This window comes from Pseudorasbora parva, chromosome 20 (genome assembly GCF_024679245.1).
Source record: "Pseudorasbora parva isolate DD20220531a chromosome 20, ASM2467924v1, whole genome shotgun sequence".
NCBI lineage: Eukaryota > Metazoa > Chordata > Actinopteri > Cypriniformes > Gobionidae > Pseudorasbora > Pseudorasbora parva.
Window position 1 is genome coordinate 838,773 of NC_090191.1, and position 136,228 is coordinate 975,000.

General features: G+C 41.8%; 3 protein-coding genes and 1 long non-coding RNA gene across 5 annotated transcripts; 1 reads left to right on the forward strand and 3 right to left on the reverse strand.

Annotated features, from left to right (window-relative positions):
- Positions 1–8,908: 8,908 nt before the first annotated feature.
- Positions 8,909–44,355, reverse strand: LOC137049866 (neoverrucotoxin subunit beta-like). Its single transcript, XM_067428606.1, has 5 exons — positions 44,316–44,355; positions 42,373–42,472; positions 17,000–18,709; positions 10,419–10,454; positions 8,909–10,175 (listed from the first exon to the last, which is right to left on the reverse strand). Exons 2-5 carry the CDS (start codon positions 42,461–42,463, stop codon positions 9,646–9,648), a joined length of 2,367 nt encoding a protein of 788 aa, XP_067284707.1. The 5' UTR covers positions 42,464–42,472; positions 44,316–44,355; the 3' UTR covers positions 8,909–9,645.
- Positions 22,217–23,851, forward strand: LOC137049891 (uncharacterized). The gene is made up of 3 exons (XR_010899744.1): positions 22,217–23,050; positions 23,182–23,344; positions 23,454–23,851. It is a non-coding gene; the product is annotated as an uncharacterized lncRNA (long non-coding RNA).
- A 13,562-nt stretch (positions 44,356–57,917) lies between the features above and the next one.
- On the reverse strand, positions 57,918–79,072 carry LOC137049865 (NACHT, LRR and PYD domains-containing protein 12-like). 2 transcript variants are annotated; one of them, XM_067428605.1, is made up of 10 exons: positions 78,967–79,072; positions 78,642–78,712; positions 78,362–78,475; positions 72,926–74,818; positions 68,737–68,910; positions 67,704–67,877; positions 65,338–65,511; positions 60,287–60,460; positions 60,083–60,129; positions 57,918–58,570 (listed from the first exon to the last, which is right to left on the reverse strand). In XM_067428605.1, exons 2-10 carry the CDS (start codon positions 78,689–78,691, stop codon positions 58,014–58,016), a joined length of 3,357 nt encoding a protein of 1,118 aa, XP_067284706.1. In that variant the 5' UTR covers positions 78,692–78,712; positions 78,967–79,072; the 3' UTR covers positions 57,918–58,013. The 2 variants fall into 2 exon arrangements, with proteins under 2 accessions (XP_067284706.1, XP_067284705.1); XM_067428604.1 differs by having other exon boundaries at positions 78,572–78,712.
- A 16,130-nt stretch (positions 79,073–95,202) lies between these two features.
- LOC137049940 (meprin A subunit beta-like) lies at positions 95,203–121,537 on the reverse strand (the record flags this gene model as incomplete). Its single annotated transcript, XM_067428684.1, has 9 exons — positions 121,425–121,537; positions 120,771–120,949; positions 120,422–120,640; positions 108,058–108,213; positions 107,751–107,975; positions 107,241–107,681; positions 106,961–107,101; positions 100,870–100,978; positions 95,203–95,374 (listed from the first exon to the last, which is right to left on the reverse strand). Coding segments are annotated over exons 1-9 (1,755 nt in total), but the record flags the coding sequence as incomplete, so codon positions are not given.
- Positions 121,538–136,228: the final 14,691 nt, after the last annotated feature.

Here is a 136,228-nt window from a genome sequence, read left to right on the forward strand (position 1 = left end):
AAATACACATTGTGTTCAACCAAACTGTTATCCGAGTCTGTTCACTGTTGTTGTTGCATCTTTCTCAGCAGCGAATCTAGTTTTCTGAGACGCTGGTCCATAGATTGGCATAAGTCATTAGCCAGAGAGTGAGCGTTACATTTGTCTTTTGTTTAAATTTTAAATGAATTGTATAAACTGGTCATTGTTTAAGATTTGTTCTGCTTTTGTTATGTGATGTCTTCCAGGTCCTGTCAGCTCTCTGTCTGGAATGCATGTGCCCCAGGACATATTTTAATCATCAAAAGGCCCTTCTCCAGCCAACTATCTTCTGGCATTGGAGGTCTGAATAAAATGCTTTGTTGGAGAAGGCATGGCATTCTGGAAAGGCTGTTGTCTTGGGTCGTGACATGAAGGCTGATTCGCCAGGTTTGTTCATTTTGAGTGAAAAATAATAACATTCAGTTTCTTCAGGTCACTTCAACCACGGTAAAAGAATTATGAAATGTATGGAGCTAATGAAGAATTGTGTACACGCTGTAGACTCATTTGATTAAAGTGTTGCTGAATGTGAAAATCCTGCTCAATAAACCAATAACTTGTAAAACTCTGATTCCCCCTAAAGGACACTGTGCCAATTATGAGCTACACGATGATGAACCTAGACAACAGCAAGGTGGTGGACATTCAGTTAATCCAGGTAAAATTATTAACTGCCAGGATAAAAGTCTAAATGTTCAATGTTTTTTACATCTCAAAGCATTTGCCTGTTATAGAGTGCTAAATGAAGATTTGTCCTTCTCTCAGAGTAATGAAGTGGGCGGAAGTCCTCGTATGGAACGCAAAGGTTTTTTGAGAAGCCTCCAGTTCCTGGAATCAGCAGGATTAAGGATTGGTGCAATCGTCACAGATCGCCATCCTTCTGTACTGAAATACTTGAGGGAGCAATGTCCTTGTGACTCTAGAAGACTTGAGTTAAGCTTTTCTCTGAGAAAAGAACAAAGAACGGCACTGAAGTCATTCTTAAAAAGGGAAGATGTGTTCGGAGTTTAGCCGACCGGATACGGCGAGAGTTTAATCTGTCAGCTCTGCTTCACCTTCATTGCTCCGGTTGGTGTAGTGCTCTCCTATCGCGTGCAGAGGGAGTTTGAAAGACGACCGTTTATCCGCCCCTCGGATTGAGCCGTCAATGGTGAGTTTCCAGACCAAACATCTTGATCACACGAGAGTCGTGGTCAAAGCTGATTCGACAGACCAGCTCAGATCAGACATTTTGCCACTGTGTGGTAGGCTTGGCGTTTCCGCGCCTATGAACCACGTGAAATAGCTTCCAACCATGTGCCTGTATATCATTTTATTTTATTAGGTTATTATTTGTTTCTAGTTATTTTATTTTGTTAGATATTTCCACTTTGCGGGAGTCCCGCAAATAATTTTATTTTCCCGCACCCAAGATCATGCCACCCACAACCGCTTTCACCCATCAAATATTGTCCCACACCGCACTCGGTTGTGCTGGGTCCCATGGGAGTGCGGGTCTTTACGTTAATCCCATCCGCATCTTCCTGCAACAGCATGGCTCCAGCACCGACCACACTGGCATCCACCTCCAATTTAAACTCAGAAGCAAGATTAGGAGCCATCAAGACAGGAGCGCTACAAAGAAGAGTTTTGGTTGACGTAAATGCATGCTGTCAATCGAAACTGACAGAATGGACTTAGGACTGATTTTAAAGGTTCTCCAATGATAGAAAAATTACTACAAAAGCTGTGATAATTGCCAGCCGTACCCTTCTCACCAAGCAGTTGGAGCTGGAAATTCAGCTATGGCTGTCACTTTCACTTCTAATGTGCGCACTTGACTATGGCCAACTTCTTTACCAAGATAGGTAATTGTTGCTTAGGCAAACTCACACTTGACCAAATTCAAGGTCAGAGAAGGTTTAGCAAGATGCTCAAATACAGTAACAGGGATACGTGTTCTGACCAGTCAGTAGAATATCCAGCAGCCATATCACCCTATAGCCCAAGACTGGTTTCCCACTGAAGCTAAGCAGGGCTGAGCCTGGTCAGTACGTGGATGGGAGACCAACTGGGAAAACTAGGTTGCTGCTGGTAGAAGTGTTAGTGAGGCCAGCAGGGGGCGCTCACCCTGTGGTCTGTGTGGGTCCTAACGCCCCAGTATAGTGATGGTGTTAGTGAGGCCAGCAGGGGGCGCTCACCCTGTGGTCTGTGTGGGTCCTAACGTCGAAGTATAGTGATGGTGTTAGTGAGGCCAGCAGGGGGCGCTCACCCTGTGGTCTGTGTGGGTCCTAACGCCCCAGTATAGTGATGGTGTTAGTGAGGCCAGCAGGGGGTGCTCAGCCTGTGGTCTGTGTGGGTCCTAACACCCCAGTATAGTGATGGTGTTAGTGAGGCCAGCAGGGGGTGCTCACCCTGTGGTCTGTGTGGGTCCTAACACCCCAATATAGTGATGGTGTTAGTGAGGCCAGCAGGGGGTGCTCACCCTGTGGTCTGTGTGGGTCCTAACGCCCCAGTATAGTGATGGTGTTTGTGAGGCCAGCAGGGGGCGCTCACCCTGTGGTCTGTGTGGGTCCTAACGCCCCAGTATAGTGATGGTGTTAGTGAGGCCAGCAGGGGGCGCTCACCCTGTGGTCTGTGTGGGTCCTAACGCCCCAGTATAGTGATGGTGTTAGTGAGGCCAGCAGGGGGTGCTCACCCTGTGGTCTGTGTGGGTCCTAACACCCCAATATAGTGATGGTGTTAGTGAGGCCAGCAGGGGGCGCTCACCCTGTGGTCTGTGTGGGTCCTAACGCCCCAGTATAGTGATGGTGTTAGTGAGGCCAGCAGGGGGTGCTCACCCTGTGGTCTGTGTGGGTCCTAACGCCCCAGTATAGTGATGGTGTTAGTGAGGCCAGCAGGGGGCGCTCACCCTGTGGTCTGTGTGGGTCCTAACGCCCCAGTATAGTGATGGTGTTAGTGAGGCCAGCAGGGGGTGCTCACCCTGTGGTCTGTGTGGGTCCTAACACCCCAGTATAGCACCTTCAGATGAGACGTTAAACCGAGGTCCTGACTCTCAGTGGTCGTTAAAAATCTCAGTAGGTCCTTCGATAAAGAGTAGGGGTGTAACCCCGGCATCCTGGCCAAATTTGCCCACTGGCTTCTGTCCATCATAGCCTCCTAATAATCCCCCTCTCCTGATTGGCTTCATCACTCTGTCTCCTCTCCACCAATTAGCTGGTGTTGTGAGTGTTCTGGTGCAATATGGCTGCAGTCACATCACCCAAGTGGATGCTGCACATTGGTGGTGGTTGAGGAGAGACCCCCTTCTATGTATAGCGCTTTGAGTGCCTAGAAAAGCGCTATATAAATTTAATGAATTATTATTAATACACTAATAGATCGTCCAAATAAACATTACAGTTTGGCACCCTGGAAAGCACAATGTTAATGAGTCGCTGAAAAGAAGCGCATCCCGAAAGCCATACCAGAGTATTGTAAAAAATAAATTAAAAAAACTGTCAGGACTCACTTGCCAATATCCCTTTATAAGATCTAATTTACTGACATAATGAGCAGAACCAAGATTGTCCACGCAATCTTCCATGCATGGCAGAGGAAAACAGTCTGGAACGGTAACTGCATTTACCTTCTGATAGTCAGTACAAAATCATGCAGTGCTATCACTCTTCGGGAAACATGGTGAACTCCAAGGACTGCAACTAAACTTAGCAAGTCCATGCTTCAGCAAGTAGTCAACCTCATCTCCCATGACAGCTCTTTGTGACACATGCTGTTTAACGGAGTAGCATCACCCACATTAATATCATGCTGCAGAACTGTAGTGCGAGAAGGAACATCATTAAACAGAAAAGGGAATTTGTTAATGAGATGCATAATATTACCCTGTTCTCCACATAAATTATGTAAGTGAGATGGAAATTCCCTTAATACCTCAGAATTCTTGAGTCTAGCACGTTGTTGATATGTACGACGGGTCCCTATACCATCATCCTCAGCATCACGAGTAGCCGTCACTTCACCACAGGCTGTAGCTACGGGAGCTGAAAAAGGAACTGGGACATCAGCTGCAGTGGAAACTTCATTCAAGGAGATTCCCTACAATTATATGCTTTTAACATGTTCACATGGCAAACACTAGACTTTCTTTTTCTGTCTGGGGTACAATCCACATAATCGGTGTCACTCAACTTCCTAAACGCCCGATAAACGTTCAGATAAAGCAGAGCCAACCACCGGGAGTAACACCAACACCTGATCTCCTTGAAAACAGCGCAGTATAGATTTATGATCAAACCAACATTTCATATTTTCAATAAATCTCTCACCATAGAACAAGCTTTATGTAAACGCGTACGGAATTTACTGACATAATCCAATACATTAATTTTAAAACAGAGTCGAAAGTCATTTTTAAAGGACCCCAGATGGTATATTGGAACACAAACTCAGCCGGACTAAATCCAAGGCTTACTTGCACAGCCTCTCTAGCCGCAAGCAAAACCAACATTACACCCTCGTCCCAGTCTTTATGTGTATCCATGCAGTACTTTCTGAGCATCGATTTCAATGTTTGATGGAAACATTCTAAAGCACCTCTCTGAAAGGTAAGCACTCGCAATTTTGTGAGAAATATTCAGGGTGGTTAAAACTTGTGAAGAGTTTAGAGAAAAAAATAGTGCCTTAATCGGTTTGCACATTCTTCGGTAAACCAAACGTTGAAGAAAACCTCACAAGTGCTTTAGTGACTACTGGTGCTGTAATACTTGTCAGCGGAATTGCCTCAGGAAAACGTGTAGCACTACACATGATCCTTGAAATTGATTACCATTTCTAGTTATAGGTAGAGGTCCCACGCAATCAGCAATTATACGCTGAAACGGTTATCCTACTACTGGAATAGGGACAAGGGGTGCAGGAGGAATTACTTTGTTCAGTTTGCTAGTAATCTGACAAGTGTGACAGGTGATCAAAAATTTGCGATGTCAGTTTAGAGGTGAGGCCAAAAGAAATGCATCAAAATTCAATTATAGGTTTTCTTAATTCCTAAATGTCCAGATAGATCATGATCATGAGCTAAGGATAAAGTTTGCTGACGATAACACAAAGGAATGACAATTTGGTACACCCTAGGGGTGTCACAAGTACCGGTACTTCGGTACCAAGTTGGTACTGATATTTAAAAAATGTGAGGATACCAGCATTTCTTTAATACCGTAGTACCAAATCCCGAGTACATCCGGTACCCGCAGCTGTTTTCAGTCGCTTCCTTGTTTAATCCAAGCACAGGGCTCCAGACTGTAGCCAAATATATTTCCACGAGTTCACACTTACAAAGAAGTCAGATAGAATAAATGGTATGCGTATTTGGCGTGCTGTCTGAGGAGAGGGCTCTGAGCTCGGTATTTGTCCCGAACCCAGATTACTCCCGCTGTATCTCTGGTTAGGAAAGTTAACCAGGTGCGTGTGAGGTAGAAGGGGTGGTGGAGGGATGCTGCAAACTGTTGAAAAACTTTTGGTGAGTTGACTGGGTATTTATGTGATCCTCCACTTGAGCTGATTGGTAGACATGTTGATAACTGATTGTTGCCAGCTGGTTGGAATGACATCATGATTAGGTAGATAATTTGAACGTGCTTCTCTCGAACTTAGTTTTTTTAAGAAACATTGTATATTGTATATGAACATTAAACTGCAAAGTACTATTTAAAAAGTACTCCTGCATGTTTTGAGTCTGTGTGTGATGACGGGCGTCCGCCGCACGCGCATAAACCAACACGGCCGTGACACTTGCTCGCTGTCTTTGTTGTCTCTGGCAACTGATGTGGATCACTATATGAGGACACGAAGTCACGAACGTATGAACCATCACTTCATGAGAATTTGTTGTTTCATTTGAGAAAACTGTCATATTAACACAGACACTCAGAAGTTTTCACGGCAACCCGTCAAAATAAAAGTTCGGTGAAAAGTGAAGAACTTGACAGAATATATTAGCCTACTGTTGTACAGTAGATTTAGCTTCGTCTCTATGTAATAATATGCCTCTACTAATAATAATAATTATGCCAAGATGGTTGCTTATTTTTGACTTGATCCTAAAACAATGTTTTTATTTTTAAACAGCATAGGCTATCCTTTAAATATTTATGTATCATTTACTTATAATGATTATCGTCATAAATAATAAACTCATTGGGCCTCATTCATGAAACACGAGCAGAACGAATTTGTGTGTAAATGGTTCGTAAAGCCACTCTGACGTAAATTTTCGGATTCACGAAAATGTTCGTATTTTCAAAATGTTAGTTGGTACGAAATAAATTTACAACTGCTCCCTACCTGTGTAAATGGTGCGTAAAACATTTGATTGTTCTTTGTTCTCATTTAGGCAAACTGATGACATTGCATTTTGATGCACTATGTAGGGCAGGCCTACCATAATAATATTTCAAGAGTTGATTTGCCCGTCTTTTTGTTTTGTTTTGTTTGTGCTGTTTAACGTTGGGCAATAGGCAGCGCTCGTCACTGTCATTTTTTACAGGCGGTCCAATCACATTGGAGGAGGGGCAGGACAAAAACTACACTGACCAATCATCCCACTTTTACACAGACTGATCAACAATAATAAAGAATTTACTGCTTTTTACTGCATTTCTAAATTCAGTAATATTCTTCAAAATGAGAGACTAGTACCACATTACTGCCATGGATATTCTGCATCGCTACCAAAGTATCTCAGATGCTTGCCTTGCAAAGCGCTCTCAAGCGCCACCAGCTGGCCGTTTTCAGAAGAGCAGCTGGTGATTAGCTGCTAAAAAATGCTTTGGTGGACACATGATAATTTAATATTTATTGCTAGTCATAGGGCCAATTAGTCTCTTCAACATTTAACAACTCTTCAAAATCCTGGAGCCAAACCTGAAAAAAAAGTCCAGAAGAGTCCACAGCGTTCCTGGTCACGTCATTTGCAGTTGTAACTCATGGGCGGGGATTATGCTAATTATTAATGAGCGTGCACGTGCATCCAATTTACTTATGTTTGGAATTCACTAATATACACACGTTTAACTAACGAATCCGTGGTAAATGAAGCATTTGTGAATCTGGAGAAGAGTTTTCGTAAAGGTCCATTTTACGCGCAAATTACTCAGAATTTGCTCATATATTTACGAAAGTTTCATGGATGAGGCCCATTGAATTTAATACAATTTTTGAAAAATAGTTAAATTATTATTATTATTATTATTATTATTATTATTATTATTATTATTATTATTATTATTATTTTACTGTGGTACCGAAATTGGTACAGAGTACTGTCAAATTTGTATGGCATTGGTACCGACTACTGGAATTTTGGTGCCGTGACATCACTGTTACACCCCCTTCTATTCCAAAACATCCTTAACACAACTTGCACATCAATAAGCCATTTTCAATGAAATAAGCAGATTTTCTCGTTTGTGCTTCCAAGGACACAATCGCAGAGGAAAACATTTCCGCAAAGTCAAATCTATCTATCTGTGCTAAAAGAGTTTAATGCTATCTGTGCTAAAATAATTTTCTCACCTGTCACAGGCATCTTAAAACAGTGCAAACTGACAGGAGAGGACTCTTTGACAGCCTTACCTTTAAACAGCAGCAAAACGTACTGTGAATAATGCTATAATGTCTCAATGTTAGTATTAATTCTTTCAATTGTTAAACATAATGAGTTCGCATTGCATATGCTGGAGAGAGAGATATATCTTGTGAAACATCCATGAGAGAGTGAGATGATCTTTCTGCATAATAATCCACAGACTAGATCTGCTAATGAGCTGGTGTGGCTATCAATAAAACTCCCCTTTGATGAACAGCAACGAGTGTCCTGGTCTTCTATTATGCACAATGCAGAGAGAGAGAAATAGAGAAAGAGAGCGTAACAGCGGGCAGCAGAGGACCAGATACACACACTCAACATTGTCAACATCAGCAGCCTTCACAAAACCAACGCTCTTGGTCGGAGATCCGTGCTACTTTCGTGTCAGCACGGAACAATCAGCAATTAAGTGAACAGGCTGATGACAGTAAAAACATTCTCGATCTTCCTTTTTGACTTTGGAACACTTGTTTTCGGTTGTGACTGGTTAGTCAGAGGAACAAACAAGGTTTTAGCAGAAAGGATGGTGGAACATATTTATGTTCTTATGTGTGAGCGCAAATTCATCTAAAAAGACAGAAGCTTGAGATAAAGATGTCACCTTTTGCTCATTTAAACAAACAACACGTTCTGGAATACAGTTCTTAAATTCTTCTAAAAGATTAAGTTCTCGAAGCCTCTTAAACACAGTGACTTTACTCAACACGCACCACTTGTCAAATAGAACGCCTTTCTCTCTGGCGAATTCAATGACGACTGACTGAAATTCTTTTTTGTTGCCTCTAAACCGCTTCCTATAAACTCATAAGCATGCAGGATTGCAGCTTTCATCATGTTGTAATTTAATCTTCTAAAGATAGAGTTGCACACACCTCCTGAGCCTTACCAGTTCATTTGCACTGAGGAAGTAAAGACCACACTTCCCTAGCCAATGTAGTGTGGTCACAATATGCTCAAACACACCAAAATACAAATCAACTTCTGCTTCTCAAAATTGAAAAACATCAAAGGTGTTTACTGCTGACCCAGCCCCAGATGGAGTGCTAGTAGTCTGCACTGGTGGAACTACTGGGACAGGTGCATTTTTAGCTGCGTTCAACTCAAGCAATATTTAATATCACAGGGAATGTTATCCTGGATGAGCCCCCATTACATTTTATGAACTTTTAAAGGTCTAGGGTTAGAATGTAACATTTCGATATTGATATGGCTGTAATGGAGCAGGCAGCAGAAAAGGCCAGACACAAAAGAAGATAATGCCAAATGATTTATTAATACTTAAAGCCAAAGCCACTAGTCAGTATGTGTGCACTAGATTTCAATGCATTTTAAAGGAAATATAAAAAGAAAACATACAATAAACTTATTTCAGCTGTAGTATTAATGTAATGGAGATACTCTATAACATCTCACTGGCTGCATCCGAAACCTGGAAAATGCTGCCTTCGGATCACACATTTGAAGGCAGGAAGGCATCAAGCTGCGTCCAAGTCTAATGTTAGCTTCACTTCCTGCCTCCTGAGAAACCTTCATCTGATTGATTTTTGAAGGCAGCGTACGTGTCCTATGCTGCCTTCGATATCCCCCAATCCATTGCTTTCCCTTCAGTGACAGTTGAGATGGGGAAAAAAGATGGCGTCCAGAAGTTGTGTTTGCGGGTCAGTTTGTGTGTAAATGTACGTTTTTTACCAACATATAACACTTCTGATGTCATTTCTAGCGAGAAATTACTACTGTAGTAATTAAATATGTGTTTAGTTCTCACCAAAGCTCTCTCTAGTTTGCTGTAGCTCATTAAACTGTTACTGCCTTAGAAGTCTGTCCGAAATTAGTTTCATGAGGTGCCTTCATGCACAAAACGCTGCCTGTAGAGTCATTGTCTGATGAGGCAGCGAGGCAACGAGTCGGCAGCCTAGGTTTTCGGACGCAGCCATAGTCACTGATTTATCATGAGCTCAAAGCATTATGGGTAGAATCTCTCATCAGTCTATCCTGATTCATCAAAACAGTTTCACTGATGATAGATGACCAACCCTAAACCCAGGATAGAGCGGCTGAGTGAATGTGGTCTGGACTGTGTGTATGAGGCTCATTGTGTCTCCAGAGACGCTGTAGAAGGACAGAGTTCCTGCACTGGGATCCACATACACTCGTACTCTATTATCTCTACAGCCAATCCGCTTCACAGGGAGATCAGTCCATATGTCATCGTGTCTGAATAAGTAACTGAAGCGAGGGCAGAGCAAACTCCAGGACTGATCATTACATCCAAATGCACACTCATCACCCTCTCCCTTCCTGCTGATGCTCTTATATGATACTGCTATAGCCACATGTCCACTGCACTCCACCTCCCAGTAAGAGCGTCCACTCACACTCTCTTCACACAACACCTGAGCCCAACACTCAAATCTGTCTGGATGATCAGGATACGGCTGCTCTGTGTTAGTGAGAGTAATCTCTCTGTTGTCTTCAGACAGATGGAGGTGTTCATTCACAGTGTTCAGATCGAGATTGAGCCAAAGTGAATCTGATAAAGAGAGAAAACATCAGAATCAATAATTATTTATCTGATCTTTTACTGTACTATAATCTTCATATTCAATAAATCAGCAGTGTCTTAGTTCAGTTTAATCTTCATTCACATGATCAACTCTAAAACTCTTCTGTCATGTTTTCTTTCCTCATCTCCAGGAAGAACATGAACACACACATAAGTGTGAAAAACATAAGAAAAACATAAGTTTTTCTGCTTGTGTTCTCAGTGACTTACATCGGAGGAAGTCGCTCCAGGTCTCAGGATCAGGGTCTGTGGAAATCAACAGACATGAAGAGTGTGATTATCATATCAAGAGAAAATTATCCTGAAATCCATTGCTAACACATGCGTAAATCCTCCAACACAGAATATATTTAGAGATATGTTCCTGCTGACGACTTCCGGTGTGGCGATGTAGGAGAACGCAGAATGGACTGTCTCCTAATTTTGTGCCTTTCATACACACCTTTTGCAGGGAATTTCACTTTGAAATAAGTTTAAAACCTGAGCAAGCAACTAAGGAAGAGTTTACCTAATAATCGGTGCACAATGAATAATCCTAAACAGAGAAGTGCAGCATCGCAGTCAAAAAAGGCTAGTGTTGCTAGCAAACTATTGAGCATGTTAGCTGGGTCATCTCAGGATGAAAATCAAGATTCGGAGGCAAACATGGATGACTCTCTTTCCATGACACAACTTAATGCTGGACTATCTAAACAACGGGAAGTTCTCAAAGAGTACATGGCTGCCCTGACACTAAACTCTGTAAAACCACTCCAGAACTCAGTGGATGCGTTATGTGTGACTGGTAACTCCTTTCAGAGTCGACTGATATCAACAGAAACCATGCAGGTGAAAACTTTTAGCATCTTGTGGCAGCGGAATCTACAAAATCACTTCCCTTAAGGCTCAAAAAATGTTGCTACTGGAGTATCTAGGTGACCTAGAGAATAAATTGCGTCAATCTAATTTGAATAGATTACCATTTTTTGATCTAAAAAAACATTTTTTTTATATAATGGTGAGAAATAGATCCCTATCTGCCTGACTCTAAATTCAGATACCCATATCTGAGATGGAGCAGGTTCGCAATGTCTCCTGGACCTTACAAGTTGGTCCAAGATGGGCTCCTGTAGGGGACGTTACCTTTTCCCCGCAGAGCCTTCCCTTTCTTAAATCCACGTCTTTACAAGAAGAATAAAGCAAAACACACAGCTCTCCTTTTCCAATCTCTTCCATTCAGACAGCTATAACCAAAAACAATGATCAACAGATGCATATATGGGTTGTCACTTGAAATAATGCTTTATGTATGTTTCTGTTGATGGATACACATGCTGGCTTCTCAATGATACACTACAACACTGTTTCCCAAACTTTAATGGCACCCTTAAAAAGAAATTTCAAAATTTTGTGGCACCCCCTCGCATACGTTACACTAGAGGTGTAATGGTACAGATTGCTCACGGATCGGTTTGTATAACGCTTTTAGGTTCACGGTTTCAGAATGGTTCGGTATTTGCTATGTTCAGGGAATAAAGGAATAAAGGACCTTATGTGTCAGCGCGCTACCCCCGCTGATGTCATCAGGTGTTTGAACTTTTCGCGGATTGTGAGCCTTCTGTGTGAAATGAGCTATGGCCGCCGCGGATGACAGGCTGTGTTTGAATGATCGATCCTGATGTCAAGCCGGTAATATTAGCTAACAAGCTGTGTTTTTTTCTGTTTCTTTTGATGTTCTAGTTGGTCCCTGTTTTTGTTTTTTTAATAGTATTTGTGCCGGTGATCTGATTTTGATTAATTTCACGATTTGCCTAAACGGTGACACATGAGTGCAGTGGTATCATCAATAAATAGTCAAATTGCCTTTTTGTCTCGCATATACTTTTTGCTTGGCCCCTTCCCAACGAACACGTTGAAAGCGAGGTTCGTAACAGTTTTGCGTACAGTGTATTGTATTTGTAGAGTGTGTCTGTGTGTGTGTGTGGTGATGGGGGTTGTTATGGCGACGGTGTGGGGTATGTTGATTTTTAGTGAAGGCCCTGACTGAAACCCCACGGTACGCTACTGAATATATATATATATATATATATATATATATATATATATATATATATATATATATATATATATATATATACACTATTTTTTTCTCCTTTCACCTTGGTAAATAAAACCACTGGACCGTGCATTTTTGTACCCAGTCACATATTTTACACTTCTGTCTGCTGGTACATCCTAACACTTAGGAGGTATTATAATAAATGCTGGTATAAATAAGAGTACCAATTCAAATGTTTATGTGCTTTTATTTTAATTTGCTTGAGTGGTGATGAAATATATTGCTCTTGTAAATACTTGCCAGCATTTTAAAGAAATACAAGTCTAGAAATGAATCAAAATAACAGCAAAGCAATTGTATGATGCTCTGCAGTGGTCAAAAATTATTATAAACAGTGAATTTTGAAGTGATATGTTCTTGAAAACTCAGAAATGTGGATTCGGACAGCAATTACATCACCACACCACCTTGGTAAGCGGCCCTGAGACAGGCAGTCCAGGGAGAACAGGAGCTGCTCTGGGGGAGGTGATTTTCGCATCTCTCCCCCACCCCCCTGGAGGAGGACCGGGGGGCCCTGACTGCTTTAACGTCTCTGGTGCTGGCTCTCCAGAGTCCAGCGGTACCCACATTTTCAATAAAGAGTAGTTTCCTCTCTCTCTGGGCCCCAAGAGGGCCAGGTTGGAAGTGTGCGACGCCCCCGGGCCTCGCCGCTTCTTTCCTCCCCTCTCCTCACCAAGGGACAGCAGTGTGGGCACCGAGACCGCCTCCTGGCCTTCTCACCCGCACTCTGCCCCAACCTGGAATACTCAGACAACACTCTGGGCCGCCTTCGGGGCTCCCGAGGCGGGTCTGAGTGTTCCACCTCCCTGCCTCCGGGCAGTGGGCAGCAGAGTGGGCACCAAGGACGCCTCCAGGCCTTCTCACCCACACTCTGTCCACACCAGGGGTGTTCAAGCAACACTCCGGGCCGCCTTCCGGCCACCCGAGTCGGGCCAGAGCACTCCGCCTCGCTGCCCTAAACAGGTACGTCTGTGGTTCCGCTTGTTCGGTTACTGGAAGCCTGGTTACGGCCCCCAGGCCATCTTGCGGGCTCATCCGTACCATCAGACTTGGCTAAGACTCCGGGAAAATGGTGACTCCATCCCCAGGTGGTCCAGCTAATATGGGACCTGTTCAGAGCCGCACAGGTAGACCTGTTTGCCTCTCCGGACTCGACCCATTGCCAGTAGTACTATTCCCTGACTGGGGGAACACTCGGCACGGATGCACTGGTGCACAGCTGGACCTGGGACCTATGCAAATATGCGTTTCCCCCAGTGAGCCTTCTTGCACAGACCCTGTGCAAAGTCAGGGAGGACGGGGAGCAGGTCTTGTTATTTGCGCTCTACTGGCCCAAACGGAACTGGTTCTCCGAACTAACTCTCCTCGCGAAAGCCCCTCCTTGGCCTATTCCCCTGTTAGTCCGCCTATTCTTTCTCAGGGATGGGGCACTCTATGGCACCTGCATCCAAACCTCTGGAAACTCCATGTCTGGTCCTTGGACGGGACGTGGAGGTTCTAGGTGGGCTACCACAGGCAGTGGTAGACACCATCTCTTCGGCTAGAGCCCCCTCTACAAGGCTCCTCTACGCTTTGAAGTAGAACCTGTTATTTGAAAAGACCCCCGAAGGTGTTCGGTTAGTGTCGTGCTTTCTTTCCTGCAAGATGGGCTGGAGCGAAGGCTGTCTCCCTCCACCCTCAAAGTGTACGTTGCAGCAATTGCTGCGTATCATGACAGATGAAGGTAAGTCCTTAGGGAAGCACAACCTAATCGTCAGGTTCCTCAGAGGTGCGAGGAGGCTGAAATATCCTTGTCCAAACTCGGTACCCACTTGGGACTTGGCTCTAGTGCACAGAGCACTTGAGAGCCCTCCTTTTGAGCCTTTTGTATTTTATAGAGCTTCCTGTCAATGAAGACAAGCATTGGCCTCCAACAAGAGGGTAGGGGACCTGCATGCACTTTTGGTCAACAAAATCGTACCTAGAAGTTGGGCCAGCCAACTCTCATGTCATTCTGAGACCCCGGCCTGGATACATGCCCAAGGTTCCTACCACTCCCTTTCGGGACCAGGTGGTGAACCTGCAAATGCTGCCTTCAGATGAAGCAGACCCAGCCCTGGCTTTATGTCCTGTCCGCACTCTTCGAGCTTACGTAGTTTGGACTCAAAGCTTTCGGGCCTCAGAGCAACTCTTTGTCTGTTATGGAGGCAAGCAGAAGGAAAAGGATGTCTCCAAGCAGAGGTTTTCGCACTGGATAGTAGATGCTATTGTTGTGGTTTACCAGTCCCAAGACGTGCCTTGTCCGTTCGGGTTGCGATCACACTCAACAAGGAGTGTGGCCTCTTCCTGGGCACTAGCTCGAGGCGCCTCGCTAACAGATATATGTAGAGCTGCGGGCTGGGCGACACCTAACGTGTTTGCTAGATTCTATAGCCTCCGTGTAGAGCCGGTATCTTCCCGCATTCTCGCCCCTAGTGGCCAGTAGCGCCAAGTGCCCGCTCTAAGTGTTGGCTTGCAACGCCACTCCCGCCCTCTGGTCCAGATACGTGCGTCTATTGTCTCCAGTTGTGTTCCCCGGAAACGGCTAACCCTGTCGAGCTCCTCTGTCACCCTTACAGTGTCAGACGTTGCGGACCGTATGCTGTGGAATTTGTGTGTAGGCTGGGTTCCATATGTAGCAGTTCCCTCACGGCAACCCCATATGTGTATTCTTCCACGGTACCAGCTACCCTACTTGGCTAGCCCTGTGTCTTTTGCTTGACAGAGCCCACTCCGTCGTCTCTGGGCGTGTTCTTTCCCCCCTGGAACCAGGTTGGAACCACCCCAGAGACTGCCATATGTTGCACTACCCTGTTAGTCCTTATGTGTATTCCGCCACCAAACCTTCCCTGAAGGACGTGGCTCCAAAGCGTACCATCTTCCGAGACGGGCACGCTTCCCAGCATTGGGTCTTGCAGAAACAGCAGTGACTGACCTCCGTGCTTGGAGCCCTGACTTCTGTACCATACTAGACGGTACAGTGTGCTCAAGCAGGACGCTGGAAGGGCCAGCCTCCTGGCGTTTTGGTAGGGATCCCAATTCGTCTGTCATTTCCAATGTATGTCAAACATGACAGACTGAAAGGAAACGTCTTGGTTACGTATGTAATCCTTGTTCCCTGAAGGAGGGAACGGAGACATACGTCCCATCGGCCGAGTCACTAGTTGCCTCCTCAGCGTTGCCTCCTCAGCAGAAAAAAGTGCTGATCTACCATTCCACTTCCTTATTTATACCTGCGACCGTGGGGTGGAACGTGGAATGCGTGGATTGTATGCCAATCCCCATTGGCTCATTTTTAACACACTCCAAGTAGATTGGGCTCTAAAATCAGATCCCAATTCTGTGGTCAGTTCTGACGTACGTCTCCATTCCCTCTTTCAGGGAACGAGGGTTACATATGTAACTGAGACATTTTCATTCTTATGCTGACGATACTCAGCTCTGTATTTCTTCACACCCTGAGGAAACTTGCCAGTTCACAAGATTAACTGAAAGCATAGCTGATATAAAAAAATTGGATGACCAGTAATTTCCTACAACTTAATACTTAAAAGGAAAAAAAATGAATTTGATTTTTTTTTATTGGACAAAAAAAGCTCCACAAGTAGTAACCTAGAATTCTGTATAACACTTGATGGCTTCTCTGTCAAATCCTCTTCAGTGAGGATCCCGGGTGTGCTCTTTGATAACAATCTTTCATTTGAAAGCCACAATTCTAGCATCTGTAAAACTGTATTCTACAATCTTAAAAATATATCTAAATTAAGGCACATGTTTTCAATTAAAAAGGCTGAGCAGTTAGTTATGCATTCATGACCTCAAGGCTAGATTATTGTAATGCTCTACTGGGTGGTTCCCTTGCCCTGGTTTCTTCACGCTCTGACGAAACTTACCAATTTTACAAGATTAATGGAATGCATAGCTGATATAAAAAATTGGATGAATAGTAATTTCCTGCAACATATTTCAGATAAAACTGAATTTTTAATTATTGGACAGAAAAGCTCCACAAGTAGTAACCATGTTATGGCAGCAGTGCAAAGGGCGGCAGTGGCTCAGTGGTTCATGTAGGTTGTCTACAAACCAGAAGGTTGGTGGTTCAATCCCTGGTTCCACCTGACCAAGTGTCGAAGTGTCCATGAGCAAGACACCTAACCCCAGCTGCTCCCGACGAGCTGGATGGCGCCTTACATGGCTGACATCGCCGTCGGTGTATGAATGGGTGAATGTGAGGCAAAAATGTAAAGCGCTTTGGATAAAAGCGCTATATAAATGCAAAAAGAAGAAAAGAAAAGTAACCGAGAATACTGTCTAACACTTGATGACTGCTCTGTCAAGCCCTCTTCGTCAGTGAGGAACCTGGGTGTGCTCTTTGATACCAATCTCTCATTTGAAAGCCATGTTTCTAGCATCTTTAAAACCACATCACAAGAACGGTTAGCAAATATCCCAGCACCACACAGGGGGACCTAGTGAATGACCTGCAGAGAGCTGGGACTAAAGTAAAATTCTTTAAAAATCAGACAATTCTATTTTTTTATGATAAAAACTACAGGCCTCTTTCATCTTTTTATGTGGGAGAACTTGCACAATTGATGGCTGACTAAATAATTTTTTGCCACACTGTATATATTTTAAAAAGAGAAATGCAAAGACATGTGTATATGACACTCACCTGAAGACGGTATGGGGTCGATCGTGTCACTGGCTTCACTCACTCCCACTTTACCCAATATCCTGTAGTGGATCAAGTACTGCTGTCCAGACTTCAATTCAGTCAGAGTAAAGTCTTCATCAGGTGTGTCTATGACATGCCACTGTTCCTCTGTCAGCTGCCGGTACTCCACTCTGTACTGCACAGTTTCTCCAGTTGGGGACTTCTGCAGTTTCAGGGACACACTGCGCTCCAGAATATCCTTCACTTCTGGCGGGGGAGGCTTCGACACGGGCTGGAACTGAGTGTCTGTCAGCTTCCCTTTTTCATACAGATGGATGGAGGAGCCTGGACTGGATGGATCGGAGATGGCAGACATAATGAATCGGTATCTCTTTTTATCTTTATTAGCCTCTGAAAAACTTCTGAAAAGAGATAAGTTCTCTCTCATCTTTAAGACGACATCAGTATTGTTGAACCACTCTTCTGATGCTTGAAACGTGATAGACAGTGGTTTTTTTACCACATCTAGCTTTTTAAACTCTTCAGATTCCAGAAACTCCTTCAGGGTTGAAAGATACGGGTCTTCATACCTCAGTGATGTGAAGGTCAAGCACACCAAAACATCAATATTAGGATCAAGGAGAACAGAGTTTAGACAGTCTGAGTCTTCGGTTTTGATTCCCTTCAGCTCATTGGTGTGAGAACTCAAGCTATTAAGTTCAGATTTTGCACCTTTTAGCCACTGGTTAAGCCTGTCAGCATTAAAAGGGGAGCTGTAGTGGATCTTCAGGATGTTTTCCAGCAACTTCTCCTCCATCCCTCCTCCTCGTATAGCAGGCAAGACCCTGGCCACTGCTTTCATGAGCACTGTTTTGTAAATGCTAAATGAGCTCTGAAATAAGCACAGCCTCTCTTTGATATCATTGAAAACATTCACCAGTGTTTTTCTGGACAGGTCGTTGCATGTCCTCTCTACTTCTCCCAGATCTTCTATTATAGCTTCAGTTTTGGAAACCAGACGTGTGGTGATTTCTCTCGCCAACTGAGCAGCTTTTGAATCCAGTAGAAAAAGAGGATAGAGCCAGACTCTTATTGGAACTGCATTCTGTGGATTCTGCTTCAGGTGATCAGGGAGTTTCTTGTACACCTCTAAGGCCTCCATGAAAGTGGTGGGGTTCTGATCAAGATGAAAGTCACCATGAAATCTGCAAGCAATGCTCTCAGCCATTTTCTTATCATCATCTGTCATTTCTACAGCTCCTTTCCCCTCAATAGAAAATTGAGGAATCTTCTTGACCATGACGTTCAGTTCTCCCTCAATCTCCTGCTTTTCTTTCTCTTCTGAAAATGTCCGATCAAATACCATGAAGGCCTGAGCTCCATAGAGTACAGCCGTGACCACATGAGTAGCAGTTTTCTGGTCAAACACCTGAGGGTAGGTGATTTGGCCCAGATGGCTCATAGTGAGCTGATCAAATCTGGAGGTTTCTTTGTAATACATTGTTACTCTGGACTGTTGGTTTGAGGATTTGGTGTCACACAGAAACTTGCCAGATCCTCCCACCTCCACCAGCCCTCCTAAGAAGCTGGCCTTTAGGGAAGCACTTACATCCAGGAGACTGGCCTTACTAGACAGAGAGTCATAGCAACTGAATTCAAAATATGTCTTGGGCTGTAGATGGGTGTCCAAATCTTCACTCAGTGACTTTTTATCCCACAGAGTAACACCTGAAATGAGAAATGACTTTAAAGGGTCATGAAACCCCAAAACACTTTTTTTGAGATGTAAACAGATATGTATATGCTGCACATCATTGAAAACACTAAGGGTACTCATTAATGGTATTCATATGTGAAAATAGTTATTTTTGCATTTTTCAGAGCGATTTCTGTCTTCCGGTTTGAAAAGCTTAGTTGGAGCAACGTCACAAATGCTGACGTCGGTGCGGCCTTTTCAGCCCAAGTATGGGCTGCTGGGCACATGCTGACGTCGACCGCTCCGAGCGATTCTCGATATATATTCATGACATAAAGCTCATTCAGTCCAATCCCTGCGCTGTTGTATGCATACAAGATAATTCAGTTAATATGCATGAGACAGTCACTTCTCTCAGGCTCGTCTTCCATCAGTATTGTAGAGATATGTTAGGGAAGTTTTGGAAGCAGCGTGCGGAAAAGCCACGGAGGAAAGCTAGGTGTTGTGCTGATACGAAGTAACGTAAGGGCGCCGAGCGAGCTGTAACCGGCGCCGTCTGTGGAAGCCTTTGCTACAAAGGCTCGGTAAAGTAAAATTCACTTGAGCAATCGCACGCCGAACCTGCAAGCGTTGACTATCTAATTTTGGTCAGGAGTGCAAAATAACCAATCTGTAATCTGTAGGCTAATGAACAAAAGCCACATCCTCTCCGTTTTATTTGTGGTCACAGCCATGCACTAAACCACATGTGTTTGGGCTCTTAGTGAAACAGTGTGCTGCATATTTGGACAGATATAGATTTAGCTGCCGAGTGACCGCGCGGATCGTCACGGCAACCCAGCGCGCGTCGCTCTGTGCTTCAGATGCGCGGTCGAGACTAGCCTCAAACCCCTTCGCTTTTACCCCGATCTAGAATTACACATCTCTATCACATCGCATGTTGGGTGGTTCACGTTCTCTTATCACGTCGGCGCGTTGTTCATCTTGCCAAACAGCGTGCATATTTGGACAAATATAGTTTTATCACGTTTGCAAAATATTTCGTCATGCAGAATAACATTTATTTTCATTTCTCACTGAATTATGCTGGTTTGAAGAGCTGAATGATTTGCGATCTCTGCTGCACGCCACTCATAGCTCTCTCATTCGCTGTACTCATCCCTCATTTAATCTCACTGTGGTAAACAATGCCAACGGGAACCAAGAACATGTCTCAGAACCGCTGTAACTGCTGCTATTGGTAGCTAATCTTAATGCACCTACTGACACTCCCCTATTTATGCAAGCCATTCCCTCTTTCCACACAATACCATCCCACCTTTTCACAGTCGACCACTCCCCTTTTAACAAGCTTTTTCAAATCGAAGGTGTGAAAAAACACCGCTGCAGCAGGGGGGTTTCATGACCCTTTAACAGTTACTTATAAAGGACAATGTACTGTTAAAGTAAAAGTGTTTTTTTAAAAGTGCACTTTAATTGTGTAGGACAATATTATGTTGGGGGGAACCAAGCAGTACCAAAGTACGGGTTTTGTTGCACTGTGGTACCGAGGTGACTCACGCCTTCCTAGTCTCTCATACATAGATTTGGATATGAAGATAGTGGTTCGTTCTTTCACTCTCTAATTCTCTGATTGTGTTTTCCGAGATCGTATTGTGTAAAATCAATGACAAGAACTGTTTCCCCCTTATGTGTATGTGGTGTATTTGTATGTGCTAAGTTGGTTATGGAATTTTTGATATATGAAGTTTAAGGGAGTTAAAGAGCTGCATTTATAATTATGGGAAAAAGGTTTTGGTAACAATGCCGTTAACAGCTGTATAACAGATGTGTATATATCCTTTTGAATAGACTCGAAAATTATGTTGGCATTAGTGGAACTGCTTTGGCATGGTTTAAATCGTACTTATCTGACCGTTATCAGTTTGTAGCAGTAAATGAAGAGATGTCACACCGATCACAAGTTCAGTATGGGGTACCGCAAGGCTCAGTGTTAGGACCGCTGCTCTTCACCCTGTATCTGCTCCACTGGGAGATATCATTAGGAAACATGGCGTTAGTTTTCATTGTTATGCTGACGATACTCAGCTCTATATTTCCTCACGCCCTGACGAAACCTACCAATTCACAAGATTAACAGAATGCAGAGCTGATATAAAAAATTGGATGAATAGTAATTTCTTGCATTTCCGAATTTCCTGCAACTTAATTCAGATAAAACTGAATTTTTAATTATTGGACAGAAAAGCTCCACAAGTAGTAACCGAGAATACTGTCTAACACTTGATGACTGCTCTGTCAAGCCCTCGTCGTCAGTGAGGAACCTGGGTGTGCTCTTTGATACCAATCTTTCATTTGAAAGCCACGTTTCTAGCATCTGTAAAACCGCATTCTATCATCTTAAAAATATATCTAAATTACGGCACATGCTTTCAATGCAAAATGCTGAACAGTTAGTACATCACTGCATGAAAAGTGGGATTTTCGTCAGTAAGCGGCACTGTAGATTGTCGTGGAAGATCAGGTTTACGACTGTACACGGCAGTTTGCAGGCGACACGAAAACTGCCGTGAATTGTCAGAAATTGACGTGGGCCTTGCTTGGCAGTTGTCCCCCCCAAGACCCCCCTTCCCTTAACTCCAGGTGAGGCTTTAACATGTAAATGAACATGCTGTGAGCTATACAAATGCAAATCAGGGTAGCAGGAGTTTTAACCCATGTGACATTTAAAAGGTATTAACTTCCTTCTAAGAAAATCTCTTAGATAGATCAGGCTCAGTGTAGCCTAAGTATAAAATCTTAAACTTAAGCTTGAATTTATATATTTGATGAAAGTATTCTAGATTATTTATTGTGTGTCATTAGCAATCAGTCCCCGTGAATTCAGTGAGACTCGCAATTTTGACCAATCACCGCAACTTTGACCAATCATTGCGGTCTCCTGCTAATAAGCGGCGTCATACATCAGCAAACTTTATATATTATATATCATTGTCTGTCAAAATTAACGTGTTAACGCAAATTAATTTTAACAGCACTACATTTATTAACGCAGCGCACATTTTCTGTTTGACCCCTGGCATAATCACATTCTCTGCAGTCTGAGTGGAATGCACTGCAAGCTCACTCTCGCTCAGGTAAATCATTAACACCATCACCACTTACAGTAAATGCATTTTATTGAACTAAATACATTATTTATATATATATATATACAGGGGCTGACATTAACTTTTTTGCTCACCGGCCACCGTGGCTAGTGGTTTTCCAAAGTTACTAGCCACTCAGCATTTTCACTGGCCACAATTTTGCTGTTTGGAAATTACATTGTATATGTTTAAAGTTGACTTTGGCATATATAAATTACTTGATTTTGAATCATTTTACTTTATTTAGAAGATTTAAAACCCTTTCAAACTTTCAAATGTAGAATGACCCCCCAAATCTTGTATATCAGCTGGGATGTGCAGGTGGGCAAGGGGTGGGCAATATAATAGATTATAATAGAATATAATAGGCTAATATGAGAAAGGTAATATGACAGGCTATGAGTTATTGTTATATATATTGTTAGGATCTTAATTTAATCTTTGTTTTATTATTTTATTAGTTCATTAACTAATTGTTATTGCTTCACTCTGCTTCTTAGCAAGGCTTTCCTCCTCTTCAGTCACATACTCATCCTATGGAAATGTTAAGTACACATTTAAAACTCACGCAATGCCCATACTCATCACCTCAAACGGCCATACTTAGCGCATGAATATGTCCATTTCAGAGTGAAAAGACCATTCTTATTATGGCCATTTGAGTATGAAAAGACCACCATTAATATGGCCATTTAAGTATGAAAAGATTTTAAAACTGTAGTTTTATAGGCACACTGTGCTTTATTTCATAAACATGCGAGCTCTGAGTTCTTTCATCATGCCCATGACCTCACATGTGATTGGAGGAGCCCGAAGTGCCTTCTAGCCCCCGTCCAATCACGTGCGAGGGAACGGGCATGACGACTCATACAGCAGTACTTGCAAGACGAGCATAAGCAGACGTTTTCACTCCTGTACTCAAAACCTTTCCTCCATTCCCTGTGTTTTTGCTACTTTGCGGTTTTGTGATCTACAATGGCTGGACGGCGTCTCCCCTTCAACTCCTCTGCATGGACGCGGTCAACCCCTTTCAGCCAGTCCGCAGACCGGCGGGAAGAAACAGCTGAATGCTATCATTGGGCTGCCGATTTTAACGAGCAGTTCACTTAAGTAATCTCCAGGTTGCTGTCCATAGACGATAGGTTGCTTGCTTTGGAGTCAAAAAACTGTGTGGAAGATACTAACTTTAAGAAGAGAAGACGAGTGCCCAGTCCTAAGATTGCGGTAAGACTGTTATCTAATCTAAAGTAACCTAAAGCAAAGCTTTTTAAGTAGCACAAGCTGGAATTAGCCTTGTAAAAGAACAAATGTAAGTTGCTTTATAAAACTGTTTTCTTTTTCTGGTCATTTTACAGGAAGCAGTACGCCGTCTTCACAACTTCGTCATAACACTCATTTAATTGTTTTCCAGCTGCATGTAAGACAGAGACAGTACGCAGGAGGTACAAACATCCAGTTCTTGCATCGCAGGCAGAAGCTGTGAAGAGTTCAGCTCGGAGTCGATTGAGAAGAAAGAGGGTAAGATTTATTAGATTAGATCCGTTTTTGGTCAGTGTGACTATTTTTCAGGTGCATTTTATGCAGTACATCGCGCAATACTGATTGTCTTTATTGGTTGTTTTTACAGCTGCTACAAGCAAGAAAGAGTGTGTTAGCTGAGGATGAGGTGGGCCTTTGGAAGTGCGCTACCATAGACCTGATGTCTGATGAGGAAGACGGCATCGTTCGCGCGGTGTCTGGATGGACTGTTCGACCAGCCAGGAGCTCGCCGAGCTCTGTGCCACGCTGCAATCGAGATTAGAGGCGATTCCAAAGAACAGGGCAACGCACGACAGACGTCTGAAAAATGGACTTAATCAGACAGAATGGCGCTAGTTACCTACAGCTCTGAAGCGGAAAACAGAGACTTCATGGTGCTGTAGGATTTTGGGCTTCTCGTGAGCTTCCTATTGTTGTGTGGGCAGATCTCAAACGTTTTGCATTTGGTTGTGTGTTTGTGTTTGTTCTAATAAAGCTCTTTCTTTGAATAAACTGCACGTCCCTGGCATATTTTCCTTTCCTCAATAAATGAATGTCCTTGATGGTTATAATAGCGTAGTCCATAGGATAACAATGACATGAATATAAAACATAATAGCATATCACATGAATATGAATATATACAATTAAAAAATAATATGCAAATCATAATTTTACATATATATATATACAGTGTTGCCACAGTTACTTTGAAAAAGTAATCTGATTACTGATTACTCCTTTAAAAAGTAACTTAGTTACTTTACAGATTACTTGATTTTAAAAGTAACTAAGTTAGATTACAAGTTACTTTATAAGTTACATTCAGCAGTTGCCGACAACACCGCTGCCGCCTAAAAATATAAATGACAACCGTTTTTGGCAACACACTTTATTGCATTTATGCCTGAGCCTGACGGCCCCGACTTTTTTACGCCCCTTTTTTTAGGCTTCTCCTTCGTTTTATATTTATTTTAATAATTAAAATGAACAATGAGATGTGCTGGTGGAAACAACATGAGACCATGATCAGAGGTGGGTAGTAACGAATTACATTTACTTCGTTACATTTACTTGAGTACATTTTTTGGGTAACTTGTACTTTTAGAGTATATTTAAAAATGGGTACTTTTACTTTTACTCAAGTACATTTCTTGTGAAAAAACTGTACTTTTACTTCGTTACATTCGGTGGCGTTCCTCCGCTACTGTCAATGATGACAGTTAATTATATATTTTAAAATAAGTTATGAATTGTTCGCAAGTCTCGCGAAACGTTGGAGAGGCTGCTTCGCGAGAGGTGGGTACGCATCACCCGCATAAAATTAGCGCGCGTTTAGTCAGAAGATGATGGCCGAAGCAGAGGGAGATGTGTGTGAGTTACGGCAGATCAACCGTACGTGGCCTCAAGTTCAGCCTGTTTTCAGTCAAAGATGTCAAATAGAACAGTTTCATAATGTAATGCATGCTGTGTGCACCAATATGAACGGACATCTCAGCATACATTAATTCCGGCTCCAACCTGAGAAAACAGCGGTAAGTGTAACAATGATGCCTATATTTGAACACTATTAATGGTAAATTGGTAACTATGGGCACTTTTCCTTTATTGTAATACTATTTCACACACTGTCCGAGTGTTTTCCTCATATGCTCTCTTGTGCAAGCATTGACAAATCATTTGAATCCTCCGAACACACGTCCACAAACAAACGTTCACATCTGCACATTTACATATCTTTTTTTTCTCATAAAACGAGCAACCTCATTGGCAAAATGTACCTGTGACATTTTTGCAAACCACAAAATACGTACCAATACACTGCAGTTTCCAACAGAAATGAACACTATCAGAAAAACTGCATTTTTTAGTCTATGGTTTGTAAACTAAAACATTTTGAATTTTGCGTCACACCTCCATGTTCTGCTTTTCTGATTCACCAGATTTGCTCGATAGCTCAGCTGATACAGATTTGTATTTGCAATGCGAAAAGCTTGAGAGCGAACCCCGTGAAGAACGAGTCATGATAAAAGAGCTCAAAGACAAGTTCTAAACACAAGCTAAAAATACATGGACACAATTTTATTTTTGTCACATTTGCTTTTGTTACCACTTTCGGGTAGGTTTAGTGTGGGTGTACGTTAAAAACAACGTAACAAAACATGTCAGATTCACGCAAATCTGTTCTGGAAAAAAATAAGCTTTTAGCGCCACCCAGTGGACATTTCACTTTGAAACTGTCGCAATATGTACGTATTGGTACATATTTTGTGGTTTGCAAAAACGTTGCCATAGGTACTGATGAGATCAGGCTAAAAACGAAACAAATTGAAAAGCCTAATGTAACATCTTGCATTTATACACATATCCGGACAGACAACAGTCTGCAGTGTATATATACATTTAAAGGGTTACTTCAGCGATTAGCATATGGCTTTGTATCAGTAGAAACCTTGGAGTATATTCAAATTATTGTGCTTTCCCCCCTCATATCCCCCTGAGATGAGAGATTTATGCATTTTATTTCTGGAAAAATTCCTCCTATGATGCAAATTGACGATTTTTGCATCATAGGAGGAATGTTTGCCCAGAGGCTAAAGACTACAGCCAGCAGAGGGAGCCATTACCGCATGTTTTGAATCCGCGCATGGGGGATGGGAGATTACACTCAGCTTGCAGGGACAGCTCAGCTTGCAGACAGGATCATTTAAACGGAGCTATAGTGAGCAATGTAAGTCTTTTAACTTCTCAAATTAATTTCTATGAAAGTTAAGCTTGCAAAGGCATGAACTGAAACGCGCCAGACTGAACTGGCGTTGTGAATGTATGCCGCGAGTGTAGTCGTGATTACCTCAGCTCTCATCACTCGTGCAGTTAGTGCTCAGTGCTGTGAGACTCGTGCGGTGACTCACTCATTATATTGAACAGTAGTGTCTTCTCTCTTCTCTAACTCAGTCACAGTAATGACGTTGGTGGCGTTGGGAATGGCCTCACAGGGCAGCGAAGCATTCTGGGAATTGTAGTCTTTTATCCCCATGGGACAAAAATACATTTTCTGTCTTTTCTCAGTCTAGAAGACACCAAATTCAAAAATAATTTCACATTTCTACTGCATTGATGACCCAGTTTAAATACAGATTCATCTTCCCAGCGCTGAAGTACCCCTTTAAAAATGGGACTGTATTTTTAAGAATGCATATACTTATAAAAGTATAAGAGCAAAGTATGTTTTAAAAAGAGCTGTGGTTAGCCCAGCACACCATTAATTTACACTGTTTAACCATTAAACACACACACACACACACACACACACACACACACACACACACACACACACACACACACACACATATATATATATATATATATATATATATATATATATATAGCTCTCTAAGTCTGAAATTCAGGGTTTTTGGATCTTATCAATCAGATCGAAAGTAACTAGTAACTAAGTACTTGAGTAGTTTTTTCATCTAATACTTTTTTACTCTTACTCAAGTAACTATTACGATTGTTACTTTTACTTTTACTTGAGTAAATATTTCCGTAAGTACTTGTACTTTTACTTGAGTAAAGATTTTGGCTACTCTACCCACCTCTGACCATGATAGCGTGCGCCACTGTAAAGATATGGCTCGCGCAGGGTTAAAGAGTCCGTTTCTTCAGAGCAGCTGCTAGAGTTATGGCCTTTTTACTACTGGTTCCTTCATTCATTTTCTCTGACCAGGTATCTATCTGATTGCGAAATGACCAGGAGTAGGCCTAATGCCTCCCGAGAGTCTTTCCAGACGTATTTAATTCCGATCACTCAAACAAACCAATTCAGAAGGTGCATGAAAGCATTTCAAACTAAACCGGACAAATGTAAATATCTGGTTGTTTAAACCACATGTGTAAATTTTACTCCTGGCAAATAATTAAAAAATAAATGTGTGAGAGCGTGTTATGGTGTAGTCAGATAGATATGACGGTGCTACTGCAACATCGCTGCAAATGAGTAAAGCAAGCCAACGCATATGGCCGTAAATGAAACTTTAAAATAAGTCACACAAAACACAATCATCTTCAATATAAATTAATGAGACTAATGATCTTACCAGTGCTTAGGTCGCTCTCTCTCTCATATTGCGATCTTTGAATTTGAAATGAGCTGCTGAATAAAATGCTGGAATCTTTTGCTTTGATGTGAACTCCGTTAAATGAGCATATACCGCGGGAATTGAAGATCGGATTCATATTAATTTTGCTGAAGTGTAAGGTAGGCTATAAGACAACCTGCATGTACTTTCTATTTTTTTTTTTTTTTTAGATTGTGTAGCCCGTTTCGTTTTTTTGAGCGCCGTTGCGAGCAGTAGGCTAATCTATCAGCCTGCCTCAGCTCGTCAAAAATTTATTTGTGGTGGTATAATAACTAGCCTACTTTGTTTTTAATGTCAAAGTAGTTATATTTCGTTTCGTTTCTTTATTAAGGTCATTTCGAAAAATGTTTAGAGCAATTTTTTGTTTGTTAAATTAAAGTTTTAATTTTTTTATGTGACGACCCAGTGAGTTAACCGCATGTTTAATAGCCTAGTCTCTCAAACCAACTCTTGAATTGCCTTGCCTATATAAACTTTAATTTAACAAACAAAAAATTGCTCTGAACATTTTCTAAATTAGGATAATAAAGAAACGAAACGAAAAATAACTACTTTGACATTAAAAACAAAACTGAATTATGTTAATGGCTGCAACAATGTAAAAAAATAAAATAAATAAAAAACACGGGCTCCAGCCGGACTCGGGCTGAGAATTTTGATAAGCTGTCGGTTTTTACTAAGGAAAATGACTAAAATAGTTACTCACAGTGACTTGGATAAGTAACTTTAATCTGATTACTGGTTTGGAAATAGTAACGCGTTAGATTACTCGTTACTGGAAAAAAGTAGTCAGATTAGAGTAACGCGTTACTATGTAACGCGTTACTGGCATCACTGTATATATATATATATATATATATATATATATATATATATATATATATATATATATATATATATATAATGTGTGTGTAAAATTATTATCATTTGGGGGTTTAAATTTATTAATTTATTACCCAGGTTGACCAATAGTAACAGATCTGCCAACCAATCACGAGTGATATTTCTTGTTTCAATGTAGTAGTTTCAACCAATACTGAGTGAGGAAATTCAAGCCCAGAGCTGCTATTCATATGCTAATTAGAGCCATTAGCGCCGGCGCCAGCATGCCTCCGCGAGCTCCACATACGTCATGGTTCGTTTCCGTCAATATGTGGCACAGACGAACGCGATGTTCACAGGCTGTAAACTGACGTTAATTGTCAAAAATCAGGGAGATTTCCGGCCGTTTACGGGGACGAAAATCCCACTTTTCATGCAGTTCATGCTTTCATGAGCTCAAGGCTAGATTATTGTAATGCTCTACTGGGTGGTTGCCCTGCTCGCTTAATAAACAAACTCCAGCTGGTCCAAAACACAGCAGCTAGAGTTCTTACTAGAACCAGGAAGTATGATCATATTAGTCCAGTTCTGTCAACACTGCACTGGCTCCCTATTAAACATCGCATACATTTTAAAATCTTGCTTATTACTTATAAAGCACTAAATGGTTTAGCTCCCCAGTACTTAAGCGAGCTCTTAACGCATTATACTCCATCACGTCTAATGCGGTCTCTAAACTCTGGCCAGTTGATAATACCTAGAATATCTAAATCAACTGCAGGCGGTCGATCCTTTTCCTATTTAGCTCCTAAACTCTGGAATAGTCTTCCTAGCATTGTTCGGGAAGCAGACACACTCTGTCAGTTTAAATCTAGACTAAAACACATCTCTTTACTATGGCATACACATAGAACATTTTTAACTTTCATTATTCAAATTAATTGACTGATTGTTAGGCTGCATTAACTAGGTCAGCCGGAACCGGGAACACTTCCCATAACACCTGATGTACTCGTTACATCATAAAAAGAGTGGCATCTACACTAATGCTAGTCTCTCTGTTTATTCCGAGGTTTACTGCAGTCGGCCGGATCCAGGCCGTGTCCGGATTGGATGGTGGACCTGCGCCTGGACATGACCAGCTTATCCTGGAGTGTCTGCTGAGTCTGTGTCAATGGGTGTCTCCTCTGAATTTGCCTCACCGGCACGTGATCCTCAACAAACTCGTCTCAGGCGCAATAATTCCGAACTGTTAAGTATTCATACTCTTGTGTAATCGACGCGCCATCCTATATGAACCCATCACTTGCGTGATACCCTGAAATTTTAAATATTCTGATCTGATATGATTTCTGAACTGTAAGGTTGCCAGAATAATAATCCTCCACGGTGTGTTAATAGGCCAGAGGAGAACTGGCACCCCGACTGAGTCTGGTTTCTCCCAAGGTTTATTTTTCTCCATCATGCCCTGATGGAGTTTTGGTTCCTTTGGTCGCCTTTGGCTTGGCTTGCTCAGTTGGGGACACTAAAAATATGATCTAAGTTATTCAACTAATTATACAAATAAAATGTATTGATTAGGTTTTATTTAATTCTATAAAGTATAATACTGATTTGCCAACTTTGTCGCTATATGATAAATTAAAATAAGCATAACATGTCCTGTTTGACACTGTGAAGCTGCTTTGACACAATCGTGATTGTAAAAGCGCTATATAAATAAAGTTGATTGATTGATTGATTGATTGATTGATTGATTGATTGATTGATGTGTATTGTGCTGAATGAGTAAATCTATGTACTGGTGGCCTCACTTTCTGGTAATGCTTTATTTGTTTTTTTTTAGGATATCCTGAAAGGTTATAAATTAGGATAAATGTTAAGAGAATAGGGGCATGTTGTTTAAAACTTAAAGGAAAGTTATTACTAAAGTTATACAGCAGCAGTTAGGTTTCTGACCTGTGTTTAACAATGTCTTATAAGTTGAACAGTTTTCCCTACGTGTATGATTCATGTTGTGTCTCTAAAGTCATTTAAATATTCATTCACAGCCAAAGAGGGTTTATGATTTAAAGTACTAAATTAGTATTATGGTGGATTTCTGGTGTTAACAAGAAAACAAATAAATGTGTGTGTATAGTGTGACACGTGTCCCAAGCTCTGGTAACCAAGCAGTCACACCTGAATCTGCTCATCACAGGCTGAGTGGCCACACCTGCGTCATATCAGCCTTAGGCTTTAAAAACCCGGCAAACGACCGTAGAGGTTATATATTTCTCCACAAGACTTGGCTAATGATATTCGCCCACGCACACCCTATGGCAGGCCCAGAACACAATCCAGCGCCTCTGTGACCGTTTCCACTGGCCGGGCCTGGAGGCTGAAGTCAAGCGTTTCTGTCAGGCCTGCCCAACCTGCCAACAGATGTCACCACCCTTTCGTCCCCCCAGCCCACTGATTCCGCTGCCCATCTTTGAGGTGCCCTTCGAGCAGAGTGGGATGGATCTAGTAGGGCTGCTCCCGAGGTCCGCCCGGGGACACGAACACATCCTCGTTATTGTGGATTACGCCACCCGCTACCCTGATGCCCTTCCCATTCGTATTGCCACCACGAAAGCTATCACCCAGGAGCTGTTTCTGCTATGTAGCTGGGTCGCCATCCCTTCCCAGATGCTGACTGACCAGGGCACCCGTTTATGTCCCAGATGATGGCTGGCGTTTGCAAGCTCCTAAAGGTCCAACAGCTCAGCACTACAGTGTACCACCCCTAGACCGATGGGCTGGTCGAGTGGTCCAGTCAAAGCCCCAAAGAAATGTGTGGACTGGCTGCCGAGGAGCCGTGGGACCGGGTCAAAATGTTACTTTTCGATATCCGGGAGGTCCCTCAAGCGTCCATTGGCTTCACCCCATTTGAACTCCTCTTTGGCTGACAGCCCCGTGGCCTCCTTGATGTCACCAGAGACGCCTGGGAGCAACAACCGGCAGTCCAGGAGATGCGAGAGCAGATCGACCGGGTCATGCCTGTTGGGCGGGAACACCTCGCCAAGACCCAGCAGTCCCAGCAGCGGCATTACAACCGGGCAGCCCAACCACGGGAGTTCCAGCGAGAGGATCACATTATGGTCCTGGTCCCCACAGCCGCCTGCAATGTTTTTGCCATCTGGCATGGGCCATACACCATTATAGAGAAGGTTGGCCGTGTGCGGCAGCCAGGAAGAAGAAAAGAGGACCAGTTGTATCATGTAAACCTCCTGAAGCGCTGGGTCAGGATTGGGCCATAACTATCGGCCTTCGCCATTTCACCTCCCGTGGTTGTCGACATGGACCCTTAGCTCTTGGCTGCCCAAAAGTCTGAGCTGCAACACCTGGTCAGTCAGTTTTCTGTTCTTGAATATGACATCCGCACACTACCTGGAGTCGTCGTCCGGCAGCGGCCCTATCAGGTCCCGGAGGCTCGGCGACATGCCATCGAAGAAGAGGTACAGGACATGTTGACGTTAGGGGTCATCGAACCATCACACAGCCCGTGGTCCAGCCCTATTGTCATGGTTCCAAAGCCCAATGGCACCTTCCGCTTCTGTAACGACTTCCGCCTCCTAAATGAAGTCTCTGAGTTTGACGGCTACCCGATGCCACGGGTCAACAAGCTACTGGATCGCCTCGGAAGGGTCCGTTTTATCTCGACCCTCGACCACACCAAGGGCTACTGACAGGTACAAGTACCCCATGCCCACGGCTAAAAATACCACTGGATCTTTAATGTTATGGGCCTATTGTTTTGCTGGAGGTCTTGGACATCTTGTTCAGATACATGGTATCATGGATTCTAGCAAATACCAAAAGATAAAAAATCAAAACCTGATGGATTCTGCTAGAAATCTTATAATGGGCCATGGTTGGATCTCTCATCAGGACAACGATCCAAAACAAACATCAATATCAACACACAAATGTGTCACTGAGCACAAAATGAAGCTTCTGCCATGACCATCCCAGTTTCCTGACCTGAACCCTATAGAAGATGTGTGGCTGAACTGAAGAGAAGAAGCACCAGCATGGAGCTGGGAATCTGAAGGATCTGGAGAGGTTCAGAATGGAGGAAAGGTCTCTGATCTCTATTCAGGTGTTCTCCAAACTCATCAGGCATTATAGAAGAAGACTCAGAGCTGTTATCTTGGGAAAAGGAGGTTGCAAAAAGTATTTAATAAAAGGGTACCAACAATTGTGGCCAGCGTGTTTTGGAAAAAAGCATTTATTTCATAATGTGATTTACCCCTGTAGCAAAGTTCGATAGTATGAGGAAGGAAGAGGACACGGGGGTCGGCTAGACGGTTGATGCTTGTTTATTAACTCAAAACTTTCAATAACACACACTGCGGTGTGGATTCATATAAACACACGATCACTTCCGGGTCGGCACTTCCGGCTTCCGGTAACTCAGTCTCTGTGGGTGTTTGGCATCAACCGTCCGAACTCTCTCTCTCTCTGGTCTCTGGTTCCGCCGAGGTTTTATACCCTCTCCGCGCTCATTACTAGAACAAGAGACAGGTGTTATTAATCTGCGTCCAACCCACTCACTTACCGCTCGTCCCGCGGCTCTCTCTCCCGCTGCAGACCTCGCTGAACCACGCCCCCCTTGCCACATACCCCCACCGCCCGACTCAGGCCGGGGAGCCGTCCGGCCTGCAGCCCCCCCCCCATTTCTGGAGAGGAAATCGGCCACAGCCATCTGAGCACCCGGCCTGTGGACCACCTTGAACTTAAACGGCTGAAGAGCTAGATACCAACGGGTGATCCGCGCGTTGGTATCCTTCATGCGGTGGAGCCATTGGAGAGGAGCGTGGTCCGAACAGAGAGTGAACTCCCGCCCCAGGAGGTAATAGCGGAGAGTGAGAACGGCCCATCTGATGGCCAAACACTCCTTCTCTATGGTGCTGTACTTAGCTTCCCTCTTGGAGAGCTTACGGCTAATGTACAGCACCGGCCGCTCTCCCCCCTCCACCTCCTGGGCCAGGACTGCGCCCAGCCCCCTGTCCGACGCGTCAGTCTGCAACAAGAAAGGGAGAGAAAAGTCAGGGGAGTGTAAAAGCGGCCCGCCACATAGAGCAGCCTTCACTTGGGTAAAAGCCTGTTGACACAGCTCCGTCCACTGGACCGTATCTGGTAGCCCCTTTCTAGTAAGATCAGTCAAAGGGCTGGTGAGGTCCGAATAATTTGGTATAAACCGTCTATAATATCCCGCCAGCCCCAAGAACTGTCTTACCTCCTTTTTGGTCTTGGGCCTCGGACAGGTTACAATTGCGGCAGTCTTATCAATTTGGGGACGCACCTGCCCATGACCCAAGTGGAAGCCCAGATACCTTACTTCCACCCGCCCAATCGCACACTTCTTTGGATTGGCCGTGAGCCCCGCTCCCCTCAGCGACCTCAGGACCGCCCTCACATGTTGCATATGCCGCTGCCAATCGTGACTATAAATCACTATGTCATCCAGGTACGCAGCAGCATATGCAGCATGGGGACGCAAAATCCTATCCATGAGTCGCTGGAAGGTTGCGGGCGCCCCGAACAAGCCGAAAGGAAGCGTGATAAATTGGTGTAATCCAAACGGCGTGGTGAAAGCTGTTTTTTCTTTGGACAATGGAGACAAGGGGATCTGCCAATAGCCCTTTGTTAAGTCCAGTGTCGAATAAAATCGAGCCGTGCCTAACCGATCAAGCAACTCGTCAACCTGCGGCATTGGATACGCGTCGAATTTCGACACAGCGTTCACCTTGCGGTAGTCCACACAGAACCTGACCGAACCGTCTGTTTTGGGGACCAAAACTATCGGGCTCGCCCAGTCACTGTTGGACTCCTCGATTACTCCCATGTCGAGCATTGCGCCTAATCCTTCCTGAACTACTTTTTTTTTGTGTTCAGGCAAGCGATACGGCCGGCTGCGAACTACCACGCCCGGCTCGGTCTCGATATGGTGCTGAATCAAGTCGGTACGTCCCGGTAGGGGCGAGAACACGTCAGCGAACTCCGCCTGCAATTTCGATAAATCAGTGAGTTGTAACGGTGAGAGGTGATCTCCCCCAGGGGCCAGCGCGACTGATTGCGCTTTAATGCTCGCCTCTGGCCCGAGATCATCCTCTCCCCCGATCACCGTTGCCAACAACACTGATTCCACCTCATTCCATTTTTTTAGCAGGTTGAGGTGGTATATTTGACGTGCCCCGTTCCTATCGGATCGTATCACTTCATAATCGAGCTCTCCTATCTGTCGTGCGACCTCAAACGGCCCCTGCCACTTTGACATTAATTTTGAGCTCGACGTCGGGAGTAGAACGAGCACTTTCTCTCCCGGTGTGAATTTGCGTAATTTAGTAACCCTGTTATATGACCGGCTCTGGCGGTCCTGGGCTTGCAACAAATTCTCCCTAGATAGCCGCCCCAAGGTGTGGAGTTTTGTTCGCAAGTCCATGACGTACTGAATTTCGTTTTTGGCCAAAGAAGGCCCCTCCTCCCAAGTTTCTCGTAGGACGTCCAGCACCCCCCGTGGCTGCCGACCGTAGAGAAGCTCGAAGGGGGAAAACCCCGTGGAGGCTTGCGGGACCTCTCGCACAGCAAATAAGAGGGGTTCTAACCACCGATCACAATTTTTGGCGTCTTCCTGTACGAATTTACGGATCATGGATTTAAGAGTGCAATTAAATCGTTCGACCAAGCCGTCTGTTTGTGGGTGATAGACGCTGGTTCGAATGGATTTAATGCCCAATAATCCGTACAATTCGCTTAACGTGCGTGACATAAACGCCGTGCCTTGATCAGTGAGGATTTCCTTCGGAATCCCCACCCGGGAGATTAAACGAAACAGGGCGTCCGTAACACTCTTCGCCGAGATGCTGCGGAGAGCCACTGCTTCCGGATATCGTGTTGCGTAGTCCACGATAACTAGCGCAAAACGATGCCCGCGTGCGGATCGCTCTAATGGCCCGATGAGGTCCATCGCAATTCTCTCGAAGGGGACCTGCATTAATGGAAGGGGGCGCAATGGCGCTTTTGGGGTGGCCAGTGGATTCACCAACTGACATTCAGGACAAGACGCGCACCACCTGCGCACATTGTCATGAATGCCTGGCCAAAAAAATCGGGTCATTAAACGATTCAGCGTGGCCGCCTGTCCCAGGTGGCCCGCCATTGGGTTAGAATGAGCCGCCTGGAAAAGCATTTCCCGGCGGCTCTTTGGTACTAACAGCTGGGTTGTATCTACCTTTGTCTGAGTGTCTTGGGTCACTCGATACAACCGATCCTTGATTATGGCAAAATATGGATACGAGACCGGCAAGGCAGGTTGGAGAGACTGACCGTCAATCGATCGGACCTGTTGGAAGGCATTTTTGAGGGTCTCATCTTGTGACTGCTCCAGCGGAAAGTCATCGCGGTCCGAGAGAATCAGTCTCTCGATCCCGCTTGGTTCCGCTGAAGCTGTCCCCAAGGGTCCCGTCTCAGTCTCCCCAAGCTGCACTCGCGCCGCCCCCCTCCTCGCCTTCTTCTCCCAAGCGGCATCCGCGCATAACGACCCCAATAACGCCGAAAAGGCGGGCCAATTTGTCCCCAGAATTAGCGGATGCCGGAGGTGTGGACTAACCGCCACCTCTATACTATGCTTTTTCCCCCGAAACTGTATCGTGACCGGGACAACCGGATATTCCACCACATCCCCGTGCACACACCGCACCTTAACCATGCGGCTTGTATCCAATGCCCCAGGCTGCATCAGGCTTTGATGGATCGAGGTTTGGTTACATCCTGAATCCACCAAGGCCTGATATGTACCCCCCTTGATACTTACAGGAATTTGGTACTCTCCTGCTTGATCGGGGGTGGTCCGCTGGACGTCCGGGATCCGGATCATTGTCCCGATGTCCATCCTCGGACATCGGTCCACAAAATGATCCGGATCACCGCACCGCCAGCAGGCCAGCCCAGGCTTACCCGCCACCCCTGCGGCGGGGAGTGGGTTGGAGGATGAGCGCGGAAAGGGGGCGGAACCAGAGCCATTGTCACTACCAGCCCCCAGTGGCCCCGCCCCCCTGGGCGGGGCCCGCGAACTCCCAGACGGTCCAAGGCCCATCCCACCCCGGCCTCTGGGGGGGACGCGAGGAGGGCCTGGAGGGCGGGACCTGGGGAGAGGGACAGGGAGAGAGAGAGAGAGAGAGGGGGGAGAGAGAGAGAGAGAAGTTAATGGGGGTTCGCCGACCCCCGGGCACGCCACCAGGTGGTCCTCCGCCAAGTTGATGGCCGTCTCCAGCGACGTGGGCCGGTGGCACTGGACCCACTCGGCGGTCTTCCTGGGGAGCCGAGTGATAAGTTGCTCCAGCACCACCAGATCGACAACATGGTCCACGTCGTTGCCGCCGGCCAGAAGAATCTGCGGCACTCGTCCCGGAGCTGTTGGGCCAATGCGAAGGGTCGACCGGACTCACCCCACTCCAGGGAACGGAAACGCTGTCGGTGTTGTTCCGGGGTCCGGCCGACCCGCTGAAGGATGGCCCTCTTCAGGTCGTCGTAGTCCAGGAGGTTCGCGACCGGTAGTTGTTGCGCGGCCGCCTAGGCTTCTCCGGATAGTAGGGGGATGAGGTGTACCGGCCACTGTGCCCGGGGCCACCCGCAGGCCTCCGCGGCCTTCTGGAATAGATCCACGAAGGCCTCCGGGTCGTCTTCCGGCCCCATCTTCTGGAGGGGCACGTGAACCGGTGCGCTGGCCCGCCTGGCGGCCTCGGCGCGAACCTCCCGGTCCATCCTGCTCCGGAACCGCTCGCGGTCCTCTTGCTGGCCTTGGACGATCGCCTCGAAGCGGCGCTCCTGTTCGGTCCGAAGGTCCAGCAACGCCTGGTGGTGTTCTTGGTGGAGGACCGCGAGGGAGTTGATGACATCCGCAAATGGCGAGGCGGAGGGCGTTGTCATGGCGGCGGCGCTGTCCTACTTCCTTCCCGGGTTTCGGCACCAGTGTAGCAAAGTTCGATAGTATGAGGAAGGAAGAGGACACGGGGGTCGGCTAGACGGTTGATGCTTGTTTATTAACTCAAAACTTTCAATAACACACACTGCGGTGTGGATTCATATAAACACACGATCACTTCCGGGTCGGCACTTCCGGCTTCCGGTAACTCAGTCTCTGTGGGTGTTTGGCATCAACCGTCCGAACTCTCTCTCTCTCTGGTCTCTGGTTCCACCGATGTTTTATACCCTCTCCGCGCTCATTACTAGAACAAGAGACAGGTGTTATTAATCTGCGTCCAACCCACTCACTTACCGCTCGTCCCGCGGCTCTCTCTCCCGCTGCAGACCTCGCTGAACCACGCCCCCCTTGCCACAACCCCCCCCCCCCATTTTCAATTATTTTACTTTAATGAAAGGTTAGATTTTTATGAATTTGTTCAAAATCAAAAGGATAGATCAAAAGGATAAACAATGCAAATGTATTTTTTACAGCCATATTTAATCATATTTACCAGGGGGTACCAACAATTTTGACCACGACTGTGTGTGTATATATATATATATATTAATTCATTCATTACATTTATATAGCGCTTTTCTAGGCACTCAAAGCGCTTTACATAGAAGGGGGGAATCTCCTCAACCATATATATATATATATATATATATATATAGAGGGATAATCCACGGCTAGCCATGCATTAAAGGATTTTAATGCACGGCGTAGAGATGAAGAACCGCCCGACGCGATAATGTAAGTGACATGACAATGAAGACCATATGTGCCACGGATGTGCCAATACGCGCATAGTCATAGATATGTTTACGTATACATATCTGCGCAGTGACATATGTGCCATTGGCTTCTGTGTGTCACGTCATGTCTCATGTCACTTAATGTTGCCATAGATAAGCTGCCACTCTCACTGTTTGCAAGCGTAACTGTGTTACTATGGTTACCAGTGTTTATAGTGGCAGATTAATTTCGAACTGTAATCAAACTGACTGGAACTACCTGTGCATTAAACGGTTTTACTGCACACCTTCGAGCCAATCAGAATCGAGTATTAAAACAGACCATGGTATATATATATATATATATATATATATATATATACAGTTCCTGACAAAAGTCTTGTCGCTTGTGTACAAATTGACCTAAAGTGCAGCTGAAATATATTTCTAATCAAGATTTTTTTTACAAGAAATGGCTCATTTTAATCCCACCAGCTTTTGTGATACGTATTCTAATATTCATAGCTTGGGAAAGCCCATTGAGTCAATTTTTGCAAAGACATAAGTTTTGTCACCTTGTCATATGAGCTTCACCTGTGACTAATAATGGATCAATTAGGTCTCAAGTGTGTATAAAAAGAACCCCAGTACACTAGACCTTCACATCAACTGCAACTAGACCTCTGCAAACATGCCTAAGATTCACCCTGAGACTAAAGTTTTGATAATCAAGAGGCTGAAGACCAGATCCACTGCTGATGTGGCAGACACCTTCAATGTGTCTCAGCGTCAAGTACAGAGGATAAAAAAAAGATTTGAAGAGACTGGAGACGTTTTTGACAAGCTCAGTTCAGGCAGATCCCGCAAGACAGCTCGAGAGGACCGTTTGTTGGCTCGAAAATCCAAGGCCAGCCCATTTTCCACTGCAGCAGAGCTCCACGAGACCTGGTCACCTGAAGTCCCTGTGTCAACCAGAACAGTTTGTCGGATTCTGTCTCGAAATGGCCTCCATGGTCGAATCAGTGCCCAGAAGCCAGCACTAAACAAAAGACAATTGAAAAACCGTGTGGCATTTGCCAAGGCCCACAGCCTGCTAAAAGGATGGACGCTGGAAAAGTGGCAGAAGGTGGATTTTTCAGATGAATCTTCAGTTGAATTACACCACAGTCGCCGCAAATATTGCAGGAGACCTACTGGAGCCAGAATGGATCCGAGATTCACCCAGAAAACAGTGAAGTTTGGTGGCGGAAAAATCATGGTCTGGGGTTACATCCAGTATGGGGGTGTGCGAGAGATCTGCAGGGTGGAAGGCAACATCAATAGTCTAAAATACCAAGAAATCTTAGCTACCTCTTATATTCCCAACCATAAAAGAGGCCAAATTCTGCAGCAGGACGGTGCTCCATCACATACTTCCATCTCCACATCAAAGTTCCTCAAGGCGAAGAAGATCAAGATGCTCCAGGATTGGCCAGCCCAGTCACCAGACATGAACATCATTGAGCATATGTGGGGTAGGATGAAAGAGGACGCATGGAAGACGAAACCAAAGAATATTGATGAACTCTGGGAGGCATGCAGGACTGCTTTCTTAGCTATTCCTGATGACTTCATCAATAAATTGTATGAATCCTTGCCAAACCGCATGGATGCAGTCTTTCAAGCTCATGGAAGTCATACAAGATATTACATTTGGATCTCACAGCACCACAACTTAATTTGCTGACATATTTTTGTATTTGCAGTAAATTTGTTCAATTTCTGTATAGGCGACAAAACTTTTGTCTTGCCAAAATGTGACCTTTCTGTCTTGATTAAATTATAAATATTTTTTCTGTGAACATTATTTATTTCAGTGCATTAAACATCATTTGGGAGGGTTTTAGCTTTTCATATGAGCTATTTCTAACACCAATTAATTAATTAAAAGTCAGGTTAATATCAGGTATTTCTAGAAAATAGATAAGCGACAAGACTTTTGTCAGGGACTGTATATATATATATATATATATATATATATATATATATATATATATATATATATATATATATATATATATATATATATATATATATATATATACACACACACACACACACTCCCCTAAAGGATTATTAGGAGCACACACTAATACTGTGTTTGACCCTTTCTCCCTCAGAACTGCCTTAATTCTGCGTGGCATTGATCAACTGAGACTTGTTCCTTGCTGAAAGCATTCTTTAGAAATGTTGGCCCATAATGATAGGAGAGCATCTTGCAGTTGATGGAGATTTGTGGGATGCACATCCAGGGCACGAAGCTCCCGTTCCACCACATCCCAAAGATGCTCTATTGGGTTGAGATCTGGTGACTGTGGCGGCCATTTTAGTACAGTCAACCCATTGTCATGTTCAAGATTTGAGCTTTGTGACATGGTGCATTATCCTGCTGGAAGTAGCCATCAGAGGATGGGTTCATGGTGGTCATGAAAGGATGGACATGGTCAGAAACAATGCTCAGGTAGGCCGTGGCATTTAAACAATGCCCAATTGGCACTAAGGGGCCTAAAGTGTGCCAAGAAAACATCCCCCACACCATTTAGAGGTTAGATCGGGCTCAAAAAATCAAGCCCGACCCTACCCGAGCCAGTGCACGTTGTGTACGAGCCCGGCCCGGCCCGACACATTAGCTGTAATTATGAGCCCGAGCCCGATTTAAACCCGACCATTGTTCAATACGTGGGCGTTTTGACGAGAACGAGCCTGTAATGAGCAAAGCGCAGCGAAGCGGACTGGTGAGGCTCATGATCCGCTCACCGGTAAACTGATGTTTGCTCAATCCAGCTCAGACATTTATCTGTAGCTTACTTTGTTGTTGCCATTAAACAATGTGTTTTTTCCTTCATATTTATGTTTAAATATTATAATATTATTTTTACATATTTCATCTGATTACGATGAGTGAAAAGATGCGAGTGGGACAGAAATTATTTTGGTGGTTATATTTAGTTTAATATTTAGTTTTGTTTTGTAGAAAGCATTTATTTCGTTTTGTTTAAATTGTATCTTAATTTTAAAAAAGGTTTCTTAGGCCAATTGCCTGCATTTAATAAATAAAAAGCAAATAGCAGACTATAATCGCGAGGTGAAGTCGTGGGAGTGATTGCTTTCATTTCATCTCATGAACTGGAGCGCGTCTCATAAATAAACCCAAACTCAGCAGGCTATACTTGCCTCACAGACATGAGAAATATGCGTATAGAAAGCTTGAAATGACCACTTTTAAACGAAACGATTCGAAGATATTTAATTAAGCAAAGTGCAGTGTTGACGCGAGCAGCTCTTGACCCCGAGCGTTTCTGTTTATAATGCTGCGCTCCATCACTGCTCCAGCTGTGAGTTTAACACACATCTTTACACTAATCCTGACTTGTGCAACTTTGTAGCCTACACATTTGTTTCTTAGTTGTTGTATTAGTTCTTACTTTGCTAAATATATATATATATATATATAATTTCTGATTATGGCATAGCTTTCTGCCCACCCAATTAGACTAGTAAAGTAGGCTAATAATTAAAAAAAACAAACGCTTGATCACGGGCCCGGCCCTACCCGACCCGAGGATAGTGCAGGGAAATCTCAGCCCGACCCGGCCCGCGGGTCGGTTCGGGTCAGGTTCGGGCTCGGGCTCGGGCTCGGGCAGAGAATCTAAACTCTAACACCATTACACCACCACCACCAGCCTGCACAGTGGTAACAAGGCATGATGGATCCATGTTCTCATTCTGTTTACGCCAAATTCTGATTCAGATTGTCTTGACCACACCCCTAAATGCATTGAAGCAACTGCCATGTGATTGGTTGATTAGATATTTATCTTTGGGATATTATTACTGCACTTTAAAGAAAGAGTGGTGTTGATTTTTGCTAAGACATGATTATTTTGTGAATGTGAGTGTGAAAGATATTTTGGTTTCCTGAGATGGTTAAATGATGGTTACATTTTGGGGAGCTTTGCTCACAAAAAAAAATGTAAAGACACTTGGGTACCTACCTTGAGACTTTTGGAACTTTAACGATGATATATTCGATAAGCCACCCCTTCCATTTTTTTTTTTATTTCTCTTCTCCTATGGTGAATTATCTGATTTATAAAACAACTGTGTATATTGTCATTCATATTTTCAGTAATTATTTTGTCCATATTTGCTGAATGAGGTAATTCAGACAGGTATGTTGTTGGTCGACCGGAGAGCAGTGGGTACAGCCTAACTTGAATGGAAAGCTATTGAGGGAAATGGATGTTTTAGCTCTGTTCTTGTTATTTTCTGCATTAGTTAGTAGGTACAGTACAGCACCTGGAATGAAGGTGTCCTCACGGCAGTCATACAGCATACCAGGATACAGAGGTCTTCCTAGAGCGGCCACTTCAATGGTCTTTAATGCCATGGCTGCCTGCTGTAAATAACAGTGAAAAAACTTAACGAAACCTCTTTCTAGAGACCTTGGCATTGTTGTATATTATCAGTATATGATTTTCTAATTTACATTAGAGGTAATATAACTGATGCTAGTTAATAACAAATCATCTTTCGTTTATTTGTTTAATGCATAATAAGGTTCTTCACCTTAATTTCAGAGAAACAACAGTTTATCTTTCCATAAGATAACGTATCTCTTCTATAGCCACACTTAACTTACTCACATGTATTTTACGCATTTTACGCACTTTATTCCTTTATCATTCATTGTATTCATTTAGTAGTTGTGTTAATTTGTCTGTTTATCTTTTGTTAATAAAATCTATTTTATTACAATTGTGTCTTCCTTGTGCTGATAAAGCAGAAAAGGCTCTACAAGTTAGAAATCTCACCAATCTTTCAGATAAATCAGCTGACCAACTCTCCCCCCCTTTACATTCATTATAAATGACTGGGCAGCCTCCTGTGCGGAGTGTTCTCATACAGCCAAGGTAAAAGGCCTTGACTAGTGTCCCAAACTAACAGGGGGGAAGGTGGTCATCTGATGTACTCATAACCACACCTTAAGTGACGTGTGATCCAAATTCACAACGTCAGCGGTGACGTGAGTACCAATCAGTACCTTACTTAGTGTCCTTGAGTGGACAAAAGTAAAAATCACTACACTGGTAACAATCTCCACATATAAGCTGCCAAGATAAATGTCAGAGACTCTCACAACAGTCTACTAAAAATAATACAATACCCCAGACATGATGACAGAATTTACAGTTTTGGAAATTACCTTATAAATACAGTAAAGTCTTGGGTAAAACTAACATTAAATTGTGAAGCAAATTGTCACACGTTTATAGCGTGATATATGGATATGATGCTGTATTGTCAACCCCTAGTTTGCCAAAGCCTGGCATTGAGACACAACAGGGGCAATAAACCGCTCATGACGCAGCGCGTTTGCTCTGCGGCTCAAGTCGGGCTTTGGCAGGAACTGCAGCTTTGAAAAGCACATTTAAACAGCCGTGTCCTAACCTGACGTGATGTGATAAGATTATCTGTCCATAGCAGACTCAACCAGAAACGAGACTGTGTCAATCAACAAAAAAACACAGCCAATCAGAAGAGCATGTGGGCTGGCTCTCTCGGCCAGCTTGCATTTACAAGGAAATTGATAAGTATGCTATCAAATTTATAACAGCATTTTAACATGACTAAACAATACATCTGAAGACTTTAGATGCTAAAGCCATCTGATGGTTTTCTTCAAAATAAGCATTTTTGTCAGGCTCCTACGTATTGTTTTTTACCCAAGTACCGGTGCTTCTGAGGCTGGGATTTAGTGGGTTTAAAGTGAAAGAATGTGATGAACGTATATACTATATTCACTCAATATCTTTATCTCATTTTTGAACAAAGTGGCTTTTAGCGGCTTTTATATCTGAACTCTTCATATGCATTTTAGAGCTGCACAATTCTGGATTATTTTCTTGATATTTAATAGACAACCAAACAAGTTTCTATAGGTTCCGACAAATAGATAATTGCTGCAATCCATGTAAAAAAAAATATTACATTAATTTGAATTCATTATTCAAAAATAAAAACTCATAAAGACCTTTTCAGTAATGGACCAATGAGGGTTTTTATATATATATAGGCCTACACTAGATACATTTATGCTAAATATAAATAACAATAATACAAAAATAAGAACTATATGTTATATAAGGCTATAATCATATAAGGCTATAATCTCATCTAATGCAGAGATGCATACATCACAACATCATGCAGTTATTATGAGAAGGACATCATGAACTTACCAATAATGATGATGGAATTGCGGTAGTCTGGAAACGGTGTCTCTTATCTGAAGATGAAGGCAAACTTTTAGTTTCTTCTTATCTTGTGAAAACAACTTTTGGTTCATCACCGCCACCACTGGATGAGAAACGGAACTGTGAGTTAATAGAATATAAATATTGATCTGAATTAGACAATACATCTTCCCAATTCGTATTTATATTACCACTTACTTAAATTGTCTTGCTTATTTTTTGGGATACTGAATATTCCTTATTACTGGCATGTGTAGTAAATCGCTTGTTAGTTAATTTTCTAGATATAAGCACCATATTATGGTCAGGCAACCCCATTATCATATTAAATGACAATTATATCATTATATTATATCATTTATATTTAAATTAAAACCATCCGTGATTTGCTTAAGCTTCTTCCTTATAGATTTGTCTTCCCAATTTAAATAATTATCACCCATAACAATAACTTCTGTCTTAAAATCACACAGACATAATGCCTTCTTAAATTCATCATAAAAATGTATTTATAGCAGGTGGCCGATCGGCGGCAGCATAATTATTTACAGAAGAAATTCTATAATTAATTGGGAATCCAAACTTAAAACAAAATTGTATATTAGGTGGACACCTAGATATACGAAGCTTACAATCAGAAAGTGAAATGCTTATTAGATGTACATTTTCACGCTTTGAGTTTTCGAGCAGATTTAGGCCCTAGAAGAAGAAAGATATGATGAACACTTCAACATGGTTGGTGCTTGAGCCCTAAAAATGGCAAAAACAATATCTGCAATAATTCAATAAAGACATTTGAATTCATCACGGATCATGAAGACCACACATCTGGCCAGCTATTCAACTCTCCAGCCGGCTCTTCTTCTTCAGGCCAGGCAGCCCATGTCCCTGTCCAAGTCTCTGACTGGGTCCCGTCATATGACGATGTCCCCGACAATGTGTTGCACAAGGCCAGCGGCCCAGGAAGCAGGAGCTTTTAGTTATTGTAGACTAGATTCCAAAGGTTTGCTTGAACCCTTTTAGAAGCCAGTGTTCAGAAACTGCAAGAAGAATCACAGAAAAACATCCCCAAATATATATATATATATATATATATACAGAGATGTCAGAATGTGAGTTTTGTAATGTATTCAGTGACATTGATGATGATCACATGATCAATGAATGCATTACAATTGAACTAAACTCATTAGATTTGAGTCGACTAGACCTAGACTAAAACTAAAAACAATTCAGGTGACTAAAATATGAATAAAACTAAATGGCCTTTTAGTCAAAAGACAATGAACAAAACTAAATCAAAATGTGCTATCAAAATCAACACTGGTACAGTATAGATACACAATCATGAACAACATAAAAAGTATGGGAATGACAATCTCAGGTACTGATCATGTGCTTCAACACTGTAAAAAAAGGCAAATTTTGAACTTTTGCAGTACAATCGACTTGGATGTTTAAGTTATTTCAACTTAAATTATGTTAAACTGACTTTAAAAAATGAGTTACATCTTTCATAACTAATAAAAACAAGTTTAACATTGCTTAACTTATTTTAATGAGTTAAAACAATGTAAAAACATATGTTGTCATAACTTATTGAACCTATAATTTTTTACAGTGAATGTAAAAAGAATTGAATGTGTGTTTGAATATCATTTTTTGTGGCCTGTAATGAAAGCGACAATGGATAATTCATCTCAGATCTTGAAAATAAATGCAAGCCAACAACGATCAAACTGTCAACTCAAGTGGAACAATGAATTCAGTCACTTAGTGTGTATTTGAATCATGTTAAAATAGTGTAAGACTCATGAATTGAAGTATTTATTCAATGGGTTATGAGAGCAGTGCATTTGCAGAGAGAGCCTGTCCACACGCTCTTCTGAGGATCTCTGATCTTATCACATCAAGTCTGGTAAGAACATGGCGTTAAAATTTAACTCAAGCGACAGAGAGCATGTCATGAGTGCTTTATTGCCCCTGGGTTTGTTGCCCCATTGTGTCTCAATGCTATATATTCGTAAGCGCTGACCCCGACCCCGGTGACATGGTATAAACAGGACTCTTTCAGTCGCTCTCCTCTGTAACAGCATGAGAAAGGACAGCATATACTGCAAAATTAATATTACTTACCATATATTCTGTTAATAATTTACTGCAATGCACAGAGAAACTCCTGTCTTATTCCAGGTGTGTTTTCACACATCAGACATTTAAAAAACATGGCCATCAACAGCCAATGCACTTTCACCAGCTCATAATGTGTATGAATTTTCACATATTTGTGTCAAAATGAGTCTGTGAATCAAAACACAGCAAGCTCTGAAACTGATAAAAGAACACATTACACATAATCTTGATTTTTAAAGGGTTAGTTCAGCCAGAAATGAAATGTCTGTCATTAACTCCTCTCCCTAATGTCGCTCCACACCCGTAAGACCTCCGTTCATCTTCACACACAGTTTAAGATATTTTATATTTAGTCCGAGAGCGTATGCAAGTGTATGCACACTATACTGTCCATGTCCAGAAAGGGAATAAAAACATCATCACAGTAGTCCATATGAGACATCAGTGGGTTAATTAGAGTCTCTTGAAGCATCCAAAATACATTTGGGTCCAAAAATAACAAAAACTACGACTTTATTCAGCATTGGCTTCTCTTCCGCGTTTGTGTTCTTAGTAGCTTACTGCAGCCACTGGATAAATATAATGTTCACACAACGCAGCATCACTGAAATATTACATTTAAGAGTTGTTTTAACCCCTTGCCTGTCACCTCCCGATCTGCCAAATGCAGCATTTAGACATGCTCATAGTATAAAGACAGCTGCTCGTACGGTATTCTGGATATACACATAACCAATATATATTTAGAAAGCCAACACCTGAGAGTTTACAGCTGAATACTCAGAATTACTCAGACAGTTATTAATATAGAGATATATAGGCTAAAACATAGAACATATTGTTTAATTATTTTTCTTCATGTATACAAATATTATGTGAATGTAGTATAAGGACTTATAACTACAACTAGAGTGAAGGCACAAGTGTGGTCATGCTTTATTTAAAATCTGAGGCTGACCAAAACTATGAATGTTATGAAACATTTTCTAAGACCATGTCTGGATTGTTTTTCAGATGTCTTTTATCAATAAGTGTGTTGGGCAGAAGACACGTTTGCAGTCTTTTGTCTAATGTCTGGTGAGGAGAACAGCTCAATTAATGCTTCAATGTGCTCACTCGACGATCGTTTCACACTTTTGAATGTCTGAGGCGTTCTCCTCATTATTCTTTTGTTATTTAACAGCCGTTATTCACATCTATTATAACACGTATGCCTGCCTAAATGGCCCATTAACAGTGCAGTATTTCCTTTAGTACACCACATTAGCTTGTCTTTCTAAAACTAAAAACTAAACTAAAAGCACATTATGTGAATAATTGTACCATAAATAGACAACGCTCCTGGTCCAACAGGTGCATCAGAGCTTCAGTTAGCATCAAGCTACATAACACAATTTAAAACATTAAAACTACACCTTCACTCTTTATCTCACTTTAGACTACCATAGAGTGCTTTTATTAGCTTCCTGTCGCGATATAATGGGGATTTTATTCAAATTGTGACGGTAAAACATGTTATATTCATCATTTTATATGGAGCTAATCGCTACACCTGTTAGCAGTCATAATGCAAACATCCATTATTGATATTAAATAGCCAAAATCACATGAACAATCACACAAAGACCTTATTACATAGTTATCGTGTGTTTATTAGCTTCTTAGTTCACATGTAGAAATGTAAAGCAGATTCGTTGTTCCCAGAGCCAGAATGAGGAAGTGTCCACACAGGCGAAGCGCGTCGTGGGCGGTGCTGAGCAATATCATAAGACTGACAGATCAGAGAGCGAATCAACGCCTGATGACTGATATCTGATGCATATCATTAAGAAGAGACCCAGAGAGAGGTCTGCGCATGTTTGAACTCTTTTATATTGAATAATTCGGTGAGAAATGAATAGAAATGGTATTCTGTATGACGAAATATTGTGCAAACATGTGATAATATGTCCGTATTTCTCCGAATATGAGCACTTTTAAACTAAGAGCTGAACTGAAAGCTGTTCTTTGCGACAAATGAGCCAGTGCAGATGAGAGAGAATGAACGTGCGTCTGATAATCTATTCAAAATATCGTTCATAACGGATCGATTATAATGCACTCCTGACATAAATTAAGATATTAATGTCTCTGCAACCCAGTTTTATCATGAACAGTGTTCAAATATCAAAGCTAGAGTCTTTAATCTGTCTGATGATACCGAGTTTGTCCAGATAAAGTAAGCGTGTGATGAACAATAGTAATCTGAGGCCGTATACGATCTTTGAAAGGCATGGGGTTAAAGGTTTAAAGAAGGGTGTCACCAAAAAAGATTGAGAATCTCTGGGCAGTGTTTGTGCATCATACTGAAAGTGATAGTGAAGCAGCTTCTTTCGGTCAGCAGAGGCTATATAACACTGCCCGCAGTGTGTTAGAGCTCAGCTCAGACGCTCTTCAGAGATTCAGAGACAGGTCAGCAAGAACAATCGTCACCTTTATCTGATAGCATTTAAGTTCATTTCAGCTTGCTTGAAATCTTACATGTTGACATTTAGAGATGGGGAACTCACAGCCCAGTATGTGGAGTGATCTCTTCTACCCTGGAAATCCTGAAAGAAGACAGAGGCTTATCTGCAAAGGGAAAGAGCTTCTAGAACTGATGAAGAACAACTTCTGTGCTACCAACCAACTCATTGAGACTCTTAAGGAACACGTGGGTTTGTCCTTCAGTCCGATCGGCGTGAATGAGGAAGCTTCTGTAAAGGAGAACTGTGAGGTGATCATCGCACGCATACATGAGATTCAGGCTGAAGTGGAGAAGATTGACACACACCTGAAGGAGAAGCTGGAACCGGATCTGTATGAGAAACTGAAATCTGTTCATGTGCATACTCCAGTCTTATACAATGATGTGTTTTTGCCGATATTTGGTGTTGATGTGATTGCTGGGGCCATTGGAGGCAGTATTGAGCGTGATCAACTGGAGAAGGCCCTGGGAGCATATGAAAAAGCTTTGGCTGAATTCAGGCCATTGTCTGAACAATATCAGGACAGCATAACCTATGTCAGGATACGACTTGAGGTGACTGAATAAGATCAGATGAGATAACTATCTTAAACATTTACAAGGGATAGTTAGCTAAGATGTAACAATCTTGTGTTTTACAGTTGTTTTGTGTGTTAGAAATGCATTTACTTGTTAACCCTTAAAGACCGAGACAGCCGCCCGCGGCAAAAAATAACTATCGTTCTAAAATGTTTAATAACTTTTAAACCGCAAATCCAATCTGTATGCTGTAAACTGCACCGTAAAGAGGAGAATCTCCGCTTTCCATAGGTATAATATGTTTCGCGTATAATATATTTTTCATGCCCAAATTATAATATATTTCTCTGAAGAAAAATGTTTGTTTCAGTGTTGTTATTATATAACAATCTTTCTATTTACTTTATTACTTGAACTTTTTAGGACACATTATCAGTAAATAAAATACACCTGTTTTCACTCAAAAACCTAGAAACGCCTAGAATAATGTTATAATAAATGGCTATAACTTGCTGAGGGATTGTTACATGTAGACAAAATTTCATCTGGAAGTGTAAAACAACCAAGTCTAACTTTCTAAAGGGAAAAATCCAAACTTCATGAAGTTCTGTTCGAGTTCACAGTAAAACATCATATTTTTGCTGCCATTTTTCTTTAAATTATATTAATTGAATCCATTCTCAGAATAAATAAATGTAAAATTGGGACATCAAATGAGCTAGATGGAAACTTCAGGTTCTCCTGTTTAAAATGATATATAGCACTTGATGCTAACTGCTAGAATGGGGAAGAAAAACAAAGAAAAGTAGAGGCACATCAGGCGCCCCAAACATGTTCTAGGTCTTTAAGGGTTAAAGTGTGTATCTGTACCATCTGTATTTACTGGTTATACTTTCTACTCTATCACTGAAATTAAATGTTAAGCAAGATTTACCAATGATTCCAGTATTTCTATATTAAATATATATATATATATATATATATATATATATATATATATTAGAATATCAGCTTTTGGCAAGAGCTCACTTTCAGTCTGTTCTTGTTTTCTCTTCACTATTCCTCGTGGATTTCCATGAAGAAGGTCAGAGGAGTAAAGGAAACTTGATGTGTGTGTGTGTGTGTGTGTGATGAAACCAGACTCTGTGCTTTTACACCCCTGATATACATGAATCATCTATGCACGTGATGAGCTGATGAACTGTATTGAACCATTTCATATTTAAGAAACCATCTTCATCTTATGAACTTTAGGGGGCAGGAATGTGCAAAATACAGTTTAGTCCTTAAAGCCAAATCGTTTTGAGTTTCCGTTTCCTCTAAACGCAGCTTGACCTGCCAAGACTCACTGTGCTCATGGAACAGATCTGCTCTTCCTCCTCCAATCTGCATTGTATAATTAAACATAACTGAATGAGACGGCGAGCTGAAATATCAGTCACAGATGAAGCCCCAGTGTATCAGAGTCTTTCCTCAGAGCGTGAAAAGCAACACTAGTTAAGTTTCCAGCACAGATGTCTATGCACATTTTGTGATAATTTATAAACTCTGGATTGAAGCGTTCTAAATGATAAAAAAGCACCAAAAAACAAACATATGTGCTCACTTGAATCGGTTAAGTTTGTATCTGATAAGAAAACATGCGCTTAAAGGACAATAGAAACACATTCACCAGTCCTCATTGTGTTAGTGTCTTTGCGTGATGGACGGTATAACTGTGAACGCTCCAGTACTCTCTGAAAACACCATCACAGGCCCAGTGATCTTCAAATACAGGTCTCAGTATAACGGTGTCATATAACAGCTGATTAATGCTCAGTGGTTGTGAACCATATTCCTAATGAAGTGTGTTTTATGGCCTTTTCTCTTTCCTCACAGAGCCACACACACGAGACAGCAGAGAACTGTAAGGTTGCCAGAATCATAATCATACACTGTTCGTTGGCCAGAGGAGAACTGACCGACTGGTTCTGTCACCTGATGGAGTTCAGGTTTCTTGCCATCGTCACCTCTTGGCATGCTCAGTTGGGTACAAATACCCAACAAACACAGAACATTGACATAACGTACACAACCTACTAACAACGTTTTAACAACATGGCCAAAAGTTTGCTATAACTACATTGTGTGGCAAAGATTGTTACAGCATTGTCACAATGTTGACGTTGAACCACTGTCCAGGGTCATTGCCTAAGGTTGTGCCCAGGCTATCTGGACAACCACTGGACGACCTGAACTCATCATCACTGCCCTGAAGCGCGAATATCAGCCTTTAATATTTCCACTGACAGTTGAACCGTCTCATTCTTTAGCAATCAATAACTTGATACGTGGAATACATGAGGATTGCTTTTAATTTACCTCAGCTAAATAAGATACGTAAATATTCAGACAATCTACAATTTCTGTGTCTAATGTGACATTCATTTGTTCTTTCTACACACTGCAGAAATGAAAGGACAAATTAGCTGATAATTCATGGAGTTTGCGATCTTGTGTAAATTACAGTACCATAATGCTAACGTTATCTATCCTTATCTTTTTTCTTTTTTTTAAAATAAACAAACAAACAGAAAATTGAATTGGATAGTTAAGTGCTAGTCTTTATTGGTCAGATGGAGCTGATGACCCCCTATCCTTAATGTTAAGAAAAGTGTTAAACATCTTCTGGTCAGTTTAACGACAAATATGTTTACAATATTTCAAAAGTTATTTGCCATAATGGTTTTAATGACAAGTAATTGACATTTCTGCACTTCTTGAAGCACATGACATTCTCTTACACATAGAAAAGAAACAAATGTTAGTAACCTCACACATAGAAAATCCTCTTATGTGAAATATGGTCTTAATTACCCTGTTCATTAAAGGCAGGTATGTTGAAGCTGGGCCTATGTATCAGGTCACACTACACCTCGAAAAAAAAAAAACGTTTTTTGTTATGCACATTTGTTATGTATAACAACAAATTTTGTGGAAGTAACTTTATTATTTTAAAAAAAGGGATTATAATACCACTGATTTGAAGAACTCACAGTGTAGCTGTAATTCCTGATGTATGAAAAGAAGAATTAGACAGGGTAAGGGGTATGTGGACCGGAAATGTATTATTTTAATATTAGTTTTATTCATAATTGGATGTATAATGTATTTGTGAAAGTGCATGAGGAAGTTATATATATTTAGCATGAACACATGTTGGTGTCATATGGCAGACACAGGGGGAGGGATAATTTGTCCATACAGGAATGTGCTTACATGTAACACGTGGCACACAGTGGGTTATAGTTCAGTGATGTATCGTCGATTGATGGAAGTAAAAAAGAAGAGTTACAATCAGAAATGATGACAGGAGAGAGACCATTCACACCAGGGGAATGTCGAACCATTCTTGTCTCCACTGAAGAGACAAGATTCAAACACAGAGTTTTCTAGAGAAAGCTAAAATCCCAAGAGACAGATGGGAATGCTTGCCAGCGTCAATATCAACAGCCCAATGGATAGACTTCTGGGTAGATGGCCAGGGAAGACCCCTGGGTCTTTGGCAAGCCTTAGATGTGTTCCGAAAAGAAATCCAAGAGATCTTAGGCAGCGATAAAATTCCTTTCACATTAGTGACATTGATTAGAGCAAAAAGATCATGAATTTCCAGATGAATATGCCTTGTGCAAATGCAATGCTTATGAAAGACAGGCACTCTGTGCTAAAAAAGATCCAGACAGAGATGATGTACAGTTTACTGACACACTTGTGAATGGCTTTAGCACAAAATACCAACAAGCTTTTTTACTTGGAGTCAATCCAAGAGAAACATTTGACCAAATTATGCAATGGGCTGGTCGTCTAGAGATGGCTATCAGATCAAACCAGGAGGAAGGAAACGAGTCAAATCGAAGGGGAGTGGCATCAGTTTAATCTTCAAAGTTCACAGTTTGCGGCAATTGTCAAAAGCCTGAGAAAAGCCTTCAGAAGAGACTGTTGGGCTAAATGTTAAGGAGCAGAAGGGAAAGGTCTGTCATTTAGACAAGTCAGTCTGAAAAACAAGGGTGAAACCCCTCAAGGAAAGATGTGGATAGAAAGTTTGTCAGCTAATTGAAGGAATTATGCGTCCATTATGGATCCAGTTACTACGTTGATGGAAAGCGTCATACTGGTTGGGCGGTTGTTGAAGCTGATGGAACTGTTGTGTGTTGCACCTCATCAGGCCCTCAGGGAGGCCCAGTGAGGCCTACTACCTGTCATCCAGTGACTGGAGCCCAGGAACACCCCCTCAGGGGCAGCCAGATGAGGCTGTGTAGAGGCCATGAGGGGCCTACTAGTTGACTTTATAAGGTTGTTAAGAGAGACGAAAGCAAACTTTTATATGAATTTGATTGAACAAGCAAAAGGTGATACTAAAAAACTTTGGAAAGCTGTTGATAAAGTCACTGGACGAAACATTTTAAATGCCAGAAAATCTTAGAATCACTGACAAACTCCAAATGTAAAGATATTTGGGGGCTTAATAGTTCAATCTTAAAAAGACATAAAGATATTTTAATGACTCCTATTACTTATGTGACTAATAAATCATGCGAAGAAAATATGTTCCCCACTGTTTTTAAAAATGCAATTATCACGCCAGTTTTTAAAACCGGTAATAGATATGAAGTATGCAATTATAGACCTATCAGCATACTTCCTGTTGTCTCAAAGGTCATTGAAAAAGTAATTAAAGCACAGTTATTAGAACATCTAAATAAAAATAATCTTCTACATCCCATGCAATTTGGATATAGGAAAAACCACTCCACTGAAACTGCATGCTGTCATTTTATAGAAGGGGTCAAAGCTAAACTGGACAAGGGAGGGGTCGTTGGCACTGTGTTTCTAGACCTTCGCAAAGCATTTGACACGGTCAACCACTCAGTGCTGCTGAAGAAATTGAGCAACTATAAACTGTCCAACAGTGCACTGCAGTGTATAAAATCATATCTAAGTGACCGTGTACAGTGTGTAAGGGTCAATAATATGCTGTCTACTCCAAAGGCTTGTGACACAGGTGTCCCCCAGGGCTCTGTTCTTGGACCTCTGCTGTGTACACTCTATATTAATGATCTCCCTACAGTGTGTGGTGAGGTGGATGTCCAAATGTTTGCGGATGACACTATTATTTATGCGCATGGAAATGACGCCACTAGTGTCGCTAATAAATTAACTAAGGTCATGAATAACATTGACTGGCTCACCTCTGCTTCGCTTACACTTAATGTAGATAAAACGGTGACAATGTATTTCACTAAAATTAGAAAATCAACGACCTTTCCATGTGTTTTTGTAAAAGATAAGAAGATAAAAGTTGTAGATGAATTTAAATACTTAGGTGTCCTTTTGGAACCAACATTCGGATTTAAAAAGCATATCAAAAAAATGTCTAATATTTTAAAATACAACATCTCAGTTTTTAAACATATTCGAAATATGCTTACTTATGATGCCACAAAAATATATCTAGATGCAATGATTGTTTCTCGTGTTAATTATTGTATCTCGTGTTGATCTCAAACAAGTGAAACAACATTAAAACCTTTAAAATCCCTTTATAATCAGGCTGTAAAGGTATTAGATAAAAAACTGAGCCCTGGTGGAGCAGAAAACACAGAACAGAGGTCAAAATCATTCACAAATATGCTACCCAATGGCCTAAACAACCATCAGGATGGGCCAGGGGCCGCCAGAAGCTCTGTAAGTAAGTACGTAAGTAAAATTAATTTGTATAGGACTTTTCACAGATATAAATCACAAAGTGCTTCACAACAAAGTAGAAAATACACAGCATTTTTTAAAAAACATCACAGTCCTAATCAAAATAAATAACAAAACAATAAATAGAAATGAAAATAAACAGAAATACACAAAAGACCAGCCAAACCACCCTACATTCTAGATAAAAGCCTCTTTAAATAGAAGAGTTTTCAACTGTGTTTTAAAATTTCCCACTAAGTCCAAGCAGTGTAAGCAAGAAGGCAATGCATTCCACAGCCTAGGTGCCACAGCTTGAAATGAACGGTCATTTCTTGTTTTAAAGTGGGTGTGGGGGGCAACTAAAAATCTTTGACCTGTTGATCTTAGACTACGTGAAGACGTACGCAGCTGTATCAGAGATGTAACAAGGTGCCTGTCCTTATAGGGCTCTAAAAGTAAAAAACAAAATTTTAAAATGCATTCTAAATTTCACTGGTAACCAATGAAGTGAAGCTAAGATCGGTGTGATGTTTACTCTTTTACTGGTGTGGGTTAAAAGCCTGCTGGAAAGCGGGGTTTACACAAACTAGCCTGCCCGAGCACAAGCAGGGAACGCACAACCCGCCCCATGACCACTGGCTAAGTCGCTATTATTCTGCTTCACTCCAACCTGCATTACTAAAAGCCCCGAACGCAGAGAAAGGGGCAGGCCTTGGCTGGACAACTGAAACATAAGAGGACTCTGACTAGGGATTCGAAACAGCACAAACCCTGTAAAACAACAGCCTAGGCCAACAGATGCGGCACCCTGGAGAGGGCCAACCTGCACACAAGTATCCCCTGAGGCTCGAAAAGGCAAAAAAAAACCTCAGAAATACCCTGTCCGAGCCCCTCAAGGCTGGACATAGATCTGTAGTTCATGCGTTAGCCTAACTCACCCTCCCATCTATAAGCTTCATGAGGGGCAACGCTATCCGCTTTACCCTGGGGTGGCTAAGAGCGTCCCTGCACAACTAGAAGAAACACTTGCCTAATACAACGCTACATTCCCGCGGGAATGAGCGGTAGCATTAACTGCTGGCTTCTTCACACAGAGGGGAGGCAATAACTGTTTCACACAGTGGCGGCTATTCTCTACTACTAAAGCTAGCTCTAAACAGGCCACATAATGGCATCTCAGAAAATCGTTCTAGCCACCAAACAGGGGAACTACAGCGCCCTATGGTGCCACGATTCCATGATCTCCAAACCCTCAGCAGGGAGCATGAAATCTCACACAACATCAAGAATTAATGTTCTTCTCTGGTAAACTCGCGGTGCCCACGAGAGGCGATGTTGGCCCTCAGACCTGGTCTCTGACCATGACGCCTCCCGCCTGCCTGGGAACGGGATCTCAGCGCTGTGCGGTTCCTCAGACACCGCCACACGCGTTTTCGCGACACTGGCCCTCAGGCCCTGCTATCGCTGGTGTGGCGCATGTCTGCCGCAGTGCGTCAGTATTTTTTTCCTCATCCCCTTGATTGAGATCCTTCAGCAGATTCTCCTAGCTTGTAACACCGATGTGGTGTATAAAGTAACACCAGGCTGAACTGCTGCCGTGTATGCCCCTCAATCTAAAAATTGTTGAAAAAGCTCAGATGGCAGGGTTGAAGCTCTCAGTGTCCCCGCCTACCCGAATCAGAGATACTCTTTAATGACAATCCGTGGCGGGAACACATACATATATCCACCCATCCTCCAAACATCAGCATTTACCACCTGCTGATGTCCGTGAATACACTCAGTATGGGTTCTTCCATGCCCTCTTGATGTCAGTTAGGAGATCAGGAAGTATTGGAAAGCTCAACTGAGCCAATGGTTTTATGGCCGGGATAAATCGATTGTTCAGTCTAAACGAGCGATCTCTCCTCTAATGCGCCCGCATGACAGCTGCAGCCTGTATGCAGCACGTTCATACCATTCATCGGTGCAGCATACACGGTCAGGGTGGCTGAGAAACGTATTTCCCTTCTCACCAGCCATCCCTAAGAGCACTGTGATTAATCTCGTCAGTCGCTAGATCGCCGGAGGGAATAGCCCTCTCTAGGCGATCGGCGACCACATCTGAAACCCTCAGCTTCGGCGTTAGCAGGACCACATCACTAGCCTCAGATGCAAAGGTCTCTTCCCTCAAGAAGAGCGTCAGACAAGAGCAGAGCGATCTCGGATTGAAAAAACGCTCACATTGCACACAATCAAATAAATAACTCCATAAGAGCTTGATTGTGCATGCTCTTAATCCCAGGCAGACTTTTGACTTGAAGCATTCAGACAAAACAGTCCCTGAAGACGAAGCTGGTGTAATGTTTGCAATGCGCCCTCATATGTATACTTCCTGGTCGCACCTTGATGACATCATCAGCTGTCGCCGGTCGTTAGGATTGCCGTGATTCAATAGTAGTTCAGACACCTGTCACGCTGGAGGCATTCCCCGACGAGTCAGCTGATGCAGCACAAGTTCCCTTTCGAAAAGGGAACTTTCCTTAATCTCATCAGTACAAGTCTTTGGCTACTTTTTCTCTGAGTTTTCTCTGAGTTTATTCTACAGTGTTAAGTGCTTGAAAAAAAAACCTTAAATTCATAGCATTTAGTTTTTATTTGTTGAATAACACTCAATAGATCCAACATAATGCATATCATACATACACATACATTAAAAGGTGAGCCTCTTGATTATATCAAATATAACATAAAAATAAACATAATTAAAAAAATATGTGCCAGTATGATAGATCCCCTTTGGCTGTTGTCCAGTCTGCCTCTCAGTTATTGATCACGGGTTTATCAATCTGACACAGACATGCTGAGGAGTCCAAAATATCAGACAAAAACCCAAATCCAGCACAGAGAGACTCAGTGAATGCGGAGGTGAATGTGTGTATGTGTGTGAGTGTGTGTGTGTCAGAGATGCTGTAGAAGGACAGTGTGCCGGCTGACATGTCTACATACACCCCTACTCTATTACAGGAGCCTGAAGGAACATGTTTGTCAAGGATGTTATAACAACGAATAGTAAATGTGTCATCGTCGCAGACCAGACACCAGGTGTTTTCACTGTACCCAAAACTACATTCCCTCCCTCCTTTCCTGTTGATTCCTTTATATGATATTGATATAGCAACAGTTCCACTCCATTCAACCTCCCAGTAACAGCGTTCTGGCAGACTCTCTCTACAGAGAACCTGAGGATTATCTCTATATCTATCTGGGTGATCAGGATATGACTGATCCTCTCTCACATATAAAACCTTTCTGTTCATCTCGGACATAATGAGCTGAGTATGTGCTGTGTTTGGATCCAGTGTAAGATCACAGGCATCTGAATATAAGAAGAGAGAACACATTTATAACAATATCAATCACTAAATACACACATTTGTGTATAATTAAATTGGAATTTCAACTTGTTTTGGGTGTCCCTATAAATCAAATGTCTTAAAAAAAACATCCTAAACCAGGTTTTTATTTTATGTTTTTATCTTTGAGGGTTATGTTTAGTAGAGGGAAAATAACATATAATTTCGTTTGGCATAAAAAACAATATAAGCCCCGTTTCCACCAAAATTACCCGGAACAATTTGTACCAGGAACTTTTTTACAGGAACTTTTCTCCCCCCAGACCTGCAGCTGTCTGCGTTTCGACCGCGATAAAGTTCCGAGAAGATTAGGCAAATTAGTCCGGTGATGTAGGACTGCGCGCGACTGCTCCTCCAAATCAGTGAAGGACAGTCATCATTTTTAAGTGTACCGATTGAAAGATTTAGTGAACTGTTTACATGAGACGTTATCTAAACCCATCTGGTGTTTACATGTGATGACTTTCAATCGCAATCATTTTGTCACATGCAGTTTGTCTGCCGCACCAAAAATGTCAACGCTGTTTTCTCCAGCAGCTGGAGTGTGTTAACTGTAGCCATAGCAACTCTTAACGGCCACCAGGACTAATACAGTATTATTTATAGCTATTTGTTGTAAAGTGTAATAATCATCTCAGAAAAAAATATCTTCTGTCAGGCGCAGTTAAAGTAAAAACTGCCTGGGACAATATACGCTGTGTCATTACTCCAACATTATCTTCATAACTTACGAAATAAAAAGTTTACCCCTCAGAAAAATGTACTTTCCTCTCTTGTCAACATGAGCGCGGCGCGCGCCGTCACGTCATGTAAGGACACACACTTAAAAGTAATCGGTCAGGTCGTTTACATGGTGAAAAAAATTAATAACGAGTATGGAAGAGATTCAAGCTGTGCTGCTTTTGCTGGTTATGTATAAGTTTACTAAAGAGGTAATTAACAATGACAGAAAAGAGCACTAATATGCAGATTCAGCAGCATATTCAGAAAGCTTGTAAAGCTAGATTTAAAATGACAATGTATATTATTATCAGCTATTACGGACATTGAACGTGAGATGGCTGAGACGACCGCGCGCCACCAGACAGAGAGCAAGACTGATATTTACTGAACGCAGAACGAACCTCGCAAAAGACTTTTAAAAATGCCGGTTGAACTAAAATGCTGCCTGAGCTCAACCAATCAGCATGTTCAGCGCCCAAGTCCCGCCCTCGAAAGTTCCTGAACTTTGAAAAAGTACTACCTCGCGAGCAGGGCCGTTTGGAGGGGGAAATATTTACCCGGAACTTCATTTATACCCTGGTTCCTGCGGTCTAAACACACGAAGTACTACCCAAAGTTCCTAGTTCCTGGGTAAAGTTCCTGTGGTGGAAACGGGGCTATATACAAGCTTGTGTGTGTGTTTGTGTGTGTGTGTGTGTGTGTGTGTGTGTGTGTGTGTGTGTGTGTGTGTGTGTGTGTGTGTTTAGACGTACATTTGTGTAGTCCTGCTGTATTTCTGAACTCTCCACCATACTCCACTCTACAAAAGACACAGTTGACATTCTGTAAATCTGATACAACACCCACACAGACACACACACACACACACACACACACACACACACACACACACACACACAGACACACACACACACACACACACACACACACACACACACACACACAGTGTGACATACATGAGCATCTGTAGTGAGTAGTTTTGATCCTCCAGTTTTTCAGACAGCAGCTTGACTCCTGAATCTCCTGGATGATTATAGCTCAGATCCAGCTCTCTCAGGTGTGAGGGGTTTGAACTCAGAGCTGAAGACACACAACCACAGCCTTCCTCTGTCACCATACAGCCAGACAATCTACAAACACACATGACGTTATTTTGTTAATCAGTTATCACTATCACAGTCACCTGGAAACTTGTATCGCAACCCTTTTATTTTTCGCAGTTTCAGTTACAAAATAAACAAAACAAAATAAATTTCCAGCAGTAAAAATATTAATTTACTTTTCTAACTGTATTGTGAAAAGTAATTCCAGTGTAACAGATTTCCACTCTCTCAATGAACAAAGTATTTCTACATTGTCTGGACCAAATCCTGAATTGCCATTTTGTATGCCGCCCCTCGGCTGGACTTGAACCCGGGTCTCTGGTGTTATAAGTGTGGCATGTTCTACACTGAGCTAACTCCCAGATAATGTTACCCAAGAGCAGAGCAGTAACGAGCCAATTTCTCACTGTCAGTGGTGTAATGTGTGGTGGTATTATTACTTTGTTACAGTACTTGATTATTTTTTTGATATTTGAATCTGTATCTTACTTGAGTTTTTATATTTCTGTCAACTTTACTTTTATTTCACAAAATTTCTTAAATAAAATGTATACTTTTAATTAGATACATTTCCCCAAAGCATTTTGTTTCTTGCTACAAAATAAATTTGGAAGAACACAGACTGCAAGCAAGCATGTGCAAACAAGTGCTCACACAGCCATGGCTGATTTCATTTTCCGGGATGCGTCTGTTGCTGGAGCGGCTGAGAAGGGTCTGCTGTAATTAAACAGTTCGAGAACGGCCTTTAGAAGCTAATAAAAACTCTCCTCATAAATAAAAACTGATGCCTTATAGAGTTTGTTTTTACACGTGACGTGAAGCTGCAAACTGCATAGAGCGCGACATTTTAAAAAACTGATTTTAGACAGACAACAAAATGGTATGTTATAGAGTATGATATAGTACATGTTTTCAAACATCAAGCTCTGCTTTATATAGAGTTTGGAAGACATGCTGTGTGGATGTATAATATGGACTTACCGCAAAAGAAGAACGCAATGGGCTGCGGAAATAAGAATCTTTTCCCTCTTACACAAGTTATTATTGTAGCAGAGTTTGTGCTGAATACAGTGTAATCAGACTTTAACCAGGAAAATGCTACAAGTAACAGAAATAAGCACAAATGTCAGGGCATGTCAAAACACCTCTAGGGACCAGAAAACAGCTCAGAGTTAAGAGGGGTAAACATGACAATGAATTTCTTCAAGAGCTGCTGTACAGCCAAACAATCTTTGTTGCATTATTTTCCTGTTATCAATGTAAAGCTGCTTTGAAACAATCTGCATGATAAAAAGCACTATATAAATCAAGGTCTTGGTCAAGGTATAATTTATTGTCTCCCTTAGGAGAACAACACATATACAGAAGCACACAACCTGTAACCCTGTATCATAAAAAATGATACATACCGTTAAAATAATGAATTACATAAAAAAATTAAGTAAAATAAACTCTCAGCATAACCCTTAGTTACCTGTTGTACCAGTTATTGGAGTTATTTAACATCACAATGTGAGCAGGCTATGTAGGTTATACAATTGTACATAGGCCTGTCCATATTAAAATGGGTGCTGGCTACGCAAAGAGACATTATAAAACATTTCGGAAACACTATAATAATGTTCAGTTGTAAGTCATTTACAATTGACTTGTTAAAGATGAACTAATCATTTACAAAACATTGATAAATGATTATCAAGTAATATGCTAACATTTTATGTATGTTTTGTAAATTCTGTTACAAGTAATTTACAAGTGATTATTAAATGATTAACTAATCATTTAACATTTACAAACTATACTTTCATAAATGTGTAACAGAGTTTAAAAAATGTTAGTTTTATTCACTTGCTGAGCGTGTATCTGCGTCATTTTAGATATGTGCGTTATTTCCTTTCTGTATTAATGCAAAATTTGTAAAATATTTGTCACCGGAGTTTATAGTTTCTTTACATTAATGTAATGTGACGAGTATTGAGAAGAAAACAGCCTGGTCTCAATCACTGAAATGTAAGCATACCATTATCTCAATAACTCGTTAATCATGAACAAATTATGATCAAACCATTAGTAAATCATAAGTAGGCTATATCATTTATTGATGCATATCCAAATGCGTCAGATCAAGACGCATTTAATTCTTTGCATTTGTAAAAGTTAACATGATTTTATAAATATTTATAGGCTACTTTTATATTTTGGAGCAACTAACCCCACTCCTACCCTAAACCTGCCCACTTCTAAACAATATAAAACAGGTAATAGGCAAATAAAAGTACAGTCACAGGGTTTTATTGCCAAAACTGACCAAAAACAGTATAAAAGTATTAGCTCATGTTGCATTCCAAGTTTTCTGAAGTCATATGATAACTTTATGTGAAGAACAGAGTTGATCATAATGTTTTAGTCATTGAAATGATCCCTTTATGACACTTGGAACTTGGAATATTTGAACTTTTTGAATTACTTTGTTCCTGTCGTCGTATCTGCCTGTTATATTTCATCTGCCTGTTTTTTTATTTTTTTTATAATACACAAACGGGTAGGTTCAGGGAAGGGATTGGGTTACGTGACGAATAGGAGTTAAATGCTTACAGTATTTAAATGAATTACTATTTACACATTTCTATTGCAACAGGTAAGGAATAGCAAAATTGAATTTTCACATGTACATTTGTTGTAGCAATCAGGGGACACATTTGTAACGGGTGAGAAATATCTACAAATGATGTGTAAAACATTTCCAAGTAGTGTTGTCAAAAATATCGATATTTCGATATATATCGATACTGGAATATCTGAAACGATACGATTCTCAGTTTTTACAGTATCGATACCAGCTGCGCTCTCCTCTCTTACCGTCAGCGAGTTGACACACACCGGCATATTCTCACTCAGCCCGGTTAACCTCTGAGCACGGCGAAGCGGGCGAACGCGCGTTCTGCTGGACTTTTTCCTCATGACAGTGTGTTAGTATTAGTGTGTGATCGGTCTGAATTTCGCACGGGATTGCACATAAATTAATTCTACTAATCCCCGCAGATTTCGTGCTCCACATCTGAAGCGCACACACACAGCCTACCGTAATAAAGCCGCCTCTGACATGATACAAGTGCAAACATTTGCTTCCTTTTCCAGCTTATTATTGGTCAAATACACTCAAAGAATTATCAGTGCACATCTGGAAGAGTATTAACGTAAACACAGTCGCAAACAGTTCAGGAAGAACGAGTAACAGGAACAGTGTTTAGGATCCGTGCGTCTGTTAGTCTTAAAGGGACCGCAGTCATTTGTTATTCAAACTACAAAAAGACAAACGATCAACTGCTCTTGACTGATCAACTTGTGTAACTTTAATAGTTTAATCTGTACGCTATTGAATTTTTTACAAAGAACATTATTCAATGTTGTTTTAAATGTAATTACTATGCATTTTTTTTAATTCAGTTTCTTATCTGAATGTTAGACCTACCTGAAAAAATAAAGCAGTCTGTTTAATTTGTATCTTCTATTCTATTGTATTTATTTGTGCTATTGTTTGTAATCTGTTTATTTGTTCTTATTTTATTACTGTTTACTCATCTTTTTTAATTCAATTTACCATTCGAAATCAAGCTTTCTTGTGCTGTGTGTAAGCTATTGCAACACAATTACCCCGTTGTAAAAAATACATTGAGATAGCAAAAATTTGTGAAATAATTTTAATAGTAATTGATCAATTGATCAATAATTGTTCAAATCAAAACGATGCCCAACCCTAAGGAACATGCTGGCCACATGAATTTTTAGTAATAAATAACAATGAATAATAACAAGTTCTGTTGTCATATTAAGCATCTTATCTTATTTATTTATTTTTTTACTGTGGTATCGATTTAGTATCGATATATCGATATTTTAGTCTGATATCGTATCGAAGTCATAATTTTGGTATCGTGACAACACTATTTCCAAGTGATGAATAGTCTAAACTTTAGATTAGGTGACGCAAAAGACGTTGTAAATGCCTTGTATACATGTAACGTTACAGATCATTTGTAACGGGTAAGAAAGATCTACAAATTATGTCTAAGACATTAACAAGTGATGAACAGTCTACACTTTAGATTAGGGGATGTAAAAGACATTGTAAATGCCTCGTATACACGTACAGATCATTTGCAACAGATGATAAAGCTTTGTAAATTATTTATTAATGCAACAACATAATCTATAACAGGTGTTGAACACTTCGTAGTGTGTACTTTAATGTTAAAGGACAACTCCGGCAAATTTGTAGTTTATCTTGATCGTTATATCTTTGGGGGGACAGTTTATAGAAGAAGAAAAAAATGAACCGGATTGGTGCTTGCAACACGGAGTTATTACAGTTAATGCCCAGAGCCACAAAATTGTGTTTTCAAATTTATAACTCACAGCTCTTGCAGAGATGAGTTTGTGAAGCAGCATTTACTGCAAACTGGGCCACTCTTAGATTCAAGCTTCTTGCTTGTTAATGAATACAGTTCTGGTCTTTGCTCTGAAATATGCAGCTCTTTTGTTAATAACTGATAATCAAACAAAGCCTTATCACATTCCCATAACCATGCATTGTTAGAATTCATTGAAGTGTTACTGACCAACTGGCAAGTAACATAATTTCATATACTCACCATTTCTGTGTTAATTTTGCACCCCATCTGAGATTCAGCTGCTGTCGGAAGCAATCCATGCATGAAATAAATGTATTTGGAAAAAGCAGCAATTTCAGGCCATTTTGCTATTTAAGTCTTCATACAATCCACTGTTGTTTTTGTGCTTTATTCTGGCATTTCATTGAGAGCAGATACTTCATTTAGTGACAATATTTAATGGTTATTTATTGTGATAGCATTTTGTTAATTATTACATGAAGAACTATTTACCTCAGTCTCTGCAGCTGACAGTTTGGGCTCTTCAGTCCACCAGAGAGCAGCTTCACTCCAGAATCCTGCAGGTCATTGTTACTCAGGACCAGCTCTCTCAGGACAGAGTCTGATGATTGTAGAGCTGAAGACAAACTCTCACAGGAAAGAGCAGTGAGATTACAGGACGGTAGCCTGTGTGGAGAACAAAACAAACAGTGATATTAATTTGTTTATTAAATAGGGTTTATAATTTGAGCACATACAGGTGCTGGTCATATAATTAGAATATCATCAAAAAGTTGATTTATTTCACTAATTCCATTCAAAAAGTGAAACTTGTATATTATATTCATTCATTACACACAGACTGATACATTTCAAATGTTTATTTATTTTACTTTTGATGATTATAACTGATAACTAAGGAAAATCCCCAAATTATGTATGTAGAAAATTAGAATATTACTTTGGACCTCAGAAAAGTGCATATTGGTTCTTGAAGCACTTACTCCAGCTGCAGTCCACTCATTGTGAATCTCCCCCACATTTCTGAATGGATTTTGTTTCACAATCCTCTCCAGGGTGTGGTTATCCCTATTGCATGTACACTTTTTTCTACCACATATTTTCCTTCCCTTTGCCTCTCTATTAATGTGCTTGGACACAGAGCTCTGTGAACATCCAGCCACTTTTGCAATGACCTTACCCTCCTTATGCAATGGTCCGATTAGAGTGTGTTAATTAACCGATTAGTTAATTAACCGATTAGAGTGTGGCACCAGGTGTCTTCAATATTGAACCTTTTCACAATTTTCAAATTGTTTAATTTGGGGGTTTCCTTAGTTGTCAGTTATAATCATCAAAATTAAAAGAAATAAACATTTGAAATACAGTGGGTATGAAATATTCAGACCCCCTTACAATTTCCACTCTTTGTTATATTGTTGCCATTTGCAAAAATCATTTAAGATGATTTGTTCTCATTAATGTACACACAGCACCCCATATTGACAGCCAAACACAGAATTGTTGACATTTTTGCAGATTTCCTATATGATGGTCCTATATGCATAAAATAAAAGTATTTGAAAAAGCAGCAATTTTCTGATCATTTTGCAATGTAAGTCTTCATACAATCCACTGTTGGTTTTGTGTCTTGTTCTGGCATTCCATTGAAAACAGTGTTGGAGTGTTTGCACCTGTAGCTCCGTTCAGCTTTGCTTTTGAATCTCTTTTGAATAAATATAACTTAACACCATATGTTGTCTAATATTTCCTATCTCAATAAAATCTGACATTGCTAGATTTGAATCTAAATCACTATCACTCAGTTAGCCACTCAGCCCACTCAGTGACGCCATTGAGAATCCTGTTGAAAGTGCCCTAGTAATGTGATTCTATTACATAGGACATGAAAATATAGATCACAGCCACCATAGTCACATGTTTGCAGGGAGCCAGAGCACCTGATATCAAAGCAAATTTAAAAGTGCTGGTTAATGCTAATCATACATTCTCTAAGATTATTATTCATGTTGGCACAGTCATTCACGTCACAGTCATTTGACTTCGCCAGTTGGAGATCACCTGATTTAAAATTAAAGAGATGTGTGAACTCGCAAGTATGATGGCGTATCATGCCCCCCACACTCTCTCAACTAGATATTATCACAAAGAAAGTGTCTGTTCCCTGATTTAGTAAATACCAAAAATTCTTGAACCCGTTTAGAGAAAGCTCAGGTTGCTGAATATTCAATCCCTTCCCTCAAAAGCGCTTATTTATAATGATATGATTACAGGTAATAATCTAGATGTGCTGAAAACCTGACGATTACATTACTTTAAATGAGTTTACTGCTCAAGAATATTGTTATAAACACAAGCCACGTCTGAAAGGCAAAGGGGGAGGTGTTACTTTAATTTATAAAAATGTCTTCAGTATTACTTGGAAGCAAAGTTTCAAATATAATTCCTTTGAAGTCTTGGTGAGTGAGTCTGGTTTCTCCCAAGGTTTCCTTTCATCCATTCTGTCACTGATGGTGTTTTGGTTCTTTGCCGCCGTCGCCTCTGTCCCCTTTTGGCTTGCTCAGTTGGGACACTAAAAATTGAACTTTATTACTGATCCGCCCGCACTAATATTATATGATAATTTAAATTTGCTGGATAACATCACTGTTTTCTTCAGGGCGGCTTTACAGCTGAATCAAATTCTATTGCATTATTTTCCTGTTTAACATTGTGTAGCTGATTTAAAACAATCTGCATTTTAAAAAGTGCTATATAAATAAAGTTGACTTGACTTACAGATGCATCATTTAGTGACAATATTTAATGGTTATTTATTGTGATAGCACTTTGTTAATTATTACATAAAATTTATTTACCTCAGTATCTGCAGCTGACAGTTTGGGCTCTTCAGTCCATCAGAGAGCAGCTTCACTCCAGAATCCTGCAGGTCATTGTTACTCAGGTCCAGCTCTCTCAGGACAGAGTTTGAGGATTGTAGAGCTGAAGACAAACTCTCACAGGAAAGAGCAGTGAGATTACAGAAAGGTAGCCTGTGTAAAGAACAAAACAAACACGACATTAATGTGTTTATCAAGTAGGGTTTATAATCTGGAGCACATATTATAACCATCTGTTACATTTAATTTTCTTCCACACTGCTCAATGTGCTATAGTGCAGTGGTTCCCAACCATGTTCCAGGAGCTCCACCAGAAATGTTGATGGGCCTCCAGGAACGTGGTTGAGAACCACTGCTATAGTGCATACATCATAGTATAAACAGTGGTGTTGGAGAAGTTCACCAATGGAGAAGAAAGCATGATTGTTACCTATGCTATGCTCCTAAAACTCTTAATACTTGTCACAGCTCTTGCAGAGATGAGTTTGTGAACAAGCATTTACTGAAAACTGAGCGGCTATTAGATGTAAGATTGTTGCATATTAATGAACACAGTTTTGTGCTTTAATTTGAAACATGCAACTCTTTTGTTATTAACTGATAATCACAAAAAGCCATATCAAATTCCCATAACCATTCATTGTTAGAATTCATTGCAGCATTACTGACCAACTGGCAAGTAACATCAATTCATATACTCGCCCATGCTGTGTTAATTTTGGACCCTATCTGAGATGTTAAGGGTGTCCCGCACACAGCCTCTAGATGACAGGGCTGGCTCATGCAGTGCTGTCGGGAGAAATCCATAAATTAAATAAATATTTTTGACAAAGCAGCATATTTATGGTAATTTTTTTGCTATTTAAGTCTCCATACAATCCACTGTTGGTTTTGTGTCTTGTTCTGGGATTTCTTTCTTTGATCTGAGAGCAGATGCATAATTTAATTACACTATTTAATGATTATTTATTGTGGTAACACTTAGTTCATTATTGTATGAAAAACTATTTACCTCAGTATCTGCAGCTGACAGTTTGGGCTCTTCAGTCCACCAGAGAGCAGCTTCACTCCAGAATCCTGAATGTCATTGTTACTCAGGTCCAGCTCTGTCAGCACAGAGTTTGAGGATTGTAGAGCTGAAGACAAACTCTCACAAGACAGAGCAGTGAGATTACACAATGGTAGCCTGCGTAGAGAACAAAACAAGAAGCGATATTAAGTAGGGTTTATAATCTGGAGCACATATTATAATAGGTCGAAGCCTGTTATATGTAATTTTCTTCCACACCTCATGGTGTGCTATAATTTATATATCATAGTATAAATAGTGGTGTTGGAGAAGTGCAGCAATGGAGATGGAAGCATGCTTGTAAACTATGCTGAGATGCTAAACCTTTTAATACTTTTATGCTCAACTACAAGCAGGGAATTGTTTTATCTTTTTCATATTGAAGAAAATGCCCTTTTTAAAGTTTATTGTTTGAAGTTTGTTGTTTATTGTTTCTCATATTTTAAACAGGGACTTTTACATTTATTGATTGTTGTTTGTTATCTAGTGTGGGGTATGGCAAGCCATAACACTGAGACAGTGAATGTTTCTGTAACGGGGTTCGTAGATGGCAAGGAAGGAGGCGGGAACTGGCGAATGTTCAACAAAGACTTAATTCAAAATAAACAAACAAAACAAAAGTAACGCGGACAGCCCCTCACGGACGACTGCCCGCACACACATAAAAAAACATAAACAAACCAAAACATAAAATCCAAGCCTGGTCCTCTCACGTCTTCCGCTGCCTTCGCCTCTCATTTTATGCTCCCGTCACTCAGCCACGAGACGAGACCGGTGTGTCGCGCAGCTGGCACTCATTATCACTCATCACCGGCCCGCTCTCTCGGTCCCTCGCCCCGCTGCTTGCCAGTTTCTTTCTATGGTTACGATTGTATAGGATTTGTGGGCACACCAGAAACAAATTAATCAGCAAATGATTTGGGCAAACATATTTCCACACAAAAACCCAACTCAATACTCCAGACTCCAATTCAACAATCCAGTCAACATTCAGTCTGTACTAACCCCCAGCTAAGTCCTTTATGGCCTTACAAACTTGAAAGAGATTATCTTTACAAAAGGATGAGTGTTGTCAGCGTTGGCCAGTTTGCAAAAGACAGATTGGTTTGGAGAGTGCACAACTTGAACCACACTAAGATAACTTAATATTAATAGATATATTTATATTAGTAGATATTCTTATAAATAGAGTTCATGTCAAACAGCCAAATCACCCTGTAGTCCAAGACTGATTTGCCACTGAAGCTAAGCAGGGTTGAGCCTGGTCAGTACCTGGATAGGAGACCAACTGGGAAAACTAGGCTTCTGCTGGTAGAGGTGTTAATGAGGCCAGCAGGGGGTGCTCACCCTGTGGTCTGTGTGGGTCCTAACACCCCAGTATAGTGATGGTGTTAGTGAGGCCAGCAGGGGGCACTCACCCTGTGGTCTGTGTGGGTCCTAACGCCCCAGTACAGTGATGGTATTAGTGAGGCCAGCAGGGGGCGCTCACCCTGTGGTCTGTGTGGGTCCTAACGCCCAAGTACAGTGATGGTGTTAGTGAGGCCAGCAGGGGGCGCTCACCCTGTGGTCTGTGTGGGTCCTAATGCCCCAGTATAGTGATGGTGTTAGTGAGGCCAGCAGGGGGCGCTCACCCTGTGGTCTGTGTGGGTCCTAACACCCCAGTACAGTGATGGTGTTAGTGAGGCCAGCAGGGGGCGCTCACCCTGTGGTCTGTGTGTGTCCTAACGCCCCAGTATAGTGATGGTGTTAGTGAGGCCAGCAGGGGGCGCTCACCCTGTGGTCTGTGTGGGTCCTAACGCCCCAGTATAGTGATGGTGTTAGTGAGGCCAGCAGGGGGCGCTCACCCTGTGGTCTGTGTGGGTCCTAATGCCCCAGTATAGTGATGGTGTTAGTGAGGCCAGCAGGGGGCGCTCACCCTGTGGTCTGTGTGGGTCCTAACGCCCCAGTACAGTGATGGTGTTAGTGAGGCCAGCAGGGGGCGCTCACCCTTTGGTCTGTGTGGGTCCTAACGCCCCAGTATAGTGATGGTGTTAGTGAGGCCAGCAGGGGGCGCTCACCCTTTGGTCTGTGTGGGTCCTAACGCCCCAGTATAGTGATGGTGTTAGTGAGGCCAGCAGAGGGCGCTCACCCTGTGGTCTGTGTGGGTCCTAACGCCCCAGTATAGTGATGGTGTTAGTGAGGCCAGCAGGGGGCGCTCACCCTTTGGTATGTGTGGGTCCTAATGCCCCAGTATAGTGATGGTGTTAGTGAGGCCAGCAGGGGGCGCTCACCCTTTGGTCTGTGTGGGTCCTAACGCCCCAGTATAGTGATGGTGTTAGTGAGGCCAGCAGGGGGCGCTCACCCTTTGGTATGTGTGGGTCCTAACGCCCCAGTATAGTGATGGTGTTAGTGAGGCCAGCAGGGGGCGCTCACCCTTTGGTATGTGTGGGTCCTAACACCCCAGTATAGTGATTGGGACACTATACTGTAACAAGCAAGGTCCTGACTCTCTGTGATCATTAAAAATCCTAGGATGTCTTTCGATTAGGAGTAGGGTGTAACCATCCTGGTAAAATTTGCCCGTTGGCCTCTGTCCATCATGGCCTTCTAATAATCCCCATATAATGATTAGCTTCATCACTGTGTTACCTCTCCACCAATCAGCTGGTGTGTGTGAAGGGCGTTCTGGTGAATTATGGCTGCCGTTGCATCATTCTGGTGGTGCTGCACATTGGTGATGTTTAAGGAGATTCCCCCCTTCTATATGTAAAGCACTTTGAGTGCCAAGAAAAGCGCTATATAAAGGTAACAAATTGTTATTATGTTATAATTATATTATTATGTGTAAAGTGTGCTCTCTGTACTCTGCTTAGAATGGGAAGTTAAAGGGATGATGCGATATGTGCTTTAAACTGCTGATCTATGTTACCTTGCTATTAAATAGTGTTTTCACTATAGTTTTGATATTAGTTGTTGATAGTACATCAGGTGTTGTGTTCCCAGTTCTGGCTGACATAGTTAATGCAGTCTAAATAAATTATTTAACCTCTATAGGTCTGCTCAGTTTTGGGGCCCTTTAAAAGTTTTGACATGGTCTAAATCCTGAGAGACAATAGAAACCATAATGAGCCACATAATAAATGTTCATTTGAGTCAGGTATGTGACTGAGGGAGCTAAAAACAGGACAAAATAAATATATGTTGTTGTAGTTTGATTATAATACAGGATAATATATCTGGGAGAGAATGACTGGAGACTTGGGAGACACACAGAGAGACTGAGAGAAGCTCTGGGGAGTAACTGAAGTGCTGGGAGAAACTGAAGCTATTGTGAGTGCCAGTTAGCGTTATACTGTGTGGGACTAGTACAAGAGAAAATAAAGTTTACCCACGTCTCCATCAAGTCTTCTTCCTTCCTTATATATATATATTGAACCTTGTTACACTTACGTTAAGTACTTTTTTTTGTATCTTTTTTTTCTTTCGATTTCAGGAGAGTAGTTGGAGGGTGTCATTTTTGTTTATACTCTTCTTTTTCTCCTGTTTATGGGTAGACAGGAAGAAAGGGAGGTTTTATGCCATTAATATTTCGGATGATCTCTTTCTAGGTCATTTACTAAGATTTCTGGTGATTCTGTTATCATTCTTCATCTTATCAAATAAAATATTTTATTTGAATTGATTATTATGTTGATTCTGGGACAGGAGTTTGGACTATACTGGTTCTCCTTATCCAGATTTACTTTTAATAAAATTGTACACTTTTTGTGCTCATTTTTAAAATTTAAATGTCTTAAACCTTGTATGATACTATAGTAGGGCAGGACGATAAACAATAACAATAATTATCTCAATGTATTTTTTTGTTTTGAATGTCAGTGTCTAATTTGTGTTTAACTACAAAAGGTAAACATCAGATTACGAGACTACGGCTGTATTAACAAAAAATATTTATTGTTTACATCATTAATGATATATGTATCATTCAATTCCTGATTCAATGAACTTCACTAAATATTATTTGTATATTTCTGTTTATATTCCATATTAGCTTTAATGCTCATTTGAGTGTTATACATGTGTGTTATTACACTACGCTTATGTACTCCTACACTAATCTGTTTCTTCTGTAATGAAATGACTGATTACTCACAGGGCTTTTCTGCAGTTGATCACAGCTGGTATCAGTCTTCTTCTGCCCTCAGCTGATGTGTTGTATTTTTTGGTGTTCAGCTCATCCAGCGGCTCCTCTGAGATCTGAAGCATGTAGGCGATTGTTGAGCAGTGAGACGGAGAGATAAACTTCTCTGAGTGTTTGTCTGATTTCACAAAATCCTGAATCTCTCTGGACAGAGTCTGATCTTTCACTTCCAGCAGACAGAGGAACAGATTGATGGATTGATCAGCTAAGAGTTCGGGTCCATCTTTTATCTTCTGTTGAATGTACTGTGTGATTCTCCTGATGTCCTCTGAGCTGTTCTCTGTGTGTGTCAGTAGATCCTGTAAGAGTCTCTGATTGGACTCCAGAGAGACGCCCAGCAGGAACCGCAGGAACAGATCCAGATGTCCATTCTTACTACTGAGGGCTTCATATACTGCTGATTTTATTAGATTGTAGAGAGATTCTTTCTTTACTGCTGATGGTAGTAAACTGTACAAAGATTCTTTACCAAATCTGTAAAAACCGAATTCATGCAGTGGTTCCTTGTTCTCGATCAGATGAGAGTAGAACACATAGAAAGCAGCGAGAAACTCCTGGAGGCTCAGATGAATAAAGCTGTAGACTTTCCTCTGATGAATCACAGATTCCTGCTTAAAGATCTCAGTGCAGATCCCAGAATGCACTGCGGCATCAGTGACGTCTATGCCGCTCTCTCTCAGGTCCTCCTCATAGAACATCACATTGCCCTTCATCAGCTGATTGAAAGCCACTTCAGCAAGTTTCACAATCACTTCTCTGTTGGATGGCAGGAGTTTCTCTGGATCCCTCTCTTCATACTTCTGATTCCTCATGTTGATCTGAATCAGCAGGAAGTGGATGTACATTTCAGTCAGAGTTTGAGGGATTTCTGCCCTCAGATCTTCTTCCAGGAGCTTCTGAAGCACAGTGGATGAGATCCAGCAGAAGACGGGTATGTGGCACATGATGTGGAGGCTTCTTGCTCTTCTGATGTGGGAGATGATTCTGCTGGCTTGATGCTCGTCCCTGATTCTCTTCCTGAAATATTCCTCCTTCTGAGGCTCATTGAATCCCTGAATCTCTGTCAGACGGTTGATGTATTTGGAGGGGATCTGATTGGCTGCTGCTGGTCTGGAGGTGATCCAGATGAGAGCCGAGGGAAACATCGCTCCTTTTATGAGCTTTGACATCAACACATCCACTGATGAAGTCTCAGTCACATCAGAAACTTCCTGAGCGTTTGAAAACCTCAGTGTGATTCTGCTTTCATCCAGACCATCAAAGATGAACACAACTTTACACTCCTCATAAATCCTCAAGTCCAGATCGTGAAGTTCAGGATGAAAGTCCAGCAGAAGTCCGTGAAGACTGTACTGATGATCTCGGATCAAGTTCAGCTCTCGAAATGGAAGCACAAACATGAAATCTACAGCCTGATTGGCTCTTCCCTCGGCCCAGTCCAGAATGAACTTCTGCACAGAGACGGTTTTTCCGATTCCAGCGATGCCTTTAGTAAGAACAGTCTTGATCTGCTGTCTCTCCTCACGTCCTGGTTCAGCTGAGGCTGTAAAGATGTCATTGCAGTAGATTGGAGTGTCTTGTGAGTGTTGTGTTCTGTCTCTTTTCTCCATCTGCAAAACCTCATGTTCTTCATTCACTCCTCCTCTCTCTCCCTCTATGATGTAGAGCTGTGTGTAGATCCTGTTCAGGAGGGTTTCATTCTCCTGGAGGTTCATTCCCTCAAGTAATCTCTCATACTTGTTCTTCATGCTGGTTTTGTGCTGGTCTTTGACTCTCTGGAGTTCATCATTCACTGGTTTGTGAGAATCCTGCTGCAGGTCTCCAGGCTGATCATCTCTATCCACACTACAGAAACAAGAACAACAACACAAAGAATGAATATGAGTATGAATATAAGTAAGCATTCTCTAATCCAACTGAGACACAATTAAAAGCTTTGATACAAGCCCAGACTATTTTAGACAGAAACTGATCAAATCAGTTCAAGATCAGCTAGAATCAGTTTTACTTTTAAAATACTTTTTTTTATTACAAAATCATCCTCCATTGATCTCATAATTCTCATTACTTGTCAGTAAATAATAAGAATGAAACTGCATGGTTCATGAAGATAGTGTTACTGATCATACAGGTGATGACAATGATGTTTCATATTCGGGTCAGAGCTAAAGGTATGAGCTCTATTTTGAAGCACTTGAAATGCCACATGCTGGTGACATCTACTGGTCAAAATGGTGTAAGTGCAAATAACAGTCAAACCATGTACAATGACACTTTTACAAACCAACAAGACATGCAATGTTTGAGCTGAGATTTCTCCATATTGATAACAATAGTTCTGAGTCTTGAACTGTAACTCTGAAGTGTCAGCTATATAAATGCTATATAAATATGCATATAGTTCTGATTGGCGGCATGGTTTCGTTCTGGGCAAGAACTCCCTGTGCATTCATGTAGCCTAGCATGGATAAGAGCAGGAAGAGCAGCAATAACCCACCTTAGGGTAAACAGAACAGAACCAACATGATGTATTGCATTTTTCAATTCGGCGTAACGTTACTTTTCCCATGGTAAGAATTGACAGCGACACTGCCATCTGCGTGCTTGCGCAATAGTTACAAGCTCCACACGGTACGTGACAGAGGCTGCGGCTGTCTGCAAAACAATCATGGCAAGTGAGAAGCAGCCGACGCTAACTTTTGAGGGATGGAGGTATTCCCACTACTTCAAACTCGTTGAAACTAAGGGGAGGAATGTGAGTGTAAGGTGTACACTGTGTCCTGGAGAGAAACTTTTGTCCACTGCCGTTAACTCAACTGCCAACCTCACCAAGCATTTGAAAGGACAACATGCTAACATGAAGCTTGTCACTCAAGATCTCGGCGATGTCATCAGCTATATAAATATATTTCTGTCAGGTGATTGATTGACTATTAGCATGTAGTTCTGATTGTCTATATATATGTATGCTGTGATAGATGTTGTATTCCTAAAGGTAGACGTGATCACATGACAGACATTTGATGCGAGCTTGACTAACATGACCTGCCAGAACTGACCCTATATGCTTGATGTTGGTTATATGTGTCTGTTTAGAAAGTCTTATGAGCATCAACCTTTCTATTTTGGGTATGCCATTTATGCCACACTTGCCAGCATTGTTCAACACTCACTGCATGTTAAAACATCCCATTCTTACTTGATCTGGACAAACTGAGTAACGTTAGTATCATATATCCAGCTTCAATATCTGATAACTGTTGATGATAAAACTGGGTTGTAGTGATATTCATTTATTAATTTATGTCAGCAGTGCAAAGTAATCAATCTGTAGTGTTTGATATTTTGAATTATGAAACCTCTGCTGAGGTATATTTGTGTTCACATAAATGCTCTAAACAGCATCTGTTAGGACTCTCTTAGTCCAAAAGTGTGTATATTTGCAGGAATATTGATTTATTCTTACACATTTACAATATTTCATCATATAGATTACCATTTATATGAATTTCCCACTGTAGTACACAGCGCTGTCTATCTCTCCTCTTCTTGGTTTGCATCAGATATAACATGTAGAGCTGTCAATCATCTTACGTGACCATAAATTCCTGCCCTTGCATAACCACATCCTGTGTAAACTTCCTCCTTCGCAAAACAAAGCCAAAGAAACATTTCTACACATCCAAATTGAAGAGAATAAACATACAAATGCGATAGTATATGGTTTGTTTGTGATTTTAATTGCGATTTAGGGATATAGTCATATGATTAAACTATGTTTATAGGATACATGCTAAGCAGGTGTATCGCCCCCGACTTCATTGTGCTCCAAGGGCTGGCCTTCTGACTTTTTTTGGCCTTCTCCTATTTAGATTTCAGACATTAATTAATTAAAAGAAATTATAAGATGTGCTGCACTGGTGGAAACAACAAGAGACCATGATACTGCGACTGTCAAGACTGGCTCACACGCGTGACTAGTGTCCCCACCAGCAGTAGCAGCAAATGTTCCTTCAGCGCAGCTGGAAGAGTTATGGCCTTTTTACATCTGATCAATTCATTCGTTTTCCTCACACACAATTTGAAAATACTCAAACAGACACAGGCAGAGTGAAAGACTGCATGTTTAGGGTACAAGTTATTTCAGAACATTTCGGCAGCTCTAATTTGATTTTTGGATGCTATGAACATGTTAAGCTAAAAAGACTGCCATTCCAGTTTAGCGTTTATCGTTGTCTCTGAAGTTATAAAGACAATGTTGACAATTCTGGCTATACTTTTATATTTTATATTTTAATAATTTCTTTATTTTTATTGATCATTTAGGGCTATCTAATTAATAATACTAGTCATGGCTTGTGTTATGAATATATGTTCCCCTGCACTTTAGGTGTTCTGCACCTTGTGACTTTATTCTTACTTATTATTATAAAAAAATATATATTTATTAGAAAGGTATATTCTGTTCTAATAAAATTATGGCATTTAGAGCTGCTCGCACAGACAATTAAGGCGATTTAAATAGATTTGCCGATATATGAAATTGCAAATACTCTCTGCAGTGTGGCCTTTTTGCAATTATTTATTTGTAATAAAAAACATTTTTTAAATACATTTTCTTATATCTGGGTGTGAAGTTCTGTACACTGTGGCTTTAAAATGTTATGAGGAATCGTTTTATTAATGATATGACTATCAGTCTATAAGACTATCTATAAGCAAGACTTGACCTACAGCGTATCAGGTAGGTATTTTTACTAGGGGTGTAAATCAGATGGTCCATCACAATTCGATACGATATCGATTCTCATAGCCAGGAATACAATATTTTCAGATACCGCAAAAGTTCTGCGATTCGATTGTGATGCGATTCAATTCAGGAGTATATTGATCGATATTTCAAATTATGATATGAGACAGTTACATTTTTATTAACTCACAACTGCAAACAAAATATATAAATTAAACATTTATTTCAAAATTTCACATCCTGCTCCCTGATTGGGACATCCTCAAATAAAACATTCACACACTGATCTACTGACCGTTTATGACATGACAACAGTCAAGAAGGTATTTGAGGCTTCTGCGCCAAAATGTGTAATGTCAATGTAATGGCTGGGAATTATATATAAAAACGATACAATTAAAAGACATTTCTGTTAAATGTATAGTGCAGAACAACATATTATAGGTAGGACTGGTAGTTCTGTTTGAGATGAGTGAGCACTGCTTTTTTCAAGGCATTAAACACAGTAAACATTGGTGAAACGTTGGCGATAATGCATGCCTATACTGACATGGTGTGGAAATGTGTAGTGAAAGCGTGTCTCGCCAAAAGCATGAGAAACGCCGTCCTGTAATCGTATTTTTATTCAAATGTTTTACCTGATAGCAGGCTGTGCATCTCCGCTCTTAAAATGCACTGGCCGACTCATAGACGTGTCGCTCTTCATAGACACACAGCTGGGCTCTGCTTCTGATTTCTGCTGCTGAGCGGGACTAAACAGAACAGATTGAATCTTTTATGATGATAATCATCTTAACATAAGATCCCAAAAATGTATTTTTAAATGAAAAATCACGAGAGAAAAGCACGTTTCTTTGGATGTTGTTGTTGTTTTTCTGTAGACAGCCATCAGGATATGGAATGTGTTACTCCAAGTACCTGCATCCTGGAAGATCCTCATCATTTCCGGATGTTTGTGTGCCGTCCATGATGGATATCCACCGCTGGCTCTGGATGGAAGTGACAACAATCACAAAAACCAAAGTAATCAAACCACGTTTATACTCCTTATTTAAGTATGCTATTTTGTGTGAATGTGCGAGACTTTCTCTGCATAATGAGATTAAATAACATGTAACAGTTTGCAGTCTCAAGCAGTGTGACCCAAATGTTTTGAACAGCTAAATAACCGGAATCACAGTGAAGCTCAAAACACACAAGAAAGATTGATAACTGGCTTTCGGATGAAAAATATCATGCATACCTTTTCACTGAAATCCCATCAGGTTATAGACTCTATTCTGTTCAAGATCTGAAGATGTTGTGCATTATAACTCACGGAGTCTGCCTGTTTAAAATGGCGATTCATCAGCTCTGTACATTTACTTTCACTTTCAGTCATGACAAGAGCAGCACGTCATGGGTTGCCAGATCCCGGAATAATGTTCTACCTGCCAAATAAATATATGATTCCTGTGATGCCAAAAGAATATGCTGTTAGCTTTGATGCAATCCCTGGCTGTGTTGTATCACTATTACAAAATCCTGGACTCGATCCTATAAACGCTAATCGTTAAACTAATTTTTGTAGTAATATAAATCTGTAACTAATCTTTTTTTAAATAGTTTTTATTGTATATATTCAAAATTGTTTGGTTTGATGTTCTTATTTAATTTCTAGATTGTTTGGAACATGTATACAAATTGATCTGTATGATGTAGTACATTTTGTGTTGTTGTACAAGACAAAGATGACTGCAAATGTATGATGCGCTTCCTTAATTTTTTATTTTTTTGCTTAGACAATAGCACATTGATGTGGGAAAAAAAGCCAAGCCAAGCTTTGAACATTTTATAAAATAAATGAAACAATATGGTACTACATTAAATACAAATAAGAACAAAAAAGCAAGAAAGAGCTATGAAGCGTTTTGTCACTTGTTGTAATTTTACCCCTGGCATGACCTACTTTACTTCACATATTCTTAAGTATGTTGTCTTCAGCGGGTTCCTGGTTTACCCAACCGTTACAATAGCCTATGTCATTATAAGCAGAACACATTTTAAATGTTTTAATCCTTGTGCATCCTTCAAATTCACAACCCTTTTGTTATCTTTGAGGATGAAAACATACATTAAATTCTGTCATCATTTACTCTCCCTGAAGTTGTTCCAAACCTGCATGAGTCTCTTTCTTCTGCTGAACACCAAGGAAGATATTTGGAAGAATGTATGTATATAAGCAGATTTTGAGCCCCATTGACTACCATAGTATTTTTTCCCACCTATGCCAGATTTCAGTAATTAAATCCCCCCAAAAGAGTTTTTCTGTGAAAAAAACCCCCGTATAACATGTCTGGCAACCAGATTGAGAGAGCACGTGAGCTCTCTCTCGCGCACAGACGATCTGAAAACACCAATAAACAAGTAGTCTGCATTTTATCAATCTCCATTTGAGATGTTCTGCTTAAAGTGTCATTCAGCTTATATTTTAGACTTGTCTTTTTTCGTCAACGATATTGCATGTTTATATAACGTTAGTCACAATGTAGGCTAACGTTACGCAGTGACTGTGATGTAGCCTAATCTGAAATACAAAGAGGCAAAAACATCATAGCATACTTCAGTTCTCAAAAATATAAATATATAACTTATATTTTTACAAAATAAATAGCCTTGTCAAATGACTATCATTTTAACTTATATGGTGGAAAAGGTGACGTTTGCTCGAAGGATCGAGTGAATGATCTGTAAGCGAAGTAATATTCCCCTTTGTCATTAGACACACTATTTAGTTTGGTATGGTCCTTGGTGTTTCCTATCATTTCTGTAAGCATCTTGCGTTATCTAGACAATCCTGTCTCTCTAAGAAACTTTCAACTTAATCAGAAATTATTTAAACAGTCAATAAGTCGATAAAATCGCTACTTACTGATTGCAGGAATACAGTTGTAATTGCCACTTTCTTCAGTTTAAGACGCTGAGCGAAGCTTGCTTGAAATGGGCTGAACAAACGAACGATCTTGAATTAAATTGTTGTGGTATCCGATTATAATAAACCTCAACCATGACTGTTGACATTTTTTAATCTGTGGGAAGGATATGTAAAGTCCTCAAGTCTCCTGAAAAGCCTGGGACATGAAGTGTGTCCATGAGAGAAGTTTGTTTATCTGCAGTCCCAGTTACCGTCAGTTCCGCCTGACAATGCACATGTTTGGACAGATGCAAATGTTGGGGGCATGCATATAAATCAATCAATCAATCAATCAATCAATCAATCAATCAATCAATCAATCAATCAATCAATCAATCAAATCAAATCAACTTTATTTCTATAGCGCTTTTACAATGACTATTGTTTCAAAGCAGCTTCACAGTGTTAAACAGGACAACATTGCAACAATATTTTATTTGGGTAGTTTAATTTGGATAGTTTATAGAATTAAATATGACCTAATTAATACATTTTATTTGTATATTTAGTTGAATAATTAGGATCATAATTTTAGTGTCCCCAACTGAGCAAGCCAAGCCAATGGCGACCAAAGGAACCGAAACTCCATCAGGGCATGATGGAGAAAAATAAACCTTAGAGAAACCAGACTCAGTTCTCCTCTAGCCTATTACTCTCTGGTGTTTGAGACTCACAGTATGGGATGTCCATGTACTGAACTCTTATTATTTCACCATGGCAAGGTTCATTCAATTTTTCATTCTAGGGCACCTTTAAGTTCAGGAAGAAATGTAACTTTACCTTGAGAAGTGGACCGAACTGGAAAGTGATCTAGAGTGAGCAACGTACATTGAAGACGGAGTGATCGCAGCACTTACTTGTTTGGGATCAGTATCGATTTCCTTGAGTAGTTTTTTCCTGGATCTGTGTGTACTCAATGAGGTGTCAAATGACAAATAGCTCCGAGTGGAGCACCAACGATTAAACTAAAATCCCAGCTGAGTAGAATTCATTAATTTGGGTGTATTGGGGTTTAAAGTGATTTTCTAGACTTGATGTGAATTGTGATTTGATTTTTTGGATTTCCATTTGAGAAGAGTTTCAGAGAAGAGCAGGACACAAAGTGATGATAATAAAAGAGAAGAGTTTATTGTATAATCTTAGTTGTGTGCATTTCAATGCTCTGACTTAGTTGTCATTCAAAGTTATGTTATTAGTTATGAGCCAGGTGGCTTGGCCACCAAACTGTTGATGACAAGAATTTACCCGCCAATTTCAAAATCAAACCTACGTCCCTGAACAATGTTCATGCAGTGATTTATTACATTGAAAAGACTTGAATATAGTATATATTTACCCTTAACCTCTACAGAGAAATGTGCGAATCGTATATTGATAACAGTGAGCGATCAATAGGACAATATATCGGTAACTATTCTGATTAAAGCTATGATTGACATTGATTGTAGATTATATGTAAGCATCTATCATTATTAACACAGACAGATTGAAATCTTGTGTATTCAGATGTAGAGCAGTGATAATGGTGATTCGTCATGATTAAATCTTCAGCAAAAGAAAGCAAAGCATCAGGATGATCAGAGAGGAAGCCGTCCTGCCACTGGAGCTGCAAAATATGTCCACACACTCGCTAAAAGAGGAGAGATGGGAAGATAAACACCATTAATGCAATAGAAAAATACAAATTTACATATGTACGTTTATAATGTGCATGCAAAGAAATCACTTCACATAAAAACATTGATTGTAACCAGTGTAGTCTGATTCACACACACATGGCTTTTTTGAGACAGACTGTTTGAATCACTCACAGGACACAAATCCTTCACTAAGTCAACTTTTGAGATGCTTTGGAAACATTTTTGGATGTCCTCGTTTGTTGTAAATGTAACCCGCAACTACCCGTTTATGGTGTGATAACTTTGGTACATGTACTCTATTTGTGTCTAGGACCAGCTTACAGAAGGGGGGTTCGACTCACTGGAGTATAGGGATTTCATAACAGAAACTAAAGAAAGAAAACTACTCAGACTCTGCGGCAACTGTTAATTATTAGGAAATTGAATGTATTGTTTTTGGGTAAATTAAATGAAATCATTTGACAAATAAAATAATAGGAATAATAATAATAAAAACAAACTGCTCAGTTCACAATTCACACTTCAGTTCAATTTAGGAATTTAGATTTCAGAATCTGTATATAAGATTCAAAATCAGTGTCTAGGGGAAGAGAATCAGAATAAATGTCCAGATGTCACTCAATGTTTTAGTTCAGTTTCAGTTCAGTATGAGAAAACATCCCAGTGAGTGATCCAGGGGAAATCCAAAGGGAAAAACTAAATAAACAGTCCAATGTGAGTGTGGTTTGCCTACCAGTTCAGTAGGGGTGTAATGTTCACAAATTTGACGGTTCGGTATGTACCACTGTTTTGAAGTCACGGTTCGGTACGGTTTTGGTACAGCAGTTTTACAAAATTGCTTTTTATTTATATTTATTCAACAGTGGTTTATTAAAAAAAAATGTGTCTGTCCTTAAATGAATTCAATTATAACTAAACGTTTTTTAAAGATAATGCTGTAAACTATATATGGAGCCCTTACTTAGGCTACAGATTGTAATAAAGGTAAACAACCGAGCCCAACTATTAGCCTCATTTCAGTTATTTATTTTTAACACTCATCAGCTTTACATAAGGATATTATTGCATTAACTTCTATATCTAATTATATATTTGTTTCTCCAATTTGTTGTTGAAATATATTAATTTATAGAAGGCTGTCAAACCATGATAGATTTATTTAAAGTCCTCATGAAATCAAAATAAGAGATAAATTAATTCATGTTTATTCTTTAGGAAGAGATGATCACGTTCACTCGCGTACGTGCCACTGTTTGAACTGATGTGCCTATACAGTGATCTCTCACATCACATTAAAGAACGTCAAAACGGCATTCATCGTTTGAGTTTCATGATAACATGGACCGAATACCTAATATCAGAGGTAGGTAGAGTAGCCAAAATCTGTCCTCGAATAAAAGTACAAGTACTTATGGAAATATTTACTCAAGTAAAAGTAACAAATGTAATAGTTTCTTGGGCTGGGCTAAACAGAGCTGTTTTTAAAACATACTTTGTTCTTATATTTTTAGTTGTCTAGGTGTTTAGTTTGTTTATTTGGTGACTTATAAAGGGCCGCATATCGTGTAATTGATTAGTTTACACAATATACATATATGGTTGTCCCTTTGTAATGTGTAATCATATGCTTCATTGCTTTATTTTCTTTCTTTAAGTGGTTTTCCTAACTTTAATTGAATCTTTAATTGCTGCACGAGTCCTCATATATACAATGTGAAAAGCTTGGGAATGAACCCTATGAAGAACGAGTAATGATAAACGAGCTCAAAGACAAGTTTAAAACACAAGCTAAAATCACATGGAAACAATTTTATTTTTGTCACATTTGCTTTTTTTAACACTATCGGGTAAGTTTAGTGATTAGTGTGGGTGTACGTTACAAATCTGTATCAGCTAAGCTATCGAGCAAGCTTGGTGAGTCAGAAAAGCCGAACATATGGAGCTGGTTGAGTGATGCAAACTCCAAAGTGTATTCGTTTACAAACCATGGACTACAAAAAATTATACAAAATAACGTTTTTCTGCCTCTAGTGTTCATTTCTGTTGGAAACTGCAGTGATAAGGTACATATATTGGGGCTGCAAAAACATTGTCACAGGTAAATTTTACCAATGAGGCTGCTCGTTCTGTGAAAAAAAAAAAAAGATATGTAAATGTGCATATGTGAATGTTTGTTTGTGGACGTGTTGTTTGGAGGATTAAAATGATTTGTCATTGTTTTCAAGAGCACAGAAAACACCCAGTGTGTGAAATAGTATTACAATAAAGGAAAAGTGCCCATAGTTACCAAATTACAATTAATAGTGTTCAAACATAGGCATCTTTGTTACACTTACTGCTACTGTCACGGTTTGTGGGTTCATTGACTCGCCCTCGTGTTTGTTGTGAGACGTGGTTGGGTTGAGCGCTGATCATTATCAGCATCAGCTGTTTGTCATTACGCTCTATTTAACGTGTGTGTTTGCGTGTCCTGTTTGTCAGTTCGTTGCAGTCGCTGTCCCGGTCTGGTTCTCTGCTCTCTGTCTTTCTAGACAATGTTCTCCGGTTCCTGAGTCTTCCTGTGGATGTTCCGTTCTCTGCCTAACCTTTCTGCCCACTGCGAACCCTGCTTTACCAGCCTTAATGTGTCTGTCACTACTCGCCGGTGTGCGATCCTAAGCCTGCCTGTGACCATCTCTGCTTTCCGGTGTGCGATCCTAAGCCTGCCTGTGACCATCTCTACTTGCCGGTGCGTGATCCTAAGCCTGCCTGTGACCATCTCTACTGGCCGGTGCGCGATCCTAAGCCTACCTGTGACCGTCTCTACAGGCCGGTGCGTGATCCTAAGCCTGCCTGTGACAGTCTCTACTGGCCGGTGCGTGATCCTAAGTCTGCCTGTGACCATCTCTACTTTCTGGTGTGCGATCCTAAGCCTGCCTGTGACCATCTCTACTGGCCGGTGCGTGATCCTAAGCCTGCCTGTGACCATCTCTACTTTCCGGTGTGCGATCCTAAGCCTGCCTGTGACCATCTCTACTGGCCGGTGCGTGATCCTAAGCCTGCCTGTGACCATCTCTACTTTCCGGTGTGCGATCCTAAGCCTGCCTGTGACCATCTCTACTTTCCGGTGCGCGATCCTAAGCCTGCCTGTGACCATCTCTACTTTCCGGTGTGCGATCCTAAGCCTGCCTGTGACCATCTCTACTGGCCGGTGCATGATCCTAAGCCTGCCTGTGACCATCTCTACTGGCCGGTGCGTGATCCTAAGCCTGCCTGTGACCATCTCTACTGGCCGGTGCGTGATCCTAAGCCTACCTGTGACCGTCTCTACAGGCCGGTGCGTGATCCTAAGCCTGCCTGTGACCGTCTCTACTGGCCGGTGCGTGATCCTAAGCCTGCCTGTGACCGTCTCTACTGGCCGATGCGTGATCCTAAGCCTGCCTGTGACAGTCTCTACTGGCCGGTGCGTGATCCTAAACCTGCCTGTGACCGTCTCTACTGGCCGGTGCACGATCCTTAGCCTGCCTGTGACCATTTCTACTGGCTGGTGCGTGATCCTAAGCCTGCCTGTGACCGTCTCTACTGGCCGGTGCGTGATCCTAAGCCTGCCTGTGACAGTCTCTACTGGCCGGTGCGTGATCCTAAGCCTGCCTGTGACCGTCTCTACTGGCCGGTGCACGATCCTAAACCTGCCTGTGACCGTCTCTACTGGCCGGTGCACGATCCTAAGCCTGCCTGGGACCGTCTCTACTGGCTGGTGCGCAATCCTTTCCCCGTCTTGTCTGTGTGCGACCTGAATTTGTCGGCTTATAGCCTTCTAGTGCATGACGTTTCTGAGTATTTGTTAATTAAACTTCTCTTTGCACTTGGATCTTCTGTTTATTTCCAGTTATTCATGACAGAACAAACTGACTATTATGGATCCAGCAAGAGCAACTGATCTGCAGGATTATCTTACAAAGAACGCTCTTTATACGGACCAGCAGGACAGGCAAGCACTTGCCACGGCTCGGGCTGTACAGGCTTTGGTGAAGCAGATGTCTGAGCTTACTACCCAGGTTCAACATCTCTCTGCACCCACTGCGCCACCCACACTGCCTGTCCCTCCCCAACTGCCATCCACAAGTAATCAACACGAGCCAGGGATACCTACACCTGAGAGATATTCTGGTGAGCCTAATCTCTGCCGTGCATTTCTAACTATGACATATCTTTGTGGCATATTTTTCTTGTTGTGACACCTGTGACATTTGGTTCAGAGGCATCGAAGGTGGCCTTGGTCATTATGCTACTATCTGGACAAGCGGCAATGTGGGGGACAGCAGTGTGAGAGAATCACCATCCCTGTTGTTCCTCGTTCGCTACACTCTCTACGGAGATGAAGCAGGTGTTCGACCAGGCAGTGGCGGGATGTGAAAAGGCCCGTCACCTCACTGATTTATGCCAGGGGGAGAAGCCTTTTTCAGATTTCGTCATCGAATTCCGCACTTTAGCAGCAGAGTGTAGCTGGAATGAGGAGGCGCAGTGGGACATGTTCCTGCATGGGCTGGCTGAACGCATACAAAGGGAGATCTACACGTTGGTGTTACCGAACAAGCTTGACAGGTTGATTGAGTTAGCACTACGAGTGGACGCCCGTTTACTACGACAGAGAGATCTGACACACCCAGTCACAAGTTTGGAGTTCCAGGGATTTCACAGCGGAGGATACGATAGTGCGATCAGCCATGCCTTCGATCACGAGCCCATGCAGGTGGGTAGGGCTCGGCTTTCCCGGGAGGAGAGACAACGTCGGCAGGAGGGAGGACTATGTTTGTACTGTGGAGGATCTGGACATTACCTCAGATCATGCCCGATAAAAGACAGAGTCCAACAGTAGGAAAGGGGCTACTGTCGGGTGGGATGTCTATGGGCAAATCCTCATCAACTCAGGAGCAGAGGGGAACGTACTGGACTTTACGATGGCTTCTCAGTGCACGCACTTGGTGGACAGAGCTTACCCGACATCACCCACACCACGGGTATGCTCACCCTTATAACGGCTGGTAACCACACTGAGCAGACTTTTTTTTTTTCAGGTCCCCACTCGTGCCAGTCGTGTTAAACACTAAACACAAGCCAGGATCGAATGGGGATGGGGAACGGTTACAGAGTAGAGCAGAGAGTGTCATGCTGATTGTTTAGTGTCTGCTTGTCCGTCTGTCTCGTGTTCTAAGTTCAAGTTCAAGTTCATTTATTTATAGAGCACATTTAAACTGCCACTAGAGAGACCAAAGTGCTTTACAGAACAAGCATATAAAAATAAAAGCACCAAAACATACATAAGCACATAGAAAACAACTAAGCAAAGATTAATTATAAAATCAAGGAGCAAATGTAAAATAATAAGAACAGTCTAAGATAAGTAATCAATATGCTAACGAGAATAGATAAGTTTTAACCAGAGACTTAAAAACAGAGAGGTTGGGAGCAGTTCTGATCTCTAGAGGCATGATGTTCTACAGACAAGGCCCTGCCACCGCAAAAGCACGCTCCCCTCTACGCGTAAGTCTGACACAAGGGACTACCAGCAGTGCCTGGTGGTGGGATCTGAGACTTCTGGACGGAATGTACGGATGAATAAGTTCAGAGAGATAAACCGGTGCTAGGTTGTGTAAAGATTTGAAGACAAAGAGAAGAATTTTGAAATCTATTCTCTGCCAGACTGGTAACCAATGTAAAGATCTGAGGATGGGAGAGATATGATCATATTTGCAACAATTATGGATGAGTCTGGCCACTGCATTTTGGACTATCTGAAGACGGGAGATTTGAGAATCTGAGGAGGTTGTTCAGTAAGTCCCAGGCTGCTTCTCTTTCTCCGCATCGTCCCTATGACTGGGCGATAGAGTTATTGCCAGGAACATTTTTCCGCCTAAGGGCAGGTTATACTCTCTTTCTAACCCTGAGAGGGAGGTCATGGAGAAATATATTTCTGATTCTTTGGCAGCCGGGCTCATTCCTTCTTCCTCGTCTCCTGCCGGAGCCAGGAGTGGGTTTTTTGTGGGTAAGAAAGATGGTTCCCTGCGACCGTGTATTGACTACCGAGGGCTGAACAACATCACGGTAAAGAATACTTATCCTTTACCGCTGATGTCTTCAGCCTTTGAGCGGTTGCAGGGACCGTCTATATTTATGAAACTATATACTGCACAATGCTTATCCTTTGGTCCACATACGAGAGGGGGATGAGTGGAAGAATGCATTTAACACCCCCAGGGGGCACTTTGAATATTTGCTCATACCTTTCGGCCTGTCCAACTCCCCGCCGTCTTCCAAGCACTCGTTAATGACGTGTTCAGAAACATGGTCGATCAGTTCACATATGTCTACCTGGACAACATATTGATATTTTCCTCTTCTCTCCAGGAACATGTTCAACACGTCAGATGAGTGCTCTAAAGGCTGCTTCAGAATGGGCTTTTTGTCAAGGCGTAGAAGTGCATGTTTCATGCACAGTCAGTTCCGTTTCTAGGGTACATCATGTCGTCTGAGGGGGTGCGCATGGATCCTGACAAAGTTAAGACTGTGGTAGATTGACCAATCCCAGATTCCCGTAAGGCCCTGCAGAGGTTTTTGGGATTCGCTACTTTTTACCGGCGTTTTATTCGCAACTACAGCCAACTAGCCGCGCCTCTGACTGTCTTAACTTCCACCAAGACGACGTTCAGGTGGTCTAAGGCAACTGAAACTGCATTTTCTAACCTCAAGAGCCACTTTGTTTCAGCTCCCATCCTTGTAGCCCCTGATCCATCACGTCAGTTTGTGGTGGAGGTTGACGCGTCAGAGGTGGGGGTAGGTGGAGTGCTCTCCCAGCGCACCGCCGCGGACGATAAGATGCACCTGTGCGCATTCTTTTCTCATCGCTTATTGACGGCCGAGCGTAATTATGATATCGGTAATAGAGAGTTGTTGGCAGTAAAACTAGCATTGGAAGAATGGCATCATTGATTAGAAGGGCCGGGGGTGCCTTTTATCGTCTAGACCGATCATAAAAATCTGGAATCAGATCCGCCAAACGTTTAAACTCCAGGCAGGCTCGATGGGCTCTTTTTTTCGGTCATTTCGATTTTTCTCTTTCTTATCGTCTGGGTTCCAAGAACATCAAACCCAACACATTATCTTGTATCTTTGATCTTTCCAAGCGCCTGTCTACTCCCGAGTGCATTTTCCCGGGGAGACTAGTCATCTCTTCACTCACATGGGAGATCGAGTCGAAGGTCCGCACAGCCTTAGATGGGTTAACGCCTCCGCCCGGAGGTCCACCGAGTCGATTATTTGTGCCGGAAGGATTACAGTCAGATGTAATTTGGTGGGGTCATGCTTCCAATGTGGCCTGTCATCCAGGAGTTTCTTGTACCAGTTTTTTGGTCAACCAACAATTCTGTCGGCCCCCATATGGCTCGTGACATCCGAAATTTTGTCTTGGCTTGCTCGGATTGCGCTAGTGGTAAGACTTCCAATCACTCCCCTGAGGGTCTTCTTCAACCACTGCCTATCCCTTCGAGACCCTGGTCCCACATATCGCTAGATTTCGTTACTGGTCTTCCCTCCATCACAGGGCAATACAGTGGTTTTAACTGTATTAGACCGTTTCTCAAAGGCGGCACACTTTATTCCCTTGCCTAAATTACCATCAGCCAAGGAGACAGTGGTTGCTGTCGGTGGTCACATCTTTCGTATTCATGGCCTCCCGATTGAAGTGGTTTCCGACAGGGGATCTCAGTTTACTTATACATTTTGGAAGGAGTTTTGTAGATTATTGGGAGCGATTGTAATCCTGTCATCTGGGTTTCATCCCCAGACTAACGGTCAGAGCGAGAGAGCCAACCAGGATTCAGAGAGAATGTTATGATGTAGAGTGACTCAGAATCCTTCCTCCTGGAGTCAACAACTTTCATGGGTTGAGTATGCATATAACTCGTTAGCAGTATCATCCACGGGTCTTTCGCCTTTTGAGTGTAGTATAGATTACCAACCACCTTTATTTCCGAGTCTGGAATCTGAAGTCGCGGTTCCCTCCGCTCACGCCTTCAACCAGAGGTGTCGTCACACATGGAGAAGAGCCTGTGAGACTCTTCTTCATGTGGGAGCACCAAGGCTCAGCCGACCGCCCACGGCTGAAGCCTCCCGTATACATATACATTCTGCTCCGATCTGTCTGTAATAAGTTGGCACCCAAATCCATTGGCCCGTTTCCTGTCACTAAGATCCTTAGTCCAGTGACAGTTCACCTCAAATTCCCTCCTGCATACAGGAACTTCATCCTGTTTTCCATGTGTCCAAAATTAAACCCGTTCTCACTTCATATCATATGTTCTCATATCATTCATTCTCATATTAACCCGCTGGTCCCGGTTCCTCCCTCGCCACGTCTTATAGATGGGGAACCAGCTTATACTGTCCGTGGTATTCTGGATGCCAGGCGGAAAGGACAAGGATTCCAGTACTTGGTGGATTTGGAAGGTTACGGTCTAGAGGAGAGAAGTTGGGTTTCTAAATGTTGGGTTTTCAGGGACATTCTGGATCACTCCCTGATAGATGATTAGAATCTACAGGTAGGTTCATGGGTTCATTGACTCGCCCTTGTGTGTTTGTTGTGAGGCGTGGTTGGGTTGAGCGCTCTATTTAAAGTGTGTGTTTGCGTGTCCTGTTTGTCAGTTCGTTGCAGTCGCTCTCCTGGTCTGGTTCTCTGCTCTCCGTCTTTCTAGATGGTATTCTCCGGTTCCTGAGTCTTCCTGTGGATGCTCCATTCTCTGCCTGACCTTCCTGCCCACTGCGGTCCCTGCTTTACCAGCCTGCCTGTGTCTGTCACTACTCTCTGGTGCGCGATCCCAAGCCTACATGTGTCTTCTTCTTTCATGACAGCTACATGTTTTTTAAAGTTGGAGCTGGAATTCTTGTCTGCTGAGATGTCAGTTCGTTATGGTGCACACAGCATGTGTCACATTATGAAACTCTTCTTTTTGACATCTTTCCGTGAAAACATAGACTGAACTTGAGGCCACAGGTGATCTGCCTCCCGTAGCTCACACATATATTCCTCTGCTTAGGCCATCATCTTCTGACTACACGCTCTCTAATTATAAGCGGGTGATAAGAAGCCACCTCTCGTGAAGCCAAGTAGCCACCTCTCTACCCATTTTTAAATATACTTTAAAAGTACAAGTTACCCAAAAAATACCCACCTCTGCCTAATATGTGGTAACTCTGATTGAAGTGTGTTCTGTGCTTAAAACAAGCCGTCTGTTAACTGGTAAAGATTGCATTTGTACCGTTCGGTACACCGAACCGAAAGCCCTGTACCGAAACTACGACTTTTGCCTCAACAAACTCCTAATTTACTGCTTATTAATAGTTAGTATGGTAGTTTTTGTAGTATTTAACCTGTTAAGCTGATTTCTAAATTTTGAAAAAATCCTAAGAAATGTATACTCAGACTAAAACAAATACAGTTTGTGAATCCTTTGCACTAAAAGCATAATTATGGTCTCATTTGAAAGCAGACACCTGGCAGTTTACTGTAAAGTCAAAATGATAATATTTTTTATAATAAAAAAAGCTATAATAAGCTTCAAAGTTTTGTAAAGTTATTAGAAATTTATTTGTATGAAATATCTTTATGAAAATAAAATTGAAGTGGGCCTTGGAGAAATCTAGAAATGCACTACAGCTAAAGCCACAAGTCTGACCATGTTATATTTCAGATCTGAAGATGATCAGTCTAAAACTCTGAATTTTATTAAACGTTTTACAAGATCGTTTCATGTGATTTTATTTTGAGATATCTCTAAAATATCAACTGATGTTTATTGCCACATCTTCTCAGCTTTCATTCTCTATTTTGCCTCTATTGTTTAGAGGTGCAAACTGCCCCATTCAGTTTGTCTCCCCAACACACATTCACACTTCTGCGGACTGGTTATGGCTCCAATTATTATTCTTTTGTCTGCATTATAATTACTAACGATTCTCTATTCAAACTGTTCTATTCAAACCTCATTTCTAAATCAAACCTCTCACTTTACCCTCACTGAGACTCTATCGAATGCATTTCGTCCAAATAAGCATTTCAGTAGTTTTACATTTAGAAAATGTTCATAAAAATAAAGTATTTACTCAGTGGCAGGTGCATCTAGGGCAAGCTAGCATGTTAGCTTAGCACACCAGCAAAACAACAATTTATACGATTAAAATCATGTTTTATTCAAAACTTGCTTCATATCACTTTATAATTTATAAGTCGAGTGTTTTATATAACAATATGTGATCTCATGTAGCTTCGGGTCAAAAAATCTGACAGAAAATATACAATGCTAAAAGCTATGTGGAATAGCATTGCATTATAAATATCATCTATTATGAAACCACCCAACATGGCATAAAGAACACAGACCAACCATATATTGCCGCGATTGTGTGTTCATTGTCTTAAAACGTGTCTATCTGCATAAAATAGCCATCTGACGATCGCTAGAAAGCAGCTTTGGTCATGTCAGATACTTCCTGAATGTCACATGGTGTGTCTGTTCTTCATCTATGCATATGGGAGTGGATTTTCAGTAGTACAGCTTTCCAGCGCCCTCCGGCTGCCAGAATGAATTGAAAACACAGCATATCACAGTCTACTGCTCTCATAATCACACATCCGCGGATTTTGGATAAAGATTGAATAAATAATACTTCTCTGTATAGAAATTTGACTCAAACATGTGAGAATCTATCAATATTTCTCCACATCTGCACACATTTGAAGTAAAAGCCCTGAGGGAAGTTGTTTTGTCGAGTGTCTTCATGACGACCAGAGAAGAGTTTTTTTATGAATGGGAGCAAATGACGCGCATATTACAATCAAAAGGTAGCGACGCCCAAGATCATATTCATAACTCCTGGCACATATTAACACATTACGGTCATTATAAGACTTTGAGAATAAAACAGAGGTAACAAAATTAAACTTTAGTCTTAGATCTTTTTAATGATGTATAGTTTGTCAAGGTAATTACTTACATCTGATAGTAATTTTGAGCTAATTTAAGCAAAGAGAGTTTCAGCACGTCCTCGTCCTCGTGACGCTTATCAGGTTAAGTTTAGGTATTGGGTAGGATTAAGGGATGTAGAATAAGCTCATGCAGAATAAGGCATTAATATTAGGCCACCGCAAAAGCGAATTTTCGGTTTTCGGCCGAAAGACTTTCATCACCGAAACAATACGGCCGAAATGTTGTGATGACGCGAACAGAAAGCGCGACCTGCACATGCTTGAGTGCATCTCAATCAGCTCCCTAGTTCAGTTGTCAGGGCACTGTTAAGGGAGTCAGCCCATTGACTTATGTCCTGATCAGTGCTCTTACTACTGAACTAGGGATCTGATTGAGACGCATCCCTTGTCTAAAGCAACATATATGCGGTGTGGACGTATGTGGTTCATCTCACATCTGATGACGCATCTATAATATAGGTTTTAACTGGAAAATAATGCTTTGTTTATGTTTCTGTTGATGGATACACATAATGTTACTGGCTCCAGCAATAATAAAAGAAAAATGGGCAAAACGGTCTCTCTTTGTAAACTTTGTTCAATGCATGCGAGTGCTGCCGTATGGGTGAATATGACCAGTCATCCAAAAGCGTGCACTCGTCTCACAGCACGCTAATATTGAGTTCTCTTTAAAGTCTTGCGCTTAAACAGACAAACTCACACAAAAAGTATGTCAACATGTCCATCTTGATGAGTATAAAAGCAGACATAGTCTGAATATGCCTTAAGAGAACTTTATGCAGTCGAGAAAGACGACACATATCCGTTGATTAGGTCTTAAAGGGGCAGTAGCCTTTAATCTGTTTCCTGTCAAACAAAAGATAAGGACATCACTCACTGTTCTTGATTGAATAGCTTTTGTATCTTTAATAAGAATTAATCTTTAATTTAAACAGTTAAATATGCAGTTATTTTACATTTGATTACTTTATTAAATGTCTGTACCTTTCTGCAGGCTAGTAGGCTTGTATATTATTTAATGTAGGCTACACATGAGTGAGGTCAAGTTAAACATTTTAGTTTGAATTTTATTTTATACTGTGCATTGTTGCAATGTGCTAAATAAATGTATGCATAATTTGTATTTATTATTTGAAACTTTATTATTAATTTATGCAATGGCAATGCCTTGATTTTTAGTAAATTTACAGTCATAGCAATAAATGCAATGGTTACAATTGCTAATAATTATTAATAATTGCCATAATTTCTTTCGGTGTTTCGGTTTTCGGCCTTGGTTTCCTCGTTTTCGGTTTTGGCCAAGAATTTTTATTTCGGTGCATCCCTAATTAATATGTGCTTTATACAGTATGCACTAATATACGACCAATATCCTAGTAACATGCATGCTAATAAGCAACTAGTTAATAGCGGAACTGTAAACATTTTTTTACCGAACACATGTACCGTTAAACCCCTACTGTTCAGCAAAATGATTGTTTTCTTGTGTTTTGGGCTTAATCCAGATAGTTTTCGTCTTCTTTCACATGTATTTCTAACTGTTCCCATAGTTACGTTTGAGGATATTTTTCAAATTTTTGGTCTATTTTTAGATTATCAAAGTGTATTGGGAAACGAGTATGATTACACAGCTCTGTTTACAGTTATGATGTGAAACTCCTGTTCATCGTATCAATGCCATAACAGATTCTGTTCTTGTCATAAAACACTGCTCTGTAATGTTGGGATGTTACTGTTTAAAATAACGGTGTAGTCTCACCGCTCTGTGGGTCCTGGTGTAGCTCTAGTGCTAGTTGGTGTTGTAGTTGGCGTTCTAGTTGTTGTTGTAGTTGTTGTTGTAGTTGGTGTTGTAGTTGTTGTTGTAGTTGGTGTTGTAGTTGGCGTTCTAGTTGTTGTTGTAGTTGGTGTTGTAGTTGGCGTTCTAGTTGTTGTTGTAGTTGGTGTTGTAGTTGGTGTTGTAGTTGGTGTTGTAGTAGTTGTTATTGTAGTTGTTGCTGTAGTTGGTGTTCTAGTTGTTGAGTTCGGCTGAGGTGTGGCTCTAAGAAACACAAAAATAGTGTCAGGTTTTTATCATTAGATGCATCAGTTTGTCTTTGAACGCCTTCTGTCCAGTGTTTGATGCCATAATCTGATATCCATCTTGATTGATAAATAGCCTACTGTACATATAAGGGAAAACATTGTTTCAGTATTTGCTTGGATTCATTAATATTCACTTCTGTGTGTTTATACAAGTGTCATTAACATATTAGAATGTTAGTTAGTAACTTTCCTAAATTTCCCATTTAACAATCATGTGATCGTGTCTCAGTATTTACTTAAATGCAAAACCTAAAAATAAGTAAGCAGTTATAACCTGCAATACTCATGAGCAAGCAGACTAGATACTTGTATATGTATATTTACATCAGGCTTGTGCACAATTATGAATGACTCCTAAATTTCAATTCTTGAATTTGAATTGATGTCAAAACAGGATGTAGAATTACAATTCGAATTTGAATTAAAGGAAGTAGAATTGAAATTCAAGAATTTAAAAAAAAAAAATTATCATATACATGTCCATCTCGCACAAGCAGATTCTTTTGCACCTGTTGAGAGAATCTTTAGTGTTGCAGAAAAGATCTTTAGACCAGAACGGTGCAGACTCAATGATAAAACATTTGAGGAGTGATTGAGAATTATATGCATCAGTGTTGCTCAGTTTCACCCCAAAAATGAAATGTCTGTCATTAACTCCTCCCCCTAATGTCGTTCCACACCTGTAAGACCTCCGCTCATCTTCACACACAGTTTAAGATATTTTATTTTCATATTTTATATTCATTATATTCGTACGCTTATTCATGACCATTTTAATCTTTATTTGAGGTTTTAAAACAAACGCGGAATTGTTATTTTTGGACCCAAATGTATTTTGGATGCTTCAAGAGACTCTAATTAACCCACTGATGTCTCATATGGACTACTGTGATGATGTTTTTATTCCCTTTCTGGACATGGACAGTATAGTGTGCATACACTTGCATACGCTCTCGGAGAGGAGTTAATGACAGACATTTCATTTTTGGGTCAACTAACAAAAATAGTAAAATACAGATTTAAAATATTGGGGGATAATTGACAAATAGTATTTAACCACTTCAGCTCTGCACCCCCCCTTGGACCCACCCTTGGGTCCAAAATTTCATCATCATAATCTTTTTGAAAAATCTATAACTCGTGCACCACAAAACTAGACATATACGGTATCATTTGAAAGATAAGAACCTCAGCTTTCTTAATAACCCAATAACTTCTGCATTTATACTATATAGAAGAAAATAATATAGTCTGAATTCGACCCCCCCCCCCCCTTGAGAAAATCAGAAGAAAAGCTCTGATTGGGGGATTTAAATGACTGAAATCTGGCAACCACAATAACACTCTTCATTCCCTCAGACAAAAGCAAAACCAGTGATTTTAGACTCGTCTTTTTTCGTCAGTGATATTGCATGATTATATAACATTAGTCACAATGTAGGCTACGCAGTGACTGTGATGTACTCTGAAATACAAGCATGCAAAAACACCATACTGAAGTTATCAAAAATATAAATATATATGTTTTTACAAAATCAATTGCTTTGTCAAATGACTATTGTTTTAACTTATATGGTATCTACGGTTGTATTTTGTAAAATAATATTCCCCTTTGTCATTAGACACACTGTTTAGTTTGGTATGGTAATTGGTGTTTCCTATTGTTACTGTACTAGAATCTTGCGTTATCTAGACAATCCTGTCTCTCTAAGAAACTTTCAGTTTAATCAGAAATTGTTTAAACAGTCAATAAGTGGATAAATCGCTATTTACTGATTGCAGGAATACAGTTGTAATTGCCACTTTTTTTCAGTTTAAGACGCTGAGCGAAGCTTGCTTGAAATGGGCCGAACAAACGAACGATCTTGAATTAAATTGTTGTGGTATCGGATTATAATAAACCTCAACCATGACTGTTGAAAAGTCCTCACGTCTCCTGCACAGCCTGGATCATGACATGTGTGCCCATTAGAGCTGCCGTTTTTGCTATCCTCGAGTGTTGCTTGTTTATCTGCAGTCATATCCGCCTGACAATGAACATGTTTGGACAGATGCAAATGTTGGGGATGTGCATATAAATGTTCCCCAACGCTTGCGTCATGGTTGGCGTTATGTTGAGAAGCACTTTTTTTTCCCGTTGTGTTTTTGGTAACACTTTACAATAACAGGACATGAATAAGCATGTATTAATACATGAATTAATAGTTAATTCAACATGAACTCATGATTAGTTAAGATATGAACTAATCATGAACAAATGAGGAGCTATCATGAACTAAGACATGAGTTATAATGATTCATGCATGAATACAGCAGCATTAATTACATGTTAGTACATGTTTGGTAATTAATGCATTAATTAACATGTATGGGTAAACTAAATTAAACAGGTTCCTTAAAATAAATAAGAAGTACTCTGACTTTTAATTAAACATGTGATTTAATACTGTCATAATTTAAACTGTAAACTGTATTAAAATCTGCCATCTGCAGCTTTGTGACAAATAACATGATTATTTAGCCATCAATTTCACAGATTTGTCTAATCAAACGTGGAAAATAGACTAATAACTACCACTAATAATTTTCATTTGACATATAAACCGTTTCTGATTTTTATAGTTCAATTACATTTAGTCTTTTTTCTTCCCGGAACTACAGTATGTAGGGTTTGTTTCTGGTGGGACATTCATTAGTGGCGCTCTCGGTGCTCCTAGCGTGTTAGTTGTGTTCCTTCAGCAATGCTGGCATTTTATCAAATAATAGTGTCGACTGCTTTGGTAAACCGAAATAATAATTTAAGAGATGTTTGTATGATTGTTTTATTGGGATATTTCTGGAGGTGTGTACAGTAATTAACTGTATTTTTTAATTGTTTAAATGTATATGATTCGATTAGCATTAGCCGGTGGATGTGCTCTGCTTCACATGTAAACGTGCCTTGTGTGTGTCTTTACAGGTATGTTTGGGCTTTATTTTAAGTCCATATAAGTTTAATTATATAAATAAAATAACTAGCCTACGTATATATATATATATATATATATTTTTTTTGTACCAGGGGTGAAAAGGAATAAGGTTTCTTTGTGTATATGTTAATTCATTTTGTACTTAATGAATTGTTAGTGCATCATAGTGTCATGACTTCACTTGAGGGGGCACATCATGATTAATTCATTATTAACTAACCATACACTAACATCAACTCATAGTTTGTTAATGCGTCATTGTGTCATGACTTCATGATTAATTCACTATTAACTACTTACCAAATTCAGCTCGCTCATGATTTATCATAAACTTACTATAAAAATCACATGTAACTAGTATAACTAGTATTCAGCCGAGTTAAGAGAACGGAGGTACCGAATCATCATGGCCTATGTCTGGGTGGAGAGAGAACTGTACGGATCCCAGCAGACGTTTCCTCACTTCCGGACATAACTGCTTGTTTCCTGTCTGGTTATTTTTTGGGGACTGATTCCTCAGAAACTGTTATAAGTCACAGTAGGTTTAGTTTGATAAGAAAGAGATCACAAAACAGACTGAGACCTTTTGAGATGAAATATAGCAGATTTAGATGATCAGTGGAAGCAATGAAAAACTAATGTTGGCTTTCAGTAATATTTATGATGAAGGTGTTTGAGACTCACAGTATGGGATGTCCATGTACTGAACTCTGTTACTTTTGTTTCCGTATACGCATTCAGGTTATATCCAAAGTTTTCCTATCATTTCTAAGAGAGGCTTTTAACTTTAAAGAATATGAGCTTAAGAGATAACAGCTTCAATGGAGTCAGATTAATAACTGAATTATGATTGTCATATAGGGCTGTGTATTGCCAAGAATCTGGCGATACAATACGTATCACGATACAGGGGTTACAATACGATATATTGCAATATATTGCGATATTGTAAGAGAGGCAATATATTGCAATGTATTGCGATATTGTAAGAGAGGCAATATATTGCGATATTTCTTTTTGTGTGTTTTTGTTTTTTATAATTTAAAAGAATAAAGAACACAACCATAAGCCTAAAACACGAGACAAAGTATTTTATTTAATTAATACAGTATCATTTATAACACTAATCATATGCAATGTGCAATCTAAATTAAGGGAAATGTAAAGTGACTGCAGGATTCTTTGTGTATATGTTTTAAAGGTTCACAGTATAGCAGTGGCTATTTAACAACAGAAAGTGCAGTCCATTTCATGACTGAATGACTGTTTGTTTTATATTTAACACAGTAGCCCCGATCACACAGAACGCGTTTTTGCAGCGAGAAGCCTTTTTTGAATGGATTTCGGTTGGCAGAGAGCGTTATGCGCGCTGCTTATGCGCCCTGGGCGCCTCGCGTTTCTGAAGGAGCGCTCCGAGCGCATGAAGTTGAAAAAAAGTCCACTCTGAGCGGAAAAGCGCGCAACATCATCGCGCTTATGTTCTGTTGTCCAATCGAATGAATGAAGCGGCGGACCTTCCGTTGTGTTGACCGTTACATTGATTTGACTGACAGTACAGGTGATTCGGGGGTTGCCTAGAAACATTAAAGCGCACTGCTCATTTTTGAATGAGAAAACGCCGACCAAAAAAGGGAGTGCAGTGTGCCTCGCGTTTTCGAACCTGAAAAACGCGTTCTGTGTGATCGGACCCTAAAGCTGTTTTCCAGAAAGCAGTCTATTGTATAAAGTGCTGTTTCAAGTAACGTTACTGAGCTGCAGAGCTGGTGCATCCATATCCACATCGCTATTATCTTTCGTTCTCCTGCCACCGCTGTCAGTTTTGGAGTGTGTTTATTTTGTTACTGAGAGGAAAACGTGCAGTACATTCTATCGAAACGCTTCTCAGCAGCGCGGGTGACATCAGGATGTTAAGCGAGCTCTCTGTTTCAATGTGTTTCCCGAGTATTAGATTATAACTTGGCCTATTTTGCAAACAAAATGATTCTTGTCGATTTCCTTAGTGGCTTCTTTATAGCTGAAGCCAACATGAGTCCACACTTCAGCTCTGTATACTGCAGGAGCGGAATAATTCTATCGTCTTCAGAGCTGGGTCTGCTAATGTAAACACTAGTGATGCGCACTTTTACCTTGCGCTTCTCTGGCTCCGCGTCAGTTACGTTCTGAGATAACACTGCCATCTAGCGGTTGGGTGTTATACAGTCTGTGGTTTAAACCGAACACAAAGCCACGAATCTTGGATGTAAATAAATAAATATATAAATATCGATACAGCGTTTTTGAGAATCGATACAATATCGCCAAACATAATATCGCGATATTCACGTGTATCGATATTTTCTTACACCCCTATTGTCATATTCACCTTGTAGCAGCTCAAGCTCCCCGATTAAATCCACACAGTATCACATGTTTCTCTCCTACAGTATCTCTTAATTATAGTGTGCCTTAGTTACATGTACACCAGAGGTTAAAGGATATTTACCTTGCAGGACATGGTCTCTGCTGGCCACTGGTGTCAGTAGAAATGTTGAAGTTCTTCACCATTGCTTTAGGGCAGGGTAGAGAGCCTTTCTGGAGCAGCGCTGAGATATCTGGATCGGTACAACATTCATCAAGATCAGACACAAGGGGAATATCATTCCTGACCAATCATCATTTATGATCTTTACACAAATATGGATATATCAAGTTCTTGAACACACATTTATGAACGATGATTATGTTAGAAATCTCCTTCAGGTGGTGGTGGCTGTTTTTAATGCCTGATCAAAAGTTACTGTGAACCTGATATTAATACTGATAACAACAACAGAACACATTACATAATTGTTGTTATTAAACGAAATATCTGGACCCCTAAAGGAGAACTCTGGGGAATTTTAAGTTAATCTTGATTGTTATACCTTTGTGAATACAGTCTATATATATATATATATATATATATATTTTTTTTTAAACTATCCGGATTGGTGCTTCCAACACGGAGCTGTTCCAGTTAACGCCCAGAGCTCCCAATCAGCTAAAACGGCAGCTTTGAGGACATAAACGTAAAGAGTGTCTTTGTGCCTCTCTACAGACACAAAATGCAATTAAAATGTCTGTCCAACATGAACAGGGCCCTTACAAGACAACGAGATTCGTTTAGCCACTTAGCCATAGTTTAACCCCTTTCCTGTCACCCTTCATTTTGGCAAGTGGGGCATTTTGACATACCCCAAATAAAAGGGCTGGAGCTCGCAAGTAGACACATAAGTTATATCTAGAAAGCCAACACTTAAGAGTCTATAATTCTAGACTCAGAATAACTCAGACTGTTTTAAATATGAAGATATATCAAACATTAACACAAAAATTATTAATATTAAAGGTCCCATGGCATCACATTTTTATTTGATGAGGTTTTTCAACATTAATATGAGTTCCCCTTGCCTGAATATTGTCCCCAAGTGCTAGAAATTTAGATGGGTGTAAACCGAGTTTTGGCTGTCTTTCTCTGCCTTCGAAAAATCGAGAGTTTAGACGACGAGCTGATCTTGAATTCTCCTGTTATGACGTCATAGCAGGAAAGGTTACCGCCCCTTCCTCTGCTTTGCCCAGAGAATCAGTAGAGAATGAATTCAGTTTATCAGCACAGGCTTTACCATACGGATTCAACAGCACCACCACAGACAGTGAGTAACAGTGTTCATTAATGCCTGATCTGGGATCAGTGAGTTCTGATGTGTAGCTCATCATTCAAGTTCACACACACTTTCTTTCTAATTCGTTTAATACTGTTACTCCCGTCGATAAATGACCTTAGGCTGCACAACTGAAGCTCTTACTGTATTCATGTCGATGTCGCGTTTGCTGTTAGCTGTGGTGAAAGCATTTTGTGAGAGAAAAAATGTTGCAAAGTTCACTTGTGTTTATAAACTTTTGTGTTTAAAAAATCCATACCATGGGACCTTAAAAATATATTTTTAAATGTATAACAATATTATGTGACTCTAGTATAACAACTTAAAACCACAACTAATGTGAAGCCACAAGTGTGGCCTCATTTTAAATCTCAGGATGAAATCTCTAAAACCATGCATTTTATGAAGCATATTATATGGCATGTCATGAGAGTGTTTGGCAAAGGCTAAGAGAAGATGCTAATCATTATGTTATTGGCCTGTAAAATACATACTTGCAGTCAACTAACTAGACTTTCAACTGCTCAATTCACAGTCTATGTTTTCACTCAATGAACGTTTCACACGTCTGTCATGAATGACTTAATCCTCATTAATCTTTTGAAACAATCGTCATTGTAAAAGTGTTATATAAATAAAGTTAATAGATTGATTGAAATAGTAATTATTTTGTTTCTATTCAAGCATTATAACCTATTCAGGCATTCTGGTTTGGCCATCAATCCCACATTCATTCCTATATACATTAAAACCTACTATCTGAAGTCTTTTGGGCAACAGACAAAAACAAAAGCATGCTGTTGGTACCTTATGTGAAATAAAATATAGCTCCTGGCGTGACATGTGCATTAGAGCTACAGTTAGCATCAAGCTACAGAACATAAAATAAAAGATTAATATTAAACTTTAACTCCAAACTCCCTTTAAACAGCCAGCGAATGTTTGTATTTACTTCCGATCGCGGCATAGAGTGGGATTCAGTGATGTTCAATGATGTTGAAATGTTTTATTTAGCATTTTATATGGAGTTATTTGCTACACCTGGTTAGCATGTTACTAGAAACATTCTTTATACATATGAAAATACACCAAATCACATGCAAATCACATGCACAAATCATATGCCATCGTAATCGTGCGTTTAATAGCTCCGTGTTTCAGGAGTTGCCCATGTTAACAGCAGAGAGATGAATGAGGAAGTGTGCAGAACAGCATGTGACCAAATGGGGCTGGATTATTGTCACGTCGAGTCACGTAAGATGATTGACAGCTCTACAGCGAATGAGATCATAAGTGACGTGCAGCAGGACATTAACAGACAAGAGATCATTCTCAATGTCATCCAGCTCTTCAAATCAGCATAATTCAGAGAGAAATTAATAGAAATGTTATTCTGTATGCCAAACTAAGTGCCCAAACAGATGTTGTTTAGTGCATGTATGTGCCCACAAATAAAACAGAGAAGACGTGACTGGCTTTTGATTCTTGTTAATATTCCATTGCAATATGTTCGCTGCAAATACGGTAATCTTTATTGCGTAGTACTTTTATGGGAGTTTGCACATCAAGTTGAAGTACAACTAGCCACAACGGCAGAATCTCAAGGTCATGAAAAGGAAGACGATGAAAATGTAAATTCTTGTATTTTCGCATTCTGTTGCCACATTTCGGAACGGCACAAACGCAAACCATTTCATCTTCACTTGTGAGCTGATCATCACTCTTCACACACACTACACTCCTCCCATCTTGAACTATAGCTGTGTCCCAAAGTGAAGTGCACGCACTTCGAAGGCCGCATTTGAAGTGCGATTACGTCATACCTGCACTACGAAGACTGTCCCAATGTGAAGGCTGCACCCTCTGAAGGCCACATTTGAAGTGCGATTACGTCATACCTGCACTACGAAGACTGTCCCAATGTGAAGGCTGCACCCTCTGAAGGCCGCATTTGAAGTGCGATTACGTCACAGCGGCACTACGTAGGCTGTCCCAAAGGGAGAGCTGCACCTCTGAAGGCCGCATTTGAAGTGCGATTGCGTCACAGCGGTGCGACGAAGGCTGCCGCAATTTATGAGCGACTTCAAAATGCGCCCTTCGGTTCTCAGGCAAAGGAAGGGTACAGCAGATGGGACCTTCATATAACTTCGCAGCCTTCCCTATCCCAGAATTCATAGCACACTGGTGACTACAGGATTTGACTGGTCCGCATTCCCGCGGCACTCGATCAGATTCCAGTTAAAGACGGTAGCAGTCGGTAACTCAAGTGTAGCCTGGGTACTATTGAACACAACAGCGCAAGCGCTAGAAGTAAATAAAACGTCCAACGTTAGTGCATTCACACAGTTCCCAGTTCCCTGCCCTGAGCAAGATGAACTTTAATTTCCCCAATTTTTAAATGCTATTTATTTCTCAACCATTATCTCAAGAAGAGGAATCAGTCCATTATCACCCTTTTCGCTGTTTCTTTTTTTCCCATACACTTTCTTTAAATAGCCTTCAAAATATAATCTGCGCGGCGCTGTATTTTCGTCCTGCTCCCGCTATTCCGCACCGCACCATTCCGCTCGCGCAAAATTCACTCCATGCTCACCCGCAATAAATTATTTTATTCCCGACCCGACTGATCCAGCTAAATTTAGATTTTGTTTCCAGAATCTATCTTTTAAATTTCCCTTACAGAAAGAGAGACACTGGATAGGAATTGTCCGTGCAATCATTTATTTTTCTTACAGCCTAGCTGTAGCCTATGTCAACACCGTAACTAAAACAAATATCACAGAAAAATAGGCTAAATCAAATGTGACATCTGTCACTCAGAATTATAAGAAAAAATACAAACAAACGAAAACTGCTGACTTAGATGCTAAAATAAAGTTTATATATATATATATATATATATATATATATATATATATATATATATATATATATATATATATATATGAATGAATGTTCACTGACGACGGTCAACGAAACATCGATCCTCCAAAGACTGAATGCGTGGCCGACACAGAACATTTTAACTGGCTAGCTTATTATTTGTTATGCAAGTTATTTGTAAATTAAATGAACTGCTGTCTATTGTTCATTTTCGTTAACTTCAAACGTAGGCTAAATTAAAGAGAAGTGTTTTTTCTATAGCCTAGCTATTGTTTATTTTTGTAATGCACGTTATAATTTGTAGCTACATTAAACACATTTATATTTATACATATATTTTCTTGTCATGTAATTTAAAATGTGTAAATGAAAATAAATTGGTCTATTAGCCTACGTAGGCTTTTTACAACTACAGCCTATTTATAGACCAATAAAATAACTTAAGTTTAACATTAGAAACAACAAATTTTTATTATCAGCCAAACCAGAAGAAAACACTTTTCAACACTTTCATTGCGCTGAGCGGGAGAAGCTGGAGCTGGACTGGGATGGGGAATAATGCACAATAGAGACTCTGGTAAGGCCTGAGCGGGACATCATCTTCTGGGATGAGTGCATATTTCCACTGTCCGCAGCTCTGCGGGGCCGAATCGGTCGACGGCTGCATGGCATGCCATAAAAAATGCATCTGAGATGATGAGTAAAAATAAGTAGGCCTACTTAAAAAAAAAAAAAAACTTGGACGTATATAGGCTAAATGTTTAAAATATATTGTAACAGTTACATTTAACATAAGAAATAAACTATTAACTAATATTTGCAATTTGACAATATTTAACCGGCTACAGATTTACATGCTTATGGTCTAGCCCATCGTCGCAGGCTTTGAAGCATGTCAAAACCCAATAGAAAGCTCAAAAAAAGTATATATATATATATATATATATATATATATATAGCTTCTTGCGTATGCTTGCACTCTGTAATATATATATATATATATATATATATATATATATATATATATAAGTAGTAGTATATGCTCCATTTCTCTTTTTAAAATCTCCTCACGAACGTCCGCTGTCAGTTGTCAGAATCTGCTAGTCCATTAACGACGCTTTGGTTCATTGTTGCCAAGTCTGGAATGGGGTTGCATTTAGGCTACTGTTGCTTTGGGGTGTTTGTAGCCTATAGTCCACAGGTTAAGTTGTCTTTACTTAAGCAATATTTCTACTGCCCGCGTCCCGCATTTTGGGATATTTTGGCCCATTCTGTCTGTGATTCCGATACTTTTGAATAACAATTGGAGGGGTTTTATTATTCAGACCTGGCAACCCTGTCCCTCGGTTCGCCCTTCGTGCACTTCGTGCACTTTGAAGGCGTGGCCTGGTCTGGCCTTCGAAGTGCATGGCCTTGGAAGTGCGCACCCTTCACTTTGGGACACAGCTAGTGTACCTTTTTCAAGCTACAACTGAGTTCCCACAGGACTTCAGCGTGAGACTACAGCTAGTCGTCTAAAACACTATTTAGGAGTTTTAGCTGAGTGGGATCTCTGGGCATTAACTGTAACAGCTCCATGTTGCAAGCACCAATCCGTTTTTTTCCCCCCTCTCTATAGACTGTACTCACAAAGGTATAATGATCAAGATTAACTTAAAAATTCCCCTGAGTTCTCCTTTAACACTTATGTATAACATTAAAGATGATCTCAATAAACAGGGTTGCCGTTTGGTGAATAAGACAGCAAGTTAACCGCTAGCTGTATTTTGTGCTAACGTTATAAATCATAATGTTATTTTGTAGAAATTGTAATGAGGTGCTGATTGTTCAAAATTATTGATATTATACATTTATTTAGGTAAGATGCATTTGTGTAAGCATGTGGGGAAATATTTATGCTTTTATTTTGCATTTATGAATTGTGTTTTGTGTTTTGGCCATATCATTCTAATAAGGCCCAGTTTGCTCTTAATACAGCAGATAAACCTGTTCTCTGAGCTCAAATCCTACCTTGCATGGTGATGAGAATGATGAGGTCTCCGCCCTTGATAAACTCTCTTCTAGTGAGATCTGCTTTTCGGAGGAACTTTAAAGAGGCAACTCCACCAATTTCACTATTGAATTTAGGATTTCCCCAGTAATAGCTGTCATCTGTTAGAAGAAAACATGGCTTTTTAAAAAAACCTGAAAGCTACAGATAATAACTTTGATTCTCATCTAAGTGAAATGTTGCATATAAAAAAATAAGAATAATGATGATAATAATATCAGATTGCATTAAGGATCTAACCAAAACCAGTCAGATTAGGGTCGGTGGTGATGCTTTGCTCAAAGGACATGCGCTTCTGTATGTGTGGATTCTGGTCAAGGATCTGGACGGTTATTTGTCTCCATGGACAAGGCCACTGCAGCTGATCATCATTTGCACCAGATTCCAAATAAACTAACATGTTAAGTTCATTCGTTTTAAAATATAACTCAGCCCTAAAGCAATAACCATCACTGGAGTAATACAGTGGACTCGCTAAAGAGTACAACCCACTGTTCATTTTCTTCTCAATGTCTCTTATCTGCCATATGAAGGGACACTCGGTCTCTGAAACATTGATATCATCCAGTGAGAAGCCTCCACTGGAGTTTCCTGCTCCTTTACGGCCTTCAAACACAACTTGGAAAGATTTATTGGCGTTCAGTGGCACATGATGCAGCTTCCAGTAATTCCCAGGGGTTTCTGCAAGAAATTAAGCGGTCAGTAACACTGAGATACAGGCCTATATGAGTGTGTGAAGAAGAGACAGACCTGTGATCTGATCCATAAGTCTGAGAGTTCCTGTGGTGTCTGCTTCATTCTGGTACTCTCGTATCCAGATGTTGAGCTGGTCAGACTGATGCCCGCTGTGATAGTAGTAGAACTGCAGGCACTGGACTTTGCAGTCTCTTGTAGGGGTCAGTGTCTTGCTCTCCAATCTGGCTGCGTCCCCCTGGTTTCTGCCCTCAGTGCTGAAGTGCATGAACAAAGACGAGCCTGAAACGGGCATGAAAACAGGTGTGTAGCAGCTGTGGATGGAAGTGGAGCATTTCTACTGACTGACTGTAATAGATCTGACCGTTCTGCTTTCTGCCCAAGTACGTGTGGTCGGTCACATTGATGCCCTTCACTGAGTTCACTCTCTTCCAGCCATAATCAGCAGCAGAACACACACTCATCTGACACAGAGATTCATCATCAAAACTACAGTGGTCAAGGAAAGAGACGGAGGAATCTGCAGTGCACACAAACACACACAGAGACTACATCAGTCCATTAAAATGATCCGGGTGAGGTATTTAGTACGGTGAGTGGGAGCTGTTTGGTTCACTTAGTTTTGCCGTGGCCAAAATATATGAATTAGTAGAAACATCATATCAACTTGTGGAAACGTGATAATAAATTGGGGCCGCTAGATCATTTTGTCGAGGTAACATCATCTAATATGTTAAATTCCTGTAAAACTACTGTGTGCCCACAGAAATAGTCATAAAGTCAAAACTTCACTGGCATTATCTGCATTTACAGTATTTATAAGATATATACTTTAAGCAACATAATATACAGAAAGATAATTAGGTAAATATTGAATATAAAAATAAACAAACAGTGAATGGATTTAAAAGGCTATGATGAATAAAATGTGGAGGAGTTGGGGCAGATAAGGAGGGGAAAGATTGTGGATGGTCTTGAACGTAAACAGGAGGATTTTGAATTATATGCGGAGTCTAACCAAGAGCCAGTGGAGTTGGTGCAAAACAGGGGTGATATGGTGAATAGAGGGGGTTCTGGAGATAATTTGAGCTGCAGAGTTCTGGACCAGTTGAAGTTTATAGAGGTATTTGTTAGGTAGACCAAAAAGAAGACTGTTACAGTAGTCGATGCGAGAGGTGACAAGGCTGTGTACAAGAAGAGCAGTGAATGTGGAGAAAGGGAGGGGCTGAGGCAATTAATATTGCGTAAGTGTAAATTGTCTCAGGTTACGTATTTAACCATGGTTCCCTGAGAGGGAACGAGACGCTGCGTTGGAACGCTGCGGGAACGCCTCTGCGTGACTGCGTGATTGAAGCACTCGTGAATTCTGTCCAATAGTGTGACGATAAGTCATAGGCAGGTGACGTCATTGACCAGGAAACTATAAAGCACCCCCGGACCAAACAGCATTAGCTTCTAAAAAAGTTGAACAAATCGGTCAAAGGCATGCCGGGAGTATGGCAAAGCGACGCAGAATCTCGTTCCCTCTCAGGGAACCATGGTTACATGCGTAAACTGAGACGTTCCCTTATCGAGGGAGTTGGCTCGGACTTTTAGCGGTGATGGCTGACCGGCCAACTTGTATGCAAAAGAGATACAAAAGCCTCGACTATCCACTTACTCAGTGTCTGCTTAGATGCGGACTTCCCTTTACTCAGGGACCCAAAACACACAAACAACTGATCAGACTTGCGCCACAGGGCAGCTCTTTGGACATATGCATCCAAAGCCCTTACAGGGCAAAGCAGATTTAATCTCTTCCAGTCTGAGTTCTGGAAAGGAGGCAGAGAAAAGCCTGCAGCATTACAGGGCCCGCCACATTAGTGGCGACCTTTGGTACATAACCTTCCCTCTGGAATAAAAAAGCTTTCACTATACCAGGTGCGAACTCAAGACAAGAGGGAGACACCGACAGAGCCAGCAAATCCCGATTCTCTTAAGGGATGAAATAGCTAGAAGAAATGGCCTTTTTTTCTATGGCCTCTTTTCACAGAAGAGTCTGCACTTCCTGCTCCATTACCAGAGCCTGCTCGGAGGTAACCACTGTAGGAACTACCCCGTTAAACCTGGGCAGTTGTGACCCAAACTGAATTCGAAGTTCCCACGCTGCCAGAAAATCTACTAAGGGAACCAACCTCTCGAGGATGGCCTCTAGATTTTTCTGAGTGGCCAGCTCGGTGTCCTGAAGAGGCGCACCGGAAGGGAGCAACCAAACTGACCTCTCATGAGCCCTCCTGTCCCAATCCCCTCCAATCCCAAGCACATTACACACAGTTTGTGTGTATCCCCACCCTTGATATAGTGAGGGCAAGGAGTAACACACTGTTTAAACTGTTGCTTTTTCGCCATACTTTATTTTTTCTCAGAGAGCCAAACATACATCAAATAGACAATGTTTCACATAGAGCGCTTGTGAAGACAGAAGCTAACGCTGTTTGGTCCGGGGGTGCTTTATAGTTTCCTGGTCAATGACGTCACCCACCTATGACGTATTGTAACACTATTTGTACGGATTTCATGAGTGCTTCATGACGCCATCATGCAGAGGCGTTCCCGCAGTGTTCCGATGCAGCGTGTGTTCCCTCAATGAGGGAAATGCAGACCGGATGATGTTATTGACTTGGGATTGAAAAGATGTGCTGTCGAGGATGATACCCAGACTCTTAACCTGGTGGGAGGGGGAGACAGAGGAGTGGTCAATGGGTAGGGAAAAACTGAGGAAGTTGGAGGAGAACCAGAATTTGAGCTCGGTGAGGCAGTCAGGAAGGGAGGAGTGTGGAAGGAAGGAATTGGGTTTGCTGGAGAGGTAGAGCTAGGTGTCATCCACTTAACAATGGAAGTGGATGTTGTATTTGCGGAAGATATTAGATGGAGGTAGATGATGAAGGGAAGGGGCCCAAGGACAGAGCCCTGGGGTACACCAGTGGTAATGGAGGACAGGTGGGAACTTCAGGATTGGATTTGGATGAACTGACAGCGGCCTGAGAGGTAAGATTTAAACCAGTCAAGGGGTGTATGTGAAATACCAATGGAAATTAATCTATTGAGGAGGATAGTATGAGAGATAGTATCGAAGGCTGCACTCAGATAGAGGAGGATGAAAATTGTGAGTAAACCAGAATCGGTTGCCAGGAGGAGGTAATTTGGGATTTTAATTAGTGCAAATTAGTGGTGTAATGGATCACAAAAAAAAATTGGATTAGAAAAAAGGGGGAGAAGACCATTTTTATTTGCTTTCCATTTATATATAATTGATAATTGGTTATTGTTTTAACAAAAATAAAATAAATAACCAGCTGAATAAATAAAATGTTACTCAGTTGCTAAAGTGTAACATGAAATACCATAGATATGTATATGTAGACTAAGAATGTTGTTTTGAGGCAACGTTGGGGAGAGGACGCTGGCTTTGTCTGTTCGCCACTTCTCCGCCCACAAATCATGTTACTGTACTATTAGATTTAGATTTTATTTTGTTATGTTTGTGACCAGTCTAACAGTCAGAGCTACAATTGGGGCTGTTGCTGATTGCTGGCAGCCACTGAGAGGACGTTGTTCATCGTTCGCCGTTTTCCACTGCTTCTCTGTTTATGTTTGAATTGCTACGGTTGGTTTTGGTTTGAAGGACATTTGATGTTGCTCGCTGCGGCTGCTCTCTCTTCTGGGAATCGGCTGCTCACTGGTGGTCTCTCTCGGGTTTGAGCTGCATGGTGTCACGGTTCATCAATCCGTCGTCTCACTCACTGTGTGTTGTGTGGTTGTGTTGGGGGCGTGGTTTCTGATTATTGCCTGAGCACTATCACCTGCTGCACTCATCACCGCTCCCTTCATATATGTGGCACTGACTGCACACATTGTCAGATCGTTGCAGGCTCGGTGGTCCCTGGTGTGTGCTGTTCTCTCCCGGGAGATCGTCTCTGTTCCGGATTCCAGGATTCCCGCGGCACTTCTGCCCACTGCTTCCCCTGCGTCACGAGCCCCTGACCAGCTCACCGCCTTCACCGTTCTCTGGACCTGCCTGACTGTCCTGTATCCTGCCTGCCCGTTCTGAGTTTCAGTGGTCTTCGGACTTTATGTGCTTCGTGCAGTTCTGTCAATAAATGAGTTATCGCATTTGGATCTTTCAGTCTCTTTCTAGACCCTGACAGAAGGATCTGACCACAAATGGATCCAGCGAGAGTTGCAGGACTGCAGGAGTATCTCGCTAACAGTAATCAGAGGATGGATCGCCAGGATGAACAGGTGACAGCTACCACCCAGGCGGTACAGGCTCTCGTGGCGCAGGTGTCCGAGCTCTCCAACCAGCTACAACAACTCAGACAACCCGCTGCGCCAGCCCCACCGCCGGTTCCCCAGAACCCAGTCAACATCGGCGGCCAGCACGAGCCCCGCATCCCTACGCCGGAACGCTACGCAGGCGAGCCTAATCTGTGTAGATCCTTTTTAACCAGATGCTCACTGTTTTTCTCATTACAGCCCATGACATTCGCCACGGAGAATTCCAGAGTGGCATTGGTTCTCAATCTGCTGGCGGGCCGTGCTGCGCTGTGGGGAACGGCGGTTTGGGAGAACCAACACACATGCTGCTCCTCGTTCCAAGCACTCTCGGAGGAGATGAGACGGGTCTTTGATCGCGCCATAGTGGGCCGTGAGGCAGCCCAAAAGCTGACGGAGCTTCGCCAGGGCAATCGACCCGTCTCCGATTACATCATCGAGTTCCGGACTTTAACGGCAGAGTGCAAATGGAATGAGGAGGCGCAGTGGGATCATTTCCTGCATGGGCTGGCTGACCGTGTCCAACGGGAGATCTTCACACTGGAACTACCCACTGATCTTAACGGACTCATGGAGTTGGCTGTGCGAGTGGATTCACGCCTAGAGTACCGTGACCAACGTTTTCAGACAAGGAGATTACCAGAGTACCGGGAGTTTCTGGCCCACGACACGGTCAGCCCACCCATCGATCACGAGCCCATGCAGGTGGGGAGAGCTCGGCTTTCCCGGGAGGAGAGAGAACGCCGGAAGACGGGAGGTTTGTGTCTTTATTGTGGCGCGGCGGGGCATTTCCTCAACCAGTGTCCGTTAAAAGAGCGAGCCCGACAGTAGAACGGGGGTTACTGTCGGGTGGAGCTGCGTTGGGGAAATCCTCGTCCGCGACTCTCCTTCCGGGTAGGTTGCAGTGGGCCAATGGATCTCATCACTGCCAGGCGCTGGTGGACTCCGGGGCAGAGGGTAACTTTTTGGACCGCCACCTCGCTTCACAGCTCCAGATCCCTCTCACCCCCCTCCCCAACCCCATTGCTGTGCACGCCCTTAACGGACAGACTCTTCCCACCATCACACACACCACTGACACCCTCACTCTGGTCATATCGGGCAATCACACTATCAAATTCTTCATCACGGACTCCCCCCTCATCCCCATTGTCCTCGGTCATCCCTGGTTGCTGAAACACAATCCCAGGGTTGACTGGGGACACAATTCAGTTATTGGTTAGAGTAATCAGTGCCATGCCTCTTGTCTTGTTTCTGCTCGTTCGTCTGTGTCTCGTTCTGTGTTTCAGGAGGAGACGGCGGATTTATCTAACGTGCCTGCGGAGTACCTCGACCTGAAGGAGGTGTTCAGTAAGTCCCGGGCTGCTTCTCTCCCTCCCCACCGTCCCTATGACTGTGCTATAGACTTACTGCCAGGCAAGTCTCCGCCCAAAGGCAAGTTATACTCTCTTTCTTTACCTGAGAGGGAGGCCATGGAGAAATATATTTCTGATTCTCTAGCTTCCGAGTTCATCCGCCCCTCTTCTTCTCCAGCGGGGGCGGGGTTCTTTTTCGTGAGTAAGAAGGATGGTTCTCTGCGACCTTGTATTGATTACCGGGGGTTGAACAACATCACGGTAAAGAATACTTATCCTTTGCCGTTGATGTCTTCAGCCTTCGAGAGGTTACAGGGAGCATCCGTATTCACGAAATTGGACTTACGTAATGCTTATCATTTGGTGCGCATAAGAGAGGGGGATGAGTGGAAGACGGCGTTTAATACCCCTAGGGGCCATTTTGAATATTTGGTTATGCCCTTCGGGCTTTCCAACTCCCCCGCAGTCTTCCAGGCACTAGTCAATGACGTGTTGGGAGACATGGTCGATCAGTTTCTGTATGTCTACCTGGATGACATATTGATTTTTTCTTCGTCTCTCCAGGAACATGTCCGACACGTCAGACTAGTGCTTCAGAGGTTGCTAGAGAATGGGCTTTTGGTCAAGGCGGAGAAATGCGCGTTCCATGCACAGTCTGTTCCTTTCCTGGGTTATATCGTCTCATTCGAGGGACTGCGCATGGATCCTGACAAAGTTAAGGCTGTGATAGATTGGCCAAGTCCAGATTCTCGTAAGGCCCTGCAGAGGTTTCTGGGATTCGCCAATTTCTATCGGCGTTTTATTCGCAACTTCAGCCAACTAGCCACGCCTCTGACAGCGTTGACCTCCTCCAGAACTGTCTTCAGGTGGTCTGGTGCAGCCGAGGCTGCATTTTCCAAACTCAAGAGCCGCTTTGTTTCGGCTCTCATTCTGGTGACCCCTGATCCATCTAGACAGTTCGTGGTGGAGGTTGACGCATCAGAGACGGGGGTAGGTGCAGTTCTTTCCCAGCGCTCTTCCTCGGATGACAAGATGCACCCGTGCGCGTTTTTTTCTCATCGTTTATCCCCAGCCGAACGCAATTACGACATTGGTAACAGAGAATTGTTGGCAGTCAAACTTGCATTGGAAGAATGGCGTCATTGGTTAGAGGGGTCAGGGGTACCTTTTATCGTATGGACCGATCATAAGAATCTAGAGTACATCAGATCTGCTAAAAGACTCAACTCTAGGCAGGCTCGGTGGGCCCTTTTTTTCGGACGCTTCAATTTTTCTCTATCGTACCGCCCGGGTTCCAAAAACATCAAACCCGATGCTTTGTCGCACGTTTTTGACCGCTCCGAACGCCCGTCTACTCCCGAGTGCATTTTACCTGAGAGACTGGTTGTCTCCACACTCATATGGGAGGTCGAGTCGAGGGTCAAGTCGGCCCTAGAAGGGGTAACGCCTCCGCCCGGCGGGCCACCGAGTCGGTTATTTATGCCAGAGGGAGTTCGGTCCGACGTCATACGATGGGGTCATTGTTCCAATGTAGCTTGCCATCCAGGGGTAAATAGAACTAAATTTTTGGTCAAGCAACGATTCTGGTGGCCTCGCATGGCTCGCGACATCCGGGAGTTTGTTTTGGCCTGTTCAGTCTGCGCCATTGGTAAGACTTCTAATCGCCCTCCCGATAGGTTACTCCAACCACTGTCAGTTCCTTCGAGACCCTGGTCCCACATCGCACTAGATTTCATCACCGCCCTCCCGCCCTCACAGGGCAAGACGGTTGTTTTAACCGTCGTGGACCGGTTCTCGAAAATGGTTCATTTTATTCCTTTAGTCAAGTTACCTTCGGCCAAGGAGACAGCGGTAGCTGTCGTTGACCACGTCTTTCGTTTACATGGCCTTCCGATGGACGTGGTTTCCGACAGGGGGCCCCAATTTATTTCGAAATTTTGGCGCGAATTCTGTAAATTACTGGGGGCGACGGTTAGTCTGTCTTCAGGGTTTCACCCCTAGAGTAATAGTCAGACTGAGCGGGCCAACCAAGATCTTGAGAGAGGGTTGCGATGTTTAGCCTCCAAGAATCCTTCGTCCTGGAGCCAGCAAATCTCTTGGATTGAGTACGCCCATAATTCGTTACCAGTGTCGGGTACGGGCCTCTCGCCATTTGAGTGTAGCCTAGGGTACCAGCCACCACTCTTTCCCAGTCTGGAATCCGAAGTCGCGGTCCCCTCCGCCCACGCATTCGTCCAGAGGTGTCGCCGCACATGGAGTAGAGCCCGCGAGACTCTGCTCCAGGTGCGTGCGCGCACCAAGGCCCAAGCCGATCGCCACCGGTCTAAGCCTCCCGTCTACGTCGTGGGTCAAAAAGTGTGGCTTTCATCCAGAAACATTCCTCTCCGCTCCGTGAGTAATAAACTGGCCCCCAAATTTATTGGCCCGTTTCCTGTCAACAAAATTCTTACTCCGGTGACAGTACGCCTCAAACTACCTCCTGCGTACGGGAGGATACACCCTGTGTTTCATGTTTCCAAATTAAAGCCTGTGTTTTACTCCCACATTAATCCGCCAGCCCCGGTTCCTCCCCCGCCGCGTCTCGTAGATGGGGAACCAACCTATACGGTAAATCGTATCCTGGACTCGAGACGGAGGGGACGCGGATTCCAGTACTTGGTGGACTGGGAAGGTTACGGTCCGGAGGAGAGGAGTTGGGTTCCTGCTAGGGACATACTGGATCACTCCCTTATCGATGATTACAATCGACAGGTAGGTCCTCCTGGGAACTCCAGGAGGGGCTCCTAGGGGGAGGGGTACTGTCACGGTTCATCAATCCGTCGTCTCACTCACTGTGTGTTGTGTGGTTGTGTTGGGGGCGTGGTTTCTGATTATTGCCTGAGCACTATCACCTGCTGCACTCATCACCGCTCCCTTCATATACGTGGCACTGACTGCACACATTGTCAGATCGTTGCAGGCTCTGTGGTCCCTGGTGTGTGCTGTTCTCTCCCGGGAGATCGTCTCTGTTCCGGATTCCAGGATTCCCGCGGCACTTCTGCCCACTGCTTCCCCTGCGTCACGAGCCCCTGACCAGCTCACCGCCTTCACCGTTCTCTGGACCTGCCTGACTGTCCTGTATCCTGCCTGCCCGTTCTGAGTTTCAGTGGTCTTCGGACTTTATGTACTTCGTGCAGTTCTGTCAATAAATGAGTTATCGCATTTGGATCTTTCAGTCTCTTTCTAGACCCTGACACATGGTGGCTGAAGTTTGCACTGTGGGCCAGCGTCATCAGCGTCCGGTATGATGTTGGGGTGTTCCGCTTCTCGGCTGTGCCGCTGTTCCGTCTTGCACTGCGGCCGTGGAGCGGCTTGGACTTCTGCGCCGACCCCGGTGTGTCCACAGAAGTGTACTAAAAACTTTGTCTGCCTCCTGCATGGTGCTGCGGTGATCCCCATCATCTCATGAAGACCCATCATCTGGTCTTCACCTGTCATGCCTCGATGACGTCATCAGGACACTGCCGAATTTGGAATGTGGCACCAGTCTAGCGCTGGGAGAAATGTAAAACATGGAGTGGGAGACTTCCACCATCAGCTCTGTTTCTGTTCATCATCAGCTCTGTTTCTGTTCACCATCAGCTCTGTTTCTGTTCCATTTTCTGTGTCGGTTGATTCTTTGTAGTATTCTATATTTTTACTTTTCTAATTTTTTCCCTTTGTTGCTTTTTGAGATTCTTCGGAATGAAAAGTGCGTTATAAATAAAATATATTAATATTATTATTATTAGATGCCTCATTAACGACTGTTCTATGGGTCGCTATATGTTAGCCATCAGCCATTTTCGGACGGTCAAAGCCGGCCACGAAGTAAACATTCAAATGTGTTGCTCACTTGATAAATGTAACATTAAAGTTAAGATACTCTTAGTTTAAACAGACCTTGACATTTTGGGCAAAATCTTCTGGCAGTGATGTGTTTTCGTGTATTTTATTATTTATTTTACAGCGCTGGATGTCATGGGGTGATTGTGAAACACGGAACACTGCATTGCATGAATTTATGGTGAAATTTATTATATTTCATGTTAATCAGGTCAATTTGATCAAGAAATATGCACTGTGGCTTTAATTATATAAAAGGTCATGGTAATATAAGAATATCCTTTAAGTTTTAGATCTGAAAACGTCCTTGTTAGTCAAAGAAAAGCTTTTATAGACACCAGGCCCACTCGTGCGCCATACTTACGTCATTGCGCGACGAAACACCGGCTATACAGCGCATCTAATCCAGTAGCCCCACCCACCAACTCATGGAGGGCTTGTGCTAGCTGGTCAACAACAATAATAAGATAGCAAGATATTGTGCTATTCCTGGTTGTGGAAGAACACAATCGCTGCATAAGGTTCCTTTGGATCCTAATATAAGGAATGTGTGGTTGAACTTTATTTTTAATGAAGTAAAAATAACTTGTCTTCACGTGGGGAAGACAAGTTCACTTCATTTCACTGCGGAATCATTTGTAAACAAATCTCCGGTCGATGCTGGATTTGGATCCGACAGGAATGGTGCAACACACTTATGTGAGTAAAACGTGTTTTTATATGTAATATAGGACACAAAAAAGGACACAAACATTGACAATTTAAATAATTTTCGTCCCATTTCCAATGTCCCCTTTCTCGCCAAAATTTTAGAGAGGATTTTCGCTACTCAATTACACGCAAATAATCTTTATGAGCCCCTTTAATCGGGATTTCGGAAATGTCATAGCACTGAAACTGCATTAGTTAAGGTCACTAATGATCTGTTAGTGGCTTCTGATTCTGGCTGTCTCTCTATTTTAATTCTGCTTGATCTTAGTGCAGCTATTGACACTGTCAATCATAATGTTTTACTTGTTTGGTTAGGATCTGTTTTGTTGTGTCTGACACTGCACTAAGCTGGTTTAAGTCCTATTTTTCTGATAGAAAGCAGTTTGTTGCTATAGGTGGTTGTAGATTTGCTATTGGTGTAGTACAATCTGGTGTTCCTCAAGGTTCTATCCATGTAAATGTATCCTCTGAGTCAACTTTTAAGATCACTTTGTCTCAGCTTTCACTTTTATGCAGATGTTTATATACATTCAAAACCTGATGTTAATAGCTATAACTGCGTAATACCATACTGCAGGACAAGCTTTGCTCAGTCAGCTTTTTCTCTCAAGAGCTGTTAGCTATGGAATTCATTACCACTGGACATTAAGATAATATCTGACTTCAAAAAGTTCACATCTAGGCTTAAGTTATGGCTGAAGACAAACCAAAACTGTAACCATTTTTAAATCTCTCTCTCTCTCTCTCTCTCTCTCTCTCTGTCTCTCTCTCTCTCTCTCTCTCTCTCTCTCTCTCTCTCTCTCTCTCTCTGTTTTATACTTGTATTTATATATATGACATATGTATATGGTTTTGAAATTGTTTGGAAAAGCCCAACCAGGGACAGGAGTTGAGAATTAGCACTAGCTATAAACTCTATATGCTGCGCATCATTTGCAGTACTTGTATTGTAGCTATGTCTGTATGCATTGTCCCTGCTAAATAAACAAATAAATAAAAAAATAATGTGGCTGTGTCCTATCTTTCATGTATCTCTGAGGTATTCTATTTCTGAATAGTGACAAGACAGAAGTATTGCTCGTTGGTTCGCCCCACCAGCTACGTAAGGCTGAGTCTCCAGCTTTAAGCGTAGAGGTTTCTACACTTCAGTTTCAAACAAAATTAAAAAATTTGGGAGTACTATTTGATAGTACCCTAACAATTGATCCTCATGTTCAGAGCACTGTCAAGACATCTTTTTTTCATCTAAGAAATATTTCCAAAATGCATCCCATGCTGTCACTAGCTGTGGCTGAAAAGCTAATTAACATCTTTGTATTTTCACTGTAATGCTTTGCTGGCCGGTGTCCCCCCCAGCAATATTACATTAGGGGATAGTGTCGCTTGGTGGGTAAGTAGAGCTCTAAAATCATTAAGTTATTGTTTGCTTTATTGGTGTGGTAAACAGTTTCAACAATGGCAAGAACTGGTACAGAAAGTTGATACAAAGTTGATTCAAACAAGTTAAAAGAAGGAGCAGATACCGGTAGGATTTTCCACTTCTTGCAGTGAATTATCGCGACACCTTCACCAGATCCAGAGCCATGAGGTTGACAGGTGTAAACAAACCCAGGGGGTGTGAACTTGTTGAGTTGGGAAAAGTCATTAGGTTGATGCCATATCTCAGTCAAGCAAAGAAAGTCAAACTTACAATGAGAAGATCCTGGATAAGCCTGTCAGTGAGCAGATGTTTAGTAAGTAAACGTGGACCAGGATGCTCTCGCATCTTTTACTTTTCTCGCATTGGCACCTTTACAGTGCCGTTAGCCGAACTAGCAAAGCTGGCTAACACAGTGTGGTCAGCAACCCGGTTGGTATTACGTGGAGGACCAGAAGGATTTTATTGGCTCATCCAATAAAATCCATGATGGACGTATCTCCGATGAGGCAGGAAAATAATGTCCGGATGGAGAAGAATTGCCGGCGGAGGCTTGAGCAAGTGAAAACGGAGCCAAAGGGCGTTCAGCAGCTGAGTACTGGAGGAGACCTGTCACAGGTTGATGGAGGAACATCAGGAAAGATCTGGCGAGAGCGATCCAGATAGAAAGCCTACCAGCCCACATTGTAGATAAGGAGCCAGGTGACATAGGCCATCAGGTGAACAAACTAGGTAAAGGATTCGAAGCTAAGGTACTATGATTATCTACAATCATCGATGGTGCAGAGAGATTAAGGTTCAGACTTTCACTTGAGAGTTTAGAACAGTTGCACAGACCAACAGTAGAAGAGCTTAAAAGTTCCCGGTTAAAATGTTAAAGGTTAAAAGTTATCTGTGAGCAGTGACAGAGCCAGCGTTCACTCCGTTCACATTCTAAGCAGGGAGGTGACATATTATCAAAATGCCACAAACCGAACATGTCCCCTCCTGCTCACCATAATTCAACAACCACAAAATAAAAAGACACAAAACATTAAAGCCTCAAATGAAAGCGGTCAAATACTCACTGCATTTATAGAGTTTGTTGAGCTCAGTCACATCAGATTCACTCATTTCCATTAGTTGTCCGATCACATCCTGGAACTCAGGACTCTTGGTAATAATCGTAGATCCATTACCGTTGCTGAAGGCGTTTTTATCAAAATGCATTACAGAGTAATAATCATATGAGGTGCCTTGAGTGACGGACACGTTCCCACTAGATTTACTGAGAGAACTCTCATACCCTGAAAATAAAGACAATAGCAGTTATTAATGTGATTGCTTCAGAAGGAATGGCTTATTTTCTCTAAGCGCTCTTTAGTAATAATGACACTCGCTATGTAAAGCAAATTAATAATAAAATGATATGGCAACCTTTGGTGATGTTTCCATAGTTTATGGTCACATAATCATCTCTGTCATATCTTGTGTGCTGGTGGGAGAATCCCAGTGCATGGAGAAACTCGTGCTCAACAATGGCTTTTCTTCCACAGTCATTTCCAATGGAAAGAGTCTGACCTCCAGAAGACGTGCGTCTGATAGATGACCAACACCTACCAGTCAGAGATACCAGCACATTCATATAAAACTACCAGTCAAATTATATCGCCTACATGTCATAACAACAACAATAATAAAAACTGTACTGTGGCGGAGGGGGCGTGGTTTCGCGAGGTCTGTAGCAGGAGAGAAGGTACGGGCAGAGCGGGGAGTAAGTAGGTCAAGTGCAAATGAATAACACCTGTGTCTAATTGCAGTAACTAGACACACAGCCTGAGCCTGAGACGAGATGAAAGAGAGTTTCTGAGCTGTGAGAGTTTTGAAGAGATGGAGTTTTACGCCCTCGTGCGTATTTATGTTTACCAGTTGCATTGTGAAAATAAAGTTTCTAGTCCCAGTCATACCGACCCTGCCTTCTTCCTTCCCCACAAGAGAGTTAAGAGCCACAAACCTCGTTACACTGGTGCCGAAACCCGGGAGGGAAGAAGAACACCGCCGCCGTTATGGAGACCCCGTCAAGAACCCCACTTGCGGACCTGGTACAATCGCTCGCCGGTCTTCATCAGGAAACTCACCAAGATCTGCGGGCCGTAAGGGAGGAGCAGAACAAGAGGTTCGAGGCGCTCCTCCAGGCCCAGCATGAAGACCACGAGCAGTTCCGGAGCTGGATGTACCGGGAGATTCGGGCCATCCCCTCCCGCACCACCGACTCGGCGGCCGCCGTACCACTAACCAAGATGGGGCCTCAAGATGATCCGGGGGCCTTCGTGGATCTCGTGGATCAAGGCGGACTGGCCAATGCGGCTCCTGCCGCTGCTGCCCAGAGAGGCGCAGGTAGCCGCCCACCAACTGCCAATCCAGAATCTCCTGGTCTATAAAGACCTGAGGCGGGCGATTCTCCAGCGGGTCGGCCAGACCCCGGAACAACATCACCAGCAGTTCTGGACCCTGGCCCCCGAAGAGTCCGCTCGGCCCTTCGTCTTCGCCCAACAGCTCCGGGACTCGTGCCGCAAGTGGCTGATGGCTGACGACAGCGACGTCGCGGAAGTCATCGATCGAGTGGTACTGGAGCAGTTTGTCGCGCGGCTTCCCCGGGAGACCGCGCAGTGGGTCCAGTGCCACCGCCCGGCGTCGCTAGACCAGGCCATCCAATTTGCGGAGGACCAGATGGTGGCGTGCTGCGGGGTCGGCGAGCCCTTACCAGCGGCATCTCTCTCTCTCTCTCCTCTCTTTCTCTCTTCCCCTGTCTCTACCCCGCCCCTCTCTAAACCTGTCCCCGTTCCTAGGTCCCGAGGTGGGCTGTCGCCCCAGCCAGCGCCACGCTGGAGGACGGGGGGCGCGGCCGAGACTCCAGCCGCTCCCAGGGTGCTCCCAGGGAAAAATGCTTTTCCAGGCGGCTCATGTAAATCCAATGGCCGGGCACTTAGGACAAACGACAACATTTAACCGTCTAATGGCCCGTTTTTTTTGGCCGGGCATTCACGAGACTGTACGTAGGTGGTGTGCATCGTGTCGGGAATGTCAGTTGGTGAACCCACCGGCCACCCCAAAAGCACCATTGTGCCCCCTTCCGCTGATGCAGGTCCCCTTCGCGCGAATTGGGATGGACCTCATCGGGCCATTAGAGCGGTCAACACGGGGACATCACTTTGCATTAGTCCTGGTGGACTATGCAACGCGATATCCCGAGGCAGTTCCGCTCCACACTATTTCGGTGAAAAGTGTAGCGGGCACGCTGTTCTTGTTAATCTCCCGGGTGGGAATCCTGAAAGAAATTCTCACCGATCAAGGCAGGGCGTTTATGTCACGGACAATCTGCGAACTCTACGAATTGTTGGGCATTAAATCGATACGCACCAGCGTCTATCACCCACAAACAGACGTGCTGGTGGAACGCTTTAATTGCACATTGAAAGCCATGATTCGTAAGTTTGTGCACGAGGACGCCAAAAATTGGGATAAATGGCTAGAGCCCCTGTTATTCGTTGTCTGTGAGGTCCCCCAAGCCTCCACGGGGTTTTCCCCTTTCGAGCTGCTCTATGGGCGCCAGCCGCGGGGGGTGCTAGACGTCCTTAGAGAGGCTTGGGAGGACGGACCTTCCGCCAGCAAAAGAACGAAATTCAGTATGTCCTGGAGCTGAGAGCAAAACTCCACACTTTGGGGCGGCTGTCACGTGAGAATTTGCTCCAGGCTCAGGACAGACAGAGACAGCTATATAACAGAGGTGCTAGGCTCCGTAAATTTACACCGGGAGAGAAGGTGCTTGTATTACTCCCTACCTCGAGCTCTAAATGACTAGCGAAGTAGCAAGGGCCATTCGTGGTCACACGGCGAGTGGGAGATTCGGGTCATTTGGTCGGATAGGGACGGGGCACGTCAAATTTACCATCTCAACCTGTTAAAAAAGTGGATGGAGGCGGAGGCAGTGATGCTAGCGACGGTGGTGAGTGGGGAGGAGGATCTTGGGCCAGAGGCGATCCAAAAAGCGTAATCTATCGCTGGCCCCTGGGGGAGACCACCTCTCGCTCCTTGCAGCTCACTGACGTGAAACATTTACAAGCAGAGTTTGCGGACGTGTTCTCGCCCCTACCGGGTCGAACGTACCTCATTCAACACCACGTCGAGACCGAGCCAGGTGTGGTAGTTCGCAGCCGGCCGTACCGTTTACCTGAGCACAAAAAAAAGTGGTGCAGGAGGAATTAGCAGCAATGCTCAATATGGGAGTAATAAAAGAGTCCAACAGCGACTGGGCGACCCCGATAGTTTTAGTGCCTGAAACGGACGGCTCCGTACAGTTCTGCGTGGACTATCGTAAGGTGAACGCGGTGTCAAAATTTGATGCTTATCCAATGCCAAAGGTGGACGAATTGCTTAATCGGCTAGGGACCACTCGTTTTTATTCGACGCTGGACTTAACCAAGGGATATTGGCAGATCCCCTTGTCTCCCATGCCCAAAGAGAAAACCGCTTTCACCACGCCGTTCTGTTTACACCAATTCGTCACACTTCCGTTCGGCTTGTTTGGGGCTCCCGCGACCTTCCAGCGTCTGATGGACAGAATTGTCCGGCCGCATGCTGCGTATGCCTCCGCATATCTAGATGACATCATCATCTACAGTGCGGATTGGCAGCGGCATATGCAGCACTTGCGGGCTGTCATGAAGTCCTCACCCTCCACTACTACCTCCTGGGGCGGGAGTTCACCCTTTGTTCGGACCACGCCCCTCTGCAGTGGCTCCACCGCATGAAGGATACCAATGCGCGGATCACCCGTTGGTATCTAGCTTTACAGCCATTTAAGTTCAAGGTGATCCACAGGCCGGGTGCTCAGATGGCTGTGGCTGACTTCCTCTCCGGGACGGGTGGGGGGTTGGGGGGGGCAAGGCTGCAGGCCGGATGGCTCCCCGGCCTGAGTCGGGTGGGGGTATGTTGCGGAGGGGGCGTGGTTTCGCGAGGTCTGTAGCGGGAGAGAAGGTACGGGGCAGAGTGGGGAGTAAGTAGGTCAAGTGCAAATGAATAACACCTGTGTCTAATTGCAGTAATTGGCGTGGAGAGACAGCACAAAAGCCGCTGTGGGAGGAGAGAGGGATAGAGAGTTTGGACTGGGACTAGAAACACAGCCTGAGCCTGAGACGAGATGAAAGAGAGTTTCTGAGCTGTGAGAGTTTTTAAGAGAGACGGAGTTTTACGCCCTCGTGCGTGTTTATGTTTACCAGTTGCATTGGGAAAATAAAGTTTCTAGTCCCAGTCATACTGACCCCGCCTTCTTCCTCCCCCACAAGAGAGTTAAGAGCCACAAACCTCGTTACATGTGCATTTTATTTTTATGTGCATAAATATCTTATATCTTAATCTTTTGACTGGTCACTGGTCAATTTACACATTCAGTACAGCACAGGCTACATCAGATCAGTCTATAATAATATATCACAAATATTGTTGATGAGTAACTATAATCATACAGTACCCTTCACGACTCTCCACAGAGATGTAAAACTCTTCTGCAGCTCTGGGCTTAAAGTCAATACATGATTTCAGTCTGAACTGCTCAAAGGCTCTCAGAATGACTCCTCTACTGTTCATACCTAGAAACACAAACTAAACTGAGTGGAAAACAATATAAAAGTTACATTAAGTGTTTAAAAGTTGATGGAAGCGTAAGTGATGCATCAGAAATCTTACTGAGATTGGCACTCAGCTTATAGGGGACGGGAATATCCCACAGATTCGCTGGAATGACGCTCCCTTGCCTAGGCTTTAAAGCAGATCATTCATCACATCTCCTGATCTTATATACTGTATATAGACTTTCCTCCATTTATATGTACAGACTTACCTTCATGATGTCTCCTTCTGTGAGATTTAACCCTAAAACTACAAGAGTTTTCAGATCACAGTAAATATGCGCCAATAAAACATGAAGAAAAGATATAGTTCATAAACACAAACAGATAACAGTTTACATCTTAATGCTTATATAAATGTATTTGGGTTCTTGACATTATATAACAGTTTTACCTTTGTTTATATCCGGAATGGTCTTCCAGTTCCAGAAAATGTCTTTGAGGAAATGATATTGAAGACATGAAAAGACACAGAGAGGGAATGAGCATTGTGTGCTTTGAGTGATTGACCAAATGTAACTTTAGTCAAACCGTATGAAAGTAAGATGATGAATGAGCAATCTCCTCATCTGACAGTAATGAGCAGTTAAAACAGGATATTTCATCCTGCAAGCTGGAAACATATTACAGTAACTTTACAGCAGATCAATGTGACTGTGCTGGACTTACCAGTTGGCTCCTGAGAACATAAGATATGAACACAAGACAGAAAGGAAATAGATTTAGTGTAAAATATCAGCAGCTGTACATCTCTTCAACAACAGCCTTATTCTGACGGTGAGTGTTTCTCATGTGGACGGTCGTAATAAATGTCCACTAATCTCACTCAGAATTGCTCAGTTGGGGACACTTAAATTTCAACTATATTACGGATTTTCCCGCATTGACACTATATAATAACTGAAGTTAGTTGATGACATTGCCGTTTTCACCAGAGCGGCTGTATAGCTGAATTAAATTATGTGCATTATTTTCCTCTTAAACCGAGGCCCTAACTCTCTGTGGTCATTAAAATTGCCAGGATGTCCTTCGATAAAGAGTAGGGGTGTACCCCTAGCCTGACAAGCCAGACCCACATCAAGATGTTTGGTCTGGAAACTCACCATAGACAGGGCTCAGTCCGAGGGGCGGGATAAACGGTTGTCTTTCAAACTCCCTCTGCACGCGATAGGACTCTATGTGGTACAAGTTATACACTAACTATATAATATGCTTAGCGGCTTGTGTTATTTACATATTTATACTTGAATTATATCGTCGTATTTTTGTCTTTGAAGGTGTACATGTGGGAAGTGCAGTTGTGCACGTGTGTGTGTGTGTGTGTTTACGCGTGGTTTGTGTAGACAGTAAGCGGACTGGTTTTGCACGGCAGGCTAAGTTAGTGTTTACATAGAAAGACACGGAATAGTAGCGCATTTGAATGAAGAAGCGCGCTTATTTAGTTCAACATATTTCCCCCCTCTTTGTGTATTGTTGTTTGGAGTGCTTTTACAATACACAAACATAAAGTTACACATATAGTGGCCAGCTAAACAAATGTACACGCACTACACATCGCATGCTCCATTGATCAACTAACTATACGTGATCATGTTTGGGCTACTTGATGAGCATAGGCAAAAACACAGACATTTGAAGCAGTCTCACTCACCGCCTGCGGTTCTAACGTTGGGACCTTTATCGTTGGGACTGCTCCATCCTTCAGCATTAGGCGATCGGAAAATCCGGCGTCGAGCTGGGCCTTGTTTATGAAACAGTCGGCACCGAAATGCAGCGAACAGATATAAACATTCGCACAACTCAGTTGCTGATCCGGAAAAGCAAATTCCATCCACTGTTGCCTTAACGCGGGGTTTTGGGGAATCTGTGCAGGACTGTCTTGGTCTGGCAACCAAAAACGCACTTTTTGATGTCATTGTTATGTGCACATCACCTGTGCAGCCCAGCCTACAAGCCAGCGCTTTGATGGGCGTAGGCTGTTACTTTCGCTCTCTCCCTCTCTTTCTCTCACGCTCTCTCACGCGCTTCCGGTAGAATTGTCCGTAAGGCCCATACAAGGAAATTCCGCCCCCATTAACGTCAAAGGGGACGCATGATCTCAAAAAACTTGCCGAAACTTATGACTAACCGGAAGTAGTATTTTTGACAAAGAAATACTCCCATCAAACGTCCACCTTAACTTTTGAAACTTTGTCTATGTTTAGTATGGGATTCCAAGTCTTTAACAGTGTAAAAAGATCAGTATGCATGAAACAGCATTTCACCCCCCCCCTTTAACCCTCATACCATGTGGACAAATGTGGTCAAAATAATTTAGATTTATTTTTATAAAATACTTCCCCTGATCTGAGCGGTACGAGACTTTGCCACCTGAACACACACACAACAAAAATTGCTCGATGTAATGTGACTCATCAGGCGTTGATTTGCTCTCTGATCTGTCAGTCATCTTTCTGCTGAACACCGCCCTCTGCATGACGAGCTCCTCCTGTCCTGTCTCGGACACTTCCTCATTCTGGCTCTGTGAAGAACGAGTCAGCTCTACATTTCTACACGGGAACTAAGAAGCTAATAAACACACAATAAATATGGAATAAGGTTTTTGTGTGATTGTTCATGTGATTTCGGCTATTTAATATCAATAATGGATGTTTACATTTTGACTGCTAACAGGTGTAGCGATTAGCTCCATATAAAATGATGAATATAACATGTTTTACCATCATCATTTGTGTTGAAGCCATTTTCTATGGAAGCAATAATATTTTAAGTTCATTTAGTAATACCTGAGAAAACCTGTGTTGCAAAGAAATTGTAATGTAAACAGTTAACCAGTGATCTATTATAATGTAATTTGATTGGCTGTTAGATTTAGCATGAAAGAAATAGGACCCCGCGAATTAGTCAGAAGCACTGGACTTTGGAGCAACACAGTCTTTTGACCTACACGGAACGGCACAGTTAATTTGTAAGAAAAGTATATCCTAAGTTTTTATTTTTTATGTTTTGCGATTCATAATTAAACAGTCAAACGAAGAACTTTAAAGTCCTAAGCTAGTGAGTAAGCTTGTTGCACTCACAATTTGAATGAAAATCCCATTATATTGCGACAGGAAACTAATAAACACACTCGATGGTGGTCTAAAGTGAGATAAAGAGTGAAGGTGTAGTTTTAATGTTTTAAATTGTGTTATGTAGCTTGATGCTAACTGAAGCTCTAATGCACCTGTTGGACCAGGAGCGTTGTCTATTTATGGTACAATAATTCACATAATCTGCTTTTAGTTTAGTTTTTAGATTTCAGAAATATTTTAGATAACTGTGGCTTACTCAATGAAATACTGTGCTGTTAATGGGCCATTTAGGCAGGCATACATGTTATAATGGATTTGAATAATGGCTGTTAAAAAACAAAAGATTCATAACAAAAGAATAATGAGGATTACGCCTCAGACATTCAAAAGTGTGAAACGATCGTCGAGTGAGCACATTGTGGCATTAATTGAGCTGTTCTCCTCCCCAGACATTAGACAAAAGACTGCAAACGTGTCTTCTGCCCAACACACTTATTGATAAAAGACATCTGAAAAACAATCCAGACATGGTCTTAGAAAATGTTTCATAACATTCATAGTTTTGGACAGCCTCAGATTTTAAATAAAGCATGAACACACTTGTGCCTTCACTCTAGTTGTCGTTATACTACATTCACATAATATTTTTATACATGAAGAAAAATATTTTAAATATTTACATTTTTTTATGTTATATGCTTTCTGAGTAATTCTGAGTATTCAGCTGTAAACTCTCAGGTGTTGGCTTTCTAAATATATATTGGTTATGTGTATATCCAGAATACTGTATGAGCAGCTGTCTTTATACTATGAGCATGTCTAAATGCTCCATTTGGCAGATCGGGAGGTGACAGGCAAGGGGTTAATGTCATGTTAATGACAAATTCAATTTATACAAAAATTTCATGACAGGTTATGTTGTCTTGGTAATGTCAAGTTGTCATGACAAAGACACTGACAGGTTATGATGTATTGGTTTATGTCAAGTTGTCATAACAAAGACAACTCCGAAATGTCATCATTGCATTAAAAATGACATAATTAAGCGAATGACACTTAATGACAGTTGTCATAAACATGCATAAAAACTCCTTCATATTCATGACACGTGTCATGTCATGATAATGAAAGTGTCATGTCAGTCTTATGCACACCCCTTCAAGTAAAGTGTTACCAGTTAAGCTTCCATATGCATGAACTGAAAATGTGCCAGTGGGCGCTCACTGTGAATGACAGCTCATCGGAAAATGGTAAATGGTAAATGGACTGCATTTATATAGCGCTTTTATCCAAAGCGCTTTACATTTTTGCCTCACCCATTCATACACCGACGGCGGTGTCAGCCATGTAAGGCGCCATCCAGCTCGTCGGGAGCAGCTGGGGTTAGGTGTCTTGCTCATGGACACTTCGACACTTGGTCAGGTGGAACCGGGGATTGAACCACCAACCTTCTGGTTTGTAGACAACCTACATGAACCACTGAGCCACTGCCGCCCCTATGCACGCTTTCGGTTTAGAATAATAACGCCGATTCAGGGCGGGTTGCTTGAACTGTAGGATCATTAGCCTATTATTCTTAATGGAAAAACAACAACACACAATGACAAACTCCCTTTAATAGGCGCTTTTACATTTCACTTTGAAAGCAAATCTTCCACAATCATCTTGTCTGTCAGCTCGAGATCTGAGTCCTGCTGCGTTTGTGCTGCGACACATGTTGGGGTCATGCTTTATTAAGCAGACACGTTCAGTTTTTATTTGACCGATCTGTTCTCTAACTGAACTAAATTACTTTATTACTATAAAAAATCAAAACGACAGTGTCACGGTGTGCACGTGATGAGTCTGAACACTGGAAACACCGGCCCCACTGACTATCTAATGTACAGTAGTCTTCTTCTGCCATCTTCACCCGTTGAGTGTTGTTTATACTTTAGTTTGGCTCAGCATCACGAGCCTCCGCTAACTGCGGACCGAGAAAATGTGAGCTGAAAATGTACCGATTAAAATATTACAGAAAATGTATTAGTAATGCCTTACACTACTGCGTTACAGCATAACGTAATAAGTTACTGTAATATATTACTTTTGTAACGAGTTGCTCCCAACACTGACAATTATACTGCAAAAAAGGCAGGTCATTTTTACGCAGGTGATGGGAGAAAAACTCGGCCATTCTGGATTTGAATCCCAGATTAACCCCTGTAAATGATGAGAATACCTTACGACCCCATGAGAAACAGTTACCGTCTGAACAGGGCTAATGACAACATGTACAATGACTGAACACTATATAACTTACCTCAGGTAATGCATGACCAAGAGCCAAAGCCACGCTCAGCAGAAGAAAAGCACATAAATACATCCTCACTGCAAATCATAATGACCACATTTGATTAATAAATCTCATATTACCCTACAAGCATTTGTATATATATTAGAAGACCATTAACTCAGGAACTAAAGGAGCGATACACACCAGTTTCCAGTCACTGAAGAGGCTTTGTGAGTTCAGATGTGGAGTGATAGTCCTTTATTAGTTTAATTCGCCCTGCAGCACTGCCTTAAACCCGCCCTGAAACTGGCTAGATTGGAAAATGAACCTAACAGAAGTGCCTGATTGATTGCTCATTTGGTCTTTTTGTAAAGGTTTCCGCATTGATATGTTCTATTTTGATATTTTAGCTGTTAAATCAGTGTAAAGCCCATTTGGCAGACGCTTTTATCCAAAGTAACTTACATGTGTCGTGCTCATAATATAATATATTTCTGCCTCATACTGTGATCAGATTGCACTCGCTGGTGTGTGAAAGTGAGTTTTGAGCTGAGAAAATGGTTTAAACTCAAAGTTCTGTCATATAACTCTAGACTCTTTGCCTCTTTTCACTGCATTATTAGATGGTTTGCCTTTTAATTCTGAAATAAGGAACAATACACAAGTTTTAAGAGCAAGCCTCATTCACAGAATGTCTTTGTGTTCAGAGAACAATTTTAATGAAACATCTTGAGGTCTTTCGATCCTACGTCCTTAGTCATGTGCAAAACCTTCAGAAATAATGTTTTCATAACATACTCAAAATGATAGAATGGTATGTTCGTCTAATGAACCCTATGAACTCTTTCCTCATTCTCTGCGTTCCTGCTGGAGATTTGCATATTGTGTTCATTCAAGGCCAAGAAGCCTCGGAGCAGTTCTGGTAAAGCTATTGTTACCTGTGTGTTGACTTTAATCAAGGGTGTGTATTAATTTGCATAACTTTTAGAAGCGATGTTGTCAAATAGAAACATGTCTTTATGTACAGAGGGGGTGTCCTCATCATTTATGGCGTCTGCAGTATCTCTGATCAAGATGCTAAGCGGTGGCTAACAGCAGAAGTGGCCGTACAGTCTCTGCATCATGTTCCTGTATAACACCTGAGCTCATTTAGCATGTGGAGTGCTGTGATATATATATCCCAATATCCTGAAGGTGTCATAGCCAAATGAAGTGGAATTGCTTTCATCAGATGTGTGTGGCATAAAGTATTAAACAATGTGTATTGTCATGATTATTTTGTGTGTGCTGTTTGTCATCAGTTTGCAAACTCTATGTGGGAAAACCTGTACAATGTGGTTTTCAGAGATGTTTTTCATTCCCTTGCCAGGACAGATGAAAGATAAGACAGTGGAAAGAATTCAGACCTGTTGAGCAACATCATGTGAGGTTATATCAGGTAAGGCCTTCGAGTCTCTCTCTCTCTCTCTCTCTCTCTCTCTCTCTCTCTCTCTCTCTCTCTCTCTCTCTCTCTCTCTCTCTCTCTCTCTCTCTCTCTCTCTCATATATATATATAAATAATCGCCACTAGATGGTGGGCCAGAATATAGTCAAGGGATAATTTAAGAAATATATTGATGAGAAAAAAAACAAAAAATACGAGGATTGTTTTGAAAACGCCAACCGGAATGATTCTCTCGATCACAGGGCTCGTAAAAACTTCTTTATCTAACAAACACAATCATTTATTTCTCATTAACCAGCGATTGATTGGAATATTATTTTTGTATTACTATGCCAATCCGGTCAGTGGATATAAGCAAAAACCACACACACACACACACACACACACACACACACACACACACACACACACACACACACACACACACAGATCAAGAAAAGAATATTATTTCAATATTTGAGATTCACTGGCCTGCCGACAGACTCACGGTTCTGTAGAGCCCGTCTGGAAAACACACAGCCCCGGGACTACTATTAAGGCCAGAACACACCAAGACCAGTTTTTGTGCGTCGGACAACTACGTTTCCTCGGTGTATTCCACACGGTTCCACACCATCGGCTGCCGTTGGACCTCGTCGGCTGATTTTCAGTGTTGAATCGCCGTCGCCGCATGTCGGTCAGTTGGGACATATGATCGTTCTGATTTGCTGTTCAGCTAGCGAAGCAGTGCAAGACAAAAAAAATGGAAATGACGAAGCAAGTAAACGACAGAGTCAAGAGGGAACACAGAACGCCTGTGTATGGCCGGCTTTGTATGACATAACATTTTTCCGTAATGTCAACCGTGTGGCGAAAGCTGAACTGTGGCGTGAGATCGCAATAAACTTGTCATATCAGGTAAGATTTCCTTTTTTGCAATAGGTTTTTTTTTCTTCAGTAGTCCATATAAAAAGAAAACTGCATGTGTTAGGTTGCTGTGTGTGTAACAAAATAAGTTGGTTTATGAGAGCAGGCAGTGCATAAAAAAAATTCTATTATAATCGTTTGGACACATCATTACTTGGGTCACTTTGCAACTGTATGAAGAGTTTTGCAAAAGTGACCTAAAAATATTGAGAAATGTGTTCTAGCGTCTGTAAAAAAAAAAGAAAGAAAAAAAGTGCTGTCATCTAGAATACATCCAGCTAACAGTAGAACTAAAATTAACATTACAAATAGCAATGAAATCATCACTGACAGTTCCCCTGAACACTGCAGGAGGAGTTCACATGCAGGTGTTCTTCCGGCGGCGCGTGGGAAATGTCTTCATCCCAGGTACAGTCAGTGGCTTATGCTTCCTGATCTCATACAGAGCAGACGTGTTTTCCCACTGCTCCCGCTTCGCTCTAGCGTGTGCTCTTGTTCTTGTCTTGTTGAACTTTTTTTCTCTGATCCCCTGCTTGCTGGACTCCTGAAAATACTGAAAATAGAATTGATTAACTGGTCACTCAGCGCAATTGACAAGATTTTCCCACAAAGGAAGGGTGCTCCGGGAGAACCCATCTGCCCGGACGGGACCTTAAATTCACCCAGCCGCTGTCTGTGGAAATTATAGGGTGGTTCGGGGTTGTGCGTGACCGACTGAAGGTATTAGATCAGAGAGTGACACAGACCGATGAACTGAACCATTACATCTCAGCTCGGACTGTGGAGACACAGAAAAGAGTGGACACCATCGTAGGACAGACTGGTGAACTTCTTCGGATTGTGTCCGGTCTGGGTAAGACAGCTGCCAGCATGAAATTGGACGAAATGTCCAAGTCACTCCACGAACCGGACGTGCGCCAGGAACGCTGAGGATCAGTGACTGATTGATTGATTCTCCCTTTCTCTCGGTTGGGAGGTCAGCTTGACAGCTGGGTCTGCTATCGTTCCCCCTGCACTGCCTTATCTCCCTTCAAGGGCAAGCCACAGAACTGAACTGTAAACATCTTAAGTTATGGCTAACATTCTCACAATACAAACTCAGACTCTTACTCGCACCATACACACCCACCCCGATCCCATCCCCCTCTCCATCCGTCTGCCTCTTCCCTCCCTTACCCAATCCAAACAAAAAATCCCATCACGTGACCACGTGTGCTGTGCTGTGTTATGTTGTGTTTCTTGTATGTACGTATGCTATGCTTTGAAAAATCTGCATTTTTTTCTTCGGCGAGCGTGTGGCAGCGCCGTAATTAGCTGCAGCCCGGAGGCTTACTCCAAGCGATATTTCGTTGCTGTGTACTTGTACATTTGTAATGACAATAAACTTATATTCTATTCCATTCCATGCTTCAGCATGTCATATGAATATCATTTCATGGGTTTTATTTTTTTCAAACGCCAAATAATCACGATGCTCACGTTTACAAGCCAGCGTCATTATAGTAGTCTATTGGTTAGCGTTTTCCAGAATCTATATGATACTTCAGTTCAGTGTTTGAGTGGTCGGTAATCACCGTAACAAGCAGGACAGCATCGGTCGGGCACGCCTCCTTCAGCTCACGCCGACGAGCAAACGCTGGTCACATGTTGATCCTCGTCCTGCCTTTAATCACAGCACTCTCTCGTTTCCTCTTATTGCTTTCCTCCAACAAAACCTTTTCTTTCTTATGTGTCTGTGCTGCTTCAGACATGACTATATTATCCGACGAACAAAGTTGGGCTCCACGTCTGAATGTAAGGAAGTGTGTGTGTTGGTGGAAGTGACGTATATGCCGTAAAGCAGTCGAATTTTGTAGTTCTTTTTGTTCTCGGGTTACTACCCGAAACCCGAAGTTTAAAAGTACGATTAAAAACGATACAGACCCCATCAGGCTATGGCAGACGTGTCATTCAACCTATTGTAAGTTGATGTATCATCACAAGAGTCTTAAAAAATATATTATGAAGGTTGAAAAGTTACCTAGTGCTGCTTTGAATCATCAAAATAAGTTAAGAAATGTTTCTTAGAAACTTTTTTAATAAGTTATATAAGATGTAACTCATTTTTTAAAGTCAGTTTAAAATAATCTAAGTTGAAATAACTTAAACATCCAAGTCGATTGTCCTGCAAAAGTTCAACATTTGCCTGTTTTTTTGTTTTACGGTGTGGCTAACTGGGAGAAAAATAACTGTGAGTGTAAGCTAAATATCCTATGTTTGGTCTTGTCTGAATAAACGTTAAAAACCGCTCGTTGGACAAATGTAAAGTACTGCTGGGTGATACGTCTAATGCTTACGCACACTAACGGTAACGTACAGTAATTCGGGATGCAATGACTGTAACTCCCTCTCCAGTCAACAGAATCGGACACAAGGCGTTCTTCTCTACGGGCATTTATTAGTCAAATTATGTCATCCTCGATGCCATCAAACATGCCGTGAGAACTAAATGAAACATAAAGTCACATAAGTTACAGAGATAATAATATTCTCACAGAGAATAGCACATTATTAAACAAACAATACAACTCCAGATAGACTGTTAATAAACCGTCACACAGTTATACCTTACATTGATAATTACACATCAAATAACTATGCATACCTCGTTGGTCGCGTTAACTCCAGGGAGTGAAAAACAGGTAATAAAGGCACTTCTCTTCCGTGTGTCTCTTGGTGAACTTACAAATGTAATAATGACATTACCAAAGCTTTGCAAGCCGCAGTTAGCTCCGTATGCGCTAGCTGGTGCAACATCAATAATCGTCTGAACCAACCAAAACACAGAAAAATAGTTCCGCTATACAAGCCTACAAAAACAAGTCAGCTTGAACACATAATTTAAAATAAAAGAAATACAGATAAATATAAATATATTATGATATATTTAAATGTGGTAAATTATTAAATTAAACCTTTTCTTTTATGGAACTTAAATTAGGCAACTGTTTCTGCTGGCAGCTACAATGACTCCAGCGCATGCGGAAGGTGAGCAATAGAAGGGAACGTTTCTCTTTTCTGTTTATATCAGCGACCTGAGTTGAATGTTCACCTTTTCTTACGGACGAGTGTGACGGTACATTAGTCATTTTAATAAAAGTGGGAAAAACCCTGCAGATTGTCTCTCGTTCATCTTTTCATCCGGTACCTTTTCTCTCTGGCCAACGGAACATTTCAACTTTGCGTCTTGTTGGAAATTTGAAATTCTTCTGGAATTGTTTCCTTCATGTGAAAACGTTGTCCCTCATCCACCTTGACTTTTTTGTTGTCGTTTTTATCATTTTTTTTGTTGTTTATTGTTTTATTGGGAAACCACTCTTCAGATGTAGGCCTATGTGAAAAGATTTTTAATAAAAACAACCCTGAGGGAAGTGTTTAACCTCACAAGTTTCACATTTTAAAAATCATATCGGTTTTACTGTTTCAGAATACATTTAATTTTTCTGATAACATTTTACAATGCCTGAATA

Bases quoted from the DNA above. Each gene is read 5' to 3' on its own strand.
- LOC137049866 (XM_067428606.1), bottom strand. From the start codon at position 42,463: ATGGCATTAAAGACCATTGAAGTGGCCGCTCTAGGAAGACCTCTGTAT. The intron at 18,710-42,372 runs GTGCTGTACTGT...TTCTCATTTCAG, and splicing joins TGAGGACACCTTCATTCCAG to GTGTTACTCTGTGGGATAAA. The intron at 10,455-16,999 runs GTGAGTGTCATA...TGATTTCCACAG, and splicing joins CGACCCCATACCGTCTTCAG to ACCCTGATCCTGAGACCTGG.
- LOC137049865 (XM_067428604.1), bottom strand. From the start codon at position 78,666: ATGATGAGGATCTTCCAGGATGCAGGTACTTGGAGTAACACATTCCAT. The intron at 78,476-78,571 runs GTGCTTTTCTCT...TGTTCTGTTTAG, and splicing joins ACAACAACATCCAAAGAAAC to TCCCGCTCAGCAGCAGAAAT. The intron at 67,878-68,736 runs GTAAATAGTTTT...TTCTTTACACAG, and splicing joins TGTCAGCTGCAGATACTGAG to GCTACCTTTCTGTAATCTCA.